This window comes from Staurois parvus, unplaced genomic scaffold (genome assembly GCF_062004578.1).
Source record: "Staurois parvus isolate SC_StPar_1 unplaced genomic scaffold, SC_StPar_1.0 ptg001215l, whole genome shotgun sequence".
Lineage (NCBI taxonomy): Eukaryota > Metazoa > Chordata > Amphibia > Anura > Ranidae > Staurois > Staurois parvus.
In genome coordinates, this window is record NW_028319011.1 from 240,362 (window position 1) to 384,540 (window position 144,179).

At 45.0% G+C, this 144,179-nt stretch overlaps 1 long non-coding RNA gene and 2 pseudogenes across 1 annotated transcript; all 3 read right to left on the reverse strand.

The window, feature by feature from the left end:
* Positions 1 to 37,309: 37,309 nt before the first annotated feature.
* On the reverse strand, positions 37,310 to 38,161 carry LOC149438120 (forkhead activin signal transducer 3 pseudogene; annotated as a pseudogene).
* Positions 38,162 to 52,375: 14,214 nt separating this feature from the next.
* Positions 52,376 to 52,491, reverse strand: LOC149438121 (U2 spliceosomal RNA; annotated as a pseudogene).
* A 5,869-nt stretch (positions 52,492 to 58,360) lies between these two features.
* Positions 58,361 to 89,483, reverse strand: LOC149438122 (uncharacterized). Its single transcript, XR_016307952.1, has 3 exons — positions 88,926 to 89,483; positions 79,412 to 79,619; positions 58,361 to 58,723 (listed from the first exon to the last, which is right to left on the reverse strand). It is a non-coding gene; the product is annotated as an uncharacterized LOC149438122 (long non-coding RNA).
* Between the last annotated feature and the right edge of the window lie 54,696 nt (positions 89,484 to 144,179).

The window sequence follows — 144,179 nt, forward strand, 5'->3', positions numbered from 1 at the left end:
GGGTTGCTCTGTGCAAAACCACTGCACAGAGAAGGTAAGTATGACATGTTTTTTTTTTTTTTTCAAATAACAAAGCTTTTACATCACTTGAGATTAAAAAACAAATTCAATTTTATTTGAAGTAAAAAGAAACAGACATGATAGAAAATGACTGATATATACATAGTTGACAAATGCCTTTGGACTGTAGGTCATGTTTGGTGCCACCTCCGCTGGACCATGTGCCACATTGGGTGCCAACATCATTGGGTAAGACTTGAAGTTCAGCTAGTCCTTGAGGCAAAAGTGACTAGCCCAAAACCAGCCTTGTCTCAACAACTGGCCAATCAGTAACCATTGGGTCTGTACCCTGGGTACACCCCACCCTGAGAAAATTTTGGCCCATAGATGTTTTGAGTATGTAGCCCCCCCCCCGTGGTGTGGATACACTGGGATGTCAAAGACCGTATTATTGGGAGGGAAATCTGAAGAGGATATTCTGGTTCTGGCTTCAGAGGGTCTGGGCAGGGGAGGCATCAGACTGGGAGTGTAAATATCCCTCCGCTCAGGTGGAGCTTGAGTATGGGGTAGGCATGTAGTCACAGAGGAAGAGGGGAAGTTGGAGTAAAGGAGAGGGTGAATGCTGGGAGGGGACACCACATTAGGGGCCATGCATTTTGAATATGACTTTGGAAGGTTCCATAAGATGTTTGAGAAGGTTGCGGCAGGATCTATATTTGGGGGTTGGGTTTGTACTGAGGGACCAGCCTCTGCATCTGATCCGACCACAGTATTGTCTTTTGAAAGATGGGGGTGGTGAAAGTCTACAGATCTGTAGGGCTGTCCATGCAGGATACAAGGAGCCAGGTCAGGAGGGTAGCCTTCTTGCCGGGTGCCTCCCGTTTTCTGCAGCTTCATGGCATCCTCAGGAATTTGGCTCACATCCACCATCCAGTAGTTGCCCTTAGCCTGCGGCTTTAGTGGATCTTTTAGGACCTGCAAAGAGTGAGAAGACATTGGAGGCGTAGGCCGGCACAGCAAATTCACACAAATCTATTACGGGTCAGGTAACCAATCCTTATGGCCTATTTATAATACAGACAAATAATTTCCCCGGATCTGCCCCTATTATCATAAATGGTTATACTTTACATGGATAATATATGTACAAAATTAAAAAGGTTTGCTTTCTATAGAGTGGAAAACCGTAGGATCCCCCATCAGGTGTGCTAAGATTTTAGCTGGAGTTCTTTTTTTTTTAATCAAAATTGTATATAAATTTAAGTATGCACAAATATACAAAATACAAAAATCAACCTATTGCAGTGTCATCTCTGCCCCTCCTGTGATGTTTCTGGCAATTTGAAAATTCTGGGAGAATGGTAAGGAATGGTTGCTGCAGGAGGGGCAATTCCCTCCACTGGAAGATAGAGCAATGCCCTGCGCTGGGGGGGGGGGACAATACTCTGTGCTGAAAGGAAGAAGAGGGTCAAACCTGCAGTAGAGGTGGTGGCAATGCCCTGGGGTGGTCATATGAAGAATATAATGATGCAATAGGTAGAATCAGTGTGGGGTAATGGGAGGATGAGGGAGGGTAAAAACACAAGGTAGAGTAATGAAGCAAAGTGGACATCTACACATACCGGGGTGTATTTACTAAAGCTAGAGAGTGCAAAATCAAGTTCACTTCTGCATAAATACCTAATCAGTTTCCAGGTTTTACTGACAAATCCTAATTGAGCAAGCAGAGGTAAGAAGCTGATTGACTACCATGCACAGCTGCACCAGATTCTGAGTGCACCAGCATTAGGCTGGCCATACATTATACAATTTTCTTGAGCCAACCACCTTGCAGGGGTCTTAACTAATCATCATCATTGGTTGTGATTCCAACCTGCTTAAAAATCTACTATTACTCCCAAACCAAAAGTAGCAAACAGATAGTTTGAAGGACCATAGGCCAATTGTGCTCACCCCGGTAATAATGAAGTTCTTTGAGGGATTGGTGTTAAAAATGCATCAAAACAGCTTCACCAGGTAGTTTAGATGCTTGTTGTGTGGGGCAAACAATGTGTCCCTAAACATTGGGGAGACCAAGGAGTTAATGGTTTTTAGGAAGACCAAGACTGACATGGTTCCAGTCTACACCAGAGAAGTGGTAGAGTGGGTATCTGCTTTTAAGTTTTTTTGGGGTATTAAAGTGTTACTAAACACTGGACTCCACATTCACTATATCTGGTCTCCCACAGTACACAGAATATGGAAATGCAATTATTTTAGTAAATATAAACTGCTAAATACCTTCTCATCAGCAGTATATAGCAGTCTTGACTTCTATCAGTGTCCAGTAGAGCACTGGCTTAAGCTTGTAGGAGCTTACTTTCTTCTTTAGTGGCATGCAGAACCCCTGACCTCTGGACAATGCTGATTGGCCCTGTGCTAATTTCATGTACTGTCCCAAGAAAAAACCTCTAGCAATACACACCAAACTGAGCATGTGCAGAGTGTCTTCACACGATATGTCTTATCAGGATGTAACAGGGGGAACACTAAGGGGAGAATCAGAAGACAGGATCAAACAGCATTTTTACACACCGCAGAGGATTAACCCCTTAGGTTCCACGGTGAGTATAACAAGCATTCTTTACTGCATATAGTTAGTTAGGCTGAAAAAAAAAGTAATAATCCTATACCCACAGTTGATCCAGAGGAAGGCAAAAAACCCCAGCAAAGCATGATCTAATTTGCACCTGCTGGGGAAAAAAAAAATCCTTCCTGATTCCCGAGAGGCAATCGGATATTCCCTGGATCAACTTTACCTATAAATGTTATATCCAGTTATATTCTGTGTATCCAAGAAAGAATCCAGGACTTTCCTACAGCAATCCACTGAGCTGGTCAGAACCAACTCTTGAGGGAGTCTATTCCACATTTTCACAGCTCTCACTGAAGAAACCTTTGTGTTTTGGAGATTAAATTTCTTTTCCTCCAGACATAAAGAGTGCCCCCTTGTCCTCTGATGACCTCAGGGTGAATAACTCTACACCAAGTTCACTATATGAACCACTGATGTATTTATACATTGTGATCATATCCCCCCCCCTTATGTATTATACATGGTGATCATATCCCCCCCTTATTATACATGGTGATCATATCCCCCCTTATTATACATGATGATCATATCCCCCCCTTGTGTATTATACATGGTGATCATATCCCCCCCCCCTTGTGTATTATACATGGTGATCATATCCCCCCCCTTGTGTATTATACATGGAGATCATATCCCCCCTTATGTATTATACATGGTGATCATATCCCCCCCTTGTGTATTATACATGGTGATCATATCCCCCCCTTGTGTATTATACATGGTGATCATATCCCCCCTTAATCTCCTCTTCAAGAGAATAAACTCAGTTCCTCTAATCTTTCCTCATAGCCGATCTCCTCCATGCCTCATATCAGTTTGGTTGCCCTTCTCTGTACTTTCTCCAGTTCCCCAATGTTCTTTTTGTGAATTGGTGCCCAAAACTGAACTGCATATTCCAAATGAGGTCTTACTAATTATTTGCTCCGGGGTAATATGATCTCTCTGGAGTCTATACCTCTTAATATAAGAGGATTTTGCTAGCTATAGAAGCCTCAGCTTGGCATGTCATGCCATTATTAGGATTGTGATCTACCAGAACCCCCAGATCCTTCACCATTGATTCCCCAGTTGTACTCCCCCTAGTAAAAAAGGGTTCCAACACTGAACCCTGGGGTACACCACTGATGACCCCAGACCATTCATTAACTACTCTGAACACGATCTTTTAGCCAGTTTTCTATCCATTTACATATGGATTTTTCCAAGCCCGTAGACTTTACCTTACAAGTTAGCCGTGTGTGGGGAACTGTGTCAAACGCTTTTCCAAAATCCAAGTATACCACGTCCACCGCCACCTCTGTCCAAGGTTTTGCTCACCCCCTCAAAAAGAAATCAGATTTGTTTGACAACTTCTGTTTTTCATGAATCCATGCTGTCTGTTGCTTAAAATATTTGTTTCCAGCAAGAACTCATCTATGTGGTCTTTTATTAAACTCTCCAGTATCTTCCCAACTATAGAAGTTAAACTAACAGGTCTGTAATTACTTGGTAAAGATTTTGACCTTTTTATATATAGGCACCACATTGGCCTTACAGCAATCCAGTGGTACTATGCCAGTCATTAAAGAGCCCCTACAAATTAGAAACAATGGCTTTGAAAAGACAGAGCTCAATTCTTTAAGGACCTGTGGGTGTATGCCATCTGGTCCAGGGGCTTTAGTCACCTTTATTCTGTATAAATATTTTTAGATCATATCAATTGTGAGCCAATGTGGATCATCTGGAGCTGTATCAGTACCATGCCCATTATGAACAAGAGCTCCCACATGCTCCTTTGTATATACAGAGCTGAAGAAGGCAATAAATTTGCCTTCTCTCTGTCCCCAGTCACCCCCTCTAGATTATTTAGTAAAGGGCCTACATGCTCGGACCGGACCTTCTTACTATTAATATATTTGAAGAATTTTTTGGGGTTGGTCCTGCTATCTTTTGCAATCTGTCGTTAGTTTTCAATTTTTGCGGCCTTTATTTCCTTTTTCCATATTCTGTTATATTCTTTGTAATGTTTAAACGATAATAGTGATCCTTCATTTTTTTATTTATTAAAAGTTCTTCTCTTATTATCTATAGCCTTTTTAACTTTGGCTATCAGCCACATAGGTTTGATTTTTAGCCTTTTAAACTTGTTGCCCATGGGATTATATTTTGCAGTGTGAACTCCCATTTCTGTGTTGTGTTCATCAATGCCAATATTCCCTCCCAGTCTAAGTCTTGGAAAATTACCTCTTGAACTTAAGCGGTTTTTATTTTTCCTGTATGTGCTCGCCGTTTACAGTTAATAAATGAATTCATGTTATGGTCACTGCTAGCCAGATGTTCTTTTATATGCACATTCGTAAAAAGCTCTGCATGGTTTGAGATTACCAGGTCCAGCAGAGCATCATTCCTAGTTGGGGCCTCTATGAATTGTACCATAAAATTGTCCTGTAGTAGGTTTAAAAAGGTTTGCCCTTTAACTGTTCCTGCAGTACCATTACTCCAGTCAATTTCCAGGTAGTTAAAATCCCCCATTATTATCACTGTCCCAGACCTTTAGATCTGTGTAAGGAGCCGAGTCTCCATCTCCTCATTAACACTGGGAGGCCTATAACAAACTTCAATGACTACCTTAGTATGCACCCCCATGTGCAGTTCCACCCATAATACTTCAGCCTCATCACACTCCCCATCAACTAGGTCCTCTTTTACACTCGCTCTGAGATCACTTCTCATATAGAGACAGACACCACCACCTTTCCTATTACTCTGTCTCTCCGAAAGAGAACATAGCCAGGAATATTAATGGTCCAGTCAAGCGAAGAATGAAGCCAAGATTCAGCAATACCAATTAAATCATAGCTCTCCATGCAAAAAAGATTCCAACTCACCTATTTTGCTTGACAGACTTCTGGCATTGTTGAACAAACACTGACACCTTGTTCACACGTATTTTGCATATTTATTGTCATACAAATGGTACCGATTCCACTGGTTGTTTGCATCATGGGAACGGTCTTATCAGCCATAGCCTTCCCCCCATCTTCCCCCATTCCACCCACCAATAAGTACTGACCCGTCTGATCTGTCTACCCAGTTATAATCTAATTCTCCCTCCCCCCTTGATCCTAATTTAAATACTCCTCCAGCCTTCCCTTAAACCTCTCCCCCAGCACAGCAGACCATCTCTAACATATAGGTTGCACCCCAATGAAAAGTCAGCCCAGTGCTTTAGGAACCCAAATCCTTCCCTCTTACACCAGGTCTTCAGCCATGCATTGAGTTCTCTAATCTCCCCATCTTTCCCGAGTTGCGCATGGCACAGGTAATATTTCATAGAATATCACCTTGGAGGTTCTTTCCTGCAACTTGCAGCCTAATACTTTAAATTGATTTTTAAGCAGCCTCCATCTTCCATGTATTCTGTCATTGGTTCCAACATGAACCAAGACCGCTGGGTCATGCCCAGCCCCTCCCAGTAATTTATTAACCCGGTCCACCACATGCCGAACCCTGGCACCAGGGAGACAGCAAACCATTCGGTTGAGGTGATCCTGGCGACAAATTCTATCAGTCCTTCTGGTCATAGAATCCTACTACTACTACCACCAGCTGTCTAAGCCTTCCTGCACTACCCTCACCACCCCTCCCAGATGGTCTGCCATCCCGGCTGTTAGGGATAGCAGTGACATCCAGGGGTGCCACCCCCACATCTTCAACCAACTTGCCCAGCCTGTTTGGGTGCTCAAACCCAGGGCCAGCCTTCCTTCTCTATGAGCCCCTACCACTCCCTCATTACAGTAACCCATCTTCCTACCTGATAATCCTAATTATCCCCTCTGCCCTCCACATCAGTCCCATTAGCTACCTGCTCAGAGAGCAGAAGACCCCTTTCAAGGTTGATAGCTCTGCCCAGCGTTGCAACTTCCTCCTCCAGAACTCTAACACGAGATTCTAGAAAGGCAAGCCGCTCACATCTGTCACAGCGGTATCCATCCCGGAGCTGTTGCTCCATTGTTGCATACATGCGGCACACTGTGCACTGCACAAACTTTCCACCCCGCTAGCACTCATATCCCATCACAATACTAACAGGAAAGATCACTTGTCACTTACAGGTTAGTAGACTCCTCTTATAATCTCCTGTTTCCAACTCCATTTTTTTTTTAACTCCACTTATTAAATGTCCACTTAGTTCAGTGGTTCTCAACCTTTCTAACGCCGCGACCCCTTAATACAGTTCCTCATGTTGTGGTGACCCCCAACCATAAAATTATTTTCGTTGCTACTTCATAACTGTAATTTTGCAGTAGGAGGAATAGTGCCACGTCATTGGTGTCAGTGGGAGGAATAGTGCCCCATCATTGGTGTCAGTGGGAGGAATAGTGCCCCGTCATTGGTATCAGTGGGAGGAATAGTGCCCCATCATTGGTATCAGTGGGAGGAATAGTGCCCCATCATTGGTGTCAGTGGGAGGAATAGTGCCCCATCATTGGTATCAGTGGGAGGAATAGTGCCCCGTCATTGGTGTCAGTGGGAGGAATAGTGCCCCATCATTGGTGTCAGTGGGAGGAATAGTGCCCCGTCATTGGTGTCAGTGGGAGGAATAGTGCCCCATCATTGGTATCAGTGGGAGGAATAGTGCCCCATCATTGGTATCAGTGGGAGGAATAGTGCCCCATCATCGGTATCAGTGGGAGGAATAGTGTCCCGTCATTGGTGTCAGTGGGAGGAATAGTGCCCCGTCATTGGTATCAGTGGGAGGAATAGTGCCCCATCATTGGTATCAGTGGGAGGAACAGTGCCTCATCATTGGTATCAGTGGGAGGAATAGTGCCCCATCATTGGTATCAGTGGGAGGAATAGTGCCCCATCATTGGTATCAGTGGGAGGAATAGTGCCCCATCATTGGTATCAGTGGGAGGAATAGTGCCCCATCATCGGTATCAGTGGGAGGAATAGTGTCCCATCATCGGTATCAGTGGGAGGAATAGTGTCCCATCATTGGTATCAGTGGGAGGAATAGTGCCCCATCCTTGGTGTCAGTGGGGGGAGGAATACTGCCCCATCCTTGGTGTCAGTGGGGGGAGGAATTGTGCCCCATCCTTGGTGTCAGTGGGGGGAGGAATTGTGCCCCATCGTTGGTGTCAGTGGGGGGAGGAATCGTGCCCCATCCTTGGTGTCAGTGGGGGAGGAATAGTGCCCCATTGTTGGTGTCATTTGGGGGAGGAATCGTGTCTCATCGTTGGTGTCAGTGGGGGGAGGAATAGTGCCCCATCGTTGGTGTCAGTGGGAGGAATAGTGTCCCATCGTTGGTGTCAGTGGGAGGAATAGTGCCCCATCATTGGTATTAGTGACACCAATGATGGGGCACTATTCCCACTGACACCAATGATACTTACCTTGCAGACTCCTGCTCCAGCCTGGGCTCGCTCGCTCCCTCCCTCTCCCATGGTACCGACACTTACCTGTCAGATGTCTTCCTTCTCCGGCCGCTGTCCTCCTCTTCACTCACTCGATCTTCGCGGTGCCGCTCGGCTCCTCCTCTCCAAGCTCCACCTCCTTGCCGGTGATTGGCCGCCTGTGTGCCTCTCCTGAGCTACAGTACCGGCGGCCAATCACAGGCGAGGATTGATCTCGAGGTGTGTCCAGATGACAGGGGCGGCATGTCATCCCGCCCACACCTGGAGACGGCGGTGGCGGTGGCGAGGAGCGGTGTCTCGGTTCCTAAGACTATCGGAAATATGTGTTTTCCGATGGTCTTAGGCGACCCCTGTGGAAGCGTCGTTCGACCCCCAAAGGGGTCGCGACTCCCAGGTTGAGAACCGCTGACTTAGTTAAAGGTCCAGCAAGCAAAATACAGGCAAGCTCAGAGTGAGCTCTACAGCAAGTTATATAGGACCTGTATCACCTGGGACCAATTAACCCCGCCCCTTAATTAGAAGAGTGAAGGAAGACAAGGAAAGGAAGAAAAAAAAGTGACAGAAAAAGGGATTTAAAAAAGTAAAATCTTTTAGCAAGACCCAAAGAAGAAAATAAAACAACTACAAGCACCAGCAGTCAGCAGCAGTCAGAAGTAAAATGTTTTCACATTTCCCAGTCTTCAGTGATCAGCCAGCATACAATGCCAGACTGATTGTACTGTTGTGGGTTTAGTAACACTTTATGTCACCTGGAACACTCCAGCAACTATGGAAGAATGTTGTTCATTGACTAGAGTTCGGCTTTTAATACCGTTATCCCAGATCTATTGGTGGGGAAGATGCTGAAGCTGAATATGCCCCCTTCCCTTTGCTCTTGGACAGTGGTCTCCAAACTACAGCCCTGGGGCCAGATGTGGCCCTCTGATTGCCTTTATCTGGCCTTTGAGGCATTATTCCTGCCAGTCACACCAACAATGGGGCACTATTCTTCCCACTGACACCAACAATGAATCACTATTCCTTCCACTGACACCAACAATGAGGCACTATTCCTTCCACTGACACCAACAATGAGGCACTATTCCTTCCACTGACACCGACAATGAGGCACTATTCCTCCCACTGACACCAACAACGAGGCACTATTCCTTCAACTGACACCAACAACGAGGCACTATTCCTTCCACTGACACCGACAACGAGGCACTATTCCTTCCACTGACACCGACAACGAGGCACTATTCCTTCCACTGACACCGACAACGAGGCACTATTCCTTCCACTGATACCGACAACGAGGCACTATTCCTCCCACTGACACCGACAACGAGGCACTATTCCTTCCACTGACACCGACAACGAGGCACTATTCCTTCCACTGACACCGACAACGAGGCACTATTCCTTCCACTGACACCGACAACGAGGCACTATTCCTTCCACTGACACCGACAACGAGGCACTATTCCTTCCACTGACACCGACAACGAGGCACTATTCCTTCCACTGACACCGACAACGAGGCACTATTCCTTCCACTGACACCGACAACGAGGCACTATTCCTTCCACTGACACCGACAACGAGGCACTATTCCTTCCACTGACACCGACAACGAGGCACTATTCCTTCCACTGACACCGACAACGAGGCACTATTCCTTCCACTGACACCGACAACGAGGCACTATTCCTTCCACTGACACCGACAACGAGGCACTATTCCTTCCACTGACACCGACAACGAGGCACTATTCCTTCCACTGACACCAACAACGAGGCACTATTCCTTCCACTGACACCGACAACGAGGCACTATTCCTTCCACTGACACCGACAATGAGGCACTATTTCTTCAACTGACACCGACAATGAGGCACTATTCCTTCCACTGACACCGACAACGAGGCACTATTCCTTCCACTGACACCGACAACGAGGCACTATTCCTTCCACTGACACAGACAACGAGGCACTATTCCTTCCACTGACACCGACAACGAGGCACTATTAACAGTAAGGCACTATTCCTCCCACTGACACCAACAATGGGGCACTATTCCTTCCACTGACACCAACAATGGGGCACTATTCCTTCCACTGACACCAACAATGGGGCACTATTCCTTCCACTGACACCAACAGTGGGGCACTATTCCTTCCACTGACACCAACAAGGGGGGCACTATTCCTTCCACTGGCACCAAGGAGGCACTATTCCTTCCACTGACACCAACAATGGGGCACTATTCCTTTCACTGGCCCCAACAATGGGGCACTATTCCTTTCACTGACACCAACAAAGAGGCACTATTCCTGCCACTGACACCAACAATGAGGCACTATTCCTGCCACTGATGCCAACAATGGGGCACTATTCCTTCCACTGACACCAACAGTGGGGCACGATTCCTTCCACTGACACTAACAATGGGGCACAATTCCTGCCACTGACACCAACAATAGGGCACTATTCCTGCCACTGACACCAACAATAGGGCACTATTCCTGCCACTGACACCAACAATAGGGCACTATTCCTTCAACTAACACCAACTATTTCTCCCCATAAAACCAAAGATCGGGCATTGTTTACTCCCATGGCCCCCCTACAGTCTAAAGGACACTAAACTGGCCCTTTCTTTAGAAGGTTTGGAGACCCCTACTCTTGGATAAAGGATTTCCTGGTAGAGCACCCACAGGGGGTCACACTGAGTAAGCATGTGTCATCCCAGGGTGTGGTCAGCATAGGAGTACCACATGGTTGTGTATTGAGTCCCCTTCTCTACTCTCTATACCCTTGTGATTGCACTCCCTGCTTTTCTACAAAACGTAACATCAAAGTTTCAGATGACACCACCATAGTAGGTTGCATCACAAGAGGGGATGAGAAGCATTACAGGGAAGAAGTGGCCAATTCAGTAGAGTGGTGTGAGGGAAACAATTTGTCCCTAAACACTGGGGAGACCAAGGAGTTAAAAGCTGATTTTAGGAAGACCAAGACTGACATGGTTCCATTCTACACCAGAGGAGACGTAGTAGAGCCGGTATCTGCTTTTAAGTTTTTAGGTATTAAAGTGTTACTAAACCACAGACCCTGCATTCACTATATCTGGTCTCCCCGGACCCTGCATTCACTATATTCGGTCTCCCCGGACCTTGTATTCACTATATCTGCTCTCCCTGGACCCTGCATTTACTATATCTGGTCTCCCAGGACCCTGCATTCACTATATCTGGTCTCCCTGGACCCTACATTCACTATATCTGGTCTCCCAGGACCCTGCATTCACTATATCTGGTCTCCCTGGACCCTGCATTCACTACATCTGGTCTCCATGGACCCTGCATTCACTATATCTGGTCTCCCTGGACCCTGCATTCACTATATCTGGTCTCCCCGGACCCTGCGTTCACTATATCTGGTCTCCCCAGACCCTGCATTCACTATATCTAGTGTCCCCGGACCCTACATTCACTAAATCTGCTCTCCCCGGACCCTGCATTCACTATATCTGCTCTCCCCGGACCCCGCATTCACTATATCTGCTCTACCCGGACCCCGCATTCACTATATCTGGTCTCCCAGGACCCAGCATTCACTATATCCGCTCTCCCCGGACCCTGCATTCACTGTATCTGGTCTCCCCAGTCCCTGCATTCTCTATATCTTGTCTCCCCGGACCCTGTATTCACTATATCTGGTCTCCCCGGACCTTGCATTCACTATATCCGGTCTCCCTGGACCCTGCATGCACTATATCTTGTCTCCCTGGACCCTGTATTCACTATATCTGATCTCCCCAGACCCTGCATTCACTATATCTGGTCTCCCCGGACCCTGAATTCACTATATCTGGTCTCCCCGGACCCTGCATTCACTATATCTGGTCTCCCTTTACCCTGCATTCACTATATCTGGTCTCCCCAGACCCTGCATACACTATATCCAGTCTCCCCGGACCCTACATTCACTATATCTGATCTCCCCGGACCCTGCATTCACTATATCCGCTCTCCCCAGACCCTGCATTCACTATATCTGGTCTCCCACAGTACACAGAACATGGAAATGCAATTATTTTAGTAAATATAAATTACTAAACCTGGAAACCATCTGGCAGGAGGTTGGAAAAAGAAAAAAGGTGAGGACAAAACGACTCGAGGAAGGTTTCTTTCTTTCCAATAGCTATCAAGGCCCTAAATGGTCATTTTGAGTATTATTATCTCGCTCCAAGTGACTTGGCTTGATGTTGTGGTCGTCGTTTCTTTTAGGCTTTTATATGGGGGGATGGGGACAATGTTCACATGTGTGCATGTTGAGAATGTTATATGTTCATGTGTGTGTGGAGTTTTTTTTTTTATAGAATTTCATTGTGATTTACGTTGCAATGACAATAAAGTACCTATCTTTTTTTATTTCAAAAAAGTTTATTGGTGAATTACAGAATTACAAAGGAACTTGTAAAATACAAGAGGATAAGGCAGTCATCAATAGGTACAACATGAGAAAACAGAGATCATATGCAAGAACATAGACCGACAAATAACTAGGCCACAACCGGGTTATGCATGTAATACTCAGGCAGCATGAAAAGGCATAATAGAGGCTGATAACAGAGAACCTCATGTAGATATACCTCAAGGCATAGGCCCGCAATGGGGGGGCGAATGTAGTGCACATACAAAAAATGTGGCGACAGTCGTTATGTAGCAAAGGTATCTGAATACAAATGAAAACTGTCGTAGAGACTCTAATAAGTATAAGATAATATTGATGTAGTTATGCCCAATGATCTCTTGAAGACTACATAAAGTGCAGAAGAGTGTGTGAGAAGAAAAGGAAAAGAGTGTGGGAGATGGGAGAGATGAAAGAGAAGAGAAAGAAAAAGAGAAAAAAAAAAAAAGGGGGGGAGGGGGTAGAGGAAAGGGGGAGGAAGGACAAAGGGAGAGGGTGGAATAAGGGGAGGAGTAACGTGCGAATTAAGTGTCATCGTCTATACGTTAGGATATAAACAGAAGTAGACAGAACCTGAACCGCCACAGGGGACATGCAAATGGGGGCAGATACACTTAAGGAAACACATTGCCAGCCATTCGGAAAAAGAGAAAGGGGTGTCATAGGAGGGTGAGCTGAATTAGATCAAGTAGATTGGTCCATGAGGGACTGATATGCAGGGGTGGTCTGAAAGTGAGTCCAACAGGCCCAAGTGTGGGAAAATTTGGTCAGGGTATCAAGTGCAGTCGCAATCAGTTTTTCCATCTCCGCCACTTTGCCCAAGCGGATAAGCCAATCTTGTATGGAGGGACGGCGAGTGGAGCCCCAAAATACAGGTAAGCAGAGTCTGGCTGCGTTGACATATGCATAGCTAAGGATTTAAAATACTGTCCCCACGGAAGGGAGGAATAGTGGAGGAGGAACTGAGTCAGAGAAAGAATCAATGGTAAGGTAGTTACAGACACCACAATCCGATAGACCTCTTGCCAGAATGGTTGAATGATTGGGCAAGACCACCAGATGTGGAGAAATGACCCATCTGACGTCCAGCATCTCCAACAGCTGTTGGGCAAGGATTCTCTCTTGTCAGGTATCACTAACACCATTGATCCTGCAGGTTTGTCGGCCACCAACGCCCCTTTGACGTTGGAGGAGCTGCACTCTGCGGCTAAATCCTTCAGGCGGGGCAGGACCCCGGGCTGCGATGGTCTCCCAGCAGAGCTCTATGTAGCGCTGTGGGACCTCGTGGGCCCGGACCTGCTCGAGCTGTACGAGGAGATGGTGGTGGAGGGCAGGATGCCTCCTTCGTTGAGGGAGGGAATGATCACGATCTTGTACAAGCGTAAGGGGGAGAGATGTGACTTGAAAAACTGGCGTCCCATCTCTCTCCTGAACGTGGACTACAAGATCCTCGCCAAAGTCCTGGCTAACAGGCTGAAGGCCGTCATCGGACAGATCATCCACCCGGATCAGACTTGCGGCATTCCTGGCCGCAGGATTGCAGACAGCCTAGCGCTCGTCCGGGACACGGTCCAATACATCAAGGACCGCCGTGTGCACGCGGCCCTGGTCAGTCTTGATCAGGAAAAGGCCTTTGACCGTGTCTCCCATGGGTGTATGTGCAGAGCCCTGCACAGGTTTGGTCTTGGGGAAATGTTTTGTCGGTATGTTGACCTGATGTATAACGACATTTGTAGTACTGTGCAGGTGAACGGCTGGAAAACTGACCCCTTCCCGGTCCTCTCCGGGGTCAGACAAGGCTGCCTTCTTTCACCTCTGCTTTTTGTTTGCTGTATAGAGCTCTTTGCCGAATGCATCAGACGGAATCCAGAGATCGGGGGAATCACCGCGCCGGGACCAGACAGAAGGGAAGTGAAGTGCTCGCTCTACATGGACGACGTGACGGTGTTCTGTGCCAACCAGCGCTCCATCGACCTGCTCGTCCAGACCTGCGAGGACTTCGGCCAAGCTTCGGGGGCAAAAGTCAACTGCGGGAAGTCAGAAGTCATGCTCTTCGGAAAGTGGTTCCTGCCTTCTTCTGCATCCATGCCCTTTGGCATCAAGACAGACTTCATGAAAATCCTGGGAGTTTGGTTTGGTGCCGAGGGTGCAGCCATGAAGTCTTGGGAGGAGAGACTGTCAAAGATGCGACAAAAGTTTGGACTTTGGAGCCTCAGAGACCTCACCATCGAAGGGAAGACACTGGTACTCCGCAGCGAGATTCTCCCTGTGTTGCAGTACCTCACCCAGGCCTGGCCCCCACGGGTCAACACCTGTAAGGCCATCACCAGGGTGGTGTTTCACTTCATCTGGGGCTCCAAGATGGACAGAGTGAAGAGGGCAGTCATGTTCAAGGAACCCCTCAAGGGCGGTAAGGGCGTGCCCGACATCGCCACCCAACTGAGGGTGTTCTTTGCCTGCAACTGCATCCGCAGAACTTTGCCAAAAAGGATTATGGACTCTGGCAGGAACGTAATGTCACGCTTCTTCCTGTTGCCTCTCTGGAGGTCCCTCGGATGGGACAATTGGGACAGTTCCATCCCCTACAACTGGGACACTCCTTGGTACTACCTGGATACCTTCAAGTTTATCAAGGAGCAGGGGCTACAGGGAGTCAAGCCTGACTTGTGGAAGCCAAAGATCATTTACAAGCTCATCAGAGCAAGTGACATTTTGGAGTCGGTTCCAGGCCTGCCTTCAGACACCTGCAAGGTGGTCTGGAGGAATGTGTCTTCAAACATCCTCACCAACAGGCACAAGGACCTGGCATGGATGGCAATCCAAGGGGGGTTGCCTCTCAGGACATTTATGCATGCCAGGAACCTGAGCAGATACAGACACTGCCCCTTCTGCATCATCCACGAGGAAACGGTTCATCACGTTTTCTGGGAGTGCTCTTTTGCTCAGGACCTGTTGAGGGCCCTGGAACCTGAACTCAAGGACTTTGTGCCACAGACAACCATCACACACTTTGGGGTGTTGAATGGACTTTTCTGTGGAACGTTTTCTCTGGAGGACATTGACAGCGCCTGGCGGGTGCTGTGTTGTTTTAAGGACGCTTTATGGTGCGCCAGGAAGCACCTCATCCACCAGCAGGAGAGGATGTACATTGAGGACTGCCGCAGACTGATCCTCAGTCTGCTCAGGGACTATACCTTGATGGACTTTAAGGAGGAAGAGGACGTCTGAAGATCTCCCCTTCCCCCTACTCCCCCTTGCGTGTCTTTGTCCCTTCAATAAAGCTTCGGGCCTGTGACCCTTTCCCCCCCCACACCCGATGCTTATTGTATATTGTAACTAATCGTATCTTGCATGACTTTGTAATGGTAGGAAATGTTCTTTGTCTTAGGATGCTATGGTCTCGGGGTAAGCGGCGTTATGCATGACGTGTTGGTCTGGGGATTCGTCCGCCACGCACATCACGTCAGGCATCATACCGCTGAGTGAATGTATTATTGAATGTATTTATCGTATGCCTGGAACTATATTGCAATGTGGTGCGCTGCGTCGCAGTATAGGGTGAGCTGTACCCCGATAACGAGTATCATGTTTTTTTATACTTATGTAAAGTATCCTAAAAAAAAAGCTGTTGGGCAAGGAAGGGTTGTAGCGATGAATTCTTGAAGGAGTTCGGTACCATCTGGAGGCCAGTTTGTAGCTGTTTTCTTGCGTCGAAACATTGAGGGAGCATTTGTGGGAGTAACTAAAAATTAGGTCCAAATCTGAATCCGACAGGTTGGTATCCAGCTCTCTGTTCCATGCACGGCATGAAGGAAGAGAATTGTAGGTCCTACTCCCAACAAGGAGGGGGTACACCTCTGAGATCAAATGCTTTTGGGGTTCGGCTTTAGAGCATACGGATTCGAAAGGGTAAGAGGACGGGCCCAGTTGTGACGGTCTTTATGCGAAAGCAAGAAGTGTCTCATCTGGAGATAAGCCCAGACAGGGAAATCACAGATACCCAGGCTGTCTAGTAATTCAGCAAATGTTTTCATCCTGCCTTTATGAAGAAAGTGTTTTACTATAATCTGAGGGTGCGGCCAGTGTTTGGACAGGAAGGCTTCATGCATGCCAGGAGGGAAGTCTGGGTTAAGGAGTTGGGCATATCAGAAATGGATACAGACTTACAAGCCAAGCGGAAAATTTTTAAGGTGGGCCCCAGCAGAGGGTGTGTGAGAAGGACTTGAGGGGTATGCCTTGGTAGGAGCCATGGGATCGACGCCAAGGGTGAGGGTGAAAAGGCATTCTCCAAATGGACCCAATCTTTGGTAGCCGAGCGGACGTGCCAATCGATTATGCGGGAAAGGTGACAAGCCCAATAATAGCGGTGAAGGTCAGGGAGCCCAATTCCTCCTCTAAGTTTAGGAAGGATCAGTTGGGAGAATGCAATGCGTGGCCGCTTATGGTCCCAAAGGAATAGGGAGCACAATTTTTTACAGAAGGCAAAAAAAGCGAGTGGCAGAAGAATCGGCAATGTTTGAAAAAGAGAGAGTAGACGGGGGAGTATGTTCATTTTTAGTATCGCCGCCCTTCCGAACCAAGAGAAGCAAGGGCGATGCCATTTAGTGAGATCCTCCTGTATAGAACGAAGGGCGAGAAGGAAATTTTTGGTGTAGAGGTCGTCAAGATTACAGGTAAGTTGCACACCAAGATAAGAGAGGGCATTCCTTTCCCACTGAAACGGAAAGTGAGACTGACAAAATGAAACCAGGTCAGGGGAAAGAGAGATGTTAAGAGCATAGGACTTAGAGAAGTTGATTTTAAGATTCGACAGAAATTGAAAGAAAGCGAAGTCTTTCAATAGATTCGGCAATGTGGTATGGGGGTCGACAAGAAACAGGAGGATGTCATCCGCATAAGCAGCAAGCTTACAGTATATTCTTTGCTGCCTTGATCCCTTTGATATCAGGATTTGAGCAAATTTTCCTTAACAAAGGCTCAAGGGATAAGACGAACAGGAGCGGGGAGAGGGGGCAACCCTGGCGTGTTCCATTTCTTAGGTGGAAGGGGTTTGATAAGTGTCTCTTTACCCGGACTCGAGCTGTTGGATCAGCATATAGGGCCATTATGAAGTTTAGCATTCTCTCCCCCAAACCCAACGCCATCAAAGACGCCTTCAAGTAGTCCCATGCAATCCTATCAAAGGCCTTTTCAGCATCTAAAGAAAGAAAAAATCCAGGAGTGTTAGATTTACAAAGCCAATGTTGGAGATTAAGGGCCTTAATGGTGTTGTCCCTTGCTTCTCTACCAGGGATAAAACCCACCTGATCTAAATTGATCAGGGCGGGAAGCAAGGGGAGGAGCCGTTTAGCAACAATTTTCACGAACAATTTGATGTCAACATTCAGCAGGGAAATGGGTCTGTAATTGGGAACCAGAGTATCGTCCTTACCGCTTTTGGGGATAACCATAATGTAAGCCTCTAAAAGTCGGGAATGTGACTGGGGAGACTGAGAGAGAGTATTGAAAGCGGAAAGAAAAGGGGCACCTAGGATGTCTAGGAAGGATTTATAATATGCTACTGAAAAACCATCAGGACCCGGGCTCTTACCAGGTTTCATCTGCTTTACAGCGCACTGTTGCTCAATCAGGGTCAGATCTTTTTCCAGAGAGTGAGCCTGTTCCTCAAAGAGAGCAGCTGGGCTATAAAGATGAAGGAATTCAGAGATCAGGGAAGCTCTGGATTTTGTCGGTCTGCAGAGGGGGATGTTCAGGAGGGAGATTATATAAGGATTTATAAAACTGTTTGAAATGGGAGGCAATGTCGGGGTTGGATGTAGCCACCGTGCCATCGGAGCCTCTGATTTTATGTACCGTCATGCTGGACCGTTTCTCGTGAAGAGCACTAGCTAGAAACTTCCTGCTCTTATTTTCGACTTCATAGTACAATTTTTGTGAAAGAATGTATCTTTTTTTGACCACCGTACCCAATTCTGTGAGAAGTTGTATGCGGGTGTTCGTAAGTTCTGACAAGGTCAACGCAGCTAGAGTCTTCTTATGGGCTTTTTCCAAAGATTGAATCCTGTCCGTAAAGAGTTTCAAACGCTCGTCTGTCTCTTTTACGTCTTGTCGCTATAGCTATGAGTGTACCGCGAATGACACACTTATGGGCTTCCCACTGCGTGAGGGGAGAGGTGTCTGAAGAGCAATTCAAGGAGAAATACTCAGTCAGGTTGTAACGGATCTCTTGTTCAATAGCAATGTCAGTAAGAAGGGAAGCGTCCAGGCGCCGGTACTTCGAGCATATGTGTTTTTCGGGAAACCGCAACGTCATGGTTATGGGATGGTGATCGGAGAGGACCATCGGTTCCATGGAGGCAGCATGAAGGAGTGGGAAATCTGACTGTGACAAGAAGAAGTAATCTATCCTAGAGTATTTGTTATGTGGTGTGGAACAGAAAGTGTAGTCCTTAACAGTAGGGTAGAGAGTTCGCCAGGAATCGTGTAGTTGCAAGTGTTGTAATTGTAAGCGTATCTGCTTAAGAGCTTTGTAAGGCAAAAAGGAGCTGCCCGAAGAGGAGTCCAACAATGGGCTTAAAGGGACATTCAGATCTCCCCTCAATATCAGCACACCCGTTTGGAAAGCGGCTAGGGCAGAGCTGAGCGAGCATGTGAACGAAACCTGTTTGGCGTTGGGAGCATAAACGTTAGCAAACGTGTTGGGTCGATTGGCGAAGGAGCTCTTTATAAACAGATATCTACCTTTGGGATCCAGAAGAGTATCTGTCATATTAAAGGGGAGATGTCTGGCGAGCAGGATGGCGACCCCTTTCGATTTAGCTAAGTGATTAGTGGCGTGGAAAACTGTAGGAAAGCGGAAGTTAAAAAGCTTGGGAATAGAATCTTGACGGAAGTGCTTCTCCTGGATAAAGACTACATCCGCTTTTTGTTTATGCAAGTAGGAAAGCAGCATGGAGCGCTTTTCTGGCGTGTTCAGGCCCTTAACATTAAGTGAGAGAACTTTCAAGGACAGTTGTCCTGGCAAAGAGTTGGGGGAGGGCATATCTACAGTTCAATGTCGTATAAATCTGATGATGCAACACATGGGGGTCAGGGGAATGAAGAGGGAATGAGAGAAGGAAAGAAAAACAAACAAAAAAAAAAAAAAAGGGGGGGGGGAGAGGGAAGGAGCAGTCCCAGGGAAGAGAAATAGACAGAGAAGAAAAAGTATTAGAGATAATCGCTCATATCAAATAAATGCATACAATGTGACTCTTCACTGCAAAATACTAAGAGAATAATGAAATTAAAATAAAAGAATGAAAATCGTATAATGTGACTCATCACTCCAATAGTGCAAAAACATGTATAGTGTCAGACCTAAAATAAATATCTGTGCCCCTCACTTCAAACCGTGCTCACACACTAAATTAATACAATATCTAAAATTGTACCTTCCACTTGAAAACAAACGTGCTCATACACTTCATATATTAAATATTAGATCATGTATCAACACACCCCCTAACAAACATGGGGCTAAACATAAAGTGCTGAAGTGCAAGAAACGTGTCCACTCTTCAAAATGATCAAAAAAATGTCCAATCAGTGATGAATAAAATCATGCAATGTGTAATGGTGTTCAACAATTCCGTGATTGTGCCAAAACTTTTCTTCTGTATGTGGCTAGATTGCCTCCTCACCTCCTCCCTGTGACCCCTAGGGGCCAACACGCTTGCAGGATCACCCTGGATCCTTAAATCATATGGTTCAGCAGCCTTCTTCCTCCAGTGGATCTCCTTGTGGGGCTCCTATTGCCCCTAATCAGCCCAAATGTCTCTAGAGAACAGTGGCTCACCCGCCCAGTGAGCCAAAAAAAGAGACCCTCTAAGTGTAGTATTAGTGCAAATATGACTCCTTTATTGCAAAAGAAGGAATAACACTCACATAGTTCGCAGTTCTCCCTCCTCACCGATGTGTGGGTATACTGCATGTGTGTGGGACTTCCTGGGTATACCAAGATGGCGTCGCACGCCGGAGGTGCGTCACCGCGCACCGGAAACTGCGTACTCGCGTACCTACGCGTTACGTCACTGTCTGCTCGTGACTTCCTTGGGGTATCGCATTATGAATGCAGCTCCTCCCTTTATACTGGACCTATTAATTAACGGCAATCACGGCATACCTTGCATGTATTCAGCGGTGACCGCGGCCATTTTCTCGGAGACATACCCCTATTCTAACCGCGGCCACTTTCTTGGTGACCTTCTTTATTTGAAATGCCACATATTACACCTTAGACTATGTGGGGAAAAAAACGTAATCTTTAATCCACATACCCACGCTGATTTCATTATTTACCGGAGTCCCGGAATCCCGGTAAACTAAATAATTAAAATATACATTATTTCTAGAGATGAGCGAATCGAACTAGGCGAACCGGAATTCGAGTCGAATTTCAGGAAATATTCGATTCGTGTCGAAACCGAAATTTTGCCTACTTCGGGTGCGCGAATCGAACATTTCCCGATCAGCCGGCAAAAGTGTCCCTGCAGTGAGCTCCGCTATTTCTGACAGTTCTCTGACAGAAGGAACACATGTTTAGCGGTTGAAACATTGTATCTATTAGTTTACATTTAGGATACAGATGTTTCAACCACTGTACATGTGAAGAAGTTGTGAGAGAACTGTCAGAAATAGAGGAACTCTGCACATACACTTTTTGCCGGCTTGGAATTATTCTTCTTTTCATCCTACTTCTTCTTCTTCTTCATCCTCAGAAGAAGAGGATGAGGATGAGGATGAAGAAGAAGAAGAAGAAGAAGAAGAAGAAGAAGAAGTAGGATGAAAAGAAGAATAATTCCAAGCCGGCAAAAAGTGTATGTGCAGAGTTCCTCTATTTCTGACAGTTCTCTCACAGCTTCTTCACATGTACAGCGGTTGAAACATCTGTATCCTAAATGGAAACTAATAGATACAATTTGTATCTATTAGTTTCCATTTAGGATACAGATATTTCAACCGCTGTACATGTGAAGAAGCTGTGAGAGAACTGTCAGAAATAGAGGAACTCTGCACATACACTTTTTGCCGGCTTGGAATTATTCTTCTTTTCATTCTTCTTCTTCTTCCTCATCCTCATCCTCATCCTCTTCTTCTGAGGATGAGGATGAAGAAGAAGAAGAAGAAGAAGTAGGATGAAAAGAAGAATAATTCCAAGCCGGCAAAAAGTGTATGTGCAGAGTTCCTCTATTCTGCAGATACACTTAGAGGAGCTCTGCAGATACACTTAGAGGAGCTCTGCACATACACTTTTTGCCGGCTTGGAATTAATCTTATTTTCATCCTACTTCTTCTTCTTCTTCTTCTTCTTCTTCTTCATCCTCATCCTCAGAAGAAGAAGAGGATGAGGATGAGGATGAAGAAGAAGAAGAAGAAGTAGGATGAAAATAAGAATAATTCCAAACCGGAAAAAAGTGTATGTGCAGAGCTCCTCTAAGTGTATCTGCAGAGCTCCTCTAAGTGTATCTGCAGAATAGAGGAACTCTGCACATACACTTTTTGCCGGAAACCGCTGTATGGAGTGAATGTCCCAGAACTGTCAGAAATAGACTATTTATGACAGTTCTGGGACATTCACTGCATACAGCTGTTTTAACCGCTGTATGGAGGGAATGTCATGGAACTGTCAGAAATAGACTATTAATGACAGTTCTGGGACTGTCCTTCAATGCAGCGGTTGAAACATTGTATGTATTTGTTTCCATAAATGGATCCATTTATGGAAACAAATACATACAATGTTTCAACCGCTGCATGGAAGGACAGTCCCAGAACTGTCATTAATAGTCTATTTCTGACAGTTCCATGACATTCCCTCCATACAGCGGTTAAAACAGCTGTATGGAGTGAATGTCCCAGATCTATCAGAAATAGACTATTTATGACAGTTCTGGGACATTCACTGCATACAGCTGTTTTAACCGCTGTATGGAGGGAATGTCATGGAACTGTCAGAAATAGACTATTAATGACAGTTCTGGGACTGTCCTTCCATGCAGCGGTTGAAACATTGTATGTATTTGTTTCCATAAATGGATCCATTTATGGAAACAAATACATACAATGTTTCAACCGCTGTATGGAAGGACAGTCCCACAACTGTCATTAATAGTCTATTTCTGACAGTTCCATGACATTCCCTCCATACAGCGGTTAAAACAGCTGTATGGAGTGAATGTCCCAGATCTATCAGAAATAGACTATTTATGACAGTTCTGGGACATTCACTGCATACAGCTGTTTTAACCGCTGTATGGAGGGAATGTCATGGAACTGTCAGAAATAGACTATTAATGACAGTTCTGGGACTGTCCTTCAATGCAGCGGTTGAAACATTGTATGTATTTGTTTCCATAAATGGATCCATTTATGGAAACAAATACATACAATGTTTCAACCGCTGCATGGAAGGACAGTCCCAGAACTGTCATTAATAGTCTATTTCTGACAGTTCCATGACATTCCCTCCATACAGCGGTTAAAACAGCTGTATGGAGTGAATGTCCCAGATCTATCAGAAATAGACTATTTATGACAGTTCTGGGACATTCACTGCATACAGCTGTTTTAACCGCTGTATGGAGGGAATGTCATGGAACTGTCAGAAATAGACTATTAATGACAGTTGTGGGACTGTCCTTCAATGCAGCGGTTGAAACATTGTATGTATTTGTTTCCATAAATGGATCCATTTATGGAAACAAATACATACAATGTTTCAACCGCTGCATGGAAGGACAGTCCCAGAACTGTCATTAATAGTCTATTTCTGACAGTTCCATGACATTCCCTCCATACAGCGGTTAAAACAGCTGTATGCAGTGAATGTCCCAGATCTATCAGAAATAGACTATTTATGACAGTTCTGGGACATTCACTGCATACAGCTGTTTTAACCGCTGTATGGAGGGAATGTCATGGAACTGTCAGAAATAGACTATTAATGACAGTTCTGGGACTGTCCTTCAATGCAGCGGTTGAAACATTGTATGTATTTGTTTCCATAAATGGATCCATTTATGGAAACAAATACATACAATGTTTCAACCGCTGTATGGAAGGACAGTCCCACAACTGTCATTAATAGTCTATTTCTGACAGTTCCATGACATTCCCTCCATACAGCGGTTAAAACAGCTGTATGGAGTGAATGTCCCAGATCTATCAGAAATAGACTATTTATGACAGTTCTGGGACATTCACTGCATACAGCTGTTTTAACCGCTGTATGGAGGGAATGTCATGGAACTGTCAGAAATAGACTATTAATGACAGTTCTGGGACTGTCCTTCCATGCAGCGGTTGAAACATTGTATGTATTTGTTTCCATAAATGGATCCATTTATGGAAACAAATACATACAATGTTTCAACCGCTGTATGGAAGGACAGTCCCACAACTGTCATTAATAGTCTATTTCTGACAGTTCCATGACATTCCCTCCATACAGCGGTTAAAACAGCTGTATGGAGTGAATGTCCCAGATCTATCAGAAATAGACTATTTATGACAGTTCTGGGACATTCACTGCATACAGCTGTTTTAACCGCTGTATGGAGGGAATGTCATGGAACTGTCAGAAATAGACTATTAATGACAGTTCTGGGACTGTCCTTCAATGCAGCGGTTGAAACATTGTATGTATTTGTTTCCATAAATGGATCCATTTATGGAAACAAATACATACAATGTTTCAACCGCTGCATGGAAGGACAGTCCCAGAACTGTCATTAATAGTCTATTTCTGACAGTTCCATGACATTCCCTCCATACAGCGGTTAAAACAGCTGTATGGAGTGAATGTCCCAGATCTATCAGAAATAGACTATTTATGACAGTTCTGGGACATTCACTGCATACAGCTGTTTTAACCGCTGTATGGAGGGAATGTCATGGAACTGTCAGAAATAGACTATTAATGACAGTTGTGGGACTGTCCTTCAATGCAGCGGTTGAAACATTGTATGTATTTGTTTCCATAAATGGATCCATTTATGGAAACAAATACATACAATGTTTCAACCGCTGCATGGAAGGACAGTCCCAGAACTGTCATTAATAGTCTATTTCTGACAGTTCCATGACATTCCCTCCATACAGCGGTTAAAACAGCTGTATGCAGTGAATGTCCCAGATCTATCAGAAATAGACTATTTATGACAGTTCTGGGACATTCACTGCATACAGCTGTTTTAACCGCTGTATGGAGGGAATGTCATGGAACTGTCAGAAATAGACTATTAATGACAGTTCTGGGACTGTCCTTCAATGCAGCGGTTGAAACATTGTATGTATTTGTTTCCATAAATGGATCCATTTATGGAAACAAATACATACAATGTTTCAACCGCTGTATGGAAGGACAGTCCCACAACTGTCATTAATAGTCTATTTCTGACAGTTCCATGACATTCCCTCCATACAGCGGTTAAAACAGCTGTATGGAGTGAATGTCCCAGATCTATCAGAAATAGACTATTTATGACAGTTCTGGGACATTCACTGCATACAGCTGTTTTAACCGCTGTATGGAGGGAATGTCATGGAACTGTCAGAAATAGACTATTAATGACAGTTCTGGGACTGTCCTTCAATGCAGCGGTTGAAACATTGTATGTATTTGTTTCCATAAATGGATCCATTTATGGAAACAAATACATACAATGTTTCAACCGCTGCATGGAAGGACAGTCCCAGAACTGTCATTAATAGTCTATTTCTGACAGTTCCATGACATTCCCTCCATACAGCGGTTAAAACAGCTGTATGGAGTGAATGTCCCAGATCTATCAGAAATAGACTATTTATGACAGTTCTGGGACATTCACTGCATACAGCTGTTTTAACCGCTGTATGGAGGGAATGTCATGGAACTGTCAGAAATAGACTATTAATGACAGTTCTGGGACTGTCCTTCCATGCAGCGGTTGAAACATTGTATGTATTTGTTTCCATAAATGGATCCATTTATGGAAACAAATACATACAATGTTTCAACCGCTGCATGGAAGGACAGTCGCAGAACTGTCATTAATAGTCTATTTCTGACAGTTCCATGACATTCCCTCCATACAGCGGTTAAAACAGCTGTATGGAGTGAATGTCCCAGATCTATCAGAAATAGACTATTTATGACAGTTCTGGGACATTCACTGCATACAGCTGTTTTAACCGCTGTATGGAGGGAATGTCATGGAACTGTCAGAAATAGACTATTAATGACAGTTCTGGGACTGTCCTTCCATGCAGCGGTTGAAACATTGTATGTATTTGTTTCCATAAATGGATCCATTTATGGAAACAAATACATACAATGTTTCAACCGCTGCATGGAAGGACAGTCCCAGAACTGTCATTAATAGTCTATTTCTGACAGTTCTATGACATTCCCTCCATACAGCGGTTGAAACCGCTGTATGGAGTGAATGTCCCAGAACTGTCAGAAATAGACAGAAACTGTCACAGAACTGTCCTTCTTCTCATCCTTCTCCTTCTTCTCATCCTTCTTCTCATCCTTCTTCTCATCCTTCTCCTTCTTCTCATCCTTCTCCTTCTTCTCATCCTTCTCCTTCTGCTCATCCTTCTTCTCATCCTTCTCCTTCTTCTCATCCTTCTCCTTCTCCTTCTTCTCATCCTTCTCCTTCTCCTTCTTCTCATCCTTCTCCTTCTCATCCTTCTCCTTCTCCTTCTCATCCTTCTCCTTCTTCTCATCCTTCTCCTTCTTCTCATCCTTCTCCTTCTCCTTCTTCTCATCCTTCTCCTTCTCCTTCTCATCCTTCTCCTTCTTCTCATCCTTCTCCTTCTCCTCATCCTTTTTCTTCTCATCCTTCTCCTTCTCCTTCTTCTCATCCTTCTCCTTCTTCTCATCCTTCTCCTTCTTCTCATCCTTCTCCTTCTTCTCATCCTTCTCCTTCTTCTCCTTCTTCTCATCATTCTCCTTCTTCTCATCCTTCTCCTTCTTCTCATCCTTCTCATCCTTCTTCTCATCCTTCTTCTTCTCATCCTTCTCCTTCTTCTCATCCTTCTCCTTCTCCTTCTTCTCATCCTTCTCCTTCTTCTCATCCTTCTCCTTCTTCTCATCCTTCTCCTTCTCATCCTTCTCCTTCTCCTTCTTCTCTTCCTTCTCCTTCTTCTCATCCTTCTCCTTCTTCTCATCCTTCTTCTTCTCATCCTTCTCCTCCTTCTTCTCATCCTTCTTCTCATCCTTCTTCTTCTCATCCTTCTCCTTCTTCTCATCCTTCTCCTTCTCCTTCTTCTCATCCTTCTCCTTCTTCTCATCCTTCTCCTTCTTCTCATCCTTCTCCTTCTTCTCATCCTTCTCCTTCTTCTCATCCTTCTCCTTCTCCTTCTTCTCTTCCTTCTCCTTCTTATCATCCTTCTCCTTCTTCTCATCATTCTCCTTCTTCTCATCCTTCTCCTTCTTCTCATCCTTCTTCTTCTCATCCTTTTCCTTCTTCTCATCCTTCTTCTTCTCATCCTTCTTCTTCTCATCCTTCTCCTTCTCATCCTTCTCTTTCTTCTCATCCTTCTCCTTCTCCTTCTTCTCATCCTTCTCCTTCTTCTCATCCTTCTCCTTCTCCTTCTTCTCATCCTTCTCCTTATTCTCAGCCTTCTTCTTCTCATCCTTCTCCTTCTCATCCTTCTCCTTCTCATCCTTCTCCTTCTTCTCATCCTTCTCCTTCTTCTCATCCTTCTCCTTCTCCTTCTTCTCATCCTTCTCCTTCTCCTTCTTCTCATCCTTCTCCTTCTCCTTCTTCTCATCCTTCTCCTTCTTCTCATCCTTCTCCTTCTTCTCATCCTTCTCCTTCTCCTTCTTCTCATCCTTCTCCTTCTCCTCATCCTTTTTCTTCTCATCCTTCTCCTTCTCCTTCTTCTCATCCTTCTCCTTCTTCTCATCCTTCTCCTTCTTCTCATCCTTCTCCTTCTTCTCATCCTTCTCCTTCTTCTCATCCTTCTCCTTCTCCTTCTTCTCTTCCTTCTCCTTCTTATCATCCTTCTCCTTCTTCTCATCATTCTCCTTCTTCTCATCCTTCTTCTTCTTCTCATCCTTCTTCTTCTCATCCTTTTCCTTCTTCTCATCCTTCTTCTTCTCATCCTTCTTCTTCTCATCCTTCTCCTTCTCATCCTTCTCTTTCTTCTCATCCTTCTCCTTCTCCTTCTTCTCATCCTTCTCCTTCTTCTCATCCTTCTCCTTCTTCTCATCCTTCTCCTTATTCTCAGCCTTCTTCTTCTCATCCTTCTCCTTCTCATCCTTCTCCTTCTCATCCTTCTCCTTCTTCTCATCCTTCTCCTTCTTCTCATCCTTCTCCTTCTCCTTCTTCTCATCCTTCTCCTTCTCCTTCTTCTCATCCTTCTCCTTCTCCTTCTTCTCATCCTTCTCCTTCTTCTCATCCTTCTCCTTCTCCTTCTTCTCATCCTTCTCCTTCTCCTCATCCTTTTTCTTCTCATCCTTCTCCTTCTCCTTCTTCTCATCCTTCTCCTTCTTCTCATCCTTCTCCTTCTTCTCATCCTTCTCCTTCTTCTCATCCTTCTCCTTCTTCTCCTTCTTCTCATCATTCTCCTTCTTCTCATCCTTCTCCTTCTTCTCATCCTTCTCATCCTTCTTCTCATCCTTCTTCTTCTCATCCTTCTCCTTCTTCTCATCCTTCTCCTTCTCCTTCTTCTCATCCTTCTCCTTCTTCTCATCCTTCTCCTTCTCATCCTTCTCCTTCTCCTTCTTCTCTTCCTTCTCCTTCTTCTCATCCTTCTCCTTCTTCTCATCCTTCTTCTTCTCATCCTTCTCCTCCTTCTTCTCATCCTTCTTCTCATCCTTCTTCTTCTCATCCTTCTCCTTCTTCTCATCCTTCTCCTTCTCCTTCTTCTCATCCTTCTCCTTCTTCTCATCCTTCTCCTTCTTCTCATCCTTCTCCTTCTTCTCATCCTTCTCCTTCTTCTCATCCTTCTCCTTCTTCTCATCCTTCTCCTTCTCCTTCTTCTCTTCCTTGTCCTTCTTATCATCCTTCTCCTTCTTCTCATCATTCTCCTTCTTCTCATCCTTCTCCTTCTTCTCATCCTTCTTCTTCTCATCCTTTTCCTTCTTCTCATCCTTCTTCTTCTCATCCTTCTTCTTCTCATCCTTCTCCTTCTCATCCTTCTCTTTCTTCTCATCCTTCTCCTTCTCCTTCTTCTCATCCTTCTCCTTCTTCTCATCCTTCTCCTTCTCCTTCTTCTCATCCTTCTCCTTATTCTCAGCCTTCTTCTTATCATCCTTCTCCTTCTTCTCATCATTCTCCTTCTTCTCATCCTTCTCCTTCTTCTCATCCTTCTCCTTCTTCTCATCCTTCTCCTTCTCCTTCTTCTCATCCTTCTCCTTCTCCTTCTTCTCATCCTTCTCCTTCTCCTTCTTCTCATCCTTCTCCTTCTTCTCATCCTTCTCCTTCTTCTCACCCTTCTCCTTCTCCTTCTTCTCATCCTTCTCCTTCTCCTTCTTCTCATCCTTCTCCTTCTCCTTCTCCTTCCTCATCTCCAAGGGCATTTAAATTAAAGGTACAGTGTTCTGCACTAATTTAAAGGCTCTCTGAAGCCTAGAAACCCTTTAAATAAGTCATCTTCGTAGCGGAGAAATTCGCATCGAATCGAATTTCACACTGGAATTCGCCGAATCAGCCGAATCGAATTTTTCATTTCTTCGCTCATCTCTAATTATTTCAATAATATTAAAATTAATAAGACTTATACAAATTGGACATATATATAAAAATAATACCCATCAATATAAAGATATTGAGGAGCTAAATTGCAACCTACCACTAGGGGATGGATGGAGAGGATGACCTTATGTTCTACCTGACACTCAGAATATAATTAAAATATATAAATATATATATATAAAAATAGAAACATTCTAAAAATCTATCCCTTCATCATGCAATCTACCCACACATTAACATGATTGAATACAACCCTAATAAATACAGTTGATGCATAGAGAATCAATATTTCATACTAAATAATTATAACAGCCATAAAATTAAAAGTAAAAAAATAAAATTAAAATTAAATGAAATTTATAAAAAGAGAAATTGATTATAATAGTAAAACCACATATAAGTACCAATTAGAATATCTATACTAAAATTAGAGAAATATTGGTAACGCAATTTATATCTAATTCAAAAGTCACTGATAAAGCAATTTAAGTCGAATTCGACATTTAACCCTTTGGGAACTAGTGTGTTCATGCAATACATCCACCTGGACTCAGCCTGACTCAGCGATTTTATTTTATTATGCAGGCCATAGATGGGTCGAAAATCGGCCGATTTTTCGGTCGAAAATAAAATCGGCCGATTTTCGGATCGTTAGTGGGCGATTTGGTCGGCCGATTTTCGGTATTTTGGCCGTTTTTTCCCCCGGTAAAGTTGGAAAAAAATCGGCCGATTTTGCCGATCGGCCGATTTTCGCGGCAATTAGTGGGCGAATCGGCCGATTTTTTACCGATAAAAAAACTGCGCATGAGCAGTGACCTGCAAGAGGAAGACAAAAAGAAGAAAAAGAAGAAGAGGAAGAGGATGAAGAAGAGGATGAAGAAGAGGAAGAAGAAGAGGATGATGAAGAAGAGGATGAGGATGAAGAAGAAGAGGATGAGGATGAAGAAGAAGAGGATGAGGATGAAGAAGAGGATGATGATGATGATGATGATGAAGAAGAGGATGAGGATGAAGAAGAGGATGAGGATGAAGAAGAGGATGAGGATGAAGAAGAAGAAGAGGATGAGGATGAGGATGATGATGAAGAAGAAGAAGAAGAAGAGGATGAGGATGAGGAAGAAGAGGATGAGGATGAGGAAGAAGAAGATGAGGATGAGGATGAAGAAGAAGAAGAAGAAGAAGAGGATGAGGATGAAGAAGAAGAAGAGGAAGAAGAAGAGGATGAGGATGAAGAAGAGGACGAGGATGAAGAAGAAGAGGATGATGAAGAAGAAGAGGATGATGATGAAGAAGAAGAGGATGAGGATGAAGAAGAGGATGAGGATGAAAAAGAAGAAGAAGAAGAGGATGAGGATGAAGAAGAAGAGGATGAGGATGAAGAAGAAGAAGATGAGGATGAAGAAGAGGATGAGGATGAAGAAGAGGATGAGGATGAAGAAGAAGAAGAAGAAGAAGAGGATGAGGATGAAGAAGAAGAAGAAGAAGAGGATGAGGATGAAGAAGAAGAAGTAGGATGAAAATAAGAATAATTCCAGTCCAGCAAAAAGTGTCTCTGCAGAGAGCTCCGCTATTTCTGACAGTTCTCTGACAGTTCCTTGACATTTACAGCGGTTGAAACATTGTATCTATTTGTTTCCGAATAAAAACATCTGTATCCTAAATGGAAATAAATAGATACAATGTTTCAACTGCTGTAAATGTCAAGGAACTGTCAGAAATAGCAGAGCTCTCTTCAGGGACACTTTTTGCTGGCTGTAGAAGGGATGAAAATCGGCCGATTTTTTTTACCATTGATGGCAACGTCGGCCGCTTGAACTACCGAATTTTCGTTTTTTAAAAGAAAAATCTGCCGTTTTTCTCCCCATCTATGGCCTGCATTAGTCCCCCTCCAATGCTTCTTAAATTTCTCAATCCCCCAAAATTTCATTTTGCTGGGGTCCTTATTATGATATATGGCAAAGTGTCTCGAGACACTATGTTTTGTAAATCCTTTATTAATATTTTGAACATGCTCCCTGAGCCTTTTCCACAGTGGCCTCTTTGTTCTGCCTATATATTGGAGTCCACAATCACACTCCAAACAATACACAACTCCCTCAGTTTTACAGGATATAAAATCATTAATCAAATATTCATGACAAGTGTTAGGGGGTGTGTTGATACATGATCTAATATTTAATATATGAAGTGTATGAGCACGTTTGTTTTCAAGTGGAAGGCACATTTTTAGATATTGTATTAATTTAGTGTGTGAGCACGGTTTGAAGTGAGGGGCACAGATATTTATTTTAGGTCTGACACTATACATGTTTTTGCACTATTGGAGTGATGAGTCACATTATATGATTTTCATTATTTTATTTTAATTTCATTATTCTCTTAGTATTTTGCAGTGAAGAGTCACACTGTATGCATTTATTTGATATGAGCGCTACACTATTTATATATACAGTTGCAAGAAAAAGTATGTGAACCCCTTGGGATTACGTGGAGTTTTGCATGAATTGGGCATAAAATGTGCTCTGAACGTCATCTAAGTCACAACAATAGAAGAACACAGTCTGCTGAACATAATACTACACAAACATTAGATGTTGCCATGGTTTAATTGCACATAATATGTAAACATTCACAGCGCAGGGAGGAAAAAGTATGTGAACCTTTGGACTTAATAACTGGTTGACCCTCCTTTGGCAGCAATAACCTCAACCAAATGTTTCCTGTAGTTGCAGATCAGACCTGCACAATGATCTGGAGTAATTTTGGACCACTCCTCTTCACAAACCTGTTTCAGTGTAGCAATATTCTTGGGATGTCTGGTGTGAATCGCTCACTTAAGGTCATGCCACAGCATTTCAATCGGGTTGAGGTCAGGACTCTGACTGGGCCACTCCAGAAGGCGTATTCTGTGCTGTTGCAGCCATTGTTTTGTTGAATTACTTGTATGCTTTGGGTCATTGTCCTGTTGCATCACCCATCCTCTGCGGAGCTTCAGTTGGCGGACAGGTGGTCGTACGTTTTCCTGCAAAATGTCTTGATAAACTCTGGAATTCATTTTCCCATCAATGACAACAATCTGTCCAGGCCCTGAGGCAGCAAAGCAGCCCTAAACCATGATGCTCCCTCCGCCATGTTTTACAGTGGGGATGAGGTTTTGATGTTGGTGTGCTGTGCCTTTTTTTCTCCACACATAGTGTTGTGTGTTCTTCCCAAACAACTCAATCTTGGTTTCATCTGTCCACAGTATATTTTGCCAGTAGTCCTGTGGAATATCCAGGTGCTCTTTTGCAAACTTCAAACGTGCTGCAATATTCTTTTTGGACAGCAATGGCTTCCTCTGTGGTGTCCTCCCATGTACTCCATTCTTATTTAATGTTTTCCTTATTATAGATGTGTCAACAAAAATGTTAGCATGTGCCAGAGATTTCTGTAGGTCTTTAGCTGACACTCTGGGGTTCTTCTTTACCTCATGCAGCATTCTGCGCTGTGCTCTTGCAGTCATTTTTACAGGACAACCAAGCCTAGGGAGAGTAGCAACAGTGCTAAACTTTCTCCATTTGTAGACAGTCTGTCTTACTGTGGACACATGAACATCAAGGCTTTTGGAGATACTTTTGTAACCCTTTCCAGCTTCATGCAAGTCAACAATTCTTGATCGTAGGTCTTCTGAGAGCTCTTTTCTGTGAGGCATGGTTCACATCAGACAGTGCTTCTTGAAACCAGTAAACCCAAAACAGGTGTGTGTTTTTTAAGGGCAGGACAGCTGTCAGCAACACATCGATATCATCACACTGAGTGGAGTCAAGGTTGGCTCACTCCTGGCTCCAATTAGCTCTGGGAGAAGTCATTAAGCTAGGGGCTCACATACTTTTTCCTCCCTGCACTGAAAATGTTTACATGTTATGTGCAATTAAACCATGGCAATATCTAATGTTTGTGTAGTATTATGTTCAGCAGACTGTGTTCTTCTTTTGTTGTGACTTAGATGACGTTCAGAGCACATTTTATGCCCAATTCATGCAAAACTCCACGTAATCCCAAGGGGTTCACATACTTTTTCTTGCAACTGTATATGATTAACACTGTTTTTGGTATCAGTTTTTGAGTGTTGGCAGCTTTAGGTTAAATATACTTCCTTTTATAGCGCAGGAGGACTTCCGACCCTTTGATTAGAGATAATCGGCTTGAGGAGAAGACCCGCTTCTCCACGTAAGAGAAGAAGAATCAAGAAGAGAATAAAAGGATCAGAAAGGAAAAAAAAGGAAGACAAAGGGGAAAAGGAGTATGGAAGAAGGATAGTAATAATAATAGTAGCCGAAAAAAAAAGGTTTCAGTAAAAACAGAGCCTACTGTGTGGGGAACGAAGTAGGCGTTGAACCAGGAAGAGAACAACCGCCGGCCGGTGGCTTCTTACAAAGAGTAAAGAAAAAAAATGTAGGGTTCTGTGGGGAAGGGTTTGAGAGGGGAAAATGTAACAATGGGCCCTCGGCGCCAAATATGTAGGGTAAAGTCACGGACAGGGGCGGACTGACAACTCATGGGCCCCCGGGCAATAGGGGATCATGGGGCCCATGTGTCCTTGCCCAAACTCAAAATAGCCTATGAAAAAGGTACCAGGGACATCTCATGGAACCCCCTACTGACCCCGGGCCCTCGGGCAGTGCCCGAGTTTCCAAATGGTCAGTCCGCCCCTGTTTACGGACCGTCTCTGGAAAAACGGCATGTCTTAGAGCATATAGGGATTGCACACGAGGAGGGTGGAAAAAGGGTGCCACAAGGGGGGTAGGGAACCAGCAAAGAAACACCGCTGCTTGTTGCAAAGGAAAAAATACCATGGTGCATGTGAAGCAGGTACATAAGTGAAAGTCAAGTGTGCCTAGAAGAGATCAGGTCTGGTATAAGAAATATGTCTATAATGGGTGTTGATAGGGGCCATAGTGAGTAGTACAGGCATACCTGAAAGAGAGGCAAAAGTATAACAATGCAACATATGCAATGCATGTGAAAAACAGTGCAATAACAGGAAAAAATAACATAAGGCCCCACGTCTACATACACTGACCAACTATGCTCCATAGGATCAAAACCTGACAATGTCCATATGCAATTGGGAAAAACTGAGCAGTATATAAGAAAAAGTGGATTGGTTAAGGCCCCTATTGTGGCAGAGGAATCGAGCATCACCTCTCGCATGTCTGAGAAAAGGGAGCAAGGATGCAGGGGATAATTACATGAAAAGTTCAGAAAGGCATGGAAGGCCCCAGGCCACTCTCCCACACAGGATCAGATAATGGTTGCAGGCTGGACGGAGAGGAAAAAAGAAAAAAAATTCTAAAAGGAGTTATCAGGCGGTGGGCGGAGAGAGGTGATGCTCGTTCACAAAGCCAAAATCATGTTAACTTATTAGCTGCAGCAATCCCCTCGGAGCATCTCTCTGTGCCTTACATACAGTATTCCCGCCTCCCAATCCCTCAATCAGGAAAAGCAAAAGACCTCCATTACATTCACATATGTTATTATACTATACGGAATAGGTAGGGATAGCTTCCAGCCGAACAGGATAGGCAGAGAGACACGAAGCCAGAGCAGGATGGGCCCAGTGCGCCCGGGCGTTCCCATGGATGCAGCAGGGTGCCTTCGGATGCGGCGGAATGACGTTCTAGAGTCTCAGGGAAGATAAGGCAGAGGATGATGGTCATCCAGGAAGCTTTCGTGATGTTGAAATGTGGATGAGCTTAAATAGGGATGCGTAGCGGAAACCAGATGGATGCAAAAGGTCCCGTAGTGGGACCAGGACTGCTCCGGTACTAGCTGCGGAGGTAGAGTTTGGGATTGGTTCTCCGAGGCGGGAGGCAGAGCTTACTGCAGCGTGGTTAATACTTTTCCCCGTGGAAGGGAAAGAAGGAGGAGAAAGGCCCATAGAGTATACAAGGGTCAGTGACTGCGAGTGGACCTTCTGGAGTGTTGGTTACATACTGTGCAAGTGTATAGGATATTTAAGAAATGGAAGTCCAGTGAGCATTGTAAGGGAGGTAGAGAGACAGCAAAAACTCTTGGAGCAAGGCAGTAATGAGACGTGAGAATTAATAGTAAGTGTCTGTCACCTGTTGGAGAGTGCGCAGGAGGATCAGGAGTATGGGCGGATGTAGGGTTGCTAGACTTCATGTTGCGGCTTCCTAAGCGCCGGTGAAGCCATCGGGCTGGAGGTGGCTGCGGAGCCCCCTCCAGGGAGTTTCGGAGGAGTTGATGGGACTGAGCGGCGTCTGCGGGGGAGTTGGCTTTGCCAGTCCATTGCACTAGCTTCATGACTCGTGTCTTGAGCAGACGGCAACCTCATGGACCTATACCAGTCAGGCAGGTCGATCAGTGGGATATCCAAGAAAGTGCAGAAGGTGGGCAAATCTTCGGGGACTCTAAGTTGGAGGTGCGCCCGCTGGCTTGTGCACAGAGGCAGAAGGGAAACCGCCATCTGTAAGGAATATTGCGTGAGCAGAGGGTATCCAGTAAGGGGTGCAATTCTCACCTTTGGCGCAAGGTCATACTGGATAAGTCCTGAAATAGATTTATTTCTGCCCCCTCATAAAAGAGATGTCTTCTGTCCCTGGCACTAAGGATATCCTCTGTGAGAGGAAAACTGACAAGGCAGAAGATGATATCTCTGGGTGGGTCTGTGTCTCCCCACCAGGACGGATCGCCCTGTGCACACGCTCAAGGTCAATCGGGGTTGCTGGGGGGCGACCGAGGAGGTCATTAAAAATGGCTACTACCGCCCTAGGAATATCATTTGATTCCACTGATTCTGGTAGGCCGTGGAGTCTAATATTATGTCTGCGTCCACGGTTGACCAGATCATCAATATGCCTGTAAAATTCACGGATAGTAGAAGTGTGTAGCGCTGACTGTTGCTGTATATCAGCTATGGCGGACGTATTATGTCTGGAAGAGAACTCCACCTGATCCAATCTTGAGCCCAATGACTGGATATCTTCACGTAAGTCATTCAGGGCGATAGTGAAAGTGACCTTTATGTCCGCGGCCACAGTGTGAAGATCCCTTAGTGATAGGGATTGAGTAGCGGAGGAGAGATCGTGCTGGGGAACTGTGTTTGGTGCTGAGTGCGTGGCAGAGCAGAGAGAGCTGGCCATGTCTGCGGCTGCAGGGGGAGCGGAGGAGGGGGATGGAGAGGGAGAAGGCTGCGGCCCTTCCTTCTGTTGGGAGCGGAAGAGCTCCTTTATATGTCTTCCCTGGTGATTTGGTCCCCGTGGGGACCATGACCGGGCATCGGAGGTCATCCGGTCTGATTTCCCCATAGCTGGGAGAGCCTGTCTCACCCGTCCCCGCAGTGCAAGGCTAAAGCACGTTCCGGCCGGCGGGAGTTCCGGGACTAAGCGGCCATCACAGCTTGCGGCAAACCACGCCCCCTAAAGTACCTATCTTATCTTCCAGTACTTTTTACAGAGTATATAACTAGAGAATTACAACACTGATGATAAAGTTAAACTGGTTGTGAAGGCTGAAGGATTTGTACCTTTATGCATTCTATGCTTGAAGGTAAAAAGCCTTCTGTGTGTTGCTCCCCCCTCAGCCCCCCCCCCCAATACTCACCTGAGCCCCCTCTTGATCCAGCGATGTACACGGGTCCCATGTCTTTCTTCTCATTGACTGAAACACAGCAGCTGGAGCCATTGGCTCCCATTGCTGTCAATCACAGCCAGTGAGCCAATGAGGAGAGAGTGGGGGTGGGACCAAGTCGCAGCTCTATGTATCTTATGAATGCACAGAGTGGGGCTCAGGAGTGAGCACGCACCAGTGCCCCCCTAGCAAAAGGCTTACTATTGGGGGCACTGGTCAAGGGGGAGAAGCCATGAGCACCAGTGGGGGACCTGAGCAGAGGATCCGGGCTGCTCTGTGCAACACCACTGCACAGAGAAGGTAAGTATGACATGTTTGTTATTTAAAAAAAACGAAACAAAGCTTTGATATCACTTGAGATTAAAAAACAAATTCAAATTTATTTTAAGTAAAAATAGACAGACATGATAGAAAATGACTATGATATATACATCTTTGACTAATGCCTTTGGACTGTAGGTCATGTTTGATGCCACCTCCGCTGGGCCATGTGCCATGTTGGGTGCCAACATCATTGGGTAAGACTTGAAGTGCAGCTAGTCCTTGAGGCAAAAGTGACTAGCCCAAGACCAGCCTTGTCTCAGCAACTGGCCAATCAGTAATAATTAGGTCTGTACCCTGGGTACACCCCACCCTGAGAAAATTGTGGCCCATAGACATTTTGAGTATGCATGTAGCCCCCATGTTGTGGGGGATGTCAAAGACTGTATTATGGGGAGGGAAATCTGAAGAGGAAGTTCTGGGCGGGTGAGGCATTGGGGGCATCAGACTGGGAGTGTAAACATCCCTCCGCTCCGCATAGGTGGAGCTTGAGTATGGGGTAGGCATGTAGTTATATCGAGAGGAAAAGGGGAAGTTGGGGTAAAGCAGGAGAGGGAGTATGCTGGGAGGGGCCACCACATTAGGGGGCACATATTGTGAATATAATGTTGGAAGGTTCCAGAAGATGTTTGGGAAGGTTGCGGCGGGATCTATATTTGGGGGTTGGGTTTGTACTGAGGGATCAGCCTCTGCATCTGATCTGACCACAGTATTTCCGTTTGAAAGATGGGGGTGGTGAAAGTTTAACAATCTGTAGGGCTGTCCATGCAGGATATAAGGAGCCAGGTCAGGAGGGTAGGCTTCTTGCCGGGTGCCACTCGTATGCTGCAGCTTCATGGCATCCTCAGGAATTCGGCTCACATCCACCGTCCAGTAGTTGCCCTTAGCCTGCGGCTTTAGTGGATCTTTTAGGACCTGCAAAGAGTGAGAAGACATTAGAGGCGTAGGCCGGCACAGCAAATTCACACAAATCTATTACGGGTCAGGGTAACCGATCCTTACGGCCTATTTATAATACAGACAAATAATTTCCCCGGATCTGCCCCTATTATCATAAATGGTTATATTTTACATGGATAATATATGTACAAAATTAAAAATGTTTGCTTTATATAGAGTGAGAAACGGTAGGATCCCCTATCAGGTGTGCTAAGATTTTAGCTGGAGTTCTTTTTTTATCAAAATTGTGTATAAGTCTAAGTATACATGAATATACAAAATACAAAAATCAACCTATTGGAGTGTTGTCTCTGCCCCTCCTGTGATGTTCTGACAATTTGCAAATTGGTAATTACTTTTATTTTTTAAACTTGGAAAGGTAACTTTCTTGGAGGATCTTTTAATTTAGGGAGTACATTCATTAAATTAGAATTGGCCTTTTTACACAAATTTGCAATTGTTTTCTGTTTGTTTGATTTATTATTTTATAATATTTTAGACTTTTAAACATGGGAGGTGTATTAATAATAACCAAATTAACACGGAACGGGTAACTATGACTAAATAGTTTTTGTTTTTTTTTAATGGTTGAACTGGATGGACTTTTGTCTTTTTTCAACAAGACTAACTATGTAACTATGTACATAATAATTGATTAATAATTCTTATTTAACTACCTGCCGACCGCAGATAGCTGAATGACGGCTGCACTGCGGCCGGCCAGTTCTGGGTGGACGTCATATGACGTCCCCCCAGAACGCTCTCTCCTGCCAGGGGGCGCGCACCCGGCGATCTCCGTGATCGCTGTGTCCTACGGACACAGCTGATCACGAGATGTAGTAAAAGGCCGATCATACCGGCCTTTTACCACGTGATCAGCGGTGTCCAATGACACGCTGATCACAGGGAAATGCAAGTGCCGGTTCTCGGCTGCACTTTCCTCACGCTGTCAGATCGTGAGGAAAGTACTGCCGAGAACCGGCAGTTGTCAGAGCGGGGATCGGCACCGACCATCAGGGCACTGATGATCAGTGCCCTGATGATCGGTGCCCAGCAGTGAGACCCGCAGGTTCCGCCCAGCAGTGCGCCCACTAGCTCCGCCCACCCGTGCCCAGCAGTGCCCCCACCTGTGCCCAGCAGTGCACCCACCTGTGCCACTCTGCAGTGCCACCTACCTGTGCCCAGAAGTGCCACCTACCTGTGCCCAGCAGTGCCACCCACCTGTGCCCACCCTCCTGTGCCCACCAGTGCCACCCACCTGTGCCCACCCACCAGTGCAGCCCAGCAGTGCTGCCAGTCAGTGCCACCAGTCAGTGCCCAGGGATTGTGCCAGTCAGTGCCCAGCAGTGATGCCAGTCAGTGCCGTCTATCAGTACCCATAATCAGTGTCACCTATCAGTGCCGCCTATCAGTGCTGCATATCAGTGCCGCCTATCCGTGACCCCTAATTAGTGCTGTCTATCAGTGCCGCCTATCCGTGCCACCTCATTAGTACTGCCTATCAGTGCCCTTTAGTGCTGCCTATCAGTGCCCATCAGTGCCGCCTATCAGTGCCCATCAGTGCTGCCTCATCAACGCACATCAGTGAAGGAGAAAAAATACCTGTTTGAAAAATTTTATAAAAGAAACAAATAAACTTTTTTTTTTCAAATTTTTTGCACTTTTTTTTTTATAGCGCAAAAAGTAAAGCGCCCAGTGGCGATTAAATACCACCAAAAGAAAGCTCTATTTGTGAGAAAAAAATGATCAAAATTTCATATGGGTACAATGTTGCATGACCGCGCAATTGTCAATCAAAGTGCGGCAGCGCTGAAAGCTGAAAATTGGCCTGGTAAGGAAGGGGGTATAAGTGCCTGGTAGGCAAGGGGTTAATGGGCATTACATATGTATTATTAATGAGAGTTAAATAAGCCATATTACTTATTGGTTTAGGGGTAATGGGGATCAGTTTTGAAGCTACTTTATTTCTCTTGCTTGTAGCAGAAATGTTTTTAAAACATTTGACACCCCAGTAATAAAATCTCCATTTTAAATCTATGATAGACATACCTTGAATTTACTATCTTATATGTTATAAATAAGGACATGTATTGCAGCTCAATATTTCCCGGAACAATCTGCAATTGGTGAACACAGTGGAGAAAGAACGCGGAGCAGGAGAAAACATCTAGGGAATTATATACCCAGCAATGATAAATATACTGTATCAAGCAAAATGTATATTAAAATACTTTTGTCAGTTTATAAATACGGGGAAATTAATTTTGGAGCTGCTGGCATGGCACAATTGTTACCATTAGGTGCCACATTTCAGATAATATAATCTATTATTAATGGATAGATTCCAAGTGGAGCTCAGCTCCTGAAAATTTACATTTTTTTCAGTAATGCAGCCTTTCTGAACCTTTTCAATGCAGAGGATCCCTTGAGAAAATGCTGTGGTCTCAGGGAACCCTTGCTAATAATTGCTATATATACAACTCATGACACATTGGGGTTTATTTACTAAAGCTGGAGAGTCCAAAATCAGACTCCCTTCTGCATAGAAACCAATCAGCTTCTAACCTCAGCTTGTTCAATGAAGCTTTGGCAATGAAACCTGGAAGCTGATTGGTTTCTATGCAGAAGGGAGTCTGATTTTAGTAAATAAACCCCATTAGGTCAGTCGGAACAATTTTCTCCAAGCTATGGCCCTCCAGCTGTTGAAGTACTACAAGTCCCATCATGCCTCTGCCTCTGGGAGTCTTGCCTGTGGCTGTCAGGGTCTTGCAAGGCCTCATGGGACTCACAGTTCCCATACACCTGGAGGGCCATAGTTTGGAGACCCCCGCTCTATATGCTATCTATGATCATTGGGAAGAATTCCCCCCCTTTACAGATAAATAGATCATTGGTGTCAGAGTGAACTTATCTGAGAGGGAGAAATTGCTCATCGCTCAAGGAACCCTTAGTAACCTCTGGGGGAACCATGGTTGAGGAACCCTGGTGTAATGTGTTGTTTGCTATTATATAAATTAAGGAAAATAACAAAGGCCACATATTAAACTGAATTATATAAAACTGACCATTATTAGGCTATAGTGACTGTGGGGTTGATCTACTAAAGATGGTTCAGCTGGTTGGTGCATCTGTGCATGGCAGCCAATCAGATTCTAACCTCAGCTTGTTCAATTAGGCTTTAGAAATAAAACCTGGAAGCTGATTGGTTTCTATGCAGAAGTGCTGGAGATTCTGAGCGTACCAGCTTTAGTCAATAAACCCCACTGATCCTACTTATTACAAGTTGAAAGGGTAGAAACAAAGGAATGGTGAAAGACAAAGCAACCTAGCAAGTGTGCACCTTTCTATGTTTTGTTTTGGGGTTTTTTTGAGTTTTTGTTTTCCTTTTTTCAAATTGTATAGATCTCTACCTTCGCTGGATGTCTGTTCTGTATTTTTTTTGTACAATAATACTTTCTAAGGTTTACGCGAAACTTTCCTCCTCTAGTTTCAGTCCGTGTCCTCGTGTTCTTGATCTTGCCTTCATATTGAAATTCCTGCCCTCCTGAACCTTATTCACCACCTTCATGGATTTAAAGGTTTCAGTCATGTCCAACCTTTCCATTATTTCCTCCAGGCAGGACATATTAAGTTCCTGAAGTCTCTCCTGATATGTTTGGTCCTTCAGATCTTTCACCATTTTTGTTTCCCATCTCTGGACTCGAACTGTCTTATCTGTATCTTTTTGTAAGTGAGGTCTCCAGAACTGGGTGCAATGGGGGTTGACTTGCTAAAGGCAAACAGGTGGTCACTTTGCAAAGGAATTTTCCTTTAACTTCGTGAATATGGTAAAAATTCACTTTGCAAAAAAAACCCAACCATGTGTAAGAATAATATTTTTTAAAAACTGTATTTTCGCATACACATGATTGAATGATGGAAGTCCAGAGATTCATAGTTACATAGATAGGCTGGCCATACATTATATAATTTTCTGTCCAATTTCTGCCCAATTTTCTTTAGTATTTTTTTCAACTGTGTAGTGCAAGGGCCCACCTACTTGGATACAATTGAAAGTGTTGTTAAGTTTGACCTTCTATTATATTTATTATTTTTGGTAAATCTAAACCAAAAATCTCAAGAAAATTGTAAAATGTATGGCCAGCCTAATATTGTATAGACTTACAATTTCCTTACAATTTCTGCTCAATTTTCTTTAGATTTATCATCAACTATGTGGTGCAAGGGCCTGCCTAATTGGATACAATTGAAAGTGTTTAAGTTTTCTGGTAAATCTAAACCCAAATCCTGAAGAAAATTGTATGATATATGGCCAGCCAAAGGTTGGCCATACATTATACAATTTTCTTGAGAATTTTGCTTCAGACTTACCAAACACTATATAATATGAGGTCAAACCTAAACAACACTTTCAATTGTATCCAATTAAGCAAGCCCTTGCACTACATAGTTGAAGGTAAATATAAAGGAAATTGGGCAGAAATTGAACAGAAAATTGTATAATGTATGGCCAGCCTTAGTCTGGCTGAAAAAGACAAAAGTCCATCCAGTTCACCTCACTCATCACACTTGGAGTATATTATCCTGCAAAGTGAACAGCCTATTTGCCTTTAATAAAGTCAAGTAACTCCGGCCAAAACTGTTTATTGTAAAAGTGGAAAATGAATTTAGTCTGAAGAGGAAGCAGAGTTTTGGATGGAGTGGGATCGGGGTAAAACCTTTTGTCCAGATGTCTTACTGTCTGCCTTCATTAATGGAAGATCTTCCACACTTTGTCCAAAACCTAATATAAAAATGTATAAAAAGTAAAACCTTTTTTAAAAAATTTGGATAGAGTAGAAAATGGTGAAAAGATTTCTTTTCACTTCCTATACTATAGACCAAGGGTCTCCAAACTATGGCCCTCCAGGTGTTGAAGTACTACAAGTTCCATCATGCTTCTGACTCTGGAGGTCTTGGCTGTGGCTGTCAAAGATTTGCAAGGCCTCATGGAACTTGCAGTTCCTCAACACCTGGAGGGTCATAGTCTGGAGACCCCTGATCTAGACAACACAGGACATCTTTCCAAAAGAATGGAAATCTACTCTTAAGCTGGCCATACACTTGTAGAACCTGACCAGAATATTGGGGGTTGTTTACTAAATGTAAAATCTGGTGCAACTCTGCATCATAACCAGTCAGCATCTGGTGCAACTCTGCATCATAACCAGTCAGCATCTGGTGCAACTCTGCATCATAACCAGTCAGCATCTGGTGCAACTCTGCTTCGTAACCAATCCGCTTTCAGGTTTTATTGCCTAAGCTTAAGGCTGCATTCACACTTGAGCATTTTGTAGCTTGAAACTCTAAGCTCCAAAGAAGCTCAAACTTTTCAAAAATCAATTGTTCTCTATGGTGCCTGTTCACACCTGATTGAGCAGACAAGCACCATAGAGAACAATTGATTTTTTTAAGTTTGAGCTTTTTTGGAGCTTGGAACTACAAAACACTCAAGTGTGAATGCAGCCTAATTGAACAAGCTGAAGTTAGAAGCCGATTGGCTACCATGCACAGCTGCACCATATTCGGAGTGCTCCAGTTTTAGCAAATATCCCCCCCCCCCCCCATGTGTCCATTTCTGGAGACCTCACTTACAAAAAGATATTGATAAGATAGAACCAGTCCAGAGATGGGTAAAACAAATTGTGAAAGGTCTGGGAGATAAAACATATCAAGAGCAGCTTCAGAAACTTAATATGTACAGTCTGTCTGGAGGAAAGAAGGGAAAGGGGAGACATGATTGAAACCTTTAAACACATGAAAGGGGTGAATAAGGCTCAGGAGGGCAGGATTTTCATTATGAAGCCAAGATCAGGAACACGGGACATGACCTTCAACTGGAGGAGGAAAGTTCAAAACTAACCTTAGACAGTATTATTTTACTGAAAGGGTAGTTGATGTTTGAAAGAAACTCCCAAAAGAGACAGTGAGCAAGTCAACAGTAAATGGCTTAAAAACATGCTTGGGGCAAAAACAAAACAACCCCCCCCTCCCAAAAAACAAACAAAAAAAAACTGGTCAGACCTGATGGACCACTCAGTCCTTTTCTGCCCTCACTTTTCTAGGTAGTGAGTTCCTCTAAAGTAAATGGCTTCAAACATGCTTGGGACAAGCATAGATCTATACTCAGACAAAGAAAGTTAAAAAAAAAAAAGAAAGAAAGAAAGAAGAGGGAAAAAAATACACAACACAAATAAAAAAACAAGTTTAAATAAAAACAAAAAAAACAGGCAGACTCAATGGACCGCTCAGACTTATTTCTGCTGTCATTTTTCTATGTTTCTATGTAGAACCTAATTCGAAAATGTTTGTGTTCTGAATGTTTTTTAGGCTGACCATAAATGAATAGAATTCTGAACAAAAATTTTTAGGCAACTTTTTTATTACTATTATTATTATAATACAGGATTTATATAGCGCCAACAGTTTGCTCAGCACTTTACAATAGAAGGGAGACAATACAATTACAATACATTTCAGTACAGAAGGAATAGGAAGGCTAGGAATAGGAACTTTGTACGAAAATTCTCAGAAAATGTGTTTGTCATTTGAAAGATTTAGTTTGCTTGATTTTATTTTTTTTTCAAATTCTATTTTTACTTAAAACAACGGAACAGCAGAAGACACGTATCATGTATCCATATAAACATACACAAAATACAGAAGAACGGTATCAAAAGCGATACAAGCATGTATAAATTCCAAAGTAGTACAGGGAAAATGCAATCCCAAGGCAGTGTACAGGGCAACTCAGTGCACACACAAATGTCAAAACCCCCCTGTAGTTTAACCCCCCTGGCGGTATTCCCGAGTGTAGCTCGGGGTAAAATTTCAGTACCAAAAGCGGTAACGCCGAGCTACACTCGGGCTTACCATGCGGCGCTGCATAGGGATTCCCTGCAGAGCTTACCTTGTCCTACGCTCCCGCAATGTGTCCCCTGCAGCGTCCCCAGCCATCTCCTCCTGCCGATGCCGGCATCCGGCTTCTGTGTTCCGGTCCCTGTGACGTCGGGAAGTACGGGTGCCGGAACCCGCGGGAAATTTGAAAATTTAAAAAAAAGTCATTTTTTTCCAAACAAATTTTACATAGTAAAACATTGCTGTTTCAACCCATTTCACATACATTTTGTCCCGAGTGCTTTGTCCTGTGCCCTGCCTGTATTTTGTCTGTTCTTTCCGCCTGTAAACTTAGAAAAGTCCATGGCGTCCAAAAAGCGTCCCTTTAGGTCAAAAGCAGGTTTAGATCAGCTAGAGAACAGTGATAGTAAATCAGAACCACTTGCAGAATTGAGTGATAATGATTCGTGGGGGAAATTCGTCATCAGACACTGAAAACGATTTTGCGACTTTGCTCAGCGATGTGCGAACTTGGCGCTCTATTTCAAATATCAGTGTTTTTGGTTTGATTATATTATTGAATTAAATGTATTATTATTATATTATTATTTTTTATGATTATTTATTAAATTATAATTTATGATTTCGTGTTTCAAATTTTATCCTACCCGGGATGTTTAATAGACTCTTGTTCGGACAGATTTCAGTGAGTTATTCCTAAAAATTACAGCCTGCAATAAAAAAACTACATATTTCCATGCAAAATAATGGTACCGCTTTCAGCACCAAAAATCTGAAATCATCATACCGCTAGGGGGGTTAAACAAAAAGAGAGACAAAGAGATAGGAAAGAGCAATAAGTCAGAAAGCACAGGAGAGAAAGAGGAGGAGAGAGAAAGTGAAAGAGAGAAAAAAAAGGCTGGAGCAAATTAGTCTGCTTGATTTTAACCCCTCGCCCTTCAGAGGATCCCCCCCCCCCCCTTCCTGACCAGGCCATTTTTTGCAATACAGCGCTGCGTTACTTTAACTGACAATTGCACGGTCATGCAATGCTGCAACCACATGAAATGTATGTCTTTTTTTTCCCACACAAATGAAGCTTTCTTTTGGGGGTATTTGTTGGGCTCTGCGGGTTTTATTTTTTTGCACTGTAATCAAAAAAAGACTGACAATTTTAAGAAAAAAACAATATTTTTTACTTTTTGCTATTAAACATGTCCAGTAGAAATTTTTTTTAAAAAAATCACATTTCGTCATAAATTTCGTCATAAATTTCGGCCAAAATGTATTCTGCGACATGGCTTTGCTAAAAAAAAAAATCCCAATACGTGTAAATTAATTGGTTTACATGAAAGTTATAGCATTTACAATGGCGGTATGGATACTGATATTTATTTTTTTTCTTCTAGTAATAGCGGGACTGCAACAGGCATTCCGACACTGGGGGGGACTGACTAACTGCCACTGACATCCCCAGTAACACCAATACAGTGATCAGTGTTAATGAAAAGCACTGACACTGTACTAATAGCACTGGGCAGGAAGGGGTTAACATCTGGGGCGATCAAAGGGTTAACTGTGCACCTTGTGTGTGCGCTTGTGTCAGCACATTGCTTTGTATGGCTCTGCTCTTGCAATACAAAGCAGTGTGCAGGAGCTGACAGGGGAGAGATCTATATTTTTTGCATACAGACCTCTCCCATCAGCGATACTTGGTGATCTCTGGGTGATGGTGGGGGAATCACCGGCCTGGACTCGGTGGTCAACAGCTAAGGCCTGCAATGGTGGTGTGGTTAAGGCGTGCGTGCCCCCTACCCGGAATTGCAAATTCACGTAAGTCCTCAACCAGGCAGATCCATAGAGAGGGAGAAAAGCAGTTATGAGTTATCCCATCAACAACATTTATTACGTCCTGCCAGTATTGCATGACAGCCAGGCAGGACTAGAAGACATGTGTGAGAATCCCCCAGTGAGTAGTTGTAGAGCACCCCGGCCAAGAGATTGAGGAAAGCCTCACGTGGAGCGTGTATAAGGTGTCATCAGCTCTAAGTATCTTTTTAAATGCAATAAGTTTATCCTTTATGGAGACTAAATGCATGGAAGGAAGGTCCCACATCTCCCTCCTATCATCAGTGTCTAGGTCTAGAATGTCCATCAGCCACTTTTGCATGATTGAGGACAGGTAAGGAATGGCTAGCAGGGTGAGATGGCTGTAGATAGTCCAGGTGGGTTTCTCAAAGCATGTCGTCCTAAGTGTTCAAGATCGGATGGGATTTGTGTGGAAACTGAGAGCCAAGAGCATGGGGCAACTACAGGAATCAAGAGACATGAAGCTGGGAGGTTAAAATGTGAGGAGAGGTTAAAAAAGAATAAAAGGGTTTGGTTTTTGACAATATGTGACAAGGTTTTAATTTTACACTTGTAGGTTTGTTTGTCCGATTTTCTCATCATATATACTAGGCGTTAGGAATTTGTTTGTTCAAGAAACATTTCCATCCTACTCCTTCGAATTTTCTCATCACTGCGGTCAAAAATGAACAGCAATTTGTCCGCACTAATGATTAGAAAAACAAATGACCTTTAGAACCTTCTTTTCCCAAGAATTGTCATTTAAATTCTACCCATCTATGGCTAGATTTAGTGGAGTGAATCAACATTTGTTTTGACTGCAGTGACTACAAAATTGAAAGGAGCAGGATAGAAAATGTTTAAAATAAAACAAAAACTAATCTCTAACAGTGTATGTGATTTTTTTGTTCAGGAAAATGTATTCATTCCAAAATCAACTGTTAAAAGCAAAAGAAATTTTGAAGTATCTTTGTATGAACATTTGTTTGTTACATTCAATATGTTGAAGAATGCCATTCAAACATTAGTTTGAAAATCTACTAGAGTACGGCCAGCTTTAGACAGTTGTCATTAGAACAGCTTGTCCCACTGGATGATGATTTCCCCTCTGTACCTCTCCAGGTGACAATTTAACATTTTGGATTTTTTTTACCTTCATTCTTGTTTAGAAAGTATTATGACCACATATCTAAAATGAAAATATATAAAAAGAAAAAAAAAATCTTTATTTTGTATTGCAAAAAAGATCATCTTCAATTAAAATCACTTAAGCTTTAAAGAGTTGCATTTAAAACAACCCTTTTTGAAAGCCATGGTAGGCCACAGGTATAGAATATTGTATCAAAAATCTTTTTCAAATAAGGATGTCCCTGGACAGTCACAAGCAGAGAAGTATGATAGAAAAAAAAAAACTTCCTTAGAGAATTTTCGAAAAGCTTTGAACAGTTCCTAATTGTAATATCAAAAGATGTAAGGATACCGTTAATGGAGTTTCGGTGTTATATTTCACACCACATGGTAAGATAATAGTCCACATCCCTTAGATGTAGTATCTCTAAAGCAGTGGTTCTCAACCTTTCTAACGCCGCGACCCCTTAATACAGTTCCTCATGTTGTGGTGACCCCCAACCATAAAATAATTTTCGTTGCTACTTCATAACTGTAATTTTGCAGTAGGAGGAATAGTGCCACGTCATTGGTGTCAGTGGGAGGAATAGTGCCCCGTCATTGGTATCAGTGGGAGGAATAGTGCCCCGTCATTGGTGTCAGTGGGAGGAATAGTGCCACGTCATTGGTGTCAGTGGGAGGAATAGTGCCCCGTCATTGGTATCAGTGGGAGGAATAGTGCCCCGTCATTGGTGTCAGTGGGAGGAATAGTGCCCCCTTCATTGGTGTCAGTGGGAGGAATAGTGCCCCGTCATTGGTGTCAGTGGGAGGAATAGTGCCCCGTCATTGGTGTCAGTGGGAGAAATAGTGCCCCGTCATTGGTATCAGTGGGAGGAATAGTGCCCCGTCATTGGTATCAGTGGTAGGAATAGTGCCCCGTCATTGGTGTCAGTGGGAGGAATAGTGCCTCGTCATTGGTGTCAGTGGGAGGAATAGTGCCCCATCATTGGTATCAGTGGAAGGAATAGTGTCCCATCATTGGTGTCAGTGGGAGGAATAGTGCCCCATCATTGGTATCAGTGGGAGGAATAGTGCCCCATCATTGGTATCAGTGGGAGGAATAGTGCCCCATCATTGGTATCAGTGGGAGGAATAGTGCCCCATCATTGGTGTCAGTGGGAGGAATAGTACCCCATCATTGGTGTAAGTGGGAGGAATAGTGCCCCGTCATTGGTATCAGTGGGGGGGAATAGTGTCCCGTCATTGGTGTCAGTGGGAGGAATAGTGCCCCGTCATTGGTGTAAGTAGGAGGAATAGTGCCCCGTCATCGGTATCAGTGGGGGGAATAGTGCCCCGTCATCGGTGTCAGTGGGAGGAATAGTGCCCCGTCATCGGTGTCAGTGGGAGGAATAGTGCCCCGTCATCGGTGTCAGTGGGAGGAATAGTGCCCCATCATCGGTGTCAGTGGGAGGAATAGTGCCTCATCATCGGTATCAGTGGGAGGAATAGTGCCCCATCATCGGTATCAGTGGGAGGAATAGTGCCCCATCATAGGTGTCAGTGGGAGGAGGAATAGTGCCCCATCATAGGTGTCAGTGGGGGGAGGAATAGTGCCCCATCATAGGTGTAAGTGGGGGGAGGAATAGTGCCCCATCATAGGTGTCAGTGGGGGGAGGAATAGTGCCCCATAATAGGTGTCAGTGGGGGGAGGAATACTGCCCCATCCTTGGTGTCAGTGGGGGGAGGAATACTACCCCATCCTTGGTGTCAGTGGGGGGAGGAATACTGCCCCATCCTTGGTGTCAGTGGGGGGAGGAATACTGCCCCATCCTTGGTGTCAGTGGGGGGAGGAATACTGCCCCATCCTTGGTGTCAGTGGGGGGAGGAATAGTGCCCCATCCTTGGTGTAAGTGGGAGGAATAGTGCCCCGTCATTGGTATCAGTGGGGGGGAATAGTGTCCCGTCATTGGTGTCAGTGGGAGGAATAGTGCCCCGTCATTGGTGTCATTTGGGGGAGGAATCGTGCCTCATCGTTGGTGTCATTTGGGGGAGGAATCGTGCCTCATCGTTGGTGTCAGTGGGGGGAGGAATAGTGCCCCATCGTTGGTGTCAGTGGGGGGAGGAATAGTGCCCCATCGTTGGTGTCAGTGGGAGGAATAGTGTCCCATCGTTGGTGTCAGTGGGAGGAATAGTGTCCCATCGTTGGTGTCAGTGGGAGGAATAGTGCCCCATCATTGGTATTAGTGACACCAATGATGGGGCACTATTCCCACTGACACCAATGATACTTACCTTGCAGACCCCTGCTCCAGCCTGGGCTCGCTCGCTCCCTCCCTCTCCCATGGTACCGACACTTACCTGTCAGATGTCTTCCTTCTCCGGCCGCTCTCCTCCTCTTCACTCGCTCGATCTTCGCGGTGCCGCTCGGCTCCTCTTCTCCAAGCTCCACCTCCTTGCCGGTGATTGGCCGCCTGTGTGCCTCTCCTGAGCTACAGTGCCGGTGGCCAATCACAGGCGAGGATTGATCTCGAGGTGTGTCCAGATGACAGGGGCTGCATGTCATCCCGCCCACACCTGGAGGTGGCGGCGGCGGCGAGGAGCGGTGTCTCGGTTCCTAAGACCATCGGAAATATGTGTTTTCCGATGGTCTTAGGCGACCCCTGTGGAAGCGTCGTTCGACCCCCAAAGAGGTCGCGACCCCCAGGTTGAGAACCGCTGCTCTAAAGGATCCTGTCTTGTCTTAGGAGAGTTTTCCTAACCTCTTCGTTTTTCATATGGAGGCTAGAATGCAAAAAAAAACAGACAATCATTCGTCCAATTTTCTCATTGTGTGTTCGGGGCTTTGGAGGTGCTGGGGTCTACAGGGAACAACAGGTTTTTTTTTTTGTTTTTTTTTTTAAGTCCGCAAACGTGCAAACTACAACGAAAAACCCGTAAGCGATCACAAAAAATGTGCAAGTGCGAACACCACACGAAAAAGTGCACTTAGGGGTGTGTTTGTCCTACCCCCGGAGGAGTTGGACCGTTACCCTGATCCCCCGGGGCACGAAGCTCCTGACAGGGACAAGGTTCCCATTTGGTCCTCCTAGCCAAAAGGCCTGGTGGACCACCGTTCCTTATGTCCAGCCGAAGCCGGACATCCAGTACTAGGCCAGGGGGCTCTCCCGGAGAGAAAACCCCCTAGGGATCAGGGGAGGAAGGAACCAAAAGGCCACACATCCTCCCCCTAGACTTCAGGATAGGCCCGAGGACCCACACCCTCCATCCGTGAAAACACACACATAAGCGAAAGAAAAAAGTGACAAACGTGGGAGGTGAAATAAATTAAATAAATAGAAAATAAAAAAGTGGTACCGTGCCAAATTGTGCACAGACCAGGCCCTGAGGCCTGTAGCAAAAATTGCCCTGGTCCTAGCCAAAAGGCCTGGTCCTTAGGGCGCTGTGCAAAAAGAGTGTAAAAACAGTGACCATGTGCCAACTTCACACTGTGGGGTCCCACACCCAGGTGTTACTAATGGCACCCCTGAGAGCGTCTTCCTCAGGGGACACTGAGTTTGCGGACTTTCTGCAAAAGGTTTTTTTTTTTTGTTTTTTTAAGTCCGGAAACGTGCAAACTACAACGAAAAAACCCGTAAGTGATCACAAAAAATGTGCAAGTGCGAACACCACACGAAAAAGTGCACTTAGGGGTGTGTTTGTCCTACCCCCGAAAGGGTTGGACCGTTCACCTTATCCCCCGGGGCACGAAGCTCCTGACGGGGACAAGGTTCCCATTTGGTCCTCCTGGCCAAAAGGCCTGGTGGACCACCGTTCCTTATATCCAGCCGAAGCCGGACATCCAGTACTAGGCAAGGGGGTTCTCCCGAAGAGAAAACCCCCTAGGGATCAGGGGAGGAAGGAACCAAAAGGCCACACATCCTCCCCCTAGACTTCAGGATAGGCCCGAGGACCCACACCCTCCATCCGTGAAAAACACACACATAAGCGAAAGAAAAAAGTGACAAACGTGGGAGGTGAAATAAATTAAATAAATAGAAAATAAAAAAGTGGTACCGTGCCAAATCGTGCACAGACCAGGCCCTGAGGCCCATAGCAAAAATTGCCCTGGACTTGGCCAAAAGGCCTGGTCCTTAGGGCGCTGTGCAAAAAGAAGTGAAAAACAGTGGCCATGTGTCATCTTCACACCGTGGGGTCCCACACCCAAGTGTTACTAGTGACACTCCTGAGAGCGTCTTCCCCAGGGGGCACTGAGTTTGCGGACTTTTTGCGTCCCCAGCCCCTGGCCAGACCAAGGTAGATCCGTCCGAATCAGGAGGTACTGGGTCTTTCCAGCTTTCCCAGAGGAATTACTCCCAAGGCCCCAGAACGAATCATGGCGCTCCCTGGTTTCTGTCCCTCCGGTCCAGCCTTCCGGACCCCCATCATACCAGTGAGGGTACTATACAACAGCCATCCCCGCAAAGCTAGAATGGCCGGGAGCACCCCCACTGGACACTGATAAGAACAGATACTACACTTGATCTTAGCCAAAAGGCCGAGAAGCATCCAATCAGGCAAGCCCCTTGCACTACATGGTTGTTAGTAGATCTAAAGGAGATCCATTACATCTCAACACATTTGTATCTGATTGTAGGAAGTATTCTCAGTTTACCATTTACACAAGAACATGGAATATTTATGGCTAATTTGACAATTCTGACACCATTCCTGTGATCAGTTCCATTACTTTTATGAAAGTGACTTTCCATAATGTGCCTTGAGGAGTCTCACTTCTCAGCCTGAATCTTGATCACAGTAAATAGTACATGTCAGAAGTCTAAAGTAATTCATAAAAACCCCAATGTTCTCCTGATGTATCCCATCAGGGGGGAAACACACACTCCTCCCCCTCCATGAATGATCTCCACTCCCTGTGTGCCTCCAACCTTCATTTATAACTCAACAACCCCAACCATGGTGAGGGAGGCCTGGAGCCTTGTTCATAAACAGTGCCTGTTATGCAGATTGCCATGTATCTCAATGTGTGCAACCATCACAACATCCCATTGTCAGGAGAGGAGATCCCATGAATTCAAAATACAAATAATTCACCAGCAGGAATTATTATAAAGGTGGAAATTGACTGATGGACATAAGAATTCTATGCTGAGCCCCCCAGAAAGGAGTTATTATCTCTAGATGAACATAGAAGGCCCATAAGTTAGTATGGAATTCAGGCTAGATCAGTCCCCACCCCACCTGAACAAGACAAACCATCCTCTCCCCTTCCACTCCCCCTTACTCCCCTCCCCCCCTTTTTTTTTCTTCTTTCCTCTCCCACTAGGTATACCTCTACTAAATGTGTACAATCATCACAACATCTCATTGTCAGGAAAGTAGATCCCAGGTATTCAAAATACAAATAATACACCTGCAGGAATCTTTATAAATGTGGAAATTGATGTTATATTTCATTATTTATTCATTCATTTTTTATTATTTTATGACAAATCTCATGAATTTAAAATGTGCTTTCCCCTTATAGATTGTGAGCATCATAGACTTCAATGTGTGAAGACAACTCGGTAGTATATATACCATACAGGAGAATAATAGTTCATCTCACCGCTAACCAATAGAAATGTCAGGAAATCGTTACTAAGCTATCAATGTCCAAATCATATAAAGGGATCTCTGAACTTTTCAGTACGAGGGCCAATATCTGCGGGCTAAAAAAATATATGAGTTACAAGAGAATGGATCCATTTTCCTTTGAGTTTTTTTTGTAATTGGCACAATATGATTCACAACAGAGAAAGAACTTCACTAAAGCAAAGCAAAGACATTTCAACTAAACCTGAGCCATTAATAAAGGTCAAACAAAAATACACCCATTCTGCACTATTCTCATCAAAGTCCCCTTTGTATCAGGGTCCCCATAAGAGTTTCTTTTAAACCAGAGTCCCAATCATTTTCCTGCAAAATGTCTTGATAAACTCTGGAATTCATTTTCTCATCAATGACAATGGTCTTTAGCTGACACTCTGGGATTCTTCTTTACCTCATGCAGCATTCTGCGCTGTGCTCTTGCAGTCATTTTTACAGGACGACCACGCCTAGGGAGAGTAGCAACAGTGCTAAACTTTCTCCATTTGTAGAGTCTGTCTTACCGTGGACACATGAACATCAAGGCTTTAGGAGATACTTTTGTAACCCTTTCCAGGCTTCACGCAAGTCAACAATTCTTGATCGTAGGTCTTCTGAGAGCTCTTTTCTGCGAGGCATGGTTCACATCAGACATTGCTTCTTGAAACCAGTAAACCCAAAACAGGTGTGTGTTTTTTAAGGGCAGGACAGCTGTCAGCAACACATCCAATATCATCACACTGATTGGAGTCAAGGTTGGCCCACTCCTGTCTCCAATTAGCTCTGGGAGAAGTCATTAAGCTAGGGCCTCACATACTTTTTCCTCCCTGCACTGTGAATGTTTACATATTATGTGCAATTAAACCATGCCAACATCTAATGTTTGTGTAGTATTATGTTCAGCAGACTGTGTTCTTCTATTTTTGTGACTTAGATGACGTTCAGAGCACATTTTATGCCCAATTCATGCAAAACTCCATGTAATCCCAAGGGGTTCACATACTTTTTCTTGCAAATGTACATCAGGGACCTCATCAGAATCCCATCTCACTTCAGGGTCCCTATCAGAGTCCCATCTTACATCAGGGTCCCCATCAGAGTTTTCCCTTACATCAGGGTTCCCATCAGAGCCCCTTCTTACATCACATTTCCCATCAGAGTCCCCCTTACATCAGGGTCTTCATCAGAGTCCCCTCTCACTTTAGGGTTCCCATCAGAGCCCCCTTACATCAAATGTCCCATCAAAGCCCCCTCTTACATCAAATTTCCCATCAGAGTCCCCCCTTACATCAGGGTCCCCATCAGAGCCCCATTATATCAAAGTCCCTATTAGAGCCCCCATCAGATTCCCTCTTAGTCCCCATCAGTGTCCCCTCTTACATCAAAGTCCCCTCTTACATTAGGGCCCCCATCATAGCCACTCTTACATCAGAGCGTCCATCAGAATGGCCCCTCACAGAGCAGTCCCCCCTTACATCAGGGACCCCATCAGAGCAGAGACTGTGCACATCAGCTGTGGGTCAGATAACATCTTGTAGCCAGCATCATGTGGCCCGCGGGCTGTGGTTTGGAGACCCCTGATATAAAGTAATACCGTGAAGTACATTTTATATCGCTGCAGAATACACTATGTATCCACTACATTAACTTCAATATATAATTAGTAACAATAATCCCAAGAAATAATGTATTATATATGTACAAATAAACTCAAAATTAAGCATAAAATTGCCAACCTATAAAAATTGTGTTTAATTTGCAGAAAATGTAGAAAACTGTTGTAATTCCTACACCGTTCACCTGATTTGGATGTAAAAACCCTCAAATTAAAGCTGCCAGTGTGCATTTAAAGCACATCTTGTTTGTTTCATTTCAAATCCATTGTGGTGGTGTATAGAGCCAAAAATGTTAGAATTGTGTCGATGTCCCAATATTTATTGACCTGACTGTATGTAACATATCTGTAAAGAATTACCTTCCCAGAAGTGTGTGTATTCATGTACAACTCGTGATTGTCAAGGGAAGTCTGGAGCTTCAGCTAGTCACCAAACTAAAGAGATCAGATTTCTCCAGATATCACAGATTATATGAGGTGACTCTATAACCCGGCCTTGTATATTTGATAGCTCTGGAGACTCTTCTCTGTCATCTCACTAATGAGATTGCTTAATGCAATATCCTTCTTCTGGCAGTCTCAACAATGACTTATCTTTTTCTGGGGTGAAGGTAAAAAATTGTATCTCTAGATATGAAACCACCAATGACTGGTGTGTCTCACACTTTGAATGGGAGTGGTAAGCTTGCAAGCTATATACTTGGAGACCTGGTTACCAGTCCATGCACTTGAACAAGATTTCCGTACGATGATGTACTTTTAATGTATTTTAGGCTTGTTATTTACCCGTGTAAGTCTTCATTGTGTCTCTCAAAAGCCCCAAGACTGTTCCTGGGCACCGCCATCTTGTGATGTCAGCAGCTCCAGCAGACCCAGAGCTGTCACTCTAGTGACACTCTATAGCAGCCTTTCTCAACATTTCCAACACAGGGGAACCATTGAAAAAAAAACTTTCCAGTATCAGGGAACCCCTGGTAAAAATGAATGTATGTACAATTCATGATACATTAGTGTGATGGTCAGTGAGAAGAATGCTTCTCAAGCCAGCCATACATGGAAAGAAATTTAGCCGGTTCAGCAGAGACCAGCCGAATTTCAATCCATGTATTCACTAGCTGGTTGTACTCAAGTCGATCTATCGATCGAATTGTGTACAACCAACCTGTTGAGATTTTCCTGAATGATCAGTGCCACTATAGCCAGCAACACTGATCATTGTTTTCTGTTGGCAGTGAAGGCTCCCCACTATCAGAATACAATAGGACGGTGGGAGGATTCCCCCACCCACATTGAATGGGGGAATTAACTCTTTTTTTTTTCCAATTATACATGGCCCTTACACATTGGGAAGAATTACTTCTTTACAGATAGCTAAAAAGATCATTGGTGTCAGTGGGAACTTACAGTTGTGCTCAAAAGTTTACATCCCCTGGCAGAAATTGTGAAATTTTGGCATTGATATTGAAAATAAGACTGATCATGCCAAAAAATGCTCTTTTATTGAAGGATGATGATCATATGAAGCCATTTATTATCAAATAGTTGTTTGGCTCCTTTTTAAATCATAATAACAGAAATCACCCAAATGGCCAGCATCAAACGTTTCCATCCCCTGGAATGTTTGGCCTTGTTACACACACAGTGACACACACACACAGTGACACACACACACACACACACACACACACACACAGTGACACACACACAGTGACACACACACAGTGACACACACACGGGTTAAAATGCCAGTTAGAGGTTAATGTCCCACATATGTGGCTTTTTAAATTGCAATTAGTGTCAATGTATAAATAGTCAATGAGTTTGTTAGCTCTTACGTGGAAGTACTGACTAGGCTAGATACTAAGCCATGGGGATCAGAAAAGAGCTGTCAAAAGTCCTGCGTAACAAGGTAATGGAACTTTATAAAGATGGAAAAGGACATATAAGGATGTCCAAAGCCTTGAATATGCCAATCAGTTCTGTTAAATCACCTATTAAGAAGTGGAAAGTTCAGGGATCTCGATACCAAGCTATGGTCAGGTAGACCAAGAAAGATTGCAGCCATAACTGACAGAAGAATTGTCTGGGATTCAAAGAAAAACCCACAGACAACCTCAAAAGAAAACCAGGCTGCTCTGGAAAAAGATGGTGTGGTTGTTTTTCAGGAGTACAATACGGTGATACTTGAACAAAAGGAGCTGTTTGGTCGAGGTGCCAGAAATAAGCTTTTACTGCACCAATGCCACACAAAAGCCCGGTTACAATATGGCCGACAACACTTTGACATGCCTAACCGGGCCTTTTTGTGTTATTGATGCAGTAAAGGCTTCTTTCTGGCACCTCGACCATGCAGGTTATTTTTGTTCAAGTGTCATCATATTGTGCTCCCTCAAAACAACCACACTGTCTTTTTCCAGAACAGCCTGTATTTTTCTTGTGGTTACCTATAGGTTTCCCTTTGTATCCTGAACAATTCTTCTAGAAGTTGTGGCTGCAAGCTTCTTGGTCTACCTGACCTTGGCTTGGTGTCAAGAGATCCCCGAACTTTCCACTTCTTAAAAGGTGATTTAACAGTACTGATTGGCATATTGTATTAGGTACACATTGCTAGTGCCAAGAAAATATCCCCCACACCATTACACCACCAGCCTGAACCATTGATACAAGGCAGGATGGATCCATGCTTTCATGTTGTTTACACCAAATTCTAACCCTACCATCTGAATGTAGCAGCAACCTTCCCATTCTCCTCTGATCTCTGACATCAACAAGGCATTTTCGTCCACACAACTTCCACTCACTGGATATTTTCTCTTTTTTGGACCATTCTCTATAAACCCTAGAGATGTTTGTGAGTGAAAATCCCAGTAAGATCAGCAGTTTTTGAAATACTCAGACCAGCCCGTTTGGCACCAACAACCATGCCTCATTCAAAGCTACTGAAATCCTCTTTCTTCCCCATTCTGATACTCAGTTTAAACTTCAGTAAGTTGTCTTCACCATGTCTAGATGCCTAAATGCATTGAGTCGCTGCCATGTGATTGGCTGATCAGAATTTTGTGTTACCAAGCAATTGAACAGGTGTACATAATAAAGTGGTCGGTCAGTGTATACAGTATATGGACAGATAAGAACACAACAGAACAGCCAAAAGAAAATCATACTGTACTATACATATTTTATCAGATTTATTTATATAAAATAACACATCACAAATGTACACGTTAGCTACAACTAGACAGAACATCAAGTTTATTTCTCCACTTTAATTCTAGGTTCACAAATGCAGAAAATCATGTTGCAATTTAAAAAAACTATGATGAGATCTAACCTCAAAGGCATGTCATCTTTTATGTCTGAAGATTAGTTACATCATTTCTATATGAGCAATGACAATGATTTCTTTTATCTGTACATTTACCAACTGCTGCATAGTTGACATCACATGACCACCTGAGGACTGTCACCTGCCCACAGCGGAGCTATCTTCCATTGTGTGGTAGCACGGATTACTAATTTGGCAGTGAAATTTACTGACCTGTAAAAAAAAAGAAAGCCTTTATGGATTTCTGAACATTTATATATAAAAATAAAATGAAATTCACATGAACCGCAATGCCTTCCCATCAATAAAAGTAGTAGATTCGGTCGGAGTAAAAACTGTATTGAGAAATGTATTATCTGCCACTTAATGAACATTGAGGTAAATGTGGTTCACCAAAGAATGCAATAAAGTACAATTTTCAAACAATGGTGGAGTCATAACACAGTCGCTCCGCTAAATCACTGCTGGCACCGGAGTTTCAAGAGACACAGCTGGCCTTGACACAGAGTATCCATATCATTCCAAAGAGAAGACAGTTATGTTCTTAGAGCAGATTTTGTCCAGCCAAAGTGACTTGGCAGACTGGTGCTGGATTTCACTTTCTCAGCCTATACTGAGGATATTCTGCGTGATAAGATGCAGTCATGGCGCCTGTGACATACAGAAAATACCTTTTATCTATATTGACTTCACATAAGGTAAACCTGCCATAGCAAGAATGTAGACAGGTGACAGGGCCTCTTTATGTGGATGTGCCTGACAGGTTTGGAGAGTTTCATTATTCTACAGAAGGGGCTCATGGGATGAGCCTTTGGATGTCAAACCAAATGGGAAACAAGGAATACTTCTGTTATGTAGAAGGGGAGCTGTCCACTCTTCAACCAGTCCCAGGGTAGGGACCTGCCAGAACAGTATTCTATAGAACCCCACAGAAACCATACTACCCTTCCTGCATGTGGCGGCATCTGTAGGGTGACCCGTCCTGGCTTTACCGGTACCTGTTGACAGTCACCTGTACACCTGCTTCAGGCCTTATACCACCAGTTACCAAAGAGATACAGGGAGGGTTAGTGTTAGGGTTACAGGGAGGGTTAGTGGAAGGGTGTGTTGGGGTTACAGGAGGGCTAATGTTAGGGTGTGTTGGGGTTACAGGAGGGTTAGTGTAAGGGTGTGTTGGGGTTACAGGAGGGTTAGTGTAAGGGTGTGTTGGGGTTACAGGAGGGCTAATGTTAGGGTGTGTTGGGGTTACAGGAGGGTTAGTGGAAGGGTGTGTTGGGGTTACAGAGAGGGTTAGTGTTAGGGTTACAGGGAGGGTTAGTGGAAGGGTGTGTTGGGGTTACAGGAGGGCTAATGTTAGGGTGTGTTGGGGTTACAGGAGGGTTAGTGGAAGGGTGTGTTGGGGTTACAGAGAGGGTTAGTGTTAGGGTTATAGGGAGGGTTAGTGTTAAGGTGTGTTGGGGTTACAGGGGGGTTAGTGTTGATCTTAGTGTTACAGGGAGGGTTAGTGTTAGGGTTACAGGGGGGGGGGTTAGTGTTAGGGTGTGCTTGGGTTACAGGAGGGTTAGTGTTAGGGTGTGGTGGGGTTACAGGGCGGTGTTAGGGTGTGTTGTGGTTACAGAGGGGTTAGGGTGAGGGTGTGTTGGGGTTACAGGGGGGGTTAGTGTTAGGGTGTGTTGGGGTTACAGGGGGGTTAGTATTGATCTTAGTATTACGGGGAGGGTTAGTGTTAGGGTTATAGGGAGGATTAGTGTTAGGGTTATAGGGAGGGTTAGTGTAAGGATGTGTTGGGGTTACAGGAGGGGTAGTGTTGGGGTTACAGGGGGATTAGTGTTGATCTTAGTGTTACAGGGAGGGTTAGTGTTAGGGTGTGCTGGGGTTACAGGAGGGTATTGGGGTGTGTTGTGGTTACAGGGGGGTTAGTGTTAGGGTCTGTTGGGGTTACAAGGGGGTTAGTGTTAGGGTCTGTTGGGGTTACAGGGGGGTTAGTGTTAGGGTGTGTTGGGGTTACAGGAGGGTTAGTGAGTCACATGCCTGATGAAGGGGTCCTGCGAGACTCCGAAACGTTGCCTTGCTGTAACTATGTGATGGTTTATTAAAACCTTTGGACTCACATTGGTGATCCTCGGTGTGCTGGTGACATTTTTTCCTTGTTCACACAGACCGTCTCCAAGTCCAAAATCACAGAGATTTACTCTCATCACAGTATTGTTTGGTTGCTCCCCAGTCTGTCCTGCACAGCAAACTGGTTCCAGGTTGGAGCATTCTCCCTAAGCAGCCTGGGAGTTTTATAGAGCCCAGAGCTCCTAACCTGCTACAGCTGAGCTCATTAAATCATCAGTGAGCTAAACAGGCTCACTACACAGCACAAAGGAGAGACAGTCAGTGTAGAGCATGAATCTGGGACAAATATACCTCCCATCCTGGACACATCCCCTAGTTCTTCCTGGCTTTCTGTCACAGGTATATGTTGTCTTTTTTTCTTCAATTATTAAAGTGTATGTTATTCCAAAAAAAATTGTTAAAAACTGTCCATTTTGGTTTTGGTTTTTGGCCAAGTGCATCCTGAATTTTCGTTTTCGTCACGAGAATTTTCATTTTGGTGCACCACTACATAAATCCCTTTGAAAGTCTGAACTAGCAATTTATTTTCAGACCTTTATTAATCTGCCGTATTGCTGTTTACGACAAAGGGAAGTTGCAGGCAGAGTGGAATGAGTTATGAAGCTTAATAACCTTCTCGGAGCTTTTTGTTTCCCTCATTAACGTATAAGAATAGTTGGAAAACTTCCTGAGTGGAATACTGAGTGGAGAGGCATTACAAAAATGAAAACTTATTTCCTTGAATTCTGATTAGTGGGAAGATACAGCAAGCTCTTCATCTAACAACTATAACACTGCAAACAATGCTGGTTTTTACATTTATATTTTTTACATTTATATTCCTTATTTAAAAGGGTTAGTCCTTCCAAAATTGATATATTTTTTATTCTTTTACATAAAACCAGAAACCACCAAACTCTGCGCTTTTGGTTTCACCTCCGATATCAATTTATCTGATGAGTACCCTCCAATTACCTTTTGGGGCGATAGTGCAGAAAATCTAACCAAATCCAATGCAATGATCCCCTGAAGACATCATAACAGACAAAGCGTGCTGGGTGGAGCCTCGCTAACTACGGCTGTTTATGTCACCTCTGGTGACGCAGGTTCCAGTGTCATGGAATGCACGGAGCCAATGGAACCCTAAGCTGAATTCTTATTATTTGCATGCTGGTGCGTTGGACTGTTTTTTAAATCTAATAAAAGCGGTATTACACTATTGGGAGTCCTCTTTTTATGATGGAGCTGCCGGGAGCTGGTGGAGAGTCGGGGGAGAGCTAGAAGGAGAAAGCTGTGGAGGCATGACACAAGCGCAAAAGACCTTCTTATGTATGTATGGGGTTCCATGAGATCTGGTGAGTGGCGCCCACTAAGGGGTGCTGGAAGGTGATACACGAGCACTAGAGTGACTGGGGAACAAGTCCCTGGTTCAAGAGGACTTTATTGCAGTCACCATTATATGCATTTCAAGAGCACTTTATTTTAAGAACACTGTATTGCAGTTATGGTTATATGCATTATTTAATGAACTACAACATCTCTGAAAGATACACAAGAGAAGAATTAGACCGACATTTTAGTATTGCACTTTATGAGTAATCTACCTCATTACTGTACTTTAGGATAATGCACTTTGTTTTTTTGCATGTTTGTGAAGAATTATATATGTGGAGTATTTTTTGGAGTACATTTATTGTATAAGGTTTGGGGTATTTAATCTAAATGTGCTGCACCATTTTTGGTTATGATATATTTTTTAGATGTTGGGAAGTTATACCTTTCAACAATTTTCTTGTATCTCTTTGGAGACTCTTTAGGTGAGATATCTGCCTTGTGTTCCCAGGTCTGCACAACTGCTGTAGCCATTAAAAGGCTTCCCACCCAGACCAGGATGAGTTAGAACCTGCCAACATGATTAGGAACATTCAAAACTCCAAAATGTGAAGGAACAGAGCCAGGAACTACAAAAGAGACATCCCATGGCTGGAGTCATCAAGAGATATAGGAAGTCAGTGGGCCAGTCCAACCAAAACTGGTATTTATGTTTTTGGTAAATGTTGGGGAGTTATATCCTCCAACATGTTCCTTCTATTTATTTGGATATTCTATTGGTGGACCTTCTGTCTTGTTTTCTCAGGTCTGCATAACTGCTGTAGTGGCTATAAAGCTTCCCACTCAAAACAGGATGAGCTTCATCCTGGTCAGGAACACTCTAAACTCCGAAATGTGAAGGGACAGAATTTGGAAATACACAAGACACCCCATGGGGCAGCACACTGCCTAAATAGTTAGCACTCCCGCCTGGCTGTACTAGGGTTGTTGGTTCAAATCCCAACCATGGCACCACTTGCCTGGAGTTTGCATGTTCTCCCTTGCCTGCGTAGGCTTCCTCCGGGTACTCCGGTTTCTTCCCACACTCCAAAGACATGCTGGTAGGTTAGTTGGAATATGTCTAAATTAGCCCTAGTATGTATGAGTGTGAGTTAGGGACCTTAGATTGTACAACCCTTGAAAGTTAGGGATTGATGTGAATGTACAATATATATGTAAAGCGCTGCGTAAATTGACGGCGCTATATAAGTACCTGAAATAAATAAATGTCTTGAGTCATCAAGAGATATGGGAAGCCAATGGTTGAACCCCAGCCTGGAAGATTTCATCCATAATTGAAATATTATTTTTTCCCAAGCTCAGACCAGTTTTGAAAGGGCATACTGTATGCTGGCGACAAGGAGGCGACAATGTGGGAGATTGGGTAACTTACATTGTATGTGAGTGTATAAGTGTATGTAGCTTTTGGAATACAGTGTTTTCTCTTGGATCCAAAGTAGCTGCTATTCTTTCTACCCCATCCTCACACTTCGCTCTACTCACTTTGTCTATGGACACTTGCCCGGTTCAATCTAGAACTGTAGTTTCCCATATTCTGATGTTGGCTTGTCTAACTATGACTTATAACTAGAAATCAATGAACTCCTAATATATTAACTCCTAATAGATCGATAGAGTTCATTTCCATTTTACCTATGAGATGTTCCTTGTGTTTAGTAACCAAGGCCTTAAGGCTTTTAATGCTAAGTGGTCAATTTGGGACCATATGTTTAATGTTATAGGAAAGTAGAGAAAATTGTGGACTCGCTAAAGCTCCTTTATCGGATGTTTCATGACCAATGGTGCTTGTTGAAAGGGTTTTCCTTATTCTTTTCTTTAGGTTGTTTGTGTAAACTGCGCAATTTACTTTTGATATGCTATACTGTACAACTGAGATAGCTGTACATACCTTAGATAACCTAGTTTACCACAGATATGAGTATTGTCTACAATTTTTGTATCATTCCTTTGGTTTTGAAGATTTTGATGGATAATGCTGTCTGTACCTATGATTTAATAATAAAAACTACTTAAAAGTGTGTGTTGTGTTGGTGGTGCCGAGTGAAGGTTCTTCACCATTCAGACATTGATCATATCATCAATCAGACCCCAGTCAGTGACCCATACTGTATAACCAGTTGCTTCCTGCACAGACCTGCGAACACAGCGTTTGGCAGAGGCAAGTCTTCCAGAACCAACTTTCTTGCAGATCCGAGACCTCCTAGGACCGTATGCCTACAGCCTCAATGGCAGCTGATGCTGGCACACTCACCTTTTACCGTCTCCTGCTTGTAACTATTGGTACTTAACAATATAGTAAAAAATGAAATTTATACAACTGGGACCTAGATTAATCTAAATTCTTAAACCATTGACAACCGCTTGTGGTCCAAAAACACCAGGCTGGCACATCCATCAGGTTTCCGTTATTTTGTCCACCCCGTCTATATGTACACATATTACAGCTGACAATCTCTTATCTGTTGATAATAATAGTGTTCCTGAACACTCAGGCACCATATTTCTTTCTATCTCACTTAAATACTCAGATATCTAATTCTGCCTATACAGAGCCTTGAAAACATACAGATAAACCAAAATTATAGGGAAATGCGTGCCTGGCTCCCTCAGGCTTTTACCTCATTTTCCTATTAGGAAATGTGATCTTGTTAATGCAGCTTCCTATCAGCATTTTCGTGGCACGGGGAAGATGAGTGAGACATCGGCCTCAAGAGCTGGAGAAACATACAATGGATAGGAAGACTCTGCTTCTCCAGCATTATCGCTTCAATTTATCAACCAGAACAGCTCTATTTTCATAAAACTGTATGCAACGGGGAGACCAGAAATCCCAACAAACAAAAGATTGGGTATATAATACTGTGTTGCGTCTAACTCAGCCTTTCCTAAACCAGGGTTTCGGGGGAATCCAGAGGTTCCTTTAGAGCAGTAGTCTCCAAACTGTGGCCCGGAGTGAATGTAGCCCTTGGCTTGCTTTCATCCCGCCCTTGGGGCACTACTCCATCCAGTAACTCAACAATGGGACATCATTTCTGCCACTGACACCAACAATAGGGCGCAATTCCTCTCACTGGCACAAATGATAGTCTACAATTCCACCCAATCACACCAATGATGGGGCACTATTCTTCCTAATGACATGAACGACGGGGCGCTATTCCTTCCACTGACACCTACAGTGGGGCACAAATCCTCCTAAACACACAAAGGATGGGGCACAATTTCTCCCACTGACACCAACAGTGGGGCACTATTCCTTCCACTGACACCTACAGTGAGGCACAATTTCTCTCACTGACACCAATGTTAGATACAATTCCTTCCAATGACACCAACCATGAGGCACTATTTCTCCAATTAACATCAATGATGGGGCACTGTTCCTCCCAATGAGACCAACGGCAGGCCACTAGTCCTCCCACTGACACCAATGATGGGGCAAAATTCCTCCTACTGACACCAACATTAGGGCACAATTCCTCCCACTGACACAAATGTTGGGGCACAAGCCGTTCCACTGACACCAATTATGTGGCACTGTTCCTCCCGCTGACACTACTGATGAGACACTATTCCTCCCACTGACACCAAAGATGGGGCATTATTCCTCCCACTGACACCAAAGATGGGTCACTGTTCCTCCCACTGACACCAATGATGGGGTACTATTCCTCCCACCAACACCAATGATGTGGCTTTATTGCTCCCAATGACACCAATGATAGGGCACTATTCCTCCCCTAGTTCCAAAGATTTAGCATTATTTACTCCCAGTGAAGCCAGGACATTTTCTTCTTTGACTTCCTACAGTCTGCCCCCCTTAAGTCTGAAGGACAGTAAACTGGCCCTTTGTTTAGAGAGTTTGGAGACCCCTGCTTTAGAGGTTACTAGGGGGTTCCTTGAGAAGAGAGTAGTGGCAGATTGCGTACACTGACCACCAACGTAAGAAGTGACTTTTACACCGACCACCACCGACAATTACTATTTTTGCTTTAATTTCCTAATTAACCCCTTTCTGACCATGTAATGCGGAGCAAAGAAAGGGGCTCAGCATCCATAGAGGTCTGAGGAGAGCATGCTAACTGCACTTCAAGCACCCTGACCAAGCTGTCAGTGACAGCTCTTGATCAAGGCTGCTAACTAATAGCCATCGGTCTCCCAATCATGTGATCACTGTGGGAGCCAATCACAACATGCCGCCTCCTGGGCATTGAAGCCCAGTTAAAGGGTCACCAGCACAGCTTCTGTATCAGATGACTGCTGTGATTGGCTCCCACACTGGTCACGAGATCAGAAGCCTGTCCTGCTGGCTCCCAGTCAGCAGCTTTGAGTCAGTATGATCAAAGAATGCTGTCAACCTCAGACCGGCGTGGATGCATATGTAAGAGGTATAGAAAATAGGCAGCCCCATAAAATTAAAATCCAAAGCCTAATACCTAATATAACAGTAATCTATCTTTGTCAATAGAAGATACTAGTGATTGCATTTTTATTGTACCATCACAAGAGGGCAGAACTACTTCCTGTGATAATAGGAAGACACAGAAGTAGGAACTAAAAAGCTAACACTTTGTTTCCTACAAGACAGTGATTACAGTGAACATATCCAGTCACATGTAATTAAGGGTTTTCTGTGTTTGTTACAGGTAAGCAGGAGGCTGTTTAACATGATAAATAGGACAAAATGACTTAACATGTACCCTGGTGATCAGTGAATGCCGCTGTTACTATTATGCAATCAGATTACTTGTAGCATAAATGTGAATATATATTGCAGCTATGTGATTTGGCGCTAAGATACAGGGAATGTGATTTCTCTATTGTAATACGCTATTGTTATGCAGAATAGGTCACTAGCATATCTGCAGAGGTCTAGATATTCAATATTGCGATTAAAGGTGTTTATTAATGTATATGAAAATACTTATTAATGTATATGGAAATATTTAGTAATGTATATGGAAATATTTAGTAATGTATAGAGGACAGTGATTACAGTGAACATATCCAGTCACATGTAATTAAGGGTTTTCTGTGTTTGTTACAGCCATTCCTAATAAAACACTTCTGGTTTCACCCGACCCATCCTTCGCACAGTTGAATTATTTACCGTATGTGCAACAAAATTGGCGCCCAACGTGGGGCCGGGTGAAAGGCACGCCAAAAGGTCACGGAAGTGAAAAGGAGTGACTACGCTGTCCGTGGTGAAGTTACAGAAAAACATTAGGAGTATGGATATCGAAAAGTTGCAAGACGAAATCAGTGGACACCTGATTCACATGACAGTCGATGATCTCATGGAGACTTGCCAGTTTATAAAGGCCTCCGAAGCAAGTATGGCAAAAGGAAAAACCCGGCGCCATTACATGCGGATAGTGAATGAGGTGTTAGATGAACTGGTAGAGACTGAAAGTGAAGAAGTGGTGACACAATTTCTGCAGGCAACCAAGAAATTCATTGGTGAGTTAGAGAAGAGAGATAACATGGAAGCACCAAGCGATAGTGGCAAAGACCTTTAGGCAGAACAACAGTTAAAGGATTTAAAACAGCAATACTACAGTATACAGGAAAAACTTCAAGAAACGGCCAAGATGATAGAGGGACAGATGAAAGAACTTAGCACTAAAGACAAAGACTCAAAAGGAAGTTCTGCAAATCAAGACCCTAATCTATTTGCTCAGAGACTTTCCCATACTAACTTGCCAGAAGTTACAATCAGAAAGGACTTTAAAATTGCTGGTCAGATAGGTGAAAAGGAACAGAAAGATAAGCTGTCCTATACTAACCTCATGTACCAGATTGACATGGGACTGCAAAAGGGGTATCCCGAGTCAGAGCTTGTGGAAGCTGTGGTGAAAGCCATTAGTCCTGGGTCAAGTCTCAGAGGCATGCTAGAGCTGAAGAGTGGACTGACCCTAGTGCCACTCAAGAGAATCCTAAAAAGCCATTATAAAGAGGAAAATGCTTCCGAACTATACCAACAATTGATCAATATATCACAGAATAGTAAAGAGACTCCCCAGAACTTGCTATTTAGGGCCATTGCATTGAAGGACCGTTTGCTGTTCGTTTCACAAGGGGAAGGTTCAGATGAACACTTTGGCACTGAATTTATACAAAAGAAATTCTTAAGGTCAGTGGGCACTGGACTGAGAAGTGACCATATCAAGTTTCAACTAAAACAACACTTGGACGATCCTACAGTCTCAGATGAGTTGCTCATAGAGAAGATGAATGAGGCTACAAACATGGAGATGGAAAGGGAGCAGAAACAAAAGAAATCTGAGCACAGTAACCTGACGAAGGGAAGAGAGTGCCAGGCCAACATCCTCCATTGTTCTCAGGTACCAGGCACCATCCCTTTGCTTCCATCACAAACAAGTAGTCTGGCAATCCAACAGCCTTCAAAGAGTAACTCTGACCTTGAAAAGATTGTAATACAGTTGCAACAAGAAATATTCGATATGAAAACACTTCTCCAAGATTCGAGAACTCGACAAGAACATGGCTTTGGAGGACCTAGAACAACTGTTGGACGAGGGACAGGGACTTGTCAATCTTGTGAAAAGACTGATCAGAGAACTGCATGTGACCATTGCTTTAACTGTGGTCGAGCTGGACATAGGGCGAGACAATGTAGAGCGGCCAAACAAAATCAGTTAAACGGGAGAAGGTTGCTGTTAAGGGACCGACAGTAACCTGTGCCAGAACCAAACCTGCGTCCCAAAGTGCAAATCATGTCAGTAGTAAAGAAACCAGTCCCCAACCTACCATCAGAGCTCTGGCTGGAAAGTTAAACGCAGGCTACTGGAGGAAAACGTCAACCTGCCCTGCTCAAAGTCTATCCCCGACAGCTGAAAAATTGCCAACCAATGTGAATGGCATCACTTTGAAAAAGCACAACAAGCTACTGGGTCTTATTGGAAAGAGATGCCTTGTGAACTGTGAAATGGACAACACTCCTGTCCAGGCCTTATGGGATACTGGCTCTCAGGTTAGCATTATCAATGAGGGCTGGAGACAGCGAGTACTGCCACACACTGTGCTCCGATCGTTTGAAGAACTGCTGGGACCAGGGGTACTCCAAGGGAAAGCAGCAAATGAGACAGAGATTCCGTTCTCAGGTTGGATTGAGGTAACCTTTCAGCTTACATCGAGCAGTAATACTACCAAACAGTTATTAGTACCACTAGTAGTCTCTGAGGATGAGAAAGTGGCTGAGAAGCCAATTATCGGCTATAATATAATTGAAGAAACATTCAAAGAGACAGTTGCTGATGGGAAGAAAGTTATCCCAGGTTTTGTGGACATATTAAGAACAGCTTTGGAACTGCCAACCCCCAAAGCAGAAGTCCTTGTAAGCTTACTACAAGCCAACTGTAGGGAAACCAGTGGTTCTATCGTAAAGACTGGTACTGAGAACCAAAGAATCCCTGCAAATACTGTAACATACATCCGGTGTAGTGCTCACACCAAACCGTCCTTGCAGGCTCAGACAGTTTTGTTTACACCGAGTGAGGCTTATCACCTGCCGGATGGACTGCATATTGGTGAGACACTAGTCTCATTTCAAAGAGGACAATTCTCCAAACTGACCATTCCAGTTTGGAATACAACTAAACGGGACATTGTGTTACCAGGTCAAACAAAGATTGGAGGTGTAGAGCCCATAAAAACAACATATCCGGCTCAAGTACAATTGAAACAATCAGCAAATGTGTTTACTAATTCGGTGACCTCTGAACCACAGACACTCAAGGTAGGACCAAAAGGGAAAATTGGAAATCCAAATGAGACTTATCCGCGGGTGGGGGATGATAATCATGAGTGCTGGGACCCGCCAGTGCCTTTGAAACACCTCCCTCCTGAAGATCAACAAATCGTCAAAGAAATGCTAAGGGAAGAATGCAATGCTTTTGCCAAAGATGACTCTGATGTAGGATGTATTCCTTCTTTACAGTTACAGATTCGTCTCAAAGACAGTACACCAGTCACGAGAACTTACATGTCTGTGCCGAAACCACTGCACCAAGAAGTTAAGGAATATCTGCAGGATCTGATAAATCGAGGATGGATTGCAGAATCAAAATCATCATATTCCTCACCCATTGTGTGCGTAAGAAAGAAAGATGGCAGTTTAAGACTGTGTTGCGATTATAGAGAGTTGAACCAGAAGTCCATTCCTGACCGTCATCCAATTCCTAGAATCCAAGACATGCTGGACAGTCTAGGAGGAAGTTCATGGTTTTCTGTGCTAGACCAGGGGAAAGCATACCATCAAGGATTTATGGAAGAAGCCAGTCGACCATTGACAGCATTCATTACACCTTGGGGTTTGTATGAATGGATCCGAATACCCTTTGGTCTGAGCTCTGCACCAGCCGAATTCCAACGCAGTATGGAGACATGTTTAATAGGACTGAGAGATGAGATTTGCCTGCCATACTTAGATGACAACCTTGTTCATAGTAAATCATTCCAGGAGCATGTGGAGCATGTCCGGTCAGTACTCCAACGTTACCAACAACACAGAATCAAGTTAACAGCCAGGAAGTGTGAACTTTTTCAAAATAAAGTCAGATTCCTGGGCAAGATTGTGTCAAAAGAAGGCCACTCTATGGACCCGGCTGACACGGCACCTGTTCTTGCCTTAAGAAACAACCAACCAAAGACTGTCGGAGAACTCAGGAAACTATTAGGATTTATTTCCTACTATCGCCCTTATGTTCAAAACTTCTCCAGAATTGCCAAACCTCTCTATGAACTATTGTCAGCAGGTTTGACACCTACCACAACCTCAACACCAGATAACCAGACAAAGAAGAGGAGGAAACCAATCCCAAAGTCAAAAGGTCAACTTCCATCCTATCAGTCTATAGCCTGGACTGACCATCATCAGATAGTACTGAACCAGCTCATTGAAGTGTTAACTCATCCTCCAGTTATGGGTTACCCCGATTATTCCAAACCCTTTGTTCTTCACTGTGATGCCTCACAAGAAGGACTAGGAGCCGTATTATACCAAGAGCAAGAGGAGAAACTAAAGGTGATTGCTTATGGGTCTAGAACTCTCACACCTGCTGAGAAAAACTACCACATGCATTCAGGGAAGCTCGAGTTCTAGCAATGAAGTGGGCAATATGTGATAGATTCCGAGATTACCTATATTACTGTCCATCATTTGTTGTATATACTGACAACAATCCACTAACCTATGTCCTCACTACAGCAAAATCGATGGGTTGCAGAACTAGCTGACTTCAACTTCACTATTAAATATCGTCCTGGGAGAAGGAATGCTGATGCAGATGTACTTTCTCGTATGCCATTGAGTCCTGAACAATACATGCAACAATGTTCACAAGCAGTAGACCCCAAAGTCATCACTTGCATAACCCAAGCAATTCAAGCACATCAAAAAGAAAGGATACCTTGGCTATGTCCAATGACGATTGCCAATACAACTGATGCAGCACCAAAGAAGGTAACTCAAATACCAAAAGAGACAATAAGAACCGCACAGAAGGAAGACTCTGTGATTGGAAAAGTATGGGAGTATAAAAGCCAAAACAAGTTTCCATCCAAACAGGAACGACAAGGTGAACCTGTTGATCTTTTCATACTTATGAAACAGTGGACCAAACTCTACCTCGACGACAATAACATTTTGAGACGGAAAACATCATCTGGTTCTCAACTAGTGTTGCCCAAGTTGTACCATCACTTAGTATGGAAGGAGTTACATGAAGAGATGGGACACTTAGGAGTAGAAAGGACTGTAAATTTAATCAGAGAAAGATTCTTTTGGCCACATATGCAAAGGGACACTGAGCATTACATCACACGTCAATGTACTTGTCTGAAAGACAAACGGCCAAATAAGCTTGTTCGGGCCCCGTTGAACAATATTGTGACAACTTATCCTTTTGAGATGGTCTCCATTGACTTTCTTCATCTTGAGAAATGTAAAGGTGGATATGAGTATATCTTAGTGGTAATAGATCATTTTACAAAATTTGCTCAGGCATATGCAACCAAGAACAAGTCCGCAAAAACTGTTGCTGACAAAATACTCAATGATTTTGTCTTGAAATTCGGATTTCCTACCAGAATTCACCATGATATGGGTAGAGAGTTTGAAAATCACTTGTTTTTGACACTAGGGAAGCACTGCCACATCAAAAATTCTCACACAACGCCATATCACCCAGAAGGTAATGGGCAAGTTGAAAGATTTAATCGTACCCTGCTATCCATGCTTCGTACCCTGTCACCAGATTCCAAAAAGGACTGGAAAAATTCACTAGCAAAGGTAGTCCATGCATATAATTGTACTCGAAGTGAAGCTACAGGACAATCTCCATTCTTTCTACTGTTTGGAAGGTCTCCAAGACTACCCATTGATAGTATGTTTGACACTCCAGTAACTGAAAAATACACTGAATATGTGAACATATGGACAGATAGAATGTCTGAGGCCTATAAGGTTGCTTCAAAAATAGCTACTCAAGCTGCACAGAGAGGAAAAGAACACTATGGCAAGAAAATTCATGGAGCTGAACTTCTACCAGGTAGCAAAGTTCTAGTCAGAAATCTTACCGAAAGAGGAGGTCCAGGAAAATTGAGATCATTTTGGGAAGATACCATACATGTTGTTCTTAAAAAGAAGTGTGCAGACAGTCCAGTGTATGAAATCAAACCAGAAACTGGAAAAGGCCGAACAAGGATTTTACATCGCAACTTACTATTGCCATGTGATTATCTACCTAGCGACCAAGGTCAACAAATACCCAAAAGAACCAGTGCAAGAAAGCAAGGGAAGGATCGAAATACAACTCAACAACCTACACAGACATCTGAGGGAGAATCAGAAAATGAATCAGATCACGAACAAAGACACTGGAGATCTTTCATACCAGTCACCCAGCATGACCACCCAGAGGAAAGTACAGAGCTAAATCCAGAAGCTATTGAGTTCTACCCACGTCAGCTGGAAGTGAGTATGATATAGAAGGAGTCAGAGAGACTGAGCCTACAGATCAAATTGAACAAACTGAGTATGCATTTGGAGGTATAGAAGAAGAATGCCCAGCAACAGAGAACACAGAACAACTTGTTGAAAGTGATGTAGAGGAGAATGAGGACCTTTCAGATTCACTTCCTCAATGTAGAATACAACCCTACAAGAACAGGAGACAACCAAAGATTTTGACATATGACACTTTAGGTCAACCCAGTAGTGTTACCAGAGTTTCATCTATACAGGTTATAGACAGTATTCCTACATTACCTGTTGACTCTATCTGGTATTTCAGTTCAGAATGTTTTGCTGAAGACTATAGAAGTTGGTAGAAGTGATTATGTTTATTGATCCATTGTTTACTATTTGGGACACTATACCAAAGTTAATTACCAAAACCACAATAATTATATGTTGCTTTTCTGTTGGTTCAAGTAAGGAAAAATATAATTGCATTTGTACTGCAGATATTGTAGGTCAGGCAGAAACAGTTTTAGGTGAGGGAACTAGATGTTACAAAGATACAAAGTCGGCCGATAAAAGTACAGAGCAGTTGATGTCAACGTTATGCTGCATTGTTGATGTACAATGGGTATTCTGCCATTATGATAATAAGGTATAAAAGTAATAAGATGTTCCCTAGTTTCTCATCACCTTTGTCTAAACTTAGTAACCTATACAGATATGTATAGAAAGGGGTTTTACTAAATAGTTGGTTACACGCAACTATATCTTGCCAGGTACTATAGCGCTGTAGGCCTGGTGGGAAGCTGTGATGTAATAGGGAGTAGATGTCACAGGGAGGATGTTTCCTCAAGTAACTTGGTTACTACTTACCATTGGCTTCCTATGGTTACTACTAGACAAGTAAAAGAATGTTTTCTTAAAAAAGTTCTGCGTATGTCAGGGACGACATAACAATTTGTGGGGGAGAGTGTAAGAGGTATAGAAAATAGGCAGCCCCATAAAATTAAAATACCTAATATAACAGTAATCTATCTTTGTCAATAGAAGATACTAGTGATTGCATTTTTATTGTACCATCACAAGAGGGCAGAACTACATCCTGTGATAATAGGAAGACACAGAAGTAGGAACTAAAAAGCTACACTTTGTTTCCTACAAGACAGTGATTACAGTGAACATATCCAGTCACATGTAATTAAGGGTTTTCTGTGTTTGTTACAGGTAAGCAGGAGGCTGTTTAACATGATAAATAGGACAAAATGACTTAACATGTACCCTGGTGATCAGTGAATGCCGCTGTTACTATTATGCAATCAGATTACTTGTAGCATAAATGTGAATATATATTGCAGCTATGTGATTTGGCACTAAGATACAGGGAATGTGATTTTTCTATTGTAATATGCTATTGTTATGCAGAATAGGTCACTAGCATATCTGCAGAGGTCTAGATATTCAATATTGCGATTAAAGATGTTTATTAATGTATATGGAAATATTTAGTAATGTATATGGAAATATTTAGTAATGTATAGAGGACAGTGATTACAGTGAACATATCCAGTCACATGTAATTAAGGGTTTTCTGTGTTTGTTACAGCCATTCCTAATAAAACACTTCTGGTTTCACCCGACCCATCCTTCGCACAGTTGAATTATTTACCGTATGTGCAACACATACAGTATGTGCGGTGGCTGGACATTACAGCCCACCTTTCTTGCTGCTGCATATATGCATTGCACTGCTGGCAAGAGCTTAAGTGCACCCCATTCTTTAGTCTGTTATTAAACTCTCTGCAATCTACTGATCAGACTAATGTGCTATGAACTGCTGGGCTAATCATTTTACTGGAGGGCTCCTGACACCTGAAAACCTTTCTGTTTCAGGGGTCCCTTCATGGTACAAAAGGTTGAGAAAGGCTGGTCTATTTCCTTAAAGCATAAGTGCACTTTAAACATTTGTCCTTAATTACTTGGCCTGAAGAATGCCCTAATAAGTCCAATTCCTGTTTAGGTGATAACCAGGCATTTCAGACACAGAAATCTCCAGCCTGTGAGCAGTATGCACACTTTTTCTCTTCTTGCAGCAGCTGTTCTTGGCCACCAGTAGAGGGAAGCAGCGAGACGGACTTCACAGTCATCGGAAATACAAAATCCATCTCTTTTCTTGCTTTTGGCGCCCTTTGGGCACATATGCAGAGAAGATGTAAAAACACTGCAGATAGACTGAAGGCCGTGTTTGTCTGGTTGCCATTGGAGAGTTCTCCCCACTTCCTGTTTAGTAAAACATTGATATTTGCATAGGAATTGAGGAGAAATATCTCTGTTGAAGACCCCCTGACATGACAAGGGTCCAATCCCTTCCCCAGTATATCCAAAACTAAGAAAAAAACTTCTGGATGGACATATGCTTTACGGCAGTTTTCCAATAGAAAAGCTTGAAAGTGATATTAAGCGCTCAGTCTTTTTAAGCACTTTCAGCAGCTGATTTAATCGCTCACACAGTATGCAACTTCTTTATGTTTTAATCTTTTTTTATGTTCCAGTGTAAGCTAGTGCCCCAGGTTTCCTGTTTCAGAGTGGCTCTTTTCTCTTTCAGCATCCTATGGAGCCACTCTTGCATTGAGTTGAGTCTCTCTACACTGTGTGCATCAATAGAAACACACAGCCCTGTAGCCTAGGATGACAAGGCACTCCCCTGATCCACCTTCCTCCTCCCCACTCTCTTATTCAAGCTAACAGGCTGGAGACTCCACTGTCCACTGTTAAAAATGCTCCTTTCCCGCCCATCTATTCTGACTAACCCATGTAGGAAAGATATGTATACTTAGCTATTTCCAGGCCACTTTGATCTGGTCATGTGATCTTCCCTGGATCAGCCAGCAGAGGCTGCAGGGGAGAGAGAGCGCTCCAACAACAGCTAGTGATGCCTTGGAGTGGTGACATCACCCACAGGCTTCAAAAGCCCATCCATTGTCGGTGCTCCCTCCTCTCTTCTGCAGCTGTGCTGAGTCCATGTGACAATTAAGTATTCAAATCTTTCTTATACAGCTTAGTCAGAATAGGTGTTAGGAGGGAGCATTTTTAAGAGTAGGTTTTGCCTGGAATTCCACTTTAATTATTTCCTGTGAAAACTGGAAGTTCAGGGAAGCAGCACTGAGAGAGCAGGAGCCAGACGCATTGAAAGTTGTAAACTGCAAGTGCTGGGTTATGAATTCTAACGAACGGTTTACTAGGGAAAGATTTCTTCATTGTGCCCAATGTGTTAAGCAAAAAAAAAGCTAAGGGTTGATTATCACTTTAACCTCCCTAGCGATATGATTATTTCAATATTTCTGTGCTCAAAGCTAGAACTTCAGTAGAAAATTTTAATTTCAGAAACATAAGTTTGATTTTATAATCTTCAGTAATGTTCTTTCAATCGTAGTGATGCGAAAATTCTTCTATTCTTGTTTCTGCAGGTAGGGCAGACCAGTGAAATGAATGGGCTGCCTACACGCAGAACACAGGTCGCCATCATGGGAGCCAGTGCTTAAAGTGGACCTCCAGGCTCCCCCCCAAAAAATGAAAGTCAGCAGCTACAAATACTATTACCTGTCCAGGTATCCAGCGTTGTCCTCCCTTGAGCCGATTCTTCATTTGGCTTTGGGTGCAGGTGCCAGCATCTTCAGTAATCCGGACACCTGGGACACCAGACAGGTCCTACAAAACTACGGGGCCATTCACAAAGTACAGCGCTCCTCACGCATGCGCAGTGGGCACCCGGCTGTGAAGACACAAGCTGTCACAGCTGGGTGCCCACACTGAAGATGCCAGCGCCAGGGAGAAGACAGCCGGTGAAAGCAGGACACCGCTGGACCGAGGAGCAGGATCTTCTGCACAGTAGAGCCGAGCGGCCAGCCCGGTATTCTAACACGGCAGCGGCGACAGGGGGAACACCGGGCCAGCCGCTCCATAAGACTCACAGACATTTTCCCCCATTTTTTGGGGGGAAAAAGTGCGTCTTATGGAGCAAAAAATACTGTACATATGGGAATGTCGACGACATATTATTTTGAAAGGAAAAGTTCACCTTTTGACAAAAAATTATACTTTTTTTGCAAGTAAAAAAATGTGCATTTATTATACTTTGAACTAGGACCTTGGAAAGCATTACACCAGCGATCAACAGATCACAGGAGCCATGTAGGTCTCCTGCAGACTACCAGTGTGATCGCACATCCCGTATGGGCAAGCAGATCCAGCCTGGCAGGAAGACCCAATGTACCACCACAACGCTAACAGCACTGTGGTAGTTCATTGAGGACCAAAAGCTGACAGCCACTAAGACTGTTGGGACTTGTAGTACATGCTGGAAAAAGGGTGGTGAATTGCCCCAAAGAGGGAGAGAAGAGATCCTCCACCAACACCATACACAGCCTCTTACCAAAGAATAAGACCATAGGTCATGTGGTCCTACACAGCATATACAGACGGTCAATGGAAAGCAAGGACCATATATCTTCTCCTACAGGCCTTCTTTGAAGCTCAGTAAGCTCTGACATGACTCCATATTATTAGCTGCGCACGCAGTAAATGATGGAAGTGAAGTTTTCCACCTGTTAGCTAGGTGTCTCATCACACAGCTGAAGCAAAAGAATGTTACGTCACTTCCGCTTTCAAGGCAAACCATGTCGTCACTTTCACACCTGCAAATCATGTAGTGTTTCCATATTTTTGTCCAACTCCTGTAGTTCTGTATTTAATTTTTTTTAGGAGAACACACCCCATGCTTCCGCGTTCCTCGCTTAGGCACGAATGACATCCTCCCCACCCCACCTGAAGCCCCCTAGGATACCAACATCATGTGTCCCAAGTGGCTTTGGGGCAATGTACAATACGCTGTGCATGTGCAGTGGAGTGTCATCGGGAGCTGCTTGCTAGGACCTGGAAGAGAACGCTGGCTCCAATGATGGCGGCACAAGGCCCTGTGGGTTCCGCTTTCAGCAGATTACTGCAGGCTCTGTTTGCCGTCACTTATTTCTCTGCTTATTCAGAACCCCCCATTTGGGGTTACAAATCCCTTCATTATTTATAGGTTTTCTGTTCACTTATCCCCAGTAGGGGGGTCACAATTGTGTACATTTAGTGATTGTTAGTGATTTACAGGCCGTGAGCCTGACTTCTTTCTTTTTTCAAAAGTACCACAATTTGTGGTTTCACGGATTCACTTTGTTTGTCCCTTAGTGGGATCACTGCTATTGTTCTTATTCACCAGTTATCCTTGAGCATGTAGGTATACATGCGTTTATAATCTGATTCCTCTTCCCTTTTTCGTACGTTTACCACAAGGAGTGTTTTCACTGATTCACTTTGTTTCTTATCCCTTAGTGGGATCACTGCCATTTCTTTCACATCAGTTGGTTTTGGGAATGTAAAGCATACATGCGTTTATGTCACCACATGATATGTATTTACTGGTGTTGTGTAATAGGCGCATATCCAGTACCACGGCATTCATTATATGTATGTGTATTTAATTATTGTATTTATAGATTTTTTTATGTTGATTTCACCCATTTAGGAGAGGCGGTGTAGATGTTTAGTTTGGGGTTGATGTCCCTTATGCTGTTAATATAGTCACTGGGTATTATAGTATTGTTCACTCATTTATTTACTGTTCACCACTTATTCACATTGGGATTTACATATAGTTTAGTTATTAGAGCTGCACCTCACTTTACACTTTGGAATGACCATTTCTGGTATATGGTTAGGTACTAGCAGCTTTAGCCACAGGTTCACCTAAGCCCAGGAGGACTACGAATATTGTCTATGCTCAGTGGAGTGTCATCGGGAGCTGCTTGCTAGGACCTGGAAGAGAAAGCTGGCTCCAATGATGGCGGCACAAGGCCCTGTGGGTTCCGCTTTCAGCAGATTACTGCAGGGCAATGCTGCAGTTGATGGCTGGGTATGTTATTTAAGTTCACCCCAGCACACAAGGTAGGAGGGGGTTTAAAGTAAAATTAAACCTGGGGGGGTTAAGTTCCACTTTAACCTGTTGTCACCCAAATTACACATATTTGCAGCCACAAGGGCAGGCTTTAACACCCACACATGTGCGTTGTTGGGCAGCCAATGTTTCTGTGCTGAGAACAAGCTCACTGCAAGCTCCCAGCACAGACACTGGGCTGTCAAAGACAGCTCTCGGCCCTCACTAATAATCCATAGCCAGTGGAACGACTCCTGATCATGTGACCACTATGACAGCAAAACACAGTAGTCACATGATCAAAAATCTTCCCACCCCCCAGGCAGTCAAAACTTTGTACAAGGACACCGGAGTAGGCGGAAAAGGGTTAAAGGGACTTCAGATGAGACATTTTTATGGTCATTTAGCTCATGAGATAAACAATATAAAGCCAAAGACACAACAAACTGACCTTTTCTGCTAGCCAGCCCATGTGCCGAATTTCATGACTTCCAGAGATTCTGTTTTTTCTCAGCTGAGTTTGGACTTCGGCCATCACCTTGGGAAGAAGTTCCGTCACCGCCCCGTGAATTGCGTTGAACCAGGTCTGGGCCGCCGCAGGATCTTTTCCTCGCAGCACCGCAGTATGCTTGGCATCAGGTGAATGCAGTTCTAGATGTCTGCAATACAGAACACATGCGTTTACAGCGGGAAATCCCAGGATCTTCTTATAATCCCCTGTTCATAGCTCTGGATTTTTAGGATATTTTGCCACACACAGTTGAATAAAAACTGTACATCTTTGGACTAATCTCCAGACAGATATAATAGACACAAATGAATGCAACTCTGTATTCATTAACCCCTTCTTCCCAGCCTTTTAAGAGATAGTAACACCGAAGCATCGTTACCTGCTTGTTCAGCTTCCGCACCATGTGATCACTGTGATTGGATGATTAGATAATTGGAAGCCCATCCTACCAGCTTCCAATTGTCAGCGACGGTACTGTCAGAGTGCTGGGGGCATGCTGCCAACACAAAACAGGTATGCGTATACGTGGAGGCACAGAATACGGCCAATCCCTGTGCTGCCACATATATACATACATCCGACAGGAAGGGCTTAATAAATCTTGAAATGTGTGTTTTTTAATGCCACTAGTGGAAGTGCCTGAAATTGATTTGGTATCAGCCTCTTACTATGCAGCAGCACTGGAAGAAGAAGGGGCAGAACCGAGAGCCAATCAGGTGTGCTGCATGCACATGTACCAACATAGAACATACTGATAGGAGAAGAGAGCAAAGAGATGACCTAATCAGTCTGCTGTTGTTGTTTCACCATCCAATCAGACGGTTGGGGGTGAACAGAGGACACCAATGTATTTCCTAACTGTAAGTAGTCTTGTCTGCTTGGCTGTGCTGTCTGGCAGAGCTGTGGAAATCCCAGCAATGGATGAACAGATATAAAAATCTTCTGACAGGAAAAACATTTCTCATATATGTATTTAGAGTACAGCTTTCTAGGACTGTGAGTGTACTCCATGCACCTAGAGATGACAGTATCCACCCTAACTGCTTTAAGGAACAACATGTACTGTATATAATAACAAAATAAATCACATATAATAACCATTACAGTCTGCCTAAGGTGGCAACAAACAGGCCCCAGAAATAAAAACTGGGCACCCCATCTGTGGGAATACAAAGAAACCAATGAGATGTAGATATGAGTGCGTTTTGTATGATTGTGCGCTCTTCTTTCTTCCTATTATGTAAGTACCGGTCGGGTTTTAATAAAAAACATTTTTTTATGGCAGAACATTATTGCAGATCCCTTTGGCTTTTCTTTGGAGAGACACTGCATACTGAATTTGTGAGGAAGGTTTGTTTTCTGCCCGGTATATTGTGGCTCCTGGAGGTTGGATGTTCATATGGATATAGCCAGTGTTGCTGAAAGGGATATACCTCTATATATAATATATCTCTAAAAATCTGAGTAACGGGTCATTCCAGACAAAGTGTAGAAAAACAGCGTACTTTGATTAAAAAGTTCATTGGAGAGGAGAAAATATATAAAGAAGCGCAGAAACTGATAGGCTGCTCAGCTAAAATGATCTCAAATGCTGTAAAATGGAAAACAAAACATGAAAGTAAACAGAAAACTGCCATTTGAATGGATCAAATGTATCAAAAGCCGCAGAGAGGTCAAGTAGTAAGAGTACGGAGTAGTGGTCATTGGTTGGGATGAGTACGGAGTAGTGGTCATTGGTTGGGATGAGTACGGAGTAGTGGTCATTGGTTGGGATGAGTACGGAGTAGTGGTCATTGGTTGGGATGAGTACGGAGTAGTGGCCATTGGTTGGGATGAGTACGGAGTAGTTGCCATTGGTTGGGATGAGTACGGAGTAGTGGCCATTGGTTGGGATGAGTACGGAGTAGTGGCCATTGGTTGGGATGAGTACGGAGTAGTGGCCATTGTTTGGGATGAGTACGGAGTAGTGGCCATTGGTTGGGATGAGTACGGAGTAGTGGTCATTGGTTGGGGTGAGTACGGAGTAGTGGCCATTGGTTGGGATGAGTACGGAGTAGTGGCCATTGGTTTTAGCAGTTAGTAGATCATTGGTGAGTTAGACTTTTGGTAAAAGATGGTAAAGACCTGTCCCTACCCAAACCCAGGCTCATGATATTTCCAAAGTTCTCGGTTGAGCTTGTCTTGTACTGCTTGAGAGATTACTGCAGAGTACGCTGCAACTTGCAAGCTCACTAGATAACAAAAGCATTTTTTGTGCAATTATTGAACAGGTATAACGGAACACTTTCAATTATTATCTAATAGATCAAAGGGGAACAAATAAGAGACGTTGTCTCCTAAACTGTATCTAGACCTAAATTGATGGCATGTTCAGATCAAAGGAAAGCTTATTGATATGCACATAAAAGAACACGTCCAAATACTTTATTCATGACAATAATATTGATAGGACATCCAGTATTTATCAGTGAAAAAGGCAAACACTGCTAGCAGGCTGCATTTACACTGCTGCAGGGGCTCCTGAGGAACAAGGCGAGACCCTGTTGTCAAGCTGACAGCCGGTCCAGGTGGATTTTGCTGGACAGAACATGACACCGTTGGTCTACAAGGTATGCCCAAAGTACAGTTACCCTGACATGGGCATGCATGGGCCCCTTAGGAAGCTGGGGCCTCAGGTAGTTGCCTGAACTACTCCAATGGAGATCTGACAAAGGTCATGCTGACTCTCTTCTTTTAAATGGAATGAATCAGAGATTTAGAACAGACAATTTATGACTGTGTTAATCTAAATACGTGTTTTGGGTTAGTGAATTGGAAGGTCCAAATATATAAACTGAAGCATTGTAAATCACACTGCATTTTTATGTAGCCTTTTATAGGACCATTAAAACAAGAAAGGCTCCCACCAGGAAAAAGTGTAGCCTGCAGCAGCTATTCTCATCCAGGGCTCCATGAAACCCTAGGATACCTCTAGAGCAGTGGCCTCAAAACTGCAGCACACGGGCCGAATGTGGCCCTTTGTTTACTTTACATATGGCCCTTTAGGCACTATTCCTTCCACTGATATGAGATGCTATTCCTCCCACTGTGACCAACAGCATAGAATTAATTCTTGACCCCAACAATGGCATACTATTCCTTCCACTGACACCAATGATGGAGCACTAATCCTTCCACTGACACCAATGACGGGACACTATTCATCCCTTTAACAGTAAAGATGGACCACTGTTTACTCCCACTAATGCCAGGAGATTTTCTACTTCCACTGGCCACAGTCCAACCCCCCTAAAGTCTGAATGACAGTAAACTGGCCCTTTGTTTAGAAAGTTTGAAGACCCCTGCTTCAGAGCAGGGGTCTCAAAACTGTGGCCCTTTGCATACCTTTCTCTGGCCCTTGGGGTACTATTTCTCCCACTGATACGAGGCACTATTCCTCCCACTGACAATTGGGCAATAATTCCTGCACCAACAGTAGGGAACCATTCCTCCAATTGAAACCAATGATGGAGCATTATACCTTCCACAGACACCAATTATGGAGCACGATTCCATCCACAGACACCAATGATGGAGCACTATTCCCTCCACAGACACCAATGATGGAGCACTATTTCCTCCACAGACACCAATGATGGAGCACTATTTCCTCCACAGACATCAATGATGGAGCACTATTCATTCCACAGACACCAATGATGGAGCACTATTTCCTCCACAGACATCAATGATGGAGCACTATTCATTCCACAGACACCAATGATGGAGCACTATTCCCTCCACAGACATCAGTGATGGAGCACTATTCCCTCCACAGACACCAATGATGGAGCACTATTCCCTCCACAGACATCAATGATGGAGCACTATTCCCTCCACAGACATCAGTGATGGAGCACTATTCCCTCCACAGACATCAATGATGGAGCACTATTCATTCCACAGACACCAATGATGGAGCACTATTCCTTCCACAGACACCAATGATGGAGCACTATTCCCTCCACAGACACCAATGATGGAGCACTATTCCCTCCACAGACATCAATGATGGAGCACTATTCCCTCCACAGACACCAATGATGGAGCACTATTCCCTCCACAGACATCAATGATGGAGCACTATTCCCTCCACAGACATCAATGATGGAGCACTATTCATTCCACAGACACCAATGATGGAGCACTATTCCCTCCACAGACACCAATGACGGAGCACTATTCCCTCCACAGACACCAACGATGGAGCACTATTCCTTCCACAGACACCAATGATGGAGCATAAATTCGTTTTTAAACTTTACTTCACTATGGGCATTTTTTCTTGATCCCCTGTGGGGAGCACCTTTTCTCCCAGATATCGTTCTTGCACAGTGGAGGAACAGTGCTCTTTTGGTGGAGCAGTGATCATTTTCTACCATCTAGTGGATTTCTTCTGCCCAGCTCTGTACCATCGTGAGGATCTTCACTGACCAAGGGAATGCATCTACCCTTTCCATGCGGATGACTACGCTATGAGCTCCATCTTGGCTACATTGCACTTATAATGTGCACTTCTGGTTAGTGTGCATTGTTACCCTAGGTCACCGTTGTTGGGACTTTTTTGATCACTTTTATCTATTGTGAAACATTTATATATTCTCCTAGCGCTGCACTTTTATTTTATTTTCATGTGAGGATTATTTTGGTTATCCTGTGTGCCTCAGCTACTTGTACATTTAAAACGCTCGCTTATTATTCTCTGTTTTATAATGATGGAGCACTATTCCCTCCACAGACATCAATGATGGAGCACTATTCCCTCCACAGACATCAATGATGGAGCACTATTCCCTCCACAGACATCAGTGATGGAGCACTATTCCCTCCACAGACATCAGTGATGGAGCACTATTCTCTCCACAGACATCAATCATGGAGCACTATTCCCTCCACAGACATCAGTGATGGAGCACTATTCCCTCCACAGACAACAGTGATGGAGCACTATTCCCTCCACAGACATCAATGATGGAGAACTATTCCCTCCACAGACATCAATGATGGAGCACTATTCCCTCCACAGACATCAGTGATGGAGCACTATTCTCTCCACAGACATCAATCATGGAGCACTATTCCCTCCACAGACATCAATGATGGAGCACTATTCCCTCCACAGACATCAGTGATGGAGCACTATTCCCTCCACAGACATCAATGATGGAGCACTATTCCCTCCACAAACATCAATGATGGAGCACTATTCCCTCCACAGACATCAATGATGGAGCACTATTCCCTCCACAGACACCAATGATGGAGCACTATTCCCTCCACAGACATCAATGATCGGACACTATATCTCCCACAGACATCAGTGATGGAACACTATTCCCTCCACAGACATCAGTGATGGAGCACTATTCCCTCCACAGACATCAATGATGGAGCACTATTCCCTCCACAGACATCGATGATGGAGCACTATTCCCTCCACAGACATCAATGATGGAGCACTATTCCCTCCACAGACATCAATGATGGAGCACTATTCCCTCCACAGACATCAATGATGGAGCACTATTCCCTCCACAAACATCAATGATGGAGCACTATTCCCTCCACAGACATCAATGATGGAGCACTATTCCCTCCACAGACACCAATGATGGAGCACTATTCCCTCCACAGACATCAATGATGGAGCACTATTCCCTCCACAGACATCAATGATGGAGCACTATTCCCTCCACAGACATCAATGATGGAGCACTATTCCCTCCAGAGACATCAATGATGGAGCACTATTCCCTCCACAGACATCAATGATGGAGCACTATTCCCTCCAGAGACATCAATGATGGAGCACTATTCCCTCCACAGACATCGATGATGGAGCACTATTCCCTCCACAGACATCAATGATGGAGCACTATTCCCTCCAGAGACATCAATGATCGGACACTATTTCTCCCAGTGACACTAACAATGGGGCACTAATAGTTCCCCTATTACCAAAGATAGGACATTGTTTACTCCCACTGACGCCGGGACATTTTCAGCTCCCTCTAGCCATGGCAGGGGATCCCTTAGCTATAGCTGCTTGGCTCCCATGTGATGGTGCCTGCACAGTTCTGGGGCCAACGTCACTATGAAGGGCCAGTGGCATGATACCAATTATGTTTTTAGCTGTCTTTAAGGGGGGCAATCAGCACTGCAAATGGGGCATTTTTCAAATTGATCCCCAAGTAACTGTTTTTAGCAGGGGTTCCTCGACATCTGAAAATTATTTCAAGGGTTTCACTGTTGAAAAAAGGTGAGAAAGGCTGGTATACAAGGCATGCCACCTCTCATTGCAGCTCTGCAATAATCTCAGGAACGAGAGCATGCTAACAAAAGAACAGAGCACACAGTAAATGTAATACATGCAGCTACACAATACCAAAAATGACACAAACCCATGGGCTCAAAGGGCTTCATAATACATCTCCATGGTCTTGGGGATGGTCCTTCCATCACCAGACTCACTCATCTTCATGGAGGCAAAGAGAGGACCTAGTATGCCCAAGCCACTCAAAGTCAGTAATGTAACCGGCTCACTGGATGACAGCACAAGGAACAGTATTCAGGACCATTAGACCCCCCCTGTGCTGCCACCACTTACATATTTTGGGACATCTGTCCAGTAAGCCGCTCATAGTTGGGACTTCGGCCGAGTATAGTTACACTCATCACAAAGACCATCAGGAGGCATTAATAAATCCTCTGATCCCAGAGCAAGCTTTCATCTTTTACATGTTCTCTACTTATTCCAGTTACTTGCTGCAAGGTGTGCTGTGTTGTTTAGGTGTTATAGCGCATACTGCATGACTAGCGCAACTAGATTTCATGTTTTATTGTTACCGGGAAACCACATCAACCCAATGAGAACGCACTGCTAACGGCGCACAAAACCACGTATATTGTCACAATGCAGAGTGTGAATCCGGCCGTACTGCACGTGTTGGGTGAATGTAAATGTCATCACTGGTAACATTTGTCATGAAGTCATGGCTGGTGGGAGGGGCTAGCAGGGTGCTGTACATAGTTCCCAGAAAACATCAGGGCCCCTCCTCAGTACTCCCCCCAAGAGTCCTCAGCCCTGATGCAATCAGTGGGCTGGCTCCTGAGGGAGTTCTGGAAATATCAATCTGCCTGGCTGTGTGGGTGTCAGTCTGGTGTAGTGAACATTCCTATGCAGATGTCTCTAGGTAACGCTGACATGTGATGTGCAGCTTCTATGCCTGAAAGAACGGAAATCCAATGAATGAAAGCAGTGGGCCAGGGACAGTAAGGTTGGGGAGAAAAGTGCTAGATGATGCCGGATGTCCACCAGCCAGGAAATGAGGAAGGCTCGGTTTAACTTTCTGCAGCTTTTAATACAAACTGTATGAATCTCACAGAGCGCAGTAGCATCAGAGTTAGATATTTCCGTAGAGGAGCTGAGCGTTTTACAACTGTGCAAGACTGAAGATAAGAGTGGAGTTCAAGTGTTACTAAACCCCGGACCCAGCATTCACTATATCCGGTCTCCCCGAACCCTGCATTCACTATATCCGCTCTCCCCGGTCCCTGCATTCACTATATCCGCTCTCCCCGGACCCCGCATTCACTATATCCGCTCTCCCCGGACCCCGCATTCACTATATCCGCTCTCCCCGGACCCCGCATTCACTATATCCGCTCTCCCTGGACCCCGCATTCACTATATCCGCTCTCCCCGGACCCTGCATTCACTGTATCCGCTCTCCCCAGACCCCGCATTCACTATATCCGCTCTCCCCGGACCCCGCATTCACTATATCCGCTCTCCCCGGACCCTGCATTCACTATATCCGCTCTCGCCGGACCCTACACTCACTATATCCGCTCTCCCCGGACCCTGCATTCACTATATCCGCTCTCCCCGGACCCTGCATTCACTATATCCGCTCTCCCCGGACCCTGCATTCACTATATCCGCTGTCCCCAGACCCCATATTCACTATATCCGCTCTCCCCGGACCCCGCATTCACTATATCCGCTCTCCCCGGACCCCGCATTCACTATATCCGCTCTCCCCGGACCCCGCATTCACTGTATCCGCTCTGCCCGGACCCCGCATTCACTATATCCGCTCTCCCCGGACCCCGCATTTACTATATCCGCTCTCCCCGGACCCTGCATTCACTATATCCGCTCTCGCCGGACCCTACACTCACTATATCCGCTCTCCCCGGACCCTGCATTCACTATATCTGGTCTCTCCGGACCCTGCATCCACTATATCCGCTCTCCCACAGTACACACAGCATGGAAATACAATTATTTTAGTAAATATAAACTGCTAAATACCTTTTCTCATCAGCAATATATAGCAGTCTTATGACTTCTCTCAGTGTCTAACCCAGCAGTGGTTAAAGCTTGTAGGAGTTTTCATTCTCCTCCGACTGTCCTATGAGACTACAGGACCCCTGACCCTCTGTCTGGACAATGCTGATCACATGCACTCTCCTAACAAAAAAAAACAAAAAACCTCTCTATCAATACACACCAAACTGAGCATCGGCTGCTGGTCGCCACCATCTTGGATGTTGACTTCAAGCTGTAAATCAAGTGACACACTATAGTATTCCGTCTCCTCCATAAAAGGTTATATAGTGAGGGGAGGGGCAGAGGAGCTGGGCCAGCACACATAGTAATTAGACACTCGCAGTAGAGGGGAGGGCTATGGTATGCAAGAAGGGAGGGGGCTGTGCTAATCACATTTTTTAGCTTCAAAGACACATTGCAGGTGAATAAAAACTAATTCACAGAAAGTAAAAACACCAGAAGTAGGCATATAAAATACTGTGTGTGCTGTGACCTGTCATTTGTTTAAGGTGGTGACAGGGTCTCTTTAACCGCTTCAATACGGATGCACGTATATATACACAGCCTGGTACTGAAGTGGTTATACCGGGACAATGGCTGAGGCGACAACCATGATCACGTATCATTTTTCAGTGCCAACGATTCTCTTTTATGTAAAAGTAATCTGAGCGACTATGCGCCGTTGGATTACTTTTCAGGTGGAAGAAGGGGGTCTCATCCCCTCCCCCCGCCACCTTTCCCGTGTATCTTGTGCAATCGGGAAGCCCGGCAAAGATGCGACCGGTGGCATCGGCTCCCCCACACACAATGGGAGGAACTGATGTTGTTCTTCCCACTATGTGAAATGAGAAACTGGAAGCAACAAGGATTCTGTCACTTCCAGCTCTGGGTTTACTCTCCGCCTGCCAGCCGGGGAAGCAGCCAATCAGACCAATCTGTGGAGAAATCTGGGGTCTGATAGAAGAGGACCTGTCATGGCCCATGTGATCATAAAGCATGTTGTTCATCCCTTCTGATAGCAATGAAAGTGAAAAAAAGAAATAATAAAAATAAAACAACCCCCATCCCCCTCGTGCTTACATGCAAAGGTGAACACACGTGTCGGCCCAGCGATCGCACGACACATGCGAGGTATCACCGCCAACGTCACACCAATAATTCCAGCACCAAATCTCCTCTGGAACTCTCATTTGGTAACCTGTAAAGACTTGTAAACCGTTGGGTAGCTGGATGTAATCATTCACTTTTCCCTCAGGGGGTCTCTTAGGCTTGCTGATCCCTGTCTGTAATATGGATGGATGGATTTCTCCCTCTATCCTCCAGGGGGCTTTCCACTTCCTCCACCTCTCCTCTTTATTCCTCCATATTGTTGGTGACCATGAAAAAAAGAATACATATAGTGCCTTATCTTTCTGTAAAAGGTTTATTTATACTGCATAAGTACTTCACTCACATATCTATATATTAAATGTGTTTCTGAAATAGTAACCATCCTCTGTGTGTGCTCTGCACACTATCTGTACTCGCCGTGTGATTCCTAATAGCGTCGTGACGTCAGAGCCCCTCCTTTTAAACCGTTGCCTAATGATAAACTAAAGTACCGGTTTGCCGCCATTTCATTGGTGTGCGCAGTTTTAAAGCATGTCTTGTGTGGTATCTATTTACTCGGCATAACATCATCTTTTATATTTTACAAAGAAATTGGGTATTATATTGTGTTTGTGTTCACTAAAATTCATTAAAGTGTTTTTTTTCCCCAAAAATATGCTTTTGAAAAACCACTGTGCAAATACCACGCGACATAAAATATTGTAACCCCCATCATTTTATTCTCTAGGGCCTCTGCTTAAAAAAATATAATGTGTGGGGGTTCTAAGTAATTATCTAGCAAAAAAAGAGAATTTTTCCATGTAGGACAGGAATGTCAGAATTGGCCCAGTAGGCAAGTGGATAAATAATAAACATGTCTATACTTACCTGCGGTTTGCACAGAGCAGCCCGGATCCTCCTCTTCTCGGGTCCCCCCGCAGGCTCTCCTGGCTCATCCTGTCGGGTGCCCTCACAGAAAACAGCTTGCTATGGGGGCACCCACTGCTCCGTGTGTCCATTCACACAGGGAGCCAAGGCTTAGCCCCACCCTCTCTATCTCCTCATTGGCTGACTGGCTGTGATTGATAGCAGTAGGAGTCAATGGCTCCTGCTTGCTGTCTCAGCCAATGCGGAGGCAGAGACCTGGGACAGCGAGGCTGTCATTCATATTGCTGGATCTCGATGGGGCTCAGCTAAGTATTGGGGGGATGGGGGCACTGCTGCACAAAGAAGGCTTTTTACATTCATCCATAGAATACATAAAGGTAACAATCCTTCAGACTTTACAACCACTTTAAGGAGAACTGCAGTGCCATCTGAAGAGCAATCCATATTTTCAGAGGACATTTGAAAGGCAGTGAGGAGGCGAGATATCACCTCCTCACTGCCTGATATTACCCTGTAATGCTGCACTCCAGCCCTGCAATTGCATGCACTGAACTCAATGGGTGAGTTTGGCAGAAGGTACCGTCTGTCAAAATCTGCTCCCCACAGTAAAAATGCCAAAACATTGCAGCCATGCATGCGTACAGCCCCAGCTGGCTGTATTGTGCCAAGCTGAGTGGACAGTAAAACTTCAGCTCAACTTTTTGTTTTTAACACCCCCGAAACCACCCACCTGAAAGAGACAATAGAAGAAACATACCCAGGTTAATCCCACCCACTGCCATTTCCTTCACTTCTGTGCTGGGAAACAAAGGCAATACTAGGTAGCCCCAGGTATGAAGAAGCATGTGACTTACCCCATGTGACCGTGCTGGGCCAATCAGCAATGTGTCATCTACAATCCCCATGACTTGAAGCTTATACTGGACTTTCCTATCAGCAGCTGAACGGAGCGGCGGAGAGGTACAAGGAAAGTCAGTATGGAGTATGCTGCTGGGGAGAAGTGCATTAAAGGGAACTTGTTGCTTTGCCCTGCATAGTCTGAGCACAGACGTCCATGAAGGAAGTGGGTGGTAAAATAAGTACGCGGGAGAGTCAGTCTTCCTATAACCACCTAAAACTACAAGATCCGTTTAGGTGGGCTGACCCCCAGAAGTGTCTCCTAAGTCTCGGGGACGGCGCTCTCTTTCCCGGCGTAGTGTGTGGCACTTATACCGTGGAGGTAATCATGGCTGCATTTGTAATGACCTCCACCTACTTATCACAGCAGAGACTCCGGAGAGGGAAGCAGCATGAGTTACATGAACATTGCTGAAATCTTCAGCTCCCTCTGTGCGGCCGGGTCGTTCTAATATTAAATCGCATCCGTCCCACTGAGGCCATTCTGATTGACTTCGCATTCTTTCTCCACTGATATTTTAATGCGAGTGGCTGGAACCGGCAGAAATGATGTTATAGGACAGAGGACGATGGCTGGGGGACCTCACGGCGGGAATATCACATTTGTGTATTTATAAAGGACATCAAATACAATCTATCAATGACGGGGGTTACATTAGATCCAAACCCAACCTCTAAAACCTGATAACCCCTCCCCCCCCTCCTGGCAGCCCTTTAGCTGGGTCTGAACACCGGGAGGTGATCACTAATCATGTGATCACGGTGATTGGCTACCACAGTGGTTGCATGATAGGGATCCCATCCCTCCGTCTCCTGAACATAAACAGAGATTGGGAGTTGTTTGTGACAACTGAGAGTTGCTGGGCTGGGAGTGAGCCGGCTCTCCGACCCCTCCGCTGTCACAATACAATACGGCAGCAGGGAGGATTCCCCAATCCACCTCCAATGTGTGGATGGGGGAAGCCCTTCTTTCTTTTCTGCTGCTCACCCACTACTTTTAACTGCCTCATACTCAGAATCTGAGTCTGATAGAGAGAGATCCCCGCTACTCTCGTCCGTCATACTCAGCATCTGGAAAGCCTCCTCGCTGGTGTATCATTGTTTACACAAGTTTATGCTGCATTGCTGATGTTCACTGGTACAGATGTCTATCACTGGTACAGATGTCTATCACTGGTACAGATGTGTATCTCTGGTACAGATGTGTATCACTGGTACAGATGTGTATCACTGGTACAGATGTGTATCACTGGTACAGATGTGTATCACTGGGACAGATGTGTATGACTGGTGTCATGGAAATTTTGTATTGTTGGTCGAACTTTAAATGTGTCATATATTCGTGTTATTCATATGTCTCTCGTGTGGCTTAATTAAAGCTCTGAAGGCTGCAATTGGGCCATGCGCATGTACAATGTATGTATTACAGTACTCAGCTTGGTAATGGATGAGATGGCAGATCTGCGCTTATAGACCGGCGTGTATACCACCACGGCATTCCATGCGAATGCTGCTGTCAGTAGACCGTGGGCCTGTATCCACATATCAGCAGCATGGTACCACGTGGGCTTCATAACGCAAGGCGCAAGCGGTGTGAACTCCACGTGTAGGCTTGTGCATATCTTACAACCCATTACTAATCTGAACTGTATCTGGGATGGATGTGTTTTAATAAAGATCGTATCGGGCCCATCCAGGTACAGACTGATATTTTTAGGGAGATGCTTGTGCAGAGAATTTTGCATACCAATAGAAGCTAGTAGGACAGGAAATATGACCTCAGATGGCTCATAGGGGGGAAGGGGAGGAAGTCTGCTGACCTCAGAAGACTCATGGGGGAGGACCAGTGATAGATAATAGCAAAGGCTATGCTCCAATTGGAATGTACATCCTCTGTATAGGCAATCCCCATTGTATTGTTCGGTGGGAGGGATTGACTTTATTCATGTGGGGGGCATGTGTGTATTCTTAATAAAACAGAGAGCTGAGCCTAAAGCCGGCCCTTATGTGGATTGCAACCAGCCTTAGAGTGTCGTGTGATCATTCTAGGGTAACGGAGCTCCAATCACCCACAAATTCAACAGAACCAAAGTATTTGGATGGGCAGGAATAGTGTAGTTTGGCTGCAGTCGTGGTAAGCGAGATTCGCACAGCTTTATGGGGGATTTCTGCGCATCCAACTGCGAGTACTCACGGTAAGGAGAAATTCGTTAAAGCGAATTTCCAAGACAGTTTGGCGAGCCTGGTGGATACTAACGCGTATTATTGCATAGCTAACAAAGAACGGGGGGGAAATGAACTATCATGAACTAGCAAAAAGTATGCCGGCACATTTCAGGTCTCTCTGCCATTAAGAGGATCGCTTTTTGCGTGTTCGTGTGGCTGATTTCGCTCTCTGTTAGCTAACAAGAAATACCGCTTAACAAGGACCTCGTTTTTTGTCCTAAACTCTTGATTTGTGGGTGAAAGACAAGGGTTTGTCTCTGCGGAGAGCAGCAGAGGGGTGGGTTTTGGTTGGCTGGATTTGGTCAAGTTTAAAAATCTTCCAACCAAAAATTAAACGGGTATATGTTTTAGTGGGTAAAAGTTGTTGCATAGTGTTAGGTAAGTATTTGTGGGCTGTAGGTACTGTGGTGATTGCTTTACCCCCCTCCACGTGAGGTAATTATTACAGTGCTGAAAGGCTTAGGTTAATTGTTAACTGTTGTAAGATCTGTGTTATGTGGTCTGTACAATGTTTTGTGGTACTACTGCTCCCAGCAAGCATGCAGCAGGGGGTCCTTTCTGTTACATGTGCATGTTAGTGTGATATGTTGGTGTTTTATGTCCGTTCTGTGATTGTGCCCAAATTGTGTTGTATGTGTACTTCATATTGTTGTGTAATTGTCCAGTGTATGTTCTGTCTAAAAGTCTGTTTTATGTAAGAGGCAATTTTGAGGCTAGAGTCTGCCGTGTGTTTCCCTGTGGGGGGGTCATTCTAGTGTTACCATGTGCTCCCCTGTGGGGGGTCATTTTCTTGACTAAACCACATGGACTCCTTTTGTTTGGTGGCCATTTTGTTGGCTACCATATGTGCAGTAATCTCTATGCAATGTGCATGAAGTTTCCTATATGCATTTGACCCATATTGTGTTTTTAATCCAAATTTTTTACAGTTTCATTTGTTTGCTTTTAGCTTTAAATTTGCGTATTGCCAGCCAATTTAAAGTGTATTAAGCGAGTTTTCCCTTCAGGTGTTCCACATTTAATGAGCGCGGTGTAGTCTGGGTTTTTGCACATAGATTTCTTGTATAGTGATTATGTTTTTCTTGTGTTTTTCCTGTTAAAAGTAGTTCCTTATTGTAAAGCAGGTTTGTTTTAAGCTGCTGTGTCGCGTGTTTCACGTCCAGCAGACTTTTTGTGTAAACGGTTCTAGGTGGTTGCAGTAAAGATTGCGTGTATAACGTGGATCGTTTAGCGGTGCTGATAGGAGTGATTTTTGCGTCAGCAACAAGGTTACTTTTGGCGCAGTTTTTCGGTTTACCTCTGTGTAATTGTTTTACTGTGAAACGTCCCGTGTTTTTCATAAGGATCCACTTTGTCCTTTTTAACAGTTTTTCAGGTTGAAAAAGGGTTTTTCTGTGTGTATTAGGAAAGTTTTTTTCTTTACACAAATTTCCTAAAGGTCAGTTAGCAGGTTTCTGCCCAACCAGTGACCCCTAAGTAACATCCAAGAACCCCTCTTTTTGTTTTGACTTGTGTTAGCTACTGTGTGCAGGGAGAGAAAAGCCACTTTCATCATTGTGCGGTGTGGCCTGCCAAACACAGTGGGTGATGAGAACCACATAAATTACGCTGTGCGAGTGGGCGGTCCAGGGAAGTATTAGCCTGGTCACCACAAACACTTCGGGTGGTCAGGATCACACAAATTGCGCTGTGGGAGTGGGAGGTGTGCTCTCAGTCTGACCGCCACTTGATGCGCTTCGGGTGATCGATAAGTATCACATAAATTACGCTGTGCTGGGAAAGTGGTGGAATCAGGCCTCTCGGTAGGATCCCACCGAGTGCTCCAGGGGGTAAACAGGTACCCGGACGCGGGATATATACCAGTGACTAGTCACGATGGGCAGTAGTCAGTCCATGAAGAGAGAGGGGGAACCAGCCCTCTTCAGGGTAAGGACAGCTGCACAACTGATGAAGGTGAGTTTGGGGGGGAAGTCTACAGAACCCCTCAAAAGGTGGAATAAATGGTCGAAGGGTACCAGATGGGAAATTCCCCGGGAAGGTACATTTGACGCATGGAGGTGGGAAAAATTCATCTCTGAATTTGGACCACGGATGCAGGCGTCAGAACTAGAGATCGCACAGCTATGGCTTCACAGGTCAATCCGATTAGGGAAGCAGGGCATACATAAACTGGTGTCTGTCCGGAAGAACCAGGTGATGTATACCTGGCCTCCAGAGGGAATAAAACAGGAGGATCCAGTGTCAGAGGTGGAGGAAGCTCTTTCAGGGCTGACTCTACTAAGGCAGGCAGGATCAGGGTCTGCTGGGGTTCCCCAACAACCAACAGTGGCTGAGATAAGTATAACTGCACCTGTCTCTTCTGTTAGTGACGTCACTCTTGACATACCTTCTGTGTCTTCTGTCTCTATGCCTCAGCCTCTGCCTCTACCTCTCCCTTCTCCCTGCTTCACCCCAGCTCCTTCTGTTTCCAACTATGAAGCCTACTCAACAACCGATTTGCAGACTATCTGTGAATCAAGGGGAATAGATACCCGGTTAAAAAACAGGGCGGATTGCATCAAAGCGCTACGAACCACTGATCAGACCCCTGCCCCCCAGCTATACCCTGATCTGAGGGACCTCAAACCTGAAGGTGCAGTAAGCGAGGTGGTTAATCTAAGCCCACCGATGAAGCTGGGTCAGCCCTTGCACTCTTCCCGGACCGAGGCCTATCCAGTCAGGGTGCAGCAATTTGAAGGTCCTCCCAATGCACAGGGGGAACGGACTTTAGGGGAACGGGTAGTTTGGCATGTCCCCTTCACCCCGGCAGAGATCCGCACTATTCTGGCTGAGCTCCCGGACTATCGAGTCAATCCGAGAGGATTTGCTCGAATGTTTGGACAAAACCAGTTCAGCTATGGTATGAGCGGGTCAGATTGTGCACAGATCCTACGGGCAAAGGTGGGCATGGAAGTGGCCAGTACAGTGATTGCAGGGTGCTCTATAACCACGCATGAGGAGATGACTTCAGGGGGCAAAGAGTTCTGTACACAGCTAAAGGCAAAGCTTCCAGAAATGTATGGTGCTACCTCTACTACGGACATGATGAAGCTCACCCAGGGTCCTAATGAGGAAAGCGCCTGCTTCTGGCGCCGTCTCAAGCAGACGGCACTGGATGCGGATCTGGAATTTGGACCTGATGCTCCAACTGAAGGGGTAAAGGTGACCGCGACGCACATTCTGCTGCGGGCCAAATTTTTGGAAGGCATCGATACTAAAATTCGGGAAAGGCTGGTTCTGGCCCGACCCGAATATAATGAGATGTCTATCCCTGCTATCCTTTCCACTCTTGCGGCAATAGAGAGGGAAATGGATAGAAGAAAACAAGACAAGGCCAAAGTTCTTATGTCCCAGACCCCACACGAAAAACCAAGGGATCTGGGTCACAGGAAGGATAGGCCCCCACCCAGGTGCTTCCAGTGCCACCAAACGGGGCACATGAGGAGGAGCTGTCCCCAATTACCTAAAGGTCGGTGGCAGTTCATTCCTGATGAGTCCTCCGCCCCTATGACCACCATGGTAAGTAACTCCTATGAATTCTCATAGGAAGTTGACAAATCGGTGTCGGCCCAGATCCATCTTTTTCTAGAGGAATTAAAATATCCCCTCCCTTGCCTCACTGACACCGGTGCAGCAAGAACGGTCCTGCGAAAACAGGACATCCAAGGCAAGGTACCCCTCTCAGGGGAAAGCCCTCCTAACCCCTACTAACCTCACTATCAAACGATGCACTATTCTTAACCCAGCTTCTCTTCTTCCTGTGTCGGAAGATGAGAAGGGGGGGGAGGACAGCAATGACAGTGCTGAATTTTGCAACACGACTAACAATACTAACACCTCTTCTGCTAACATGTCTTCTTTGTCCACTACTAATCTCTCTTCCAAAGGACACGACTGCATTTCTTTGGTGGAACTGGAGTCAGCGGCGACACACCCCATATCACCCCGAGAGTAGCGGTAAGGTTGAACGTCTTCCGATACCCAAAAACCTTGGCCTGAGTGTCTCCCCATTGCCCCCTATTCCATCCGGAATGCCCCTCGGCAACCACATGGGCTGTCACCCTACGAGGTGTTGTTTGGGGGACCTCCCAAAACAGGGTTGTACTTTCCTCAACAGTTGTTGTCTTTGCATTCACAGCTTACAGGTTATGTGCAATCTCTGCAACGGGAGCTGCAGAAGATACACCATCGGGTTCGCGAATCGCTCCCCGATCCAAATACAATAACAGGTGTTCTTTCTATTGAGCCAGGTGATTGGGTCGTCTTAAAGAAACATCAAAGAACCGGACTCGAGCCACGGTTCACCGGACCATACCAAGTCCAGCTGACGACACCTACCTCACTCAAGCTCGAGGGACGAGACAACTGGGTGCACGCAAGCCACTGCAAGAAGCTTCTCAGCTACACCAGAGAATGAGGGGTGTCATTTTCCTTTTTCTTTTTGTTTGTATGTCTTACATGTGTGTGAACGGAGGAAAAGATGGCAGATACCCCAACCTTTTATTTAAAATGCACCTACGTTTAGCCAGAACCGCCAACAAAACCAACTGTTGGGTATGCTCTAAGCCCCCACCCAGTCATCACATGTCCGCAATGGCCGCTGTTCATGCCCTCTATGACATCCGCGTCGGCATGAAAAAGCAAGGGACCCCTGGTCAGCCCCCACGTAGACATTTATCGGTAGAACTTAATGACACATTTTTAGCAGGTAACATCAGTTTCAGCACCAATATTAGCTCTAGCTCCTGTAGGGCCCTCACCAGTCCATTATGGGTAACTGGGCAGCTAGGCAGCCCTCAGGTGTGCTTTAACATCAGCTTTGGCACAGGTAACAAGTTTGTTGGGACTACCACCTGTGAGGGAGGTATAACTGTCAATCTGACTAACCAGACTTCCCTTCTGAGTAACCACACTGACCGACCAGACCACGTGTGTTGGAAGGACGGATGTGATGTGCAGACTGAGGGAGCAATCCCCCAGTCTGTGCAACTGTTGCTCAGTGCCAGAGGCCGAACGAGGAACTCTTCCTGCTCTGCTCTGACAGGTCCATACTATTTTCTGTGTGGTTCGGCAGCCTATAGAACATTCCCCCAGAACGCGAAAGGTTCGTGTGCCCTCATAAAGCTAGTCCCCGCATCCTATGTAGTGATGGACCATGAAGAGTTGATGGTCCACAAGAAGGTAAGGATGGCAGGGAGAGTTCGCAGGGAACTGTTCTCTGAGGGCGACCAGGCATGGGCTTGGTTCCCCTCATGGACAGGATGGGGAATAAGAACTTATGAAGCGCCTGAACAATTTTTCTGTCATCGTGGATAGTATGTTTAACGAGACCGTAGAGGCTGTCAGAGAAATTGCCCAAGAACAACGGCAGATGGGAATTTTAGTGCTTCAGGAGAAGATGGCCCTTGATTATCTTTTAGCCGCCTAAGGGGGGTTCTGTGAGTTCATCGGAGAGGATTGTTGTACTTGGATAGAAGACACCAATGACAAGGTCCAGGCCCATATGGACAAAGTTAGTGAACTACAGGGAAAAGCTAGAGTTATAGCTAGTGAGGGTTGGAATCCGTTCAAGGGTTTGGGAGGATTGGGAGATTTCCTGTTCTCCATCGGATCTTGGTTGAAGGAAGTGGGAGTGTATATCCTGATGCTTCTCTTTTTCATCTGCCTTTTATATGCCGCGGTGAGATGTTCCTGTTGCCTCATCGACCGTGTAAGCCAAGCTCGGGCAGACGACCACATCTCCATGCCCGCTCCGGGGATCCCACTCCAACCACTGATCGGGGGAAGACCTCACCAACCAACCACCTTCTCTACAGATTACGTCCTGGCTTCCCTCTAATTTATCTCTCTGAAGACCACATTCTCCAAGACCTTCAAGCAAGCTTCAAGCCTCATCATTGTTTGTGTCTGCGATTTGGAAAACTGTCTGGGTCGAGACCAGCCTTGTGTGGCCCCGTCTGCAGGGGCAATTTGAGAATCTATTGCTGGATCTCCCCAGACCACCGTGGGATCACAAGCTTTATTCATACCACAAGTCTGTTTGTGGTTTTTGCAAGAGCCTTCCTGTAGTGAAGGTTCCAACGCTCTTGAGGATCATCGCTTCAATCAAGCCTGTTTGCGTCGAGTCTGCGTCGGGTCTTGTTGTTTCAGGTACCCCGTGGAGCTTTATTCTCAGGGACAACTACAGGAACTCTTTGAAGTTTGAGACTACACCCATCAAGCTGAAGAAGATCAAGAAGGGACACGAGGAGAATATGATAAAACAGGAGGGAATGTCATGGAAATTTTGTATTGTTGGTCGAACTTTAAATGTGTCATATATTCGTGTTATTCATATGTCTCTCGTGTGGCTTAATTAAAGCTCTGAAGGCTGCAATTGGGCCATGCGCATGTACAATGTATGTATTACAGTACTCAGCTTGGTAATGGATGAGATGGCAGATCTGCGCTTATAGACCGGCGTGTATACCACCACGGCATTCCATGCGAATGCTGCTGTCAGTAGACCGTGGGCCTGTATCCACATATCAGCAGCATGGTACCACGTGGGCTTCATAACGCAAGGCGCAAGCGGTGTGAACTCCACGTGTAGGCTTGTGCATATCTTACAACCCATTACTAATCTGAACTGTATCTGGGATGGATGTGTTTTAATAAAGATCGTATCGGGCCCATCCAGGTACAGACTGATATTTTTAGGGAGATGCTTGTGCAGAGAATTTTGCATACCAATAGAAGCTAGTAGGACAGGAAATATGACCTCAGATGGCTCATAGGGGGGAAGGGGAGGAAGTCTGCTGACCTCAGAAGACTCATGGGGGAGGACCAGTGATAGATAATAGCAAAGGCTATGCTCCAATTGGAATGTACATCCTCTGTATAGGCAATCCCCATTGTATTGTTCGGTGGGAGGGATTGACTTTATTCATGTGGGGGGCATGTGTGTATTCTTAATAAAACAGAGAGCTGAGCCTAAAGCCGGCCCTTATGTGGATTGCAACCAGCCTTAGAGTGTCGTGTGATCATTCTAGGGTAACGGAGCTCCAATCACCCACAAATTCAACAGAACCAAAGTATTTGGATGGGCAGGAATCGTGTAGTTTGGCTGCAGTCGTGGTAAGCGAGATTCGCACAGCTTTATGGGGGATTTCTGCGCATCCAACTGCGAGTACTCACGGTAAGGAGAAATTCGTTAAAGCGAATTTCCAAGACACTGGTACAGAGGTCTATCACTGGTACAGATGTGTATCACTGGTACAGATGTCTATCTCTGGTACAGATGTCTATCACTGGTACAGATGTGTATCTCTGGTACAGATGTCTATCACTGGGACAGATGTGTATCACTGGGACAGATGTGTATCACTGGGACAGATGTGTATGACTGGTACAGAGGTCTATCACTGGTACAGATGTGTATCTCTGGTACAGAGGTCTATCACTGGTACAGATGTCTATCACTGGTACAGATGTCTATCACTGGTACAGATGTCTATCACTGGTACAGAGGTCTATCACTGGTACAGAGGTCTATCACTGGTACAGATGGGCATCTCTGGTACAGATGTCTATCACTGGTACAGAGGTCTATCACTGGTACAGATGTGTATCTCTGGTACAGAGGTCTATCACTGGTACAGATGTCTATCACTGGTACAGATGTGCATCACTGGTACAGATGTGCATCACTGGTACAGATGTGCATCTCTGGTACAGATGTCTATCACTGGTACAGATGTCTATCACTGGCACAGATGTCTATCTCTGGTACAGATGTCTCTCTGGTACAGATGTCTATCTCTGGTACAGATGTGTATCACTGGTACAGATGTGTATCACTGGTACAGATGTCTATCTCTGGTACAGATGTCTCTCTGGTACAGATGTCTCTCTGGTACAGATGTCTATCACTGGTACAGATGTGTATCTCTGGTACAGATGTGGATTTCACACTGATAATCTGTGACAGATATTGATCACTGGTATAGATGTGTATTTTACTCTGGTGCACCGTGACAGATGTTATTCACTGGTACTGATGTGGATTTTACACTAGTGCCGTGTGACAGATATTGAGCACTGCTAAACTGACAGATGTGGATTTGACACTGATAGGCCATGAGAGATGTGGATCACTGGTAAAGAAGTGGATGACCACTGGTACACCGGTACAGATGTGGATTGTATGCTGACAGAAGTGGATCACTGGTACAGATGTGGGTGACCACTGGTACTGTGACAGATGTGGATCACTGGTGCACTGACAGCTGTGTGGGGGACACTATGGGGTGATGTGTGTGTTTTACACAGATCGGCTCCGCTTCTCACTAGCGGGCTCTGCGTGAGGAGAGGCAGAGCCAATCAACAGACTGGCGGCTTTAATGACATCACATGATAGCTGTGATTGGACACAGACATCATGTGATCAGAAGGGCCAATCAGAGAGCCTTTCTGCCGAGCGGCGTTGTGCTGTGTCCATGGGACACAGGCACACTGAGAGCGCACAGCTGCGTGGCCACGTTCTGAGTGACGTTCAGGAACGTCCAATCAGAACAGCGATGATCCCACCTGGCCGATTATGTGCAGTGGTCGGGGGGGGAAGCGGTTAAAGAATTTTGATGCACAAACACTATATAATACCCATATTTTTGGTAAAATATAAAATCTGGTGTTGCACCAAGTAAATAGATAAAAACCCGTCACGCTTTATAATTGCGCACGATTATGGAATGGCGCCAAACTACGTGATTTACAAATCTTTATAGGTGACACTTTATAAGCCGTTCCAGGTTACCAGTTTAGAGTTACAGAGGAGGTCAGGTGATAGAATTATTGCTCTCGCTCCGACATTCACGGCGATACCTCACATGTGTGGTGTGATCACTGGTCATGTATGTGTATGACACCAATGCCTGCGTTCACCTTTGCACTTCAGCGAGGGGGGGATGGGGGCACTTTACATTGTTTTTTATTATTTATGTTTTTGTGCCCTGTACACTGTGACAGGTGATGACATGTTTGTGGGACACTGACAGGTGATGACATGTTTGTGGGACACTGACAGGTGACGACATGTGTGTGGGACACTGACAGGTGACGACATGTGTGTGGGACACTGACAGGTGACGACATGTGTGTGGGACACTGACAGGTGATGACATGTTTGTGGGACACTGACAGGTGATGACATGTTTGTGGGACACTGACAGGTGATGACATGTATGTGGGACACTGACAGGTGATGACATGTTTGTGGGACACTGACAGACGCTGACATGTGGACAGGGACAGATGCTGCTTGGTGTCCTGGTGTGGGGGGGCTGCAGAGCTGTGTAATGGAGGAATAAAATCATCAGCTACACACATCAACTGTCACAATTTGCAGCATCCCCCCCCTCCCCCCCTCACTGAGCTCTCACAGACCTCAGCTGAGGGGAACAGCTACAGAGACACGTGTCTGCTGACATTCAGAGATGGCTGTGATTGGACACTGCCATCACGATTGGAAGGTCCAATCAGAGAGCCCATATCCCAATCCGTAATGGGCTGAGTCCGACATGCGCAGCCATCACAGATCCGTGCTGTTGCGTGGCCCCGGGGCGGCACACAAGTGCATGTTCTGAGGGACGTACAGGAACGTCCAATCAGAACGGGGGAGCTCCCAGCTGGCCGTTTATGTACATTGGTCAGGTGGGAGGGGTTAAAGCCCCTTAAAGGTCATCAGTGTAGTGTATGGAGGAGGTCTGGTGCTGGAATTATTGCCTCATCCTGGCGTGTGCGGTGATATGTAACGTGTATCGAAATCCACATCTTCATGTGTACGGGCCCCACTGTGTGCTTTGACGTTTCAACATGCATATATGTGGGGAGTCTCAATTTTTCTTTTTTTGAGGGGGGAGGAGATGTGCTTGGGTGTAACTTTCATTTATTACTTTTATTTATTTAACTTTTTTTTTTCTGTGTGACAGGTTCTCTTTATTGAGACATCAAAGGTCTAAAATCCCCCGGGAGTGTCCCCTGTACTACACTGACAGGAATACAGTGCACTGCATTACATTCTATCCTGGCCTCCATGGTCAGGAGTCTGTCAATGGGGCCCCAGAAGTCATATCATCACGTCACTTCTGGGTCAGGACACGCAGGAGCCACACACAGCCCGATACCCAGGAGCCACACACAGCCCGATACCCAGGAGCCACACACAGCCCCATACCCAGGAGCCACACATACAGCACCGTACCCAGGAGCCACACACAGCCCGATACCCAGGAGCCCCACACACAGCCCCATACCCAGGAGCCCCACACACAGCCCCATACCCAGGAGCCCCACACACAGCCCCATACCCAGGAGCCCCACACACAGCCCCATACCCAGGAGCCCCACACACAGCCCCATACCCAGGAGCCACACACACAGCCCCATACCCAGGAGCCACACACAGCCCGATACCCAGGAGCCACACACACAGCCCGATACCCAGGAGCCACACACACAGCCCGATACCCAGGAGCCCCACACACAGCCCCATACCCAGGAGCCACACACACAGCCCGATACCCAGGAGCCCCACACACAGCCCGATACCCAGGAGCCCCAGACACAGCCCGATACCCAGGAGCCACACACACAGCCCGATACCCAGGAGCCACACACAGCCTGATACCCAGGAGCCCCACACACAGCCCGATACCCAGGAGCCACACACAGCCCGATACCCAGGAGCCACAACACAGCCCCATACCCAGGAGCCACACACACAGCCCCATACCCAGGAGCCACACACACAGCCCGATACTCAGAAGCCACACAGTCTGATACCCAGAACCACACAGCACCATACCCAGAACCACACGGCACCATACCCAGAACCACACGGCACCATACCCAGAACCACACAGCACCATACCCAGAACCACACAGTCCATACCCAGAACCACACAGCACCATACCCAGAACCACACAGCACCATACCCAGAACCACACAGTCCATACCCAGAACCACACAGCACCATACCCAGAACCACACAGAACCATACCCAGAACCACACAGCACCATACCCAGAACCACACAGTCCATACCCAGAACCACACAGCACCATACCCAGAACCACACAGCACCATACCCAGAACCACACAGCACCATACCCAGAACCACACAGTCCATACCCAGAACCACACAGCACCATACCCAGAACCACACAGCACCATACCCAGAACCACACAGCACCATACCCAGAACCACACAGCACCATACCCAGAACCACACAGCACCATACCCAGAACCACACAGCACCATACCCAGAACCACACAGAACCATACCCAGAACCACAGTGGTCATGAACAGTTTGCAACAAGAGAGACAACAGAGTTGATCCTGGCTGACCAGATGAACTGCAACACCCTGTGGTACAGACATAGAGGCACCTCTCTGGGATAAGACCTGGAAATGAACACATTATCATTTGTGAGTTTATTGCCTTCTTCACACCCGGCTATCACAGGCTATAACCTTTCATCAGTCACTGTTCAAACATCGCAGACCTGCCTGTTATCAGGGGCAGAGAGTGGAAGAGATGGAGTCCTTCATCTGTTTACTCACTACCTCCAGCAGAGGGCGCTGTAGCCGGGTACACACTACAAGGTTTGTTTTCATTCAACCCAGCGGACTTATTTTTGTAAAGAGTAGCGTGGATTGTCAGCTCCTGGGGCAAGGCGACTTTTGGGGGACAAGCTTCACACTATGTGACTTACCGCACGACAATCACGGCAAAACTGAAACGTTTTCAGGGCTCATGTACACTGCAGCTGCTACACTGACGTTCAGGAACTGTGGAGCAGATTTTTCAGCAGCCCCTGAACTCTCCTTTATGTCTTCCTGTGTCCATGTACACACAGGCGTTTACAGACGTTTACAGGCAGATCAGTTTAGTCGGCTTTTTTATAACGCCCCAAAATTGCATTCAGGAGTAGATTTTACCGCCATTTCAAACGCCAAACGCTTATGAACGCTGTTAACCGCCTTTACAAGCGTTTGCGTTTAGACATGTTTTTTGACAGATCCATATCCAGATGCTGTCTTAAGCGGATTTTCTTCATCAAAAACACATGCAAAGCGTTTTCCATGTATTCAAATGGACCCGGTACACCAGCGCAGTCAGGTCCAGGTTTCGCGTGAAGGAAACAATGGTAAAACGCGCCGCATTATGATGGGATCCATAGTGACTACAACCAGAATAGACAGGTCATCTCCACACATACTGCTCTCTCTGCTTCTGCTCTCTCTATTCCTCTCAAAATGTCTGAAATAGTTCATGATTTACTATTTTTCAGTGCATTCTGGGCATTTGGGAGGTCTCCTGCCGCTATTGTTTAAAAACGCTTCTAAACGCAAACGCGCATAAACGCGGTATGCAAACGCGGCTAAACTGACATTTTATAACCTACGTTTTCTAGCAGTCAGTTTCCAGAGGTCAGAAGAGTTTTCCAAACGCCCCGTGTACATGAGCCCTAATAATAAATAATGGCGCCTGAACCTGCGTTTTGCGATCACAGCGATTCTGCCGCAATCCCAAAATGCCCAAATGTGAAAGGAGCAGCCCTGGTTCACACATATGCCATTCTGGATGCATTTTCAAACTCACAGATTGACATGACAGGCTAGATATTATGTGCTCCTATTGAGGAGGTTCACACAGATGCCACCCACACGCATTGTGCTTTGAGTGCCATTATGGAAAGGGTTCTGTGCGAGTTTGTTGCGGTGCGTTCCAGAATCACAAGTGATAGAGCAGAGCCTCAAGAGAACATAAGTGTTCACATAGGATTGCTACTGAAAGGTGTTTTTGCATTAAAGTCTATGGGAGGCGTTTTCGCATTGAAGTCTATGGGAGGCGTTTTCGCATTGAAAAAAAAAATTCCATCATTTAGGGAAATAACGATAAAAGACTAAAAAAAAAAAGCAAGACAGAAATGAAAATATTTGTTCGGCAGGAAATCTTTATATGAAGCGATAAGGCTCCAATCACAGAGTTCTCATAGGAATAAAGACCTTTATTTTAAGCCGTGGGACTGTAAGGTTGAAATATCAATCAAAATAACTCACTTAAATTAAAAAAAAAAAGAAAAAAAACCTCTTCTCCTGGTATATGAGATCTATATACTGAGGCTGCATTCACATAACTGCGGCCCCTTTAGGAAAAATCGTCAGTTGTGTTTGTCTGAGTACCAGGAGATTTGAAAAAAAAAACAAAAACAGTCACATAGAGTTCTTAAAGGGGCCACGTCCTTGTTTTTGAATTAAACCTGCAGGTGGCTGAATTTAAAAAGGACGTGGCCCCTTTAAGAAAACTTTGAAGAAAAAAAAAAAAAGGCTCTCCAGCACCGTGATGTCATCGCCTGACCCCTCCCCCTTCCCCCCCCCCTTTCTCCCCCCTAAGCCAGCTCTGCCAGAGTCCCTTCAGTCGCTCCTTGTACCCGGTACAGAGCAGACGTGATTGTTCCTTCTCCTGAGTTTGGCTTGCAGTCTCATCGGATCGGATTTGATCCGATTGGCTGCACTGCCTCTCTCACACAGGTTGAAGCGGGTTTCATTATTTTCCGTAATGAGACAATTAAAGATTAAAAGGTTTATTTCTCAGAAAACCACCAAAGAGGAATCGAGGGAAGGAAAGCCCCCTATGGAAGGAGGGATCACTGAGCAGTCTGCAGATCCCACCACCAAGAGGCCCACCACCATGAAGAGGACTCGGGCTTTTCTGCGCGGCTGCTTCAGAGCCGTTGCTGGATGTTTACGCGCCGGCAGTAAAGTCAATGGGCGCCACCACAAGGCAGAACACCAAAATGGTATGTATTGTGGATCTAGAGAGAGACGAGGGAACTCACCTCCTCTCCCTGGACCCTTTTTTCCCCCTTTTTCCCGGCTGACATTCCCATATGGACACATGTACAGGGATCCCCATAGACACTGAGGAGAGCTGACATTCCAGCAGGGATGGGGAATTCATATGGCCGGGCATGTCCGGACACGTCCCGGGGGTGGGGCAGGTAGTTTCCTCTCCCCTTCAGCCCTGCTGCGGGGCTCACCTGTCAGGTGGAAGCATTGGAGGGGCAGCGCAGCCGCTTCCACACAGTGCCGCCCCCCCGCCCCGTGTGACCCTCCCCTCGCCCACTATCTCCCTCATCTGCGGGCCCCGGGGCCAGCTCACCGCCCTCAGCAGGAGAGGAAGGAGGAGAGCGCCTGTCCCCGTCTGGTCCTGACCAGGAAGTGATGGTGTGATGTCACTTCCTGGTTACCAGTCAGAGATCCCCGCCCACTGAGGGCGGGACATATGGAATCCCATCCGATGTGCATTGCAGTCCATCCAGTGTAGTACAGGGGAGACATCCGGGGTCTATTACACCTCAGATGTCTCCATAAAGAGAACCTGTCACCAAAATACATCACAGACGGGACATTGTTCCCTATGTCATGGAAACAAATTGAGAAAAAAAACCATATATTTTTTTTAATTGAAAAAATTAAAGTTCCACCCAATCACATAACCCCCCCTCCCCCCCAGACATATACACACGTACAAATGTAAAGGCACACACTGGGGCGCCTACACATGAAAACATTGATTGCAATACACGTTACATATCGCCGCACACGCCAGAATGAGCGCAATAATTCTAGCAGCAGACCCCCTCCATACACTATACTGATCACCTAGAAGGGGCTGTAACAGTCCGACATTTTCTGTAGTTGACGCTTTTACAGCCCCTTCTAGGTGATCAGTATAGTGTATGGAGGGGGTCTGCTGCTAGAATTATTGCGCTCATTCTGGCGTGTGCGGCGATATGTAACGTGTATTGCAACCGACGTTTTCATGTGTAGGCGCCCCAGCGTGTGCTTTTATGTTTGTACGTGTGTATATGTCTGGGGAGGGGGGGGGGGATTGGATGATATGTACTTGGGTGTACCTTTCATTTTTTACAACTAAAAAAATTAGAAAATTTTTTTTTTTTATTTTGCCCGCAGCAGGTGTAGGGAGATAGGAATTCATCATCCCTGGGCCATAGACACTGATGACGGCTGACATTCCCATATGTATCCATGTACAGGGATGGCCATAGACACTGATGACGGCTGACATTCCCATATGTATCCATGTACAGGGAACGCCATAGACACTGATGACGGCTGACATTCCCATATGTATCCATGTACAGGGATGGCCATAGACACTGATGACAGCTGACATTCCCATATGTATCCATGTACAGGGAACGCCATAGACACTGATGACGGCTGACATTCCCATATGTATCCATGTACAGGGATGGCCATAGACACTGATGACAGCTGACATTCCCATATGTATCCATGTACAGGGAACGCCATAGACACTGATGACAGCTGACATTCTCATATGCACACATGTATAGGGATGGTCATAGACACTGATGACGGCTGACATTCCCATATGCACACATGTATAGGGATGGTCATAGACACTGATGACAGCTGACATTCCCATATGCACACATGTACAGGGAACGCCATAGACACTGATGACGGCTGACATTCCCATATGCACACATGTATAGGGATGGTCATAGACACTGATGACGGCTGACATTCCCATATGCACACATGTATAGGGATGGTCATAGACACTAATGACGGCTGACATTCCCATATGCACACATGTATACGGATGGTCATAGACAGTAATGACGGCTGACATTCCCATATGCACACATGTATACGGATGGTCATGAATACATGTGACGCTCACATTGCAACTCCACCAGCAAAAGTATGAATATCCATATAACATTGATAAAAACATATGACTAGACATAAATATTCCTACTACATTAGTCACATGTTTACTCTCCCCGCCAATGCAAACAATCAGCTGTTGTCAGGCTGGTGTATGACCCCCCCATAGTGGGTGACCCGTATCCTGTTTGATCTCAGGGCTGATAAATGACACACTTTCTGGGTAAAACTGCCAGTAAAAAAAGGCTGTGCTTAGCTGGCCCAATGATTCACAAACCCCAGCCACAATGCAGAGCCAGGCAGGTGACACCACTACTTCCTACTGCCACTTCCCTTGTAACCCGCCCACTCATTTAACTTGCCGGTTTCTTCAGTCATTTAATTGTAGAGGCTTGGCATAACTGCCACCCAACTAGCATTTTTATATGAAGGCCACTATAGTCATCCCTGTGTCCCTATCATGTCAGGTTTCCTTGCTGTCCCTGGCACAGGTGTTTCTAACTTTAATCTCTGTAATTTGATTTTGTATAAAGAAAAATATATAAAATGTATATTAAAGGTGCTAAATTCAATTCTTTTTTATTGCAGATGTAAACAATATTTACTGCAAACACAGCTCACCCGGCAGGCTTGCCACAGTGAGTGAGAAGAGATATGATATCGACATGGAGACTCCGTCAGCATGTGCCGAGCACGTAAAGTCTCAGATAGCATGTGACATTCATGTGGAGGCTCCGACAGCATGTGCCCAGCACGTGGAGGCTCCGACAGAATGTGCCCAGCACGTGGAGGCTCCGACAGAATGTGCCCAGCACGTGGAGGCTCCGACAGAATGTGCCCAGCACGTGGAGGCTCCGACAAAATGTGCCCAGCACGTGGAGGCTCCGACAGCATGTGACCAGCACGTGGAGGCTCCGACAGCATGTGCCAAGCACGTGGAGGCTCCGACAGCATGTGCCCAGCACGTGGAGGCTCCGACAGCATGTGCCCAGCACGTGGAGGCTCCGACAGCATGTGCCCAGCACGTGGAGGCTCCGACAGCATGTGCCCAGCACGTGGAGGCTCCGACAGCATGTGCCCAGCACGTGGAGGCTCCGACAGCATGTGCCCAGCACGTGGAGGCTCCGACAGCATGTGCCCAGCACGTGGAGGCTCCGACAGAAAGTGCCCAGCACGTGGAGGCTCCGACAGAAAGTGCCCAGCACGTGGAGGCTCCGACAGCAAGTGCCCAGCACGTGGAGGCTCCGACAGAATGTGCCGAGCACGTGGAGGCTCCGACAGCATGTGCCCAGCACGTGGAGGCTCCGACAGCATGTGCCCAGCACGTGGAGGCTCCGACAGAATGTGCCGAGCACATGGAGGCTCCGACAGAATGTGCCCAGCACGTGGAGGCTCCGACAGCATGTGCCCAGCACGTGGAGGCTCCGACAGCATGTGCCCAGCACGTGGAGGCTCCGTCAGTAGTTGACATTCACGTGGAGGCTCCATCAGCATGTGACATTCACGTGGAGGTTCCGTCAGCATGTGACATTCACGTGGAGACTCCGACAGAACGCGACGTTAATTTCAATACCCTACCAAAATGCCAGGGGAACATCTCCTCCAGTGAAGATGGGGGCAAGGATACAATTAAGGATAGACATATACTGGTGGTAGGGGACTCCATTCTTAGAGGTACAGAGAAAGCAATCTGTCACAAAGACCGTCATTGCCGAACAGTCTGTAGTTTACCAGGCGCTCGGGTTCGGGACATTGCAGATCGCATGGACAGATTGCTGAAAGGGGCTGGGGAGGACCCAGCTGTCATCGTACATGTCGGTACCAACGACAAAGTCAGAGGAAGATGGAACGCCCTACAAAAAGATTTCAGAGACTTGGGAGCTATATTGAAGAAAAGAACCTCCAAGGCAGTATTTTCAGAAATACTGCCTGTACCTCGAGCCACACCAGTGAGGCAGAATGAGATCAGAGAGCTTAACAAGTGGCTGAAGAACTGGTGCAGAGAGGAGGGGTTTGAGTTCATGGAGAACTGGGCAGACTTTTTGTTCAGTTACCAGCTCTACAGCAGGGACGGACTGCACTTAAATGGCCAGGGTGCGACTGTTCTGGGAGTTAAGATGGCCAAGAAGTTGGAAGAAATTTTACACTAGGAGGTGAAGAAGAGGAGGACCTTCATCATCAGAAAGTCCCCTATGTCATCGCTCTATTGAAGGATTGTCATCAGCACCTGCCTCCAAGAAAGCAATTACACCAGCTCTCTTCACCCACAAGAGAGCTACAATATTTTTTTATCCAGGTGTGTGTTGGACCGGCTATAAGGGGAGGTTGGAGGCTGGTAGCTAAATGGTTGGAGGCAGCACAGTGGCTAAATGGTTAGCACTTCCGCCTGGCAGGCTCCGACAGCAAGGGCCGAGCACGTGGAGGCTCCGACGGCTTGTGCCGAGCCCGTGGAGGCTCTGACGGCATGTGCCGAGCACGAGGAGGCTCCGACGGCTTGTGCCGAGCACGAGGAGGCTCCGACGGCTTGTGCCGAGCACGTGGAGGCTCCGACGGCTTGTGCCGAGCACGTGGAGGCTCCGACGGCTTGTGCCGAGCACGTGGAGGCTCCGACGGCTTGTGCCGAGCACGTGGAGGCTCCGACGGCTTGTGCCGAGCTCGTGGAGGCTCCGACGGCTTGTGCCGAGCTCGTGGAGGCTCCGACGGCTTGTGCCGAGCCCGTGGAGGCTCCGACGGCTTGTGCCGAGCCCGTGGGGGCTCCGACGGCTTGTGCCGAGCCCGTGGGGGCTCCGACGGCTTGTGCCGAGCACGTGGGGGCTCCGACGGCTTGTGCCGAGCACGTGGAGGCTCCGACGGCTTGTGCCGAGCACGTGGAGGCTCCGACGGCTTGTGCCGAGCCCGTGGAGGCTCCGACGGCTTGTGCCGAGCACGTGGAGGCTCCGACGGCTTGTGCCGAGCCCGTGGAGGCTCCGACGGTTTGTGCCGAGCCCGTGGAGGCTCCGACGGCTTGTGCCGAGCCCGTGGAGGCTCCGACGGCTTGTGCCGAGCCCGTGGAGGCTCCGACGGCTTGTGCCGAGCCCGTGGAGGCTCCGACGGCTTGTGCCGAGCCCGTGGAGGCTCCGACGGCTTGTGCCGAGCACGTGGAGGCTCCGACGGCTTGTGCCGAGCACGTGGAGGCTCCGACGGCTTGTGCCGAGCACGTGGAGGCTCCGACGGCTTGTGCCGAGCCCGTGGAGGCTCCGACGGCTTGTGCCGAGCCCGTGGAGGCTCCGACGGCTTGTGCCGAGCCCGTGGAGGCTCCGACGGCTTGTGCCGAGCATGTGGAGGCTCCGACGGCTTGTGCCGAGCCCGTGGAGGCTCCGACGGCTTGTGCCGAGCCCGTGGAGGCTCCGACGGCTTGTGCCGAGCCCGTGGAGGCTCCGACGGCTTGTGCCGAGCCCGTGGAGGCTCCGACGGCTTGTGCCGAGCCCGTGGAGGCTCCGACGGCTTGTGCCGAGCATGTGGGGGCTCCGACGGCTTGTGCCGAGCACCTGGGGGCTCCGACAGCATGTGCCGAGCACGTGGAGGCTCTGTCAGAATGTGCCAAGCACGTGGAGGCTCTGTCAGCATGTGACATTCACGTGGAGGCTCCGTCATCGCTCTATTGAAGGATTGTCATCAGCACCTGCCTCCAAGAAAGCAATTACACCAGCTCTCTTCACCCACAAGAGAGCTACAATATTTTTTTTCCAGGTGTGTGTTGGACCGGCTATAAGGGGAGGTTGGAGGCCGGTATTCTTTTTTAAAGGCGTGTGTTGGACTGGCTATAAGGGGAGGTTGGAGGCCAGCATTTTTTTTTCACTCATGTTTTAGACGTCTATAGATGGTAGTTTCGTATATGATTGCAAATATATGCAACCAAAACCTCTGTTTTTGATTTAATTTTTGTTGAACTAGTTTACATTCTGAATGTATTTCTTGCTCTGTATGTCACAATTTGGAAATGACATTAGAGTGGAGTTAGGGACCGCACTGTACAGAGGAGCCTTGACGTGGCAGTGCGGCTTTACATATATTTGCAAATGTATCCAACAAACTGAACACAAATTGCTGAAACATTTTAGGCTTTTTCCAATTTTGCTGGCTGGCTGGTAAGTATGCTGGAGGACTCTGTGTATTGTAACGTTCTGTGAATTGCCCTGCCTATGCGCACCTTACATGAAGCATCCAATCACACTTTTGTGTTGCGGTAAGATGCATTCCTGCAACATAGGTCGACACGTGGTCCATGCATTAGCGTGTTGCAGTGCCATCCATTGTCAATAGGAACCGAACGCACATCTGACAAACATGCATTGCAGCGCACCACACTGCACATCCAGTCAGAAGAAACGATGCGTGTCCGATATTTGGTCTATTCTGGCGTGTGTCGGCAGCCCGTTCAATGGAACACAATGAATTGATCAGAGGAGGGGCAACTTCAGGCAACAGAAAAACTTTAATGCACAACTTGGGCAGCACAGTGGCTAAATGGTTAGCACTTCCACCTGGCAGTACTTGGGTCGTTGGTTCAAATCCCAACCACGGCACCACCTGCCTGGAGTTTGCATAATCTCCCTGTGCCTGTGTGGGTTTCCTCCCACACTCCAAAGACATGCTGGTAGGTGAATTGGCTCCTGTCTAAATTGTCCTAGTTTCATCCCTGGCCATGTGGGATCTCCTGCATGGTGGGGGTTGGAGAAAGACCTGGCAACCTACCCTGTAAATAACTGCTAAGAGAATTCATGGAAAAAGTCGCTTACGAGTGACGGTCCATAAAATCGCCAAGGGTCGGATACAACTGGATAGATAGATAGATAGATAGACAGATAGATAGATAGACAGACAGTGTATGTATGAATGTGAGTTAGGGACCTTAGACTGTACGCCCCTTGAGGGTTAGGGACTGATGTGAATGTACAATATATATGTAAAGTGCTGTGTAAATTGATGGCGATATATAAGTACCTGAAATAAATAATAAATAAAATAAACTTCAATCTCAATAAACATGAGCTATTTTTGATCCTTCTGCTGCTATCCTTAGCAAATACACGGCTCAAAAAATAAAGGAACACTTTGAGAACACATCAGATCTCAATGGGGAAAAATCTCATGTTGGATCTCTATACTGACATGGACGGGGTAATGTGTTAGGAATGTAAGGACGCCCCATCATTTCATGAAAATTATCAACCAACAGAGGACTGAATTCAAAGACACCCCGAAAATCAAAGTGAAAAAAAAAATGCAGCAGACGAGTCCATTTTGCTAAAATTGTATTGCAGCAACTCAGAATGGTCCTCAGTAGTTTGTATGGCCCCCACGTGATTGTATGTATGTCTGACAACGTCAGGGCATGCTTCTAATTAGACGACGGATGGTGTCCTGGGGGATGTCCTCCCAGATCTGGATCAGGTCACCACTGAGCTCCTGGACAGTCTGAGGTGCAACGTGGCAGCATCAGATGGACTGAAACAAGGTATCCCAGAGGATGCTGGGATATCTTTTTAACCACTTCCCAAGTGCGCTATAGCCGAATAACAGCTAGAGTGCGGTTGTCTAGTTCTGGGAGGGCGTCATATGATACAAAACTAGTGAAAAACAGTCAGAAAAGATGAGTAGGGAAAAAAATGTCAGTGGTCTCCACTTGTAAAACCATTCCTGTGTTGGGGGTTGTCTCATTGTTGCCCATCTAATGCAACTGTTCATTTCATTAATACCAAAGCAGCTGAAACTGATTAACAACCCCCTCTGATACTTAACTGACCAGATAAATATCCCAGAAGTTTAATTGACTTGACACTATAATCTGATTAAAAAGCGTTCCTTTAATTTTTTTGAGCAGTGTATTTAGGAACGTAGGTCATATCTACTTGTTTTAAACGTATTCTTTTTTATTAACAATTCCTCAGTTACCTCCTGGTTTCTAGCCTAGGCAAATAAACTCATACATCCCAGGAATATTCAGGAGTGGAACAGGGGCTTTCTCACAAAAGCACACCCTCGTGCCTGAGCTAAGGGCAGATGGATTCCAGGAAGTAAATGCTACATCAGTCATCTGCCCTTACTCAAGGTGGTCACAGCCAGAAATGCTAGACAAGAGTTTTTCAAAGTGATTTCTCAGTAAAATAAAGCATGGCAACATGGATGGATGGGGGAGTTTTCTTTGATTATTATAAATGAATAAATTATCATTTTGGCTTTGTGGTGCTCAGATACAGTGTAATTCCAAGTCTGTGGTGACTGGCATTTCTATCATTCCGTGTGTCCCGTACTCCTTTCATTTGTGTACCACCACCATATCCTGTACAGTTAAAGGGTCAGTCCACCCAAAAGTGATATTTTAGTTACCAGTGGAGTCTACGGGGCTTAGTCACCCTCTGGCCTCTTCTGTCTCTCATAGTATCATCTGTTCCCACTAATTCTGCTGCATGGACCATCCAATAAAATGAATCCCACATCTAGAAGAGTTGAACCCTCTAGTCATGGCTGCACTGGATGTGAAGATCTGGGATCCCGATTCCAGACATCTCACCACAACATATAAGAGACTATTAGGTAGTAGAACTCTGTTCCATGAATTAACCAGCTGCCGACAGGCCCATGCAAATATACAGCAGCCTGGGGTCTCTTCTGCACCAGATCATGTACATGTTTGTGATCTTTCATTTCTAGGTAGGGGGCATGTGTGCCCGTTACCCCCATCTGTACTGCCATTCGCTACAGCCCAAGCCAATCAGCAGGTTCAGCCAAATGATTTATGGCTGAGATCTGCTGAACGGCTGAGCGAATGACTTAGCAGAGCTCTGTGTTGACAAGCAACACAGACCTCTGTACAAACAGCAGCAATGTGTCTTATTTTTTTCTCCCTGCAAAGCAGAGAGTAAAATCAGCCAAATGGATTAGTAAAAGCAGCCCACACTACACACAGTACACACCGCTAACCCTTTGATTGCCCCTAGATGTTACCCCTTCCCAGTCAGTGTCATTTATACAGTGACAGTGTATAGTATTAACACTGATCACTGTATCATTGTCACTGGAGATGTCAGTGTCAGTTGCGACAAAGTGTCAGATCGCTCGGCGCACTATCACAGCCCCACTCATCATCAACATTAATAGTATAAACATAAATAAATAAATGTAAAAGATAAAGAAAACTTCCAGTATTTATTATTTATCCCATTGTTTGTAGACGCTACAACTTTCACACAAACCAATTAATACACATTTACTGATTTGCTTTTTTTTTTTTGACCTAAAACATGTAACAGAATATATGTTGGCCTAAATTTATGAAGAAATTTGATTTTTGTTAACATTTTTATTGGATATGTTTTATAACAAAAGTTAAAAATATTTATTTTTTTGTTTCAATATATTCATTTATATAATAAATACCTAGTGGTGTTCATATATCACCTAAAGAAAGCTCTATTTTTGTGGGGAAAAAAAATGAAAAATATCATTCGTGTACAGCGTTGCATGACCGTGCTATTGCCAGATAAAGCGAAGTGACAGATAGCAAAAAAATGCCCAATGCACCCCATAGTCATTCACATGGATGGGGGGGGGGGGGGTTGGGAGGATCTGGGGGTCTCTCCCTTTACTGGCCAGCCCGGCCACATGCTCGGATAAGGGGTTTTTTTGGCATGGGATTACCCTCAAAATCCATACCAAACCAGGACAAGAAGCCAGCTACCTGGCCCCCCCCCTTACCCTCTTCCCGTCCGCCCATTCTACATAGACGGCAGACGGGAAGCAGCGCCGATGCGGGCTAATGTTCCTGTACGTTAGGCTGCATCGATGGCTCGTGTGCAGCTCACAGAGCGATCACCATGAAACCCGGTGATCGGTGTGTCGCCCGGACACAGTGGATCACATTACCGCTGTGTTAGGGAGATCACGTGGTGTATCACATGTGACTGCTGTGACCAATCGCTTCTCTCTGCTCTCAGTGTGAACGATCCTGCAGTGTGTGAGTTTACACTGAATGTCAGGCTGCTTGTACCCTCACACACTGCACTGCCAGCCTTCCCAGGGCCCCAGTTTAGTTTCCATGTGTCCCTGATCACAACCACACCCCATACCAGCATCCTGATCACCGCCAAACCCCATACCAGCATCCTGATCGCAGCCACACCCCATACCAGAATCCTGATCGCAGCCACACCCCATACCAGCATCCTGATCACAGCCAAACCACATACCAGCATCCTGATCACAGCCACACCCCATACCAGCATCCTGATCACAGCCACACCCCATACCAGCATCCTGATCACAGCCACACCCAATACCAGCATCCTGATCACAGCCACACCCCATACCAGCATCCTGATCACAGCCACACCCAATCCTAGCATCCTGATCACAGCCATACCCCATACCAGCATCCTGATCACAGCCACACCCCATACCAGCATCCTGATCACAGCCACACCCCATACCAGCATCCTGATCACAGCCATACCCTATACCAGAACCCTGATCACAGCCATATGCCATATATTTCAAATATATATCCCATAGTTTATAGACTCTATAGCTTTCACACAGACTAAATATTATAAACTGTTTTGGGTTATTTTTATCCCAAAAATGTAGCAGAATACATTTTGGCCTAAATTTATGAAGAAAAATTATCTACTTGCAAAATTATATAACAAAAACTAAGCAAAAATTTTTTTGCTTTTTTCAAACTTTCCAATATTTTTTCGTTTATATAGCAAAAAATAAAAAACCCCGTGGTGATCAAATACCACCAAAAGAAAGTTCTGTCACAATAAAAAGACAAAAATGTAATATGGGTATAGTGTTGCATGACTGAGTAATTGTCACTCAAAGTGTGATAGTGCTGAAAGCTGAAAATTGTCCTAGACTGGAAGGCGGTGCAAGTGTCTGGACCTGAAGTGGACCAGGTATTGTTAAAGACGCCAGTGGCTACCAGCGCCATAAATCTGCATCTGACCCATATTTGAAAAACGCAGCTGAACGCAGCTGAACCGCAGCTGAACCGCTGAATAGCTGCATTGGAAATTGGCAGTGAAAATGACCAGGAAATTCACACCAGACATGTGTGAACTTTGCCTTAGGAAAATTATGCTGCCGCAAAGCCCCTGTGAGGGTGAGGTTTTAAGCGACCGCCTAATTAGCCGCTTCTTGAGTTTTGGGAATCCCTGCCCTTTCACAATTTCAAATGTGCGTTGAGCATGAGAAAGGGGTGGGAAGGCCAGAAACGGTCATTCCTTTGGCTATTAATATACATACATCCATACGCTATAGTGAATAACTTTTTAGAGAAAAAGCATAGAGAGGGTGTGAACCTAGCCTTGCATAGATGGAGAAAGGGGGAGGTGTTCTGTAGTCCTAAAACCCCACAATGTGCCGCGCTTCACTTCAACAATAATATGTGTATCCAATCACTAATATTTCTAATGCATATCCAAATATATAAATGAATATAAATATATGTAATTGTGCATCCAGTTACTATTAGTTATGTATCAAAATAAATGAAAAAGTGAATAAACCAATGATGATTTTCAACAACAGTGTCCATATGATTGTTATAAGCAGTCAAAAGAAAAATCCATATACGAGTTCCTTCAAACGTGCAAACTTTGCTTTACCGTATACTATCCCGTGCTTCTTAAAAAGTATTTGGTGCGAATAACTTGAATAAACGTGCCCCCCCACCGGTTGTGCTCTCACCTCAAATAATGAACAAACCGTTAAGTAAGGTCATATAGCGCTTGTGTCCCTTTAAATGGACCAAAGTGTGGATGGGACGGTATCCTGCTGTTTGGGGTCCTTCTCCACTCAGACGATAAACTCCCCTTCCACGGTGGTTATAGAGGAATACATCAAATCATAGTGTATTACCCTTTAAAAATCATTTTCATTAATAAAAGTAATGCACTCACATTTACTCTATGTTAAAACTGCTTTGTGTACAAAATGTGTCCTCCAGAACGTTTTCCCAGGTGAAAATCCTACAATTGCCAGCTGGTGTCAGTATGGTACCATCCAGCGTCCTGAGGGGCTTTGATGTCATGATGCTCGGTGGTACCATAGTGACACCAGTTGGCAATTTTTAGGATTTTCACCTGGGAAAAATTTCTGAAGGACACATTTTGTGCACAAAGCAGTTTTAACATAGAGTAAATGTGAGTGCATTACCTTTCTTAATGAAAATGATTTTTAAAGGGTAATACACTATGATTTGACCTATTCCTCTATAACCATTGTGGAAGGGGAGTTTATCGTCTGAGTGGAGAAGGACCCCAAACAGCAGGATACCGTCCCATCCACACTTTGGTCCATTTAAAGGAACACAAGCGCTATATGACCTTACTTAACGGTTTGTTCATATATTTGAGGTGAGAGCACAACCGGTGGGGGGGCACGTTCATGCAAGTTATTCGCACCAAATACTTTTTAAGAAGCACGGGATAGTATACGGTAAAGCAAAGTTTGCACGTTTGAAGGAACTCGTATTTGGATTTTTCTTTTGACTGCTTATAACAATCATATGGACACTGTTGTTGAAAATCATCATTGGTTTATTCACTCTTTCATTTATTTTGATATATAACTAATAGTAACTGGATGCACAATTACATATATTTATATTCATTTATATATTTGGATATGCATTAGAAATATTAGTGATTGGATACACATATTATTGTTGAAGTTAAGCGTGGCACATTGTGGTTTTTTGTTTTTTTACACACTAGCATGAGCATGTGTTAGGTGCAGGCGATTCACAATCGGCACTTGGTAAGATATATTATTCACATAGTAGCTCACAAGCCTACACGTGTTTGTTCTGTAGCCCTGACACACTTCTTGTCCTAGGGTGACAATGCTGCTCTCCATAGTGTGACAGTGCGGTGATCTGTCATGTTGTTAAAAGGATATTATGCTACCCAGGATTCTCAACAAGGCAGGTTAAGGGGCTCCAGGGAGTTTGTGTAATGCAGAGGAAACTGGCTTTTCAGTTTCTTCATTGTTTTTTTATAAAGGTCCATTTTGGGTCCTGCAGCCTGAAAATTTCAAAGTGATCTTGGTGGGAAGAAATCTGCAATCCTGGGACTAGATTTTAGAAATAGCCAAAACACTGATTATGCAGGTGGGTTCTGGGCTTTTTGTAGAGATAGAACCAGGGTTCTGGGCTCTATCCTCCTGAGGAATCCAGGTAGGTGCAAGGGAGAATCCAGAGGAGTACATATGTGCATTGGAAAGGACAGAGTCCAGAGCCTGAGGATCAGGGCAGCAAGGGGCTGCCAGCTGTGTGGACAGTGTTGGCGAAGAAGTGGTCTATGGTGGACTGACGAGGGTCTATAGTGGAAGGCCTGAGCAGAACTGCTGTACATAAGCCAGGAGGCTGAAGAACTATTTTGTTACAAGTGCAAGCCAGGAGGCTGGATTGGTTGTTTTCTGTTGATGTGGCAAACATACATTGAATGGACTTTTTTTTCATTAATAAAAATTGGGCCAAGAAACTCTAAAACAACAATTTCTGGTGTGGATTCTACTTGCTGGTGAGCGCTACCCTGAGATAAAAAACCCCCAAACATTACAATAGATATAGCACATTGAGTGTTGTCACCCTAGGACAGGAAGTGAACATGATTACCAGCTTAGCATAAAAACTAGATAATCCTAATAAAAATAAAACAATGGCAGCCACCAAATCTAAAGATTGGTAAACTGGAAAAGATTTTGTTCTCGGGTTTAGATACGCTTCAACTTCTGTGGAAACATAACAAAAAAGGAGCAGAGAAATCGCTCAGGGACTGTTATAAATGGGCAAAACTTTTGGAAATTACGTGTTCATAAAAAGCAAATAAGAATAACTGTACAAAGTAAATACATAAACGATGTCTATCAACACCTAGACTGTCCATCTTCCATATTCACAGGAAGCATTCACTGGATGCATCTGTCTTTACGGACATCCAGCCAATCCAACCGCCAACGCTAGGAAGTGTGATGCTCATTAAATTTGCATTGGCTCAGCTGAACAAGTCGTCTCACCATCTACACTTACTACTGTACCTCCCCAGAGAACGATGTACACGGCGTGACCCAAATCAGAGCCCAGAGTACCTTTACCTTTACACGTGCTCCCAATATCGGAACGGACACCTTCTTGTAAGCACCGTGCATGGCCCCTTAAGACATTAAGTCCTTGCCTACCGAGCACTTATACCCCCCTATTTACCAGGCCAATTTTCAGCTTTCAGTGCTGTCGCACTTTGATTGACAATTGCGCGGTCATGCAAGATTGTACCCATATGAAATTTTTATCATTTTTTTCTCACAAATAGAGCTTTCTTTTGGTGGTATTTAATCATTGCTGGGCTGCACTGATGGGCACTGGTGGGTGGCACTGGTGGGTGGCACAGGTGGGCGCACTGTTGGGCACAGGCGTGTGCATTGCTGGGCACAGGTGGGCGCACTGCTGGGCGGAACTTGTGTGTCGCACTGCTGAGCACCGATTATCAGGGCACTGATGATCAGTGACCCCCGATGATCGGTGCCGATCCCCGCTCTGACAAATGCCAGTTTTCGGCAGTACTTTCCTCACGATCTGACAGTGTAAGGAAAGTGCAGCCGAGAACCGGCATTTGCATTTCCCGGTGATCAGCGTGTCATTGGACACGGCTGATCACGTGGTAAAAGGCCGCTGTGATTGGCCTTTTACCACGTCACGTGATCAGCTGTGTCCGCAGTGCAGCCGTCATTCGGCTATCTGCGGTCGGCAGGTAGTTAAAGGCCCGCTTTAGGGAAAAATATTGTATTTTGGAAAATGTAAGGTCAGTGACTGTAGAGATAGTATTCTCGGTACACAATAACCGACTAAAATGTGTTTCCAGTGTTGGGCCTTAAAAAATTAACTCCTGAAGGAATTAAAAACATAAATACAGATCCATCCTTGCATGTCTAAATACCTGTATTTGGTTCCTTAATTTCCAGCTTCTCTGCTCCTCCCCGACGAATGCCCAATTAGTGGGCGTCACTAACATTGATCTCAGACACAGCATAGCTGCCACAATCCCCTGTTCACGAAGTGTGACTGGCAAAGGGGGCTTGTCAGCTACAGTGGCCCTATCCTCAGCCTCCCCGATTCCTAAGTGTAACAGTAAAACCCCAAATTCAAACAAACCGACTAATTACACTTCCCAGGAGACTGTGGCATATTTGATGTGTTCAGTGCTTGCTGTTAAGTGGCAACATTCAATGAAAGCTGCATACGGAGTCCCCTCTTTAATCGCATACATTGCACAGAAATGACAAATTCCAGTAGGTGGAAGAGAAAGGTCTCCGCCTAAGTAACTGATCATAGTTTAAAGTGGACCCAAATAACAAGCAGACAATCAGCACATTAAACAGATATAGAGCAAGAACACGATGAAGTCAAACTACTAAGATTTTAACACGAACCTTCAGTCCCAGTTACAGGGGTTGGACAAAATTATGGAAACACTAGGTAAAAGAACAAAATCATTAGCTACTATAGTGTTGGACTGCCTTTAGCATCCAAGACGGTCTGAATTCTCCTGGGAATTGACAAATATAAGTCTTGGGTGGTGGATAATGGAATCTGATACTACTCTTCATACAAAAATCGCTCCAGTTCTCGCAGAGATGCAAGAGGCGGAAAACGAGCCCAAATCTCGTTGACCATAATGGCTCTATGATATGGAGGTCTGGCGACTGTGGCGCCCAGGGAAGGTGTGAGACTTTGTCTGCATCCTCGCCAAACCATGATTTGACAACGCCAGCTGTGTGAATTCAGAGCATTGTCAGCTTGGTAAATGGCGCGGTCTTCGGGAAACAATGTCTGCACCATGGGGTGCACATAGTCTGCCAAAATTTGTACATAGTCACTGGCAGTGACTCTATCTTTCAAGGTGACAATGGGACCTGCAGAATACCAAGATATGGCTGCCCAGACATTGTTTTCCCACAAACTGTATATGCCGCCATAACCTTTGATATTGTACCTCGTGACACGGCAAATAAATTGGCAACTTCAGTCACAGAGGCACCAGCTAAGTGGCACCAACAATTTGCCCTCTTTGAAGCTCAGTAAGCTCTGACATGACTCCATATTACTAGCTGCGCACGCAGCAAATGACAGACGTGAGGCTTTCCACCTGTTAGCTAGGTGTCTCATCACACAGCGGAAGCAAAAGAATGTTACGTCACTTCCGCTTTCAACGCAAACCATGTTGTCACTTTCACACCTGCAAATCATGTAGTGTTTCCATATTTTTATCCAACTCCTGTACTTCTTTCTTTCTTTTTTTTCTCAGGAGAACACACCCCATGCTTCTGCCTTCCTCGCTTAGGCAAGAATGACATCCTCCCCACCCCACCTGAAGCCCCCTAGGATACCAACATCATGTATCCCAGGTGGCTTTGGGGCTATGTACAATACACTGTGCATGTGCAGTGGAGTGTAAAGTGAGGTGCTGCGCTAATAACTAAACTATATGTAAATCCCAATGTGAATAAGTGGTGAACAGTAAATAAATGAGTGAACAATACTATAATACCCAGTGACTATATTAACAGCATAAGTGACATCAACCCCAAACTAAACATCTACACCGCCTCTCCTAAATGGGTGAAATCAACATAAAAAAATCTATAAATACAATAATTAAATACACATACATATAATGAATGCCGTGGTACTGGATATGCGCCTATTACACAACACCAGTAAATACATATCATGTGGTGACATAAACGCATGTATGCATTACATTTCCAAAACCAACTGATGTGAAAGAAATGGCAGTGATCCCACTAAGGGATAAGAAACAAAGTGAATCAGTGAAAACACTCCTTGTGGTAAACGTATGAAAAAGGGAAGAGGAATCGGATTATAAACGCATGTATACCTACATGCTCAAGGATAACTGGTGAATAAGAACAATAGCAGTGATCCCACTAAGGGACAAACAAAGTGAATCCGTGAAACCACAAATTGTGGTACTTGTGAAAAAAGAAAGAAGTCAGGCTCAGCGCCTGTAAATCACTAACAATCACTAAATGTACACAATTGTGACCCCCCTACTGGGGATAAGTGAACAGAAAACATAGGCTATAGTGCCTATAAATAATGAAGGGATTTGTAACCCCAAATGGGGGGTTCTGAATAAGCAGAGAAATAAGTGACGGCAAACAGAGCCTCACACTCTCCGTGTATCCACAAACATAAATAAACATGGATAATCCACCAATCAACATGAACAGAAAAAACCAAAACACAAAATTATTAACGTGTCCTAAAAGGTGAAATAAATGTCCAATCTACAGGTGTTCAGAACCATCCAAATGGTGGAGGTGTTCTGTAGTCCTGTGATCACCATAAATGTGCAACAGGATACTATAAATCCCACTCTAGGTGCAATGGCCCCTCACCTCCATGCGGTGACCCAGCAGGGTTAAAACACCTTATGATAATCAAACACCACCGGTCTGGAACCCGGACTCTCTCCAACGGATTTCAGGTCCACCGCTGTGTCAGTTCCCTCTCTGGTGGGCAAGGTCCTGCATGCAGCCTCCTCTCAGTGGTCCTAGAAGTGATGGCTCAGTTGTGATGAGATAGCGATAACTTCAATCTTAGTTGGATACCAGTCAGTGACTCAATCGATAAGACATCTTGTAGATCTTGTGAAGTTTATTCAGTTGTGTTCAAAATATTAGCAGTCAGACATCACTAACCGGATCAATCACTGTTTTTGGTAGAAATGATATTTCTACATGGCAAATAATTTCCTAGCAGGTGTAGTAGAGTAATAGAAATCCAACAGACCTAACAGTCATGACATGCATGCTGCTGATTCTGTGTCATTGAATCACTCATTGAAAAGGGCATGTTCAAAATAATAGCCGTGTGGTGTTCTATTAGTGAGGTCATTCATTCTTTAAAAAACAGGTGGCAATTATTGCCCTTATTTAAGGAAGGAAGGCAGCAAATGTTGGACATGCTGGTTACAGTGCATTCCTCTCTGAAATTCTGAGGAAAATGGGTCGTTCCAGACATTGATCAGAAGAACAGAGTACCTTGATTAAAAAGTTGATTGGAGAGAGGAAAACATATAAAGAAGTGCAGAAAATGATCGGCTGCTCAGCTAAAATGATCGCAAATGCTTCAAAATGGCAACCAAAACCTGAAAGACGTGGAAGAAAGCGAATAACTAGCATTCGAATGGATAGAAGAATAGCCAAAATGGCGCGGACTCAGCCAACAATCAGCTCCAGGAAGATGAAAGAAGGTGTGAAGTTCCCTGTGAGGACTGTTACAATTAGAAGACGCCTATGTGAAGCCAAGCTATCTGCAAGAAGCCCCCGCAAAGTCCCACTGTTGGAAAAAAAGACGTGCTGAAGAGGTTACAATCTGCCAAAGAGCACATTGACTGGCCTAAAGAGAAATGGCACAACATTTTGTGGACTGATGAAAGTAAGATTGTTCTTTTTGGGTCTAGTGGGCGGAGACAGTTTGTCAGACGACCCCCAAACACTGAATTCCAGCCACAGTACACTGTGAAGACAGTGAAGCATGGTGGTGCAAGCATCATGATATGGGGATGTTTCTCATACTACGGTGTTGGGCCTATTTATCACATACCAGGGATCATGGATCAGTTTGAATACATCAGAATACTTGAAGAGGTCATGCTGCCTTATGCTGAAGAGGAAATGCCCTTGAAATGGGTGTTCCAACAAGACAACGACCCCAAACACACCAGTAAACGTGCAACATCTTGGTTCCAGACCAACAAGATTGACGTTATAGAGTGGCCAGCCCAATCCCCGGATCTTAATCCAATAGAAAACTTGTGGGGTGACATCAAAAATGAAGTTTCTGAGGCAAAACCAAGAAATAGAGAAGAACTGTGGAATGTCGTCCAATCATCCTGGGCTGGAATACCTGATCACAGGGGCCAGAAGTTGGGTGACTCCATGCAACACAGATGTACAGCAGTTCTCAGAAACAGTGCGACTACAACCAAATATTCATTAAGTCATTCAAAGGGAAGAAAAATCTTCAAACATTTTTCAGTTTATATAGTGAATGTTTGAGTTTGTAAAGAAGAATACAAACACTGCGATTTTTTTGAACCGTCTAATATTCACTTTTCTTCAATGTTTTTAGAGGAACACAAATTAGATCTATTTTTCTTCATGTTGTGATTTGGAATAGAATGTGTCGTGTTCCCAATGCATTTGTGTGGATGGAAATAAAAGCTATTAGAAGGATTTTCAGCTTTATTCACTTTTTTCAACACACTGCTATTATTTTGAACACAACTGTATATTTCACCTTTTAGGACACGTTAATAATTTTGTGTTTTGGTTTATCTGTTCATGTTGATTGGTGGATTATCCATGTTTATTTATGTTTGTGGATACACGGAGAGTGTGAGGCTCTGTTTGCCGTCACTTATTTCTCTGCTTATTCAGAACCCCCCATTTGGGGTTACAAATCCCTTCATTATTTATAGGTTTTCTGTTCACTTATCCCCAGTAGGGGGGTCACAATTGTGTACATTTAGTGATTGTTAGTGATTTACAGGCCGTGAGCCTGACTTCTTTCTTTTTTCAAAAGTACCACAATTTGTGGTTTCACGGATTCACTTTGTTTGTCCCTTAGTGGGATCACTGCTATTGTTCTTATTCACCAGTTATCCTTGAGCATGTAGGTATACATGCGTTTATAATCTGATTCCTCTTCCCTTTTTCGTACGTTTACCACAAGGAGTGTTTTCACTGATTCACTTTGTTTCTTATCCCTTAGTGGGATCACTGCCATTTCTTTCACATCAGTTGGTTTTGGGAATGTAAAGCATACATGCGTTTATGTCACCACATGATATGTATTTACTGGTGTTGTGTAATAGGCGCATATCCAGTACCACGGCATTCATTATATGTATGTGTATTTAATTATTGTATTTATAGATTTTTTTATGTTGATTTCACCCATTTAGGAGAGGCGATGTAGATGTTTAGTTTGGGGTTGATGTCCCTTATGCTGTTAATATAGTCACTGGGTATTATAGTATTGTTCACTCATTTATTTACTGTTCACCACTTATTCACATTGGGATTTACATATAGTTTAGTTATTAGAGCTGCACCTCACTTTACACTTTGGAATGACCATTTCTGGTATATGGTTAGGTACTAGCAGCTTTAGCCACAGGTTCACCTAAGCCCAGGAGGACTACGAATATTGTCTATGCTCAGTGGAGTGTCATCGGGAGCTGCTTGCTAGGACCTGGAAGAGAAAGCTGGCTCCAATGATGGCGGCACAAGGCCCTGTGGGTTCCGCTTTCAGCAGATTACTGCAGGGCAATGCTGCAGTTGATGGCTGGGTATGTTATTTAAGTTCACCCCAGCACACAAGGTAGGAGGGGGTTTAAAGTAAAATTAAACCTGGGGGGGTTAAGTTCCACTTTAACCTGTTGTCACCCAAATTACACATATTTGCAGCCACAAGGGCAGGCTTTAACACCCACACATGTGCGTTGTTGGGCAGCCAATGTTTCTGTGCTGAGAACAAGCTCACTGCAAGCTCCCAGCACAGACACTGGGCTGTCAAAGACAGCTCTCGACCCTCACTAATAATCCATAGCCAGTGGAACGACTCCTGATCATGTGACCACTATGACAGCCAAACACAGTAGTCACATGATCGAAAATCTTCCCGCCCCCCAGGCACTCAGAACTTTGTACAAGGACACCGGAGTAGGCGGAAAAGGGTTAAAGGGACTTCAGATGAGACATTTTTGTGGTCATTTAGCTCGTGAGATAAACAATATAAAGCCAAAGACACAACAAACTGACCTTTTCTGCTAGCCAGCCCATGTGCCGAATTTCATGACTTCCAGAGATTCCGTTTTTTCTCAGCTGAGTTTGGACTTCGGCCATCACCTTGGGAAGAAGTTCCGTCACCGCCCCGTGAATTGCGTTGAACCAGGTCTGGGCCGCCGCAGGATCTTTTCCTCGCAGCACCGCAGTATGCTTGGCATCAGGTGAATGCAGTTCTAGATGTCTGCAATACAGAACACATGCGTTTACAGCGGGAAATCCCAGGATCTTCTTATAATCCCCTGTTCATAGCTCTGGATTTTTAGGATATTTTGCCACACACAGTTGAATAAAAACTGTACATCTTTGGACTAATCTCCAGACAGATATAACAGACACAAACCAATGCAACTCTGTATTCATTAACCCCTTCTTCCCAGCCTTTTAAGAGATAGTAACACCGAAGCATCGTTACCTGCTTGCTCAGCTTCCGCACCATGTGATCACTGTGATTGGATGATTAGATAATTGGAAGCCCATCCTACCAGCTTCCAATTGTCAGTGACGGTACTGTCAGAGTGCTGGGGGCATGCTGCCAACACAAAACAGGTATGCGTATACGTGGAGGCACAGAATATGGCCAATCTCTGTGCTGCCACATATATACATACATCCGACAGGAAGGGCTTAATAAATTTTGAAATGTGTGTTTTAATGCCACTAGTGGAAGTGCCTGAAATTGATTTGGTTTCAGCCTCTTACTATGCAGCAGCACTGGAAGAAGAAGGGGCAGAACCGAGAGCCAATCAGGTGTGCTGCATGCACATGTACCAACATAGAACATACTGATAGGAGAAGAGATCAGAGAGATGACCTAATCAGTCTGCTGTTGTTGTTTCACCATCCAATCAGACGGTTGGGGGTGAACAGAGGACACCACTGTATTTCCTATCTGTAAGTAGTCTTGTCTGCTTGGCTGTGCTGTCTGGCAGAGCTGTGTAAATCCCAGCAATGGATGAACAGATATAAAAATCTTCTGACAGGCAAAACATTTCTCATATATGTATTTAGAGTACAGCTTTCTAGGACTGTGAGTGTACTCCATGCACCTAGAGATGACAGTATCCACCCTAACTGCTTTAAGGAACAACATGTACTGTATATAATAACAAAATAAATCACATATAATAATCATTACAGTCTGCCTAAGGTGGCAACAAACAGGCCCCAGAAATAAAAACTGGGCACCTCATCTGTGGGAATACAAAGAAACCAATGAGATGTAGATATGAGTGCGTTTTGTATGATTGTGCGCTCTTCTTTCTTCCTATTATGTAAGTACCGGTCGGGTTTTAATAAAGAACATTTTTTTATGGCAGAACATTATTGCAGATCCCTTTGGCTTTTCTTTGGAGAGACACTGCATACTGAATTTGTGAGGAAGGTTTGTTTTCTGCCCGGTATATTGTGTCTCCTGGAGGTTGGACGTTCATATGGATATAGCCAGTGTTGCTGAAAGGGATATACCTCTATATATAATATATCTCTAAAACACTGTTCAACAGGTAAAAAGTTTTGGGCATAAAATTAGCTAATCTTACATAATTTCGGGGTGCTGAAAACGAAAATGACCCTAAAAAATGTTGATTGGCTCTAGTTTCCATGATATATTCACCCATCTAATGACGTAAGCCATTCAAAATTATGATGCAACTTCAGCTGCATATTGCGCAATTGATACTGGTGACCAATAGAAAATTGCATGTATACTGAGATGATGCAATATTAGCCTTTAATTGCATCACTTCACTGCATAAAAGCTGCAGTATCTGTAGCTGATTGTAGTTCGACAGCGTCTTTACATTTCGTTTTATGCTTATATAGGCTACTCAGTAATGCCTCGAACTTGTGTGAATAAAGCAGATCATTTATGCTATATCTGCGGTGAAATAACTTTTATCTCACAAAAAAGGAGGATAACAGGAATGATTAAGAAAGCCTACAACTTGTATTTTGGCTGCAAGATAGGAGACCAGGACAAGAGCTGGGCACCACATATATGCTGTAATTCTTGTGGGACGGCACTGGAGCAATGGTTGAATGGAAAAAAGGCATCTATGACTTTCGCTGTGCCAATGATTTGGAGAGAGCCAACAGATCATGTTAGTAATTGTTACTTTTGTATGGTGCCTCCAACAAAAGGGCTAAATAAGAAGAAAAAGTTATCTGTGCACTATCCAAATATTCCATCGGCAATACGTCCAGTTCCTCATGGAGAGGGGCTACCAATTCCTAAAGCACCAGAATCCTTCGTGGTTGAGTCAAGTGAGGAAGAACCTGAAGCGTGTAGTCATCAACCGTCAACCTCACATGACCCAGACTTTCTTCCATCCACACCCACTGAACCACACCTCATTACACAAGTGGAATTGAGCGATCTTATCAGAGACCTGGATCTTCCGAAGAACAAGGCAGAGCTTTTGGGGTCAAGACTACAACAGTGGAATCTCCTAGCAAGTGATGTTCGTACGTCTTTCTACCGTCATCGTCAGAAAGATCTGATCCCATTCTTCGTCCAGGAAGGTGATATTGCTGTATGTAACAATGTTCATGGTTTAATCTCAGCCATCGGCGTATGCTATGATCCCGATGAGTGGAAGCTGTTCATTGATGCTTCAAAGGCGAGTCTTAAAGCTGTTTTGCTCCATAATGGCAATCAGCTGCCGTCAGTTCCAGTTGCTTACGCAGTTTCAATGAAAGAAACGTATGAAAACTTGAAAGAGCTTTTAAGGTGCATCAACTATGATGAACATCAATGGTCGATTTGTGGTGACCTGAAGGTGATTGCTATCCTACTTGGACTTCAAGGTGGATATACTAAGTACTGCTGCTTCCTCTGTGAGTGGGACAGTCGTGCGAGAGAAATGCACTATGCCAAAAGAGACTGGCCATTACTCCAGTCATTGCAGCCTGGAGAAAAAAATGTTAACTATCCAGCACTTGTAGACAGCAATAAGATCTTATTACCTCGATTACACATCAAGTTGGGATTAATGAAAAACTTTGTTAAGGCAATGGACAAGAATAAAGCAGGTTTCAAGTACCCGATTAGCAAATTTCCAGCACTTAGTGCTGCAAAAATAAATGAAGGAGTCTTTGTTGGGCCACAGATTCGTAAACTTATTCATGATGATGAGTTTCTTTCTCTGTTGCGTGAAAAGGAAAAGGCTGCCTGGACAGCATTTGTATCAGTGACATCAAATTTTCTTGGAAAAAATAAAACACCAGACTACAAGAAAGTGGTAGAAAAACTCATCCAGACTTACAGAAATCTGGGTTGCAACATGTCTCTAAAAATTCATTTTCTACATTCGCATCTGGATTTTTTCCCACCAAACTGTGGAGCAGTGAGTGATGAACACGGAGAGCGCTTCCATCAAGACATTGCAGCTATGGAAAGAAGATATCAAGGTAAATGGAGCCCATCAATGCTTGCTGACTATTGCTGGACAGTTGTAAGAGATAGCCCTTTCCTCGAATACAAGAGAAAAGCCAAGAGAAGCAAAACCGACACAAACTGAAGACAAAACTAGTGAGAATCCTAAGTATTAAAATGATTCAACTTAGCTTATGGCTATAATTTTTCTTGGTAATCCTATGCAATATATTATGCCATTTAGGCTTTGTTATGTAGTCAATATAACTTGCTTTATATTTGTGGAAAGACATCTATCTATATAATTATTGTGCATTATGTAGTCATTACGCCTATAGTAGAAAACTTTCCGTTTACAGAAAAACTAGAGCCAATTGACAAATTTCATTGTTATATTTGAACTCAGAATGTGAAATTAATTAAGAAATGGATCCTTTTGTTTCCAAAACTGGAAAAAAATAAAAATTTGTTGAACAGTGAAATCTGAGTAACGGATCATTCCAGACAAAGTGTAGAAAAACAGCGTACTTTGATTAAAAAGCTCATTGGAGAGGAGAAAATATATAAATAAGTGCAGAAACTGATAGGCTGCTCAGCTAAAATGATATCAAATGCTGTAAAATGGAAAACAAAATGTGAAAGTAAACAGAAAACTGCCATTTGAATGGATCGAATGTATCAAAAGCCGCAGAGAGGTCAAGTAGTAAGAGTACGGAGTAGTGGTCATTGGTTGGGATGAGTACGGAGTAGTGGTCATTGGTTGGGATGAGTACGGAGTAGTGGTCATTGGTTGGGATGAGTACGGAGTAGTGGTCATTGGTTGGGATGAGTACGGAGTAGTGGTCATTGGTTGGGATGAGTACGGAGTAGTGGTCATTGGTTGGGATGAGTACGGAGTAGTGGTCATTGGTTGGGATGAGTACGGAGTAGTGGTCATTGGTTGGGATGAGTACGGAGTAGTGGTCATTGGTTGGGGTGAGTACGGAGTAGTGGCCATTGGTTGGGATGAGTACGGAGTAGTGGCCATTGGTTTTAGCAGTTAGTAGATCATTGGTGAGTTAGACTTTTGGTAAAAGATGGTAAAGACCTGTTCCTACCAAAACCCAGGCTCATGATATTTCCAAAGTTCTCGGTTGAGCTTGTCTTGTACTGCTTGAGAGATTACTGCAGAGTACGCTGCAACTTGCAAGCTCACTAGATAACAAAAGCATTTTTTGTGCAATTATTGAACAGGTATAACGGAACACTTTCAATTATTATCTAATAGATCAAAGGGGAACAAATAAGAGACGTTGTCTCCTAAACTGTATCTAGACCTAAATTGATGGCATGTTCAGATCAAAGGAAAGCTTATTGATATGCACATAAAAGAACACGTCCAAATACTTTATTCATGACAATAATATTGATAGGACATCCAGTATTTATCAGTGAAAAAGGCAAACACTGCTAGCAGGCTGCATTTACACTGCTGCAGGGGCTCCTGTGGAACAAGGCGAGACCCTGTTGTCAAGCTGACAGCCGGTCCAGGTGGATTTTGCTGGACAGAACATGACACCATTGGTCTACAAGGTATGCCCAAAGTACAGTTACCCTGACATGGGCATGCATGGGCCCCTTAGGAAGCTGGGGCCTCAGGTAGTTGCCTGAACTACTCCAATGGAGATCTGACAAAGGTCATGCTGACTCTCTTCTTTTAAATGGAATGAATCAGAGATTTAGAACAGACAATTTATGACTGTGTTAATCTAAATACGTGTTTTGGGTTAGTGAATTGGAAGGTCCAAATATATAAACTGAAGCATTGTAAATCACACTGCATTTTTATGTAGCCTTTTATAGGACCATTAAAACAAGAAAGGCTCCCACCAGGAAAAAGTGTAGCCTGCAGCAGCTATTCTCATCCAGGGCTCCATGAAACCCTAGGATACCTCTAGAGCAGTGGCCTCAAAACTGCAGCACACGGGCCAAATGTGGCCCTATGTTTACTTTACATATGGCCCTTTAGGCACTATTCCTTCCACTGATATGAGATGCTATTCCTCCCACTGTGACCAACAGCAGAGAATTAATTCTTGACCCCAACAATGGCATACTATTCCTTCCACTGACACCAATGATGGAGCACTAATCCTTCCACTGACACCAATGACGGGACACTATTCATCCCTTTAACAGTAAAGATGGACCACTGTTTACTCCCACTAATGCCAGGAGATATTCTACTTCCACTGGCCATAGTCCAACCCCCCTAAAGTCTGAATGACAGTAAACTGGCCCTTTGTTTAGAAAGTTTGAAGACCCCTGCTTCAGAGCAGGGGTCTCCAAACTGTGGCCCTTTGCATACCTTTCTCTGGCCCTTGGGGTGCTATTCCTCCCACTGATACGAGGCACTATTCCTCCCACTGACAATTGGGCAATATTTCCTGCACTGTCACCAACAGTAGGGAACCATTCCTCCCATTGAAACCAATGATGGAGCATTATACCTTCCACAGACACCAATTATGGAGCACAATTCCATCCACAGACATCAATGATGGAGCACTATTCCCTCCACAGACACCAATGATGGAGCACTATTTCCTCCACAGACAACAATGATGGAGCACTATTCCCTCCACAGACATCAATGATGGAGCACTATTCCCTCCACAGACATCAATGATGGAGCACTATTCATTCCACAGACACAATGATGGAGCACTATTCCCTCCACAGACATCAAGGATGGAGCACTATTCCCTCCACAGACATCAATGATGGAGCACTATTCCCTCCACAGACATCAATGATGGAGCACTATTCCCTCCACAGACACCAACGATGGAGCATAAATTCGTTTTTAAACTTTACTTCACTATGGGCATTTTTTCTTGATCCTCTGTGGGGAGCACCTTTTCTCCCAGATATCGTTCTTGCACAGTGGAGGAACAGTGCTCTTTTGGTGGAGCAGTGATCGTTTTCTACCATCTAGTGGATTTCTTCTGCCCAGCTCTGTACCATCGTGAGGATCTTCACTGACCAAGGAAATGCATCTACCCTTTCCATGCGGATGAATACTCTATGAGCTCCACCTTGGCTACATTGCACTTATAATGTGCACTTCTAGTTAGTGTGCATTGTTACCCTAGGTCACCGTTGTTGGGACTTTTTTTGATCACTTTTATCTATTGTGACACATTTATATATTCTCCTAGCGCTGCACTTTTATTTTATTTTCATGTGAGGATTATTTTGGTTATCCTGTGTGCCTCAGCTACTTGTACATTTAAAGCGCTCGCTTATTATTCTCTGTTTTATAATGATGGAGCACTATTCCCTCCACAGACATCAATGATGGAGCACTATTCCCTCCACAGACATCAATGATGGAGCACTATTCCCTCCAGAGACATCAATGATCGAACACTATTCCCTCCACAGACACCAATGATGGAGCACTATTCCCTCCACAGACATCAGTGATGGAGCACTATTCCCTCCACAGACATCAATGATGGAGCACTATTCCCTCCACAGACACCAATGATGGAGCACTATTCCCTCCACAGACACCAATGATGGAGCACTATTCCCTCCACAGACATCAATGATGGAGCACTATTCCCTCCAGAGACATCAATGATCGAACACTATTCCCTCCACAGACACCAATGATGGAGCACTATTCCCTCCACAAACATCAATGATGGAGCACTATTCCCTCCACAGACATCAATGATGGAGCACTATTCCCTCCACAGACATCAGTGATGGAGCACTATTCCCTCCACAGACATCAGTGATGGAGCACTATTCCCTCCACAGACATCAATGATGGAGCACTATTCCCTCCACAGACATCAATGATGGAGCACTATTCCCTCCAGAGACATCAATGATCGGACACTATTTCTCCCACTGACACTAACAATGGGGCACTAATAGTTCCCCTATTACCAAAGATAGGACATTGTTTACTCCCACTGACGCCGGGACATTTTCAGCTCCCTCTAGCCATGGCAGGGGATCCCTTAGCTATAGCTGCTTGGCTCCCATGTGATGGTGCCTGCACAGTTCTGGGGCCAACGTCACTATGAAGGGCCAGTGGCATGATACCAATTATGTTTTTAGCTGTCTTTAAGGGGGGCAATCAGCACTGCAAATGGGGCATTTTTCAAATTGATCCCCAAGTAACTGTATTTAGCAGGGGTTCCTCGACGTCTGAAAATTATTTCAAGGGTTCCACTGTTAAAAAAAGGTGAAAAAGGCTGGTATACAGGGCATGCCACCTCTCATTGCAGCTCTGCAATAATCTCAGGAAGGAGAGCATGCTAACAAAAGAACAGAGCACACAGTAAATGTAATACATGCAGCTACACAATACCAAAAATGACACAAACCCATGGGCTCAAAGGGCTTCATAATACATCTCCATGGTCTTGGGGATGGTCCTTCCATCACCAGACTCACTCATCTTCATGGAGGCAAAGAGAGGACCTAGTATGCCCAAGCCACTCAAAGTCAGTAATGTAACCGGCTCACTGGATGACAGCACAAGGAACAGTATTCAGGACCATTAGACCCCCCCTGTGCTGCCACCACTTACATATTTTGGGACATCTGTCCAGTAAGCCGCTCATAGTTGGGACTTCGGCCGAGTATAGTTACACTCATCACAAAGACCATCAGGAGGCATTAATAAATCCTCTGATCCCAGAGCAAGCTTTCATCTTTTACATGTTCTCTACTTATTACAGTTACTTGCTGCAAGGTGTGCTGTGTTGTTTAGGTGTTATAGCGCATACTGCATGACTAGCGCAACTAGATTTCATGTTTTATTGTTACCGGGAAACCACATCAACCCAATGAGAACGCACTGCTAACGGCGCACAAAACCACGTATATTGTCACAATGCAGAGTGTGAATCCGGCCGTACTGCACGTGTTGGGTGAATGTAAATGTCATCACTGGTAACATTTGTCATGAAGTCATGGCTGGTGGGAGGGGCTAGCAGGGTGCTGTACATAGTTCCCAGAAAACATCAGGGCCCCTCCTCAGTACTCCCCCCAAGAGTCCTCAGCCCTGATGCAATCAGTGGGCTGGCTCCTGAGGGAGTTCTGGAAATATCAATCTGCCTGGCTGTGTGGGTGTCAGTCTGGTGTAGTGAACATTCCTATGCAGATGTCTCTAGGTAACGCTGACATGTGATGTGGAGCTTCTATGCCTGAAAGAACTGAAATCCAATGAATGAAAGCAGTGGGCCAGGGACAGTAAGGTTGGGGAGAAAAGTGCTAGATGATGCCGGATGTCCACCAGCCAGGAAATGAGGAAGGCTCGGTTTAACTTTCTGCAGCTTTTAATACAAACTGTATGAATCTCACAGAGCGCAGTAGCATCAGAGTTAGATATTTCCGTAGAGGAGCTGAGCGTTTTACAACTGTGCAAGACTGAAGATAAGAGTGGAGTTCAAGTGTTACTAAACCCCGGACCCTGCATTCACTATATCCGGTCTCCCCGGACCCTGCATTCACTATATCCGCTCTCCCCGGACCCTGCATTCACTATATCCGCTCTCCCTGGACCCTGCATTCACTGTATCCGGTCTCCCTGAATCCTGCATTCATTGTATCCGCTCTCTCCTGACCCTGCATTCACTATATCCACTCTCCCCTGACCCTGCATTCACTATATCCGGTCTCCCTGGACCCTGCATTCACTATATCCGCTCTCCCCGGACCCTGCATTCACTATATCCGCTCTCCCCGGACCCTGCATTCACTATATCCGCTCTCCCCGGACCCTGCATTCACTATATCCGCTCTCCCCGGACCCTGCATTCACTGTATCCGCTCTCCCAGCACCCTGCATTCACTGTATCCGCTCTCCCCGGACCCCGCATTCACTATATCCACTCTCCCTGTACCCCGCATTCACTATATCCGCTCTCCCCGGACCCCGCATTCACTATATCCGCTCTCCCCGGACCCCGCATTCACTATATCCGCTCTCCCCGGACCCCGCATTCACTATATCCGCTCTCCCCGGACCCCGCATTCACTATATCCGCTCTCCCCGGACCCCGCATTCACTATATCCGCTCTCCCCGGACCCCGCATTCACTATATCCGCTCTCCCCGGACCCCGCATTCACTATATCCGATCTCCCCGGACCCCGCATTCACTATATCCGCTCTCCCCGGACCCCGCATTCATTATATCCGCTCTCACCGGACCCCGCATTCACTATATTCGGTCTCCCCGGATCCTGCATTCACTATATCCGCTCTCCACGGACCCCGCATTCACTATATCCGCTCTCCCCGGACCCTGCATTCACTATATCCGCTCTCCCCGGACCCCGCATTCACTAAATCCGCTCACCCCGGACCCTGCATTCACTATATCCGCTCTCCCCGGACCCTGCACTTACTATATCCGCTCTCCCCAGACCCTGCATTCACTATATCTGGTCTCCCCGGACCCTGCATCCACTATATCCGGTCTCCCCGGACCCTGCAATCACTATATCCGCTCTCCCACAGTACACACAGCATGGAAATACAATTATTTTAGTAAATATAAACTGCTAAATACCTTTTCTCATCAGCAATATATAGCAGTCTTATGACTTCTCTCAGTGTCTAACCCAGCAGTGGTTAAAGCTTGTAGGAGGAGTTTTCATTCTCCTCTGACTGTCCTATGAGACTACAGGACCCCTGACCCTCTGTCTGGACAATGCTGATCGCATGCACTCTCCTAACAAAAAAAAACAAAAAACCTCTCTATCAATACACACCAAACTGAGCATCGGCTGCTGGTCGCCACCATCTTGGATGTTGACTTCAAGCTGTAAATCAAGTGACACACTATAGTATTCCCTGTCTCCTCCATAAAAGGTTATATAGTGAGGGGAGGGGCAGAGGAGCTGGGCCAGCACACATAGCAATTAGACACTCGCAGTAGAGGGGAGGGCTATGGCATACAAGAAGGGAGGGGGCTGTGCTAATCACATTTTTTAGCTTCAAAGACACATTGCAGGTGAATAAAAACTAATTCACAGAAAGTAAAAACACCAGAAGTAGGCATATAAAACACTGTGTGTGCTCTGACCTGTCATTTGTTTAAGGTGGTGACAGGGTCTCTTTAACCGCTTCAATACGGATGCACGTATATATACACAGCCTGGTACTGAAGTGGTTATACCGGGACAATGGCTGAGGCGACAACCATGATCACGTATCATTTTTCAGTGCCAACGATTCTCTTTTATGTAAAAGTAATCTGAGCGACTATGCGCCGTTGGATTACTTTTCAGGTGGAAGAAGGGGGTCTCATCCCCTCCCCCCGCCACCTTTCCCGTGTATCTTGTGCAATCGGGAAGCCCGGCAAAGATGCGACCGGTGGCATCGGCTCCCCCACACACAATGGGAGGAACTGATGTTGTTCTTCCCACTATGTGAAATGAGAAACTGGAAGCAACAAGGATTCTGTCACTTCCAGCTCTGGGTTTACTCTCCGCCTGCCAGCCGGGGAAGCAGCCAATCAGACCAATCTGTGGAGAAATCTGGGGTCTGATAGAAGAGGACCTGTCATGGCCCATGTGATCATAAAGCAAGTTGTTCATCCCTTCTGATAGCAATGAAAGTGAAAAAAAGAAATAATAAAAATAAAACAACCCCCATCCCCCTCGTGCTTACATGCAAAGGTGAACACACGTGTCGGCCCTGCATGCACATGTACACAGCGATCGCACGACACATGCGAGGTATCACCGCCAACGTCACACCAATAATTCCAGCACCAAATCTCCTCTGGAACTCTCATTTGGTAACCTGTAAAGACTTGTAAACCGTTGGGTAGCTGGATGTAATCATTCACTTTTCCCTCAGGGGGTCTCTTAGGCTTGCTGATCCCTGTCTGTAATATGGATGGATGGATTTCTCCCTCTATCCTCCAGGGGGCTTTCCACTTCCTCCACCTCTCCTCTTTATTCCTCCATATTGTTGGTGACCATGAAAAAAAGAATACATATAGTGCCTTATCTTTCTGTAAAAGGTTTATTTATACTGCATAAGTACTTCACTCACATATCTATATATTAAATGTGTTTCTGAAATAGTAACCATCCTCTGTGTGTGCTCTGCACACTATCTGTACTCGCCGTGTGATTCCTAATAGCGTCGTGACGTCAGAGCCCCTCCTTTTAAACCGTTGCCTATGGATAAACTAAAGTACCGGTTTGCCGCCATTTCATTGGTGTGCGCAGTTTTAAAGCATGTCTTGTGTGGTATCTATTTACTCGGCATAACATCATCTTTTATATTTTACAAAGAAATTGGGTATTATATTGTGTTTGTGTTCACTAAAATTCATTAAAGTGTTTTTTTTTCCCCAAAAATATGCTTTTGAAAAACCACTGTGCAAATACCACGCGACATAAAATATTGTAACCCCCGTCATTTTATTCTCTAGGGCCTCTGCTTAAAAAAATATAATGTGTGGGGGTTCTAAGTAATTATCTAGCAAAAAAAGAGAATTTTTCCATGTAGGAGAGGAATGTCAGAATTGGCCCAGTAGGCAAGTGGATAAATAATAAACATGTCTATACTTACCTGCGGCTTGCACAGAGCAGCCCGGATCCTCCTCTTCTCGGGTCCCCCCGCAGGCTCTCCTGGCTCATCCTGTCGGGTGCCCTCACAGAAAACAGCTTGCTATGGGGGCACCCACTGCTCCGTGTGTCCATTCACACACGGAGCCACGGCTTAGCCCCACCCTCTCTATCTCCTCATTGGCTGACTGGCTGTGATTGATAGCAGTAGGAGTCAATGGCTCCTGCTTGCTGTCTCAGCCAATGCGGAGGCAGAGACCTGGGACAGCGAGGCTGTCATTCATATTGCTGGATCTCGATGGGGCTCAGCTAAGTATTGGGGGGATGGGGGCACTGCTGCACAAAGAAGGCTTTTTACATTCATCCATAGAATACATAAAGGTAAAAATCCTTCAGACTTTACAGCCACTTTAAGGAGAACTGCAGTGCCATCTGAAGAGCAATCCATATTTTAAGAGGACATTTGAAAGGCAGTGAGGAGGCGAGATATCACCTCCTCACTGCCTGATATTACCCTGTAATGCTGCACTCCAGCCCTGCAATTGCATGCACTGAACTCAATGGGTGAGTTTGGCAGAAGTTACCGACTGTCAAAATCTGCTCCATACAGTAAAAATGCCAAAACATTGCAGCCATGCATGCGTACAGCCCCAGCTGGCTGTATTGTGCCATGCTGAGTGGACAGTAAAACTTCAGCTCAACTTTTTGTTTTTAACACCCCCAAACCACCCACCTGAAAGAGACAATAGAAGAAACATACCCAGGTTAATCCCACCCACTGCCATTTCCTTCACTTCTGTGCTGGGAAACAAAGGCAATACTAGGTAGCCCCAGGTATGAAGAAGCATGTGACTTACCCCATGTGACCGTGCTGGGCCAATCAGCAATGTGTCATCTACAATCCCCATGACTTGAAGCTTATACTGGACTTTCCTATCAGCAGCTGAACGGAGCGGCGGAGAGGTACAAGGAAAGTCAGTATGGAGTATGCTGCTGGGGAGAAGTGCATTAAAGGGAACTTGTTGTTGCTTTGCCCTGCATAGTCTGAGCACAGACATCCATGAAGGAAGTGGGCGGTAAAATAAGTACGCGGGAGAGTCAGTCTTCCTATAACCACCTAAAACTACAAGATCCGTTTAGGTGGGCTGACCCCCAGAAGTGTCTCCTATGTCTCGGGGACGGCGCTCTCTTTCCCGGCGTAGTGTGTGGCACTTATACCGTGGAGGTAATCATGGCTGCATTTGTAATGACCTCCACCTACTTATCACAGCAGAGACTCCGGAGAGGGAAGCAGCATGAGTTACATGAACATTGCTGAAATCTTCAGCTCCCTCTGTGCGGCCGGGTCGTTCTAATATTAAATCGCATCCGTCCCACTGAGGCCATTCTGATTGACTTCGCATTCTTTCTCCACTGATATTTTAATGCGAGTGGCTGGAACCGGCAGAAATGATGTTATAGGACAGAGGACGATGGCTGGGGGACCTCACGGCGGGAATATCACATTTGTGTATTTATAAAGGACATCAAATACAATCTATCAATGACGAGGGTTACATTAGATCCAAACCCAACCTCTAAAACCTGATAACCCCTCCCCCCCCTCCTGGCAGCCCTTTAGCTGGGTCTTAACACCGGGAGATGATCACTAAAAATGTGATCACGGTGATTGGCTACCACTGTGGTCACATGATAGGGATCCCATCCCTCCGTCTCCTGAACATAAACAGAGATTGGGAGTTGTTTGTGACAACTGAGAGTTGCTGGGCTGGGAGTGAGCCGGCTCTCCGACCCCTCCGCTGTCACAATACAATACGGCAGCAGGGAGGATTCCCCAATCCACCTCCAATGTGTGGATGGGGGAAGCCCTTCTTTCTTTTCCGCTGCTCACCCACTACTTTTAACTGCCTCATACTCAGAATCTGAGTCTGACAGAGAGAGATCCCCGCTACTCTCGTCCGTCATACTCAGCATCTGGAAAGCCTCCTCGCTGGTGTATCATTGTTTACACAAGTTTATGCTGCATTGCTGATGTTCACTGGTACAGATGTCTATCACTGGTACAGATGTCTATCACTGGTACAGATGTCTAGCACTGGTACAGATGTGTAGCACTGGTACAGATGTCTAGCACTGGTACAGATGTCTAGCACTGGTACAGATGTTCATCACTGGTACAGATGTTCATCACTGGTACAGATGTCTATCACTGGTACAGATGTGTATCACTGGTACAGATGTCTATCACTGGTACAGATGTCTATCACTGGTACAGATGTATATCACTGGTACAGATGTGTATCTCTGGTACAGATGTATATCACTGGTACAGATGTCTATCTCTGGTACAGATGTATATCACTGGTACAGATGTGTATCACTGGTACAGATGTGTATCACTGGTACAGATGTGTATCTCTGGTACAGATGTCTATCTCTGGTACAGATGTGTATCACTGGTACAGATGTGTATCACTGGTACAGATGTGGATTTAACACTGATAATTTGTGACAGATATTGATCACTGGTACAGATGTGGATTTTACTCTGCTGTGCTGTGACAGATGTTATTCACTGGTACTGATGTGGATTTTACACTAGTGCTGTGTGACAGATATTGAGCACTGCTAAACTGACAGATGTGGATTTGACACTGGTACGCTGTGACAGATGTGGATCACTGGTGCAGATGTGGATTTTACGCTGGTACACCGTGAAAGATGTTATTCACTGGTACTGACAGATGTGGATTTGACACTGGCAGGCCATGAGCGATGTTGATCACTGGTACAGAAATGGATGACCACTGGTACAGATGTGGCTTTTACGCTGGTAAGCTGTGACAGATGTGGATCACTGGTATAGATGTGGAATTTACACTGGTATGAGTGACAGAAGTGGATCACTGGTACAGATGTGTATGACCACTGGTACTGTGACAGATGTGGATCACTGGTGCACTGACAGCTGTGTGGGGGACACTATGGGGTGATGTGTGTGTTTTACACAGATCGACTTCGCTTCTCACTAGCGGGCTCTGTGTGAGGAGAGGCAGAGCAAATCAACAGACTGGTGGCTTTGTGGACATCACATGATGGCTGTGATTGGACACAGACATCATGTGATCAGAAGGGGCAATCAGAGAGCTTTTCTGACATGTGGCGTTGTGCTGTGTCCATTGGACACAGGCACACGGAGAGCGCACAGCTGCGTGGCCACGTTCTGAGTGACGTTCAGGAACGTCCAATCAGAAAAGCGATGATCCCACCTGGCCGATTATGTGCAGTGGTCGGGGGGGGAAGCAGTTGAAGAATTTTGATGCACAAACACTATATAATACCCACATTTTTGGTAAAATATAAAATCTGGTGTTGCACCAAGTAAATAGATAAAAACCCGTCACGCTTTATAATTGCGCACGATTATGGAATGGCGCCAAACTACGTGATTTACAAATCTTTATAGGTGACACTTTATAAGCCGTTCCAGGTTACCAGTTTAGAGTTACAGAGGAGGTCAGGTGATAGAATTATTGCTCTCGCTCCGACATTCACGGCGATACCTCACATGTGTGGTGTGATCACTGGTCATGTATGTGTATGACACCAATGCCTGCGTTCACCTTTGCACTTCAGCGAGGGGGGATGGGGGCACTTTACATTGTTTTTAATTCTTTGTTTTGTGCCCTGTACACTGTGACAGGTGATGACACGTTTGTGGGATACTGACAGGTGATGACATGTTTGTGGGACAGTGACAGGTGATGACATGTTTGTGAGACACTGACAGGTGATGACATGTGTGTGGGACACTGACAGGTGATGACATGTATGTGGGACACTGACAGGTGATGACATGTTTGTGGGACACTGACAGGTGATGACATGTATGTGGGACACTGACAGACGCTGACATGTGGACAGGGACAGATGCTGCTTGGTGTCCTGGTGTGGGGGGGCTGCAGAGCTGTGTAATGGAGGAATAAAATCATCAGCTACACACATCAACTGTCACAATTTGCAGCATCCCCCCCTCACTGAGCTCTCACAGACCTCAGCTGAGGGGAACAGCTACAGAGACACGTGTCTGCTGACATTCAGAGATGGCTGTGATTGGTCACTGCCATCACCATTGGAAGGTCCAATCAGAGAGCCCATATCCCAACCCGTAATGGGCTGAGTCCGACAGGCGCAGCCATCACAGATCCGTGCTGTTGCGTGGCCCCGGGGCCGCACACAAGCGCATGTTCTGAGAGACGTACAGGAACGTCCAATCAGAACGGGGAAGCTCCCAGCTGGCCGTTTATGTACATTGGTCAGGTGGGAGGGGTTAAAGCCCCTTAAAGGTCATCAGTGTAGTGTATGGAGGAGGTCTGGTGCTGGAATTATTGCCTCATCCTGGCGTGTGCGGTGATATGTAACGTGTATCGCAATCCACATCTTCATGTGTACGGGCCCCACTGTGTGCTTTGACGTTTCAACATGCATATATGTGGGGAGTCTCAATTTTTATTTTTTGGAGGGGGGAGGAGAT